The sequence below is a fragment of the Tursiops truncatus genome, chromosome 10 (assembly GCF_011762595.2).
Source record: "Tursiops truncatus isolate mTurTru1 chromosome 10, mTurTru1.mat.Y, whole genome shotgun sequence".
Classification (NCBI taxonomy): domain Eukaryota; kingdom Metazoa; phylum Chordata; class Mammalia; order Artiodactyla; family Delphinidae; genus Tursiops; species Tursiops truncatus.
The window spans coordinates 3,361,324-3,504,638 of NC_047043.1; the positions used below are offsets into that span (position 1 = coordinate 3,361,324).

At 48.0% G+C, this 143,315-nt stretch overlaps 3 protein-coding genes and 2 long non-coding RNA genes across 15 annotated transcripts in view; 2 read left to right on the forward strand and 3 right to left on the reverse strand.

Moving 5' to 3' along the window:
* Window positions 1-1,579: 1,579 nt before the first annotated feature.
* Window positions 1,580-45,322, reverse strand: RPP40 (ribonuclease P/MRP subunit p40). Of its 9 annotated transcripts, XM_073810277.1 has the most exons (11): window positions 44,034-45,322; window positions 29,203-29,272; window positions 14,617-14,819; window positions 11,689-13,383; window positions 9,013-9,157; window positions 7,659-7,727; window positions 6,798-6,893; window positions 5,413-5,538; window positions 3,149-3,347; window positions 2,886-3,020; window positions 1,580-1,813 (listed from the first exon to the last, which is right to left on the reverse strand). In XM_073810277.1, the coding sequence occupies exons 4-11, from the start codon at window positions 11,869-11,871 to the stop codon at window positions 1,615-1,617; spliced, it is 1,152 nt and encodes a 383-aa protein (XP_073666378.1). In that variant the 5' UTR covers window positions 11,872-13,383; window positions 14,617-14,819; window positions 29,203-29,272; window positions 44,034-45,322; the 3' UTR covers window positions 1,580-1,614. The 9 variants fall into 9 exon arrangements, with proteins under 9 accessions (XP_073666378.1, XP_019800734.1, XP_073666377.1 ...); XM_019945175.3 differs by lacking the exon at window positions 29,203-29,272 and having other exon boundaries at window positions 11,689-11,984; XM_073810276.1 differs by lacking the exon at window positions 29,203-29,272.
* LOC109551550 (uncharacterized) lies at window positions 43,169-47,829 on the forward strand. 2 transcript variants are annotated; one of them, XR_002178351.3, is made up of 4 exons: window positions 43,169-43,434; window positions 45,314-46,197; window positions 47,034-47,165; window positions 47,595-47,829. It is a non-coding gene; the product is annotated as an uncharacterized lncRNA (long non-coding RNA). The 2 variants fall into 2 exon arrangements; XR_012334307.1 differs by lacking the exon at window positions 47,034-47,165 and having other exon boundaries at window positions 45,314-45,858.
* A 9,082-nt stretch (window positions 47,830-56,911) lies between these two features.
* Window positions 56,912-64,079, reverse strand: LOC117313785 (uncharacterized). The gene is made up of 3 exons (XR_004528350.2): window positions 62,005-64,079; window positions 59,518-59,866; window positions 56,912-57,829 (listed from the first exon to the last, which is right to left on the reverse strand). It is a non-coding gene; the product is annotated as an uncharacterized lncRNA (long non-coding RNA).
* Window positions 60,174-64,073, forward strand: PPP1R3G (protein phosphatase 1 regulatory subunit 3G). Its single transcript, XM_019945236.3, has one exon. It carries the CDS (start codon window positions 60,749-60,751, stop codon window positions 61,814-61,816), a length of 1,068 nt encoding a protein of 355 aa, XP_019800795.1. The 5' UTR covers window positions 60,174-60,748; the 3' UTR covers window positions 61,817-64,073.
* Window positions 64,080-81,732: 17,653 nt separating the features above from the next.
* LYRM4 (LYR motif containing 4) overlaps window positions 81,733-143,315 on the reverse strand; it is a 125,369-nt gene continuing 63,786 nt past the window's right edge. The window contains exons 3-4 of one of the 2 annotated variants that reach the window (XM_073810291.1): window positions 124,781-124,853; window positions 81,733-82,164 (exon numbers count right to left, since the gene is read on the reverse strand). In XM_073810291.1, coding sequence (XP_073666392.1) covers window positions 82,136-82,164; window positions 124,781-124,853 — 102 coding nt within the window. In that variant the 3' untranslated portion in view covers window positions 81,733-82,135. The remainder of the gene's footprint in view (window positions 82,165-124,780; window positions 124,854-143,315) is intronic. The other variant, XM_019945191.3, reaches the window with a different exon arrangement.

The window sequence follows — 143,315 nt, forward strand, 5'->3', positions numbered from 1 at the left end:
ATAGGAAGGTTTTACCTGTTTCTTCTTGAGTGAGCTCTGGTAATTTGTGTCTTTCAAGGAATTTGTCAATTTCACCTACTTTCTTGAATTTATTGGTATAAAGGTGTTCCTATTATTTTAACATCTGTGGGATCTTCAGTCACGTTACCTCTCCCATTCCTTATATTGGTAATTGGTCTCTTTTTTTTCCCCTCACCAATCTGGCTGGAGATTTATCAATTTTATTGATTCTCCCAAAGAACAAGCTTTTGGATTAATTTTTCTCTATTTTATTTCATTGGTTACCACTTTGATCTTTATTATTCCTTTTCTTCTGCTGACTTTGGATTTAATTTGCTCTTCTTTTACTGTTTCTTAAAGTGGAAACTGAGGTCACTGATTTGAGACCTGTTTTCCTTTCTTCCTTTCCTTGCAGCATTTAATGCTGCAAGTTTCCCTCTAAGTACTGCTTTAGCAAGAACCCACAAATTCTAGTTTTTTTAAAAGTCATTTCAAATTACTTTCTAATTTCTCTTTAGATTTGTTCTTTGACTTGTGAGTTATTTTGTTTCCAAATACTTGGGGATTTTCAAGGATGTTTCTGATTTCTAATTTAATTCCATGTGACCAAATAAATTATTTAGCTTTTGAGAATTCTTATTCTGCAGCTCATTGAAACATTTTAAAAAATGGTTCTTGATAGGTATTCCAGAAATTTAAGTAGTTTTCAGTTGGTCCTTATCAGCCATATTGCTGGGAGAAAAAAAATTCTTTCAACTTTGTTTTTTACTTTTATTTTTTGGCCACGCTGTGTGGCATGTGGGATCTTAGTTCCCCAACCAGGGATCGAACCCACGCCCCCCTGCGGTGGAAGCACGAGTTCTAACCACTATACTGCCAGGCAAGTCACTTTTTTTTTAAATTGAAGTATAGTTGATTTATGATGTCATGTCAGTTTCAGGTGTACAGCACAGTGATTCGGTTTTACATATATACACACACACACACACATATGTTTTTCAGATTCTTTTCCCTTATAAGGTTACTGCAAAATTCAACTTGTTCTTTATGCATATACAGCATCCAAATATCCCTCCTGACCCAGAAGCAGGAGAGTGAGCACACACTCAGCACACACTCAGGAACCAGCTGATCTGAGATCAAGTCTTGAATCCACAAGCAGGTGACTTCAGTAGCTTATGTACACTCTGTTCCCTCACAGGACTGATGTGAGAATTAAATGAGGTAATAGATGAACAGCACTAATGCAGGAACTGGCTCTGGTAAGTATGATGTTAAGGATTTCTTGTTATTATGATGTGAGAAATACACAATCACAGCACACATCTTACCCAGTGGTCCCATAACCCCCAGTCCCTGGCCATCGTGGCCCAAGTTACGACGCAGTAGCCCACGCCCTGGGCTCATAGTGACAGGGAGAAATCAACTATGAGCTTCCACCTGACGGCAAGCCTGTCACAGGATGGGCCCGAGTCCAGGGCAGATGCTAACAGATGCCGATCTGAGAAATGTCCTCATCACCCAAGTCTGAGTGAACACACAGTCCTTACACTGCCGAGAAATACGGAAAACGAGCATAAACGTAAACAAACACGACTTTAAACTCTGTGCTTGTCATGGTGGACAGTCATCATTTGCCCCAACAGCCAACTGAAGCCAGTAGTCCCGATTACTAAAAACCACAAAGTTGTATAAATGTTCTCCTCCTTTTCGAAAACCGTGTTCGTTCTCTCTCCAGGAAACAGGGCTGTCTGCAAAGCCTTGAACCGACAACGTCACCCACGGGGCCAACTTTGGTTCGTCAAAGTAGCGACTGAAAAAGACAGACACTTCTTAACAAACAGGAAGAGTTACGAACGGTCCCATTTTTTTTTTTTTTTTTTTACTTATTCAGGATAAGCGGTATTTCTGATGCTCCCATGAAGCTTTGACCTTAGCTTTCATTTATAAAAATTAGGAGACAAATTAAATTCCTGGTGCTATACTGTGAATTCAGTAAAAGTTCACCAACATGCAGCGCACACAACAAACTTCAGCGGTTCCTAAGAGCATATAAGATTGAAAGAACAAAAAATTCCCCACCAAGTGTGTAAGAATCGTTTCCCTCCCCTGAACAGTGCTGCTTTCGGAGGCTCTGTAAACTGAAACACTGCAGAATAATTTATCGAATTTCTTTTTTAAAATCCATCCAATTTTTAAAACTTCAACCTTCTTACTGAGGAAAATAAAAGTACGAAGCTAATAAATGTGAAAGAGGATGTTGGATATAAACAGGAAAACCCTCAACACTTAAATCTTAGACATGTTTCAAGCGAAGACTCAGAAGGCGTGGTGCTCATTTTCAATACGGGCTTTGAGCTTCCTAACATTTTATTTACAGAACACCTCCCACAATGAAAATCCAGTACTACTCTATACAACCCGTGGCAGGTTACCGGTGCCCAGCGATTCACGGATGTTAGAGCCAGGGCAGATTTGGGATATGATTTGGATTCAGAGGTGGTCAGCTCCTTTTCCCACCCATTTCAAAGTGAAGCATTTTGCAGAAATCCAGTATTTAAGACAGATCATAATGTGTTCCATAGAGTACTGCCGTTTTCTTAAGTGATACTGTAACTTCAACTGCAGCGAAATGGTCTGGGGGAGCGGAACAAGAACAATGAGCAGTTTGTTCCCAAGAAGCACAGTAAAGCTCCGCTCTTTTCAAAGGACAAGGACCTGGCAATATCACCAGGGATGATCACATCACGTGAGATGATAACGTTACTGCACGTGAGCCCAAGCAAGGGGAAAGGGGGACACGCTGTGAGAGGACCCTGGAACCTGGATCATTAGCGGAGACAAGCAAGGCATAAATGGCAAAAAAGGCTGTTCTTTTTTCTCACCACAGCTGTTCCAACAGAAGACGTATCTTCTCTGGAAGGATGAAACCAGTGATTGTACACAGGTAAGCTCTCGCCACCACTGTGCTTGGCTGGGGACAGCAGTAGGTTGATATGAAATTATCAGGCTCATTATTTCTGTAACCAAAAAAGGGAAAGAAAACGCATCTATATCCACTACACGATCAACTTTCAAAGTACTAAACCCCTGCTGAAAACGAGAAGCCAGCCCAAGCCCTCCAGGACCCGGCAGCCCTCATACGCACAGCTCGGCGTTACTGAAGACGGCGCCCAGCCACTCGAAGAGCTCCTGGGCGCTGCAGGCCGCCTCCGGCTCGCCCCTGAGCTCGCCGCTCCGCAGCACGGGGCACGGCAGATCTGTCACCGTGCTCAGCGCTATTTTTGGCTGACGCTCCTGAATCCGGTAATTGGAAAAGTATGACATCATCGTTGATCCTTCCGCACCTTCAAACACACCAAATAAGGCCACTTGAATAGTGTAAACAAGTTCAGTGAATCCCTGAGTCCACCCCATTCCCACTGGAGGGTTTCAGGAAGCAGGCAGGATGAAGTAAGGCCAGAGGAGGTTGTACAAAGCTTTACTCAAATTAAAATCATTTAAGTTGCCTTCGCCTCCTTGTGCCAAAGTTCTGTCAACATTCATCTTCTGTCACACTTTTCCTGGAAAATCATAAGGCTTTCAGATTCAAACCATACTAGTCTCAACATCTGCTCTACTAAGAAACTTCTGACTTAATCAAAGCATTACTTATGTTTAGATAAAATTAGTGAACTCTACAGAGAAAGCAGCATATTTGCACACTCTCGAAGAAGGAAACAGAAGAGGAGCTGAAGACAGAATCTCAGTCCAGCTTGTCTTTAAACCCCAGTAAGATCCAGTGTATCCTGAAGGATCTTCCCTGGAAGACGGAAATAGTGGCCCTCTTGGAGCAGAGGGCAGGCCTGCTTACTGCCCAGTGTATTAGAAATAATGTCTCCCTCCACCTCCTCCCTCCCTCCAGGGCAAAGGTCAGCAGGCTCACCGCCCAATATAAAAGATCGGAATTCCTTAGGCTCCAGGCTCCCCTCCTGTAATGCAACCCCCTGCTTGCACCAGCATCCCCTGCCCGCCATGCATCACCCTGCAGGAACCAGGACTTGGTGAACTGGAGCAAACGCTGGTGCTCTGCCCACTGCTACTGCTGGGAATCATTAGGTTTTCTGTCTCTGACCCAGGGGTCTCGTGTCTCCTGCCAGAGCGCACGAGAACGTGCTGGCTAACTTCTGAGCTTGCTAAGCGGGTGAAATCTCAGGTGCTTCACAGGTCTTGACAAGCCCTTAAAATACTTCGGAGTCTTAGGAACACAGTGGTCTCCAGAACCCACTGCATAGAAGGCCCTCAGTAAAGACTTCCTACAACTGGGATGTCAGCCTCTCTGCCCTCTGTGTCTGCACCACACACAGAAGAAGCACCCAAGTGTTACAGACCTAGGCCTCACCCAGGCAACCCTGTAGCACCCAGTGACCACGAACTTTCCAGGAGGAGCAGATGGACCTATTTCCAAAATGGGCCTAGGGGCTTCCCTCTTCTCCAAGAGAGAACTACACCATTGTAATTGTGATGATTTGATTCATTTAATCTTGTTTTGGGCCAAAGATACACTTCTAAAAGGAGCGAGGTACATGGTAGTTGTGAGCCGATTAAAATGTTTGGTGAACATGAAACTCTGAACTAAATGTATTATTCTAATCAATTAAAAGGTACAACAAATTTAATCTGACATTTAATGATATGCCTGATTACTACCCTGCAATAACGAATAAGCAGTTTGTGTCTAGCAGTATAACTGGTGTTATTTTAAAACACTCCAGCCAAGGCTGTTGGAGGGAAGCTGGAGGAGGGAAAGGGAGAAATGGGCAAAGGTTAGTTGCCCGAGACCCCACCCTCAGGAGCTCCTGATCGACACACAACCCAAGGAGGTGGAGACAGACGGCTGCGTGCCGAGATGATCCCGGACTATGGCTCTCAGGGATGCCAGAGGGGTCAAAGCAGTTTCCTTAACAACGTTTACAGGTTTCCCCCCATCCCAAAGTAGCGTTCCTACAAAACCTCTCATTAAGTCGAAATGGCATAAAGCGAAGAAGCAATTACCTTAAGACACATCTTGCTAACAGATGCATGAAATAAACACTCAAAGACACAGTTCAAAGCTCTGCCGGCTAGAGGCTAAGACGCTGAGTGCAGTTCTGGGGGAGGGAGCTGGGGGTGCCACTCTCGCTGCTGGGGTACACACTGCCTCTACAGCAGCTCACTGCAAAACACACGCGGAACACTATTTTCACTTTTTGCTTTTGTAAAAAGTAAAGGAGCATAAAGTGAACTTTCGCAAAGTGGGGGACACCTGTATCCATCTACGTGCACAACATCCCTGACCACTGGGGTGAATCACCATTCTCTCCTCACTACTCCCCTTTAATTAACCATTAGATTTCAAAACCACTCCATCGTTACACACTTTATTTTTCATACCTGTTTGATGCCACGCCAAAAGAAAATCAAATTTCAATGGTTTCTTTTCTTTGAAAGCCCAAGATATTCTTTTATACTTCTTAGAGTCCAGTTTAGAGGATAAATCCATCAAATCAATGGAAACAACTTAAAAAAATGGAGAGGAATAAACAGTTCATTCACATACACACAGCTTGCACTGTGCAAAACATGCTAGATTAAAAACATCAGGAGTTTTAGAAGTTTTATGGATAAAAAAAGTTATTTGTATTTCTTGTCCTCCCTTTGGGTTCCCAAACCAAAACTCTGCCTCTGATGGACATTTCTGGCATTGACAGATAATTACAACAGGTGTTTTATTTTTTATTTATTTTTAAAATTTATTTATTTTTGGCTGCGTTGGGTCTTTGTTGCTGCACGTGGGCTTTCTCTAGTTGCAGTGAGTGGGGGCTACTCTTCGTTGTGGTGCACGGGCTTCTCACTGCGGTGGCTTGTCTTGTTGCAGAGCATGGGCTCTAGGCACGTGGGCTCAGTAGTTGTGGCTCACGGGCTCCAGAGTGCAGGCTCAGTAGTCATGGCACACGGGCTTAGTTGCTCTGCGGCATGTGGGATCTTCCCGGACCAGGGCTCAAGCCTGTGTCCCCTGCACTGGCAGGCAGATTCTTAACCACTGGACCACCAGGGAAGTCCCACAACAGGTGTTTTAAATTCACATTTTTCGTAGTCAAAGACCAAGGGCAGAGATCAACTCTAACCTAGCTGTGGAGGTGGCAGCCATAACTACTGATGTTCAAGCCAGACCATCAACAGAACTACATCTCTTCATTCATGGGTGAATTTCTACTAGTCATCATAAAACTTGGGAAAATTAAAGGAAATTCTTTACTAAGAGCAAGTTGGAACAGATGCAAACTGGTATATATAGGCTGGTTAAACAACAAGGTCCTACTGTATAGCACAAAGAACTATATTCAATACCCTGTGATAAACCATAATGGAAAAGAATATGGAAAAGAATGTACATATATGTATAACTGAATCATTTTGCTGTACGGCAGTAATTAACACACTGTAAATCAACTATACTTCAATTTAAAAAAAAAGAACAAGTGGGTTCATCACTTTGAATTTGTGACCCAAAACATATGTATCTAATGGAACATGTCCAAGTCTGTGATCTTTTCAAGATGCAGCCGACAGCTGAAGACAAACAGATGCACAGCAGTATCTATCTCATCCTATCTGATGCCCACCCGAGAGTCCCCGGAGTAAGGAGTTTTAAAGACAAGAAAAAGCCACACTTCTTCTGAACAAAGAGAACAGAGGCAATTCAAACATTTAAATTCAAATTGTTACAGGAAGACTACTACCTTGTTAGAAACTGACGGAGTGAGCGTGATACTTACTAAACTTCATGGTCTTCCTGCCAGAATACTGAGATGGACGACCTTGAAGTCCAGTTTCTTCATAAGTGTCTTTATCCAGTGATAAAATTAATTTCCCTATAAATCAAATAATTCCCATAAGAGATGTTAAAAATATCATGTGTTCGCTAAGAGAAAGCAAGACAAATTGGGCAGTTAAATACCAGTGCACACAAGGGTCTTATTTATTCATACATGTATCTTATTTATAATACATTATATGTACAAAGACATCATTTATTAGAGTGAAACTAGAAACTATCGAAGTTTTTATTAAAGAAAGAGTAAACAAATTATGGTATACTTCTTCTTTGGAATATTTTCAAGACATTAAAAAGAGTAAATTAAAACTGTATGTACTAGGCTTCCCTGGTGGTGCAGTGGTTAAGAATCCGCTTGCCAAAGCAGGGGACACAGCTTGAGCCCTGGTTCAAGAAGATCCCACATGCTGCGGAGCAACTGGGCCTGCGTGCACCACAACTACTGAGCCTGCGCTCTAGAGCCCGCGAGCCACAACTACTGAAGCCCGCGTGCCTAGAGTCCATGCTCCACAACAAGAGAAGCCACAGCAATGAGAAGCCCGCGCATTGCAATGAAGAGTAGCCCCCGCTCGCCGCAACTAGAGAAAACCGGCACGAAGCAACGAAGACCCAATGCAGCCAAAAATAAAATTGATTCTTTAAAAAAAAAAAGAATGCCTGCTGAGAATGGCAGTGAGTTTGGAGGGACGGGAATGAAAGGGGGGACTTTCACTTTACACACATATGAATGACTTGACTCTTTCTTTTTTACCGTTTGTGTTTCCTCCATAATTAAGAAAGAAGAAAAAATGAGTGTGGTTACCGTTTGGTAGCAGGGCCACAGTATTATCCTCGTCAATATTTGTGTTGTACGTTAGTGCATAGCACGCACCTGTAAGAGAAAACCCAGAGGAGAAATTAAGACAAAAAAATCACACCTGCAAGAAGTTAGTGGATTATTTTCACAGGATAACAAACCTTCCGGGTCACTGCTCCAGCTCACTCAGCCAAGCTGGAGGACACGCAAGGCCGAGCACAGCTAGTTGACGCCCCTGCCTAGGGCCTAGCTGTGCAAGCTGGCTACCAACGAGCAGAAAATGCACTCAGGATGGAGCACACACCTCCGGGGATGCTGGCAGAGGGGCACAAAGTGGGAAAGCGGGTGAGCGTACACACCTGAAAGGCAGAGTTCCAGATGAAGACTCAACATGTGCCACAAACTTGTGTGAAGTCAAGAAAGCGACTCAATCTCTCTGAGCCTCATTTTTCTCACCTGTAAAATGGGCGCTGCAGGCCTATTTCATAGTGTTGTTGCCAGGGTTAAGTCGGGTCAGCTATGTAAAAGTCCCTGCCATGGCCAGTGTCCACACTGTTATCAAAATAGCTCAGACTTCTTTTTTTTTTTTTTTTTTTGACCACACCACACAGCTTGTGGGATCCTAGCTGCCCGAGCAGGGATCGAACCCAGGTCCTCAGCAGTGAAAGCGAGGAATCCTAACCACTGGACCGCCAGGGAATCCCCCAGCATCAAGCTTCAGAACCGAAGAAAGGAATCATGTCCGTGTGACCAAAGACAAGATGTCAGTGGCCCTTGTGCAGTGATGTATGTAGTGAGGGTGGATCCCTAAAGACACGCTGAAATAGTTTCAAACAAGTGGCTCCTAGGATATAACTGGAACAAGCCAATCCAGCCAGCTGACACGGATGGGAATGAGGTGCGCAGGCGAGGCTGAGAGCCACAACGTCTAAGCGGAAGATGCTGAACCCCAATCAGCACCTGACTCCGGGGCCAGCAGCTGTGGCTGCACCAGGAGACCACCCTCTCCAGACAGCTGTCATGGGGGCTGCGGGGAGAACAGCGGTCTGTCTCTGCAGCCACACACCCAATGGCAGCGCATCTGAACACAGCGGTCGAAGATTTTCCTTTCCATTAACCCTCATACGACACACTCCCACACAACACCTGTGGACCAGCGCAATCAGAAACCAGCACCTAATGAGGGCACACAGAGTCGGCTGAGCTACTGCGGGACGGAGGGAGGGATGCACACACCTGACCACACAGGCGATCTCCAGCAGTCCTATTCAGAACAAGAGAAGGACCCTGGTATTGCTATGCGATCTCCCTGGACTTCCTCACCTCACCGCGTTCATAGACACTACACGGCTTTCCTTACCTTTCTTGACAAAAGTATTGATGAATTCGTGTGCGATTAACTCATGAAGAGGTAAATCCTTCACAAAGTAATAGGGTCCAGAGTCCATGACCAGGTCCTTCAGCTCTTTTGCTAGTATCCCACATTCAGGAATCAGAAAGGAAACCTATTGGAATGTGCAAGAGAAACAAGTCTTATTCATTGAAGCATTGCTGACTTACAATATTACATTAGTTTCATGTGTACAGCATAGTGATTCAGTATTTTTGCAGATTATACTCCATTGTAAGTTTAAACAAGTCTTATTTTCATGTAGATCAACACCCAGGTTTTTAGGGATGATACATCATGAAGGCTGCTAACCATTCCTCCACAGCTTTCAAAAAAACTCTGAAATTAACTTACCAATCTCAGAGTGGGAGATGGGGATCGACATATATACACTATTGATACTATGTATAAAATAGATGACTAATGAGAACCTACTGCATAGCACAGGGAACTCTGCTCTGCTCTGGTGACCTAAATGGGAAGGAAATCCAAAAAGAGGGGCTATATGTATACGTATAGCTGACTCACTTTGCTGTACAGTAGAAATTAACACGATATTGTAAAGCAACTATACTCCAATAAAAATTTTAAAAATAAAAATAACAAAACAAAAAAACTTACTAATCTCAGGAAAAGAAAAATTTGACAACTCAAGTTTTCCATTTCTGTATTCGAGCTTACAGTACAGGAAAGGTGAATGAGCAAAACAATTCCCCCCCGCCCCCCCGTACGCGGGCCTCTCACTGTTGTGGCCTCTCCCGCTGTGGGAGCACAGGCTCCAGATGCGCAGGCTCAGCGGCCATGGCTCACGGGCCCAGCTGCTCCGCGGCATGTGGGATCCTCCCGGACTGGGGCACGAACCCGTGTCCCCTGCATCGGCAGGCGGACTCTCAACCACTGCGCCACCAGGGAAGCCTGAGCAAAACAATTTTAATGGGAAGCTCTTGCTTGTGGGTTTTTTTAAAATAATTTTTTAAAATTAATTTTATTTATTTTTGGCTGCGTTGGGTCTTCCTTGCTGCACGCGTGCTTTCTCTAGTTGCGGTGAGCGGGGGCTACTCTTTGTTGCCGTGTGTGGCTTCTCATGCGGTGACTTCTCTTGTTGCAGAGCATGGGCTCTAGGCGTGCAGGCTTCAGTAGTTGTAGCACACGGGCTCCGTAGTTGTGGCTCGCGGGCTCTAGAGCGCAGGCTCAGTAGCTGTGGCGCACGGGCTTAGCTGCTCCGCGGCACGTGGGATCTTCCCGGACCAGGGCTTGAACCTGTGTTCCCTGCACTGGCAGGTGGATTCTTAACCACTGTGCCACCAGGGAAGCCCTTGCTTGTGTTTCATCTTTTACAAATGAGCAATATATTTTATGTCCCGTTCCTATCACTACATTAATTAATTTTTAGGGAAATATAGTACAATTGAATATCCCTAGATCTGTGTATCCTAGTACCAGGCTGGAATCAAAGGAACTGTTCCTTAGGGCATAAGGAATTTAGGGACACCAATTATTAAGAGGTTACATGGAAGCAGAAGTCTGCTGGATGTTTACACCTTACAGATAGAAAAATTCTACAGATGGGACGGGAGAGATAAGGTACACATCCCCGACTGCTGTCTGTGATGAGCTTTCCATCCAAAGCAGAGATAATCAACCTGACAGGTTTCAAACGTCGCCCAGGTGCTCCACACCTTGAAAAATCACTCTCCCGAAGCTGGGACACCAGTTTGTCCCTGAAGGACCAGGGTCACCAGTTGTGTCTGAGAAACTAGCCAGTCAGGCCTGAGTTGAGATTAGGCTGGTCTATTTAAAGTGGAAAAGGCTTAAAGCATTTTCATTGTAAGGTTTATTCTGAAGCCCTCTCCACTTAAATGGGTTGGTGAAGCCCGCCCAGCATACACTACCTGGGAATTAGGAATGTTCTCTTCTACTCTCAGCAGATCCTGGATAAACTGATAATTAACCTCACCGATGCTTCAACCACCACATTCGCGAAAAAGGCGCCCGAGAGGGTGACATTTTCACGGAGCAACAGCGAAAATCGCTCTGAAGTTGCGCATGCGAGCAGGGAAGCCTCGGCGAATTTCTGCAAAAGCTGCCGAAATGGTGCACTCTGGCTGGACAACGCAGAAGGCAGCAGGCAAAGGGGGAGATTTCTCAGGTATCAAACTAGCGCCCATAAGCGGTTCAGAAGGGCAAGCAGCTTCGCGGACTCCGCACGAGGCTCCGCAAAGACCCTCCGGCGCGCGGCGGGGTAAGGAAGCCGGGATGGGGAAGGGGCGGGTCCGTCCCGGGCTGCGGGGCACACCCGCCAGGGCCTGGTCCCGGCCTCGCCCCTCCCCGGGACGCACCCAACCCGCAGCGGGTCGGGGCAAGAGTAAGTGGCCAGGGGCGCGGCGAACTCTGTCAGGCGCACGCCAACTTGCTTCTCCCTCCGAAGGCGGAACACCGCCCCGCGCCGGTGCATCTTGGGACTTGTAGTCCTGAGGCGGGGCAAACCACAGGCCCGGAGCGGCTAGAGACTACAGTTCCCAGCATGCCTGGCGAGGGCCCCGCCCCCTCCGCGCGCCGAGGGCGGGGGAGCAGAGCGCGGCTTTCCCCAAGCCTCCACCGCCGGCGGGATGGTGTGCGGTCCGCGGGCCCGGGATGTGGACTCACCCTGTAGTTGTGATAGTGCGTCTCCACGAGGTGCCGGTGGCGCGACTTCTCGTGGCCGAAGTTGGACTTTTCGCAGACCAGCAAGTGCCGGGGCACCTCTCGCAGCCGACACAGCATGGCCATGGTCTTCCCCACGCAGGTCCTGCCAGGGTTCGGCTCGCCCCGCCCCTTCCCCGCGGGCATGCGCAGTGCAGGCACGCCGCACGTGTTGAGGCGGTCCCGGGTAGGGGCGGGGCTAGTGCTGGGAGCGGGCCTAGGCTTCTGGGGGGCCTACGCAGAAGCTCGCTGATGGTTACCTACAAGGTACCCTACCTGAAATTAGTTCTCTTGCCAGAATCCTTCCTCTAGGCCCCAGGTTGCTCCTTCCCAAATTGTTAAGAAGTTTGTGTCTAAAGGTAACACATAATACCTTTAACAGGGCTCCTTAAGACTCCTTCAGAACCACTTTCAAGATGCTTTTAAAAATATCTTTTTGGAACCGATTTTAATAATTTCTTCCTATTGGAGGTTATAGTGATAATGCGTTTTTCCATCTAAGTTTTCTGATCAACTCCAAGGGCCGTACTACTACATGCTTCTCAAACTGGAGTATGCACAGCCCCAATTCTATGCAGAGAGGACAGAAAACAGCAGAATATTTGTAGTACAACCTTATGGAGCATCAGTTTTACTATAAGATTTGGAAGAATAGAACTTAAGTAATTTGGAAGGTATTTACAAATCTAAAACTAAGACAGACTGGAAAGTCCTCTGCCATTAATGTCAGTATCCTGTGCCTTAGATGTCATATTATCTCTGTGAATACTCTAAGGAAAACCTGTTTCCATTATTTTAAATAAGAAAAATGATAAGGACTAGCAAGTTAATCAAAAAACTACCGATTTCCTAAATCACAATATGGCACCTAGATATACCTTATAAATATTGTATTAGAATGTAGAATGCTTAGAGCATTGCTGCTTTTTTTTTTGCGGTACGCGGGCCTCTCACTGTTGTGGCCTCTCCCGTTGCGGAGCACAGGCTCCGGACGCGCAGGCTCAGCGGCCATGGCTCACGGGCCCAGCCGCTCCGCGGCATGTGGGATCTTCTTGGACCGGGGCACGAACCTGTGTCTCCTGCATCAGCAGGCAGACTCTCAACCACTGCGCCACCAGGGAAGCCCAAAGCATTGCTTCTTGGTCACCACACAATTCAACAGCAGTGGCCTCTCAGACCAGCAACATCAAATATGTACATCTCCTTGGTTGGTGCTCCAAAGCTTTGCAAAGTGACTAGCGTGATTCTGACCGTCTATCAATTACGTGTGAAAGCAACATGAAGCTTTTCTAGCATGCCATTTAGGTTAAAATATTGTATTAAGTTTTGTGGCCTCTCCCTTTGCGGCGCACAGGCTCCAGACGTGCAGGCTCAGCGGCCATGGCTCACGGGCCCAGCCGCTCCGCGGCATGTGGGATCTTCCCGGACCGGGGCACGAACCCGTGTCCCCTGCATCAGCAGGCAGACTCTCAACCACTGCGCCACCAGGGAAGCCCAAAATATTGTATTAAGTTTTGAAGGCTTGGTGTAAATTCTATACGTATGAACTTCAGCTGGAAAATGTATGGCGAGATAAGTAGCTGCTGTGCATTTTGGGTGTTGAGAACTCGGAGGTGTTCTTACAGGGAAGCGTGACGAGGATATGATCTGCGGGGTGTCCTGTGTTATGAAATAGAAGGCCAAAATCCTATTTATTTCAAAGATGAAAGCTGCAACTTCAAGTCAGTTTGGGGCTGAGGAGTCCTTTCTGCCTCCCTCCCCAGAGTTCTGCGTGTGTAATGTCCCTTGCCGATCACATTCCTCCCCCCCTCCCTCCCCACTGGGTGGTTTCTGTCAGCGGACAAACATGCCTTCGTGTTGTGCATTAAACAAGCAGACCTCCTTTGACCACAGGTCGCTCTGCGTTGCCGCTGTTTCTCTGTTCCATTAGGGCTGCTTCTCCTCACATTCTCTACTGAACCCGTTTCATTCCAGCTTTTCTCCACAATGCTTCACTGAAATGGCTCTGCAGCCCCTCCCCACTGTCTCCACCCTACAACCACTGCCGGTAACCTTCCTCTCTTTCTGGTCCACTGCCAGTCACAGCCTCCCAGCCATCTCGTCCTCCTACAGTCCATCCTCCACTCAGCATCCAGACTGATCTCTGGAAAATGTCAACAACATGATATATGCAAACCCCGCCCCCACTTAAACCCTGTCACTGGCTTCTCGTTGCAGTTGAATAAAAGTTTAGTTAACCTGGCCCCTGCCAACCTCTGCGGCCTCATCTGCCCTTGCTTGTTCATACCATTGTGTCAGCTTTTCTGGTTTCTAGAGCTGAAAGCACTACCAACATCTCTCCTCAGACCCAGGGTGGGGAGAGACGGTGTCAAGTCCAGGGAGGGAGCAGAGGGGTGCAAGCAGAAAGCTTCCAAAGCTCAACCACTGCGTCCCAGCTGCTTCTTGGTGTGGGCCCGTTCCCCCTTTCCAGAGATCAGACAGCAAAGGAAGGAAGATGGGGCCCCCAGAGGGTGCAGCCCAATGTCTTCAAATCTGTCCACAACCTTGACCTCCAGAGTTTAGATTTGGAGGGAACAGATTAAAGACAAACTTCTTATTTTGCAATCTGGCCTTGGGCCCTAGTGGTCAGACTCTGGTTGCCTCTTTCCTCCTGTCAGGTGGGGCACTGAGTGCATTTAAGAACCAATCACAAGCATACATGATGAAAAGAATTTCTGTATAACTCAAGAGATCCAACTTTAAACAAGGGGAAAGGGAAACCAGCGCCTACTGGGTGCCTACTGTTTGCCAAGTCACTTGTGATGAACATATCATTGAATCCTGGCATCCTGTCTGCAGTGGGCGTATGTATTAGTTAGCTACTGCTGCATAACAAGCCACCCCAGTACTCACCTAGCTCAGGCTGGGCTCAGCGAGACAATTCTTCTGGTCTCAGCTGGGCTCCTTCATGCATGTGTGGTCAGCTGCAGGTTGATTAGGGGGCTCTGCTTCTGGTGAGGAGCTGGCTGTTGACTGGGCACCTTGGTTCTACTCCCTGAAATATCTCATCCTCCAGCAGGCTAACATGGGCTTGTTGTCATGGAGACGGCAGGGTTCTGAAAGAAAAAGCAGAAGCATCTAAGACCTTTCAGGCCGAGGTCCCAAGCTGGCCCACTGGCATGCCCACTGCATTCTACTGGCCAGCCCTGATGCAAGGTTTGGAGGGACAGATTCTACCTCTCAGTGGGAGCAGCTGTAAAATCACATTTCAAAGGGCTTGGATACAGGGAGGGATGAAGAATCACTGCCGTTTGTGCACTCGGTGTAAGGATGCCTCTTCTCGAAAACGAGGTTTCTACAGCTGTTCCAAGCCCAGTAACTTGTCCAAAGCCTCACAGCTACTGAGTGGCTGGGCTGAGACTGGGAATCAAGTCCACCTGTCTTCAGAGCCCACCCACTGCCACTGGACCCACTGCTGATGCAGCCTTCCTAGTCATTCGAGGTTCTGGAGGTGGACACTTCTGCAGTAGGAACAGACTGTGCAGAGATTTCAGTGTCTAGTACTCCTCACCTTTGGGAATAATCCCCTTGAGAGAGTGGTGAAGTGTCTTGGAAAGACTTGGAACAACTTGGGGAAATGGCCAAGGGCTGAGTTGAGGAAATCAGGCCCCAGCAATACCGTTTTCATTACTAATCACAGGAGAAATTTGAAAAATACATAATGCACTCCACATGTTGGCAAATTCTTCTCATCTTTTTTAGGTACTTGTAGGGTATTTATGATTTTCAACACAGACTAAATCAAACTATCGTGTCTAAAACCACCTCTGACTCTGACAGCAAGTGACACAGAAATAGATCTGCTAAGAAGACATTTCCTCCTGCTGCTGAGTAAGAAGTAGTCCTTTGCTTTTAACAGGGCAAAGCTGTTTTCGGAGACCCCGAAGCACACGCGGAAATCACTTGCAGCTAATGCCTCGACAGCCCTGAGTCAGTGGTTCTCACCCCTGGCTGCACAGGACCATCACCTGGAGGGCTTTTAAAATTCCTTAAACCCGAGTGCAACAGACCAATTAAATCAGAATCCCTAGAGTGAGGCCCAGGCATCGGTATTTTTTATGGCTCTTCAGGTGATTACGGGGCCTGGTCAAGGCTGAAGACCATCGCTTTAAACCCACATCTTTGGGTGAACTTGTTCCAAATGGTTCAGCAAGTAAAAGCGTTCGCTGCTGGGTCGTGGTCTTCCAGCCTCACCTGCACAGCCTACTTACCACCCTCGGCATCCCTTCCACTAGTTTTATTCCTGATTCAACCCAGTTCTGCAGGTTCTGAGTGCCCACTGTGCACGGGGTGCTGTGCTAAGAGTCGTGGTCCTGGTGAGCTGCTCTGGAAAAAGTATCGCATCATAAAAAATAAAAATCACGCCACCTACCAAATGGAGGCAAAAACTGGAACACTCTAAGGGGTCACCTGAGGGTTAGGACGTGAATACTTTGGAATATTAAAATCCGTCTGATGAGACCATCAGTGAACGTGTCCCGCTTCAAAACAAAACCCTGCTGTTATTCTGAGACACTGAGTTAGGATTTTTGTGTAAATATGCAGCATTTAAATTTTATTGGCATGTAACATGCATACAGAGACGTATGCAGGAAGCATTCACGGGCACCTCGATGGGTCATTACAGAGTGGACACGCTTGTGTGGCCAAAAGCAACATCAGCTTCGCTCCGGCCTCCCCGACACACCCCGCCATCACTTCTCCCTCCCTCCTCCACGAAGAAACCAACATCTCACCGGCTAACACCGTAGACCAATTTCCGTTTTTGATAAAAGCAGTTTGTTACAGAAAATTTTAAGCATTTACAGAATAGCAAAATGCTATAAGAGACCTGTCACCCAGCTTCAGTGACTCCTAATTATCTGCTATTTCTCTTTCATCAATACCTCAAGCTACTACCCACCCTTCACTTTTTTTTCAATTGTTTTTCTTTTTCATGAGGTAAGAGGTCCATACATTGAAAGGCACAGACATTAACTGTGAGAAATAAATGCACCCATGTATACGTCACCCCTTTCAAGAACAGAATATTTTCATCACCTCCAGAAAATTCCCTCAAGTTCCTTCCCAGGCAATTTTTTTCTCCCCGCACAAGCAAATGCTCTTGTGATTTTTTTTCACCACGGGTTCATTTTGCCTGTCATCCTACAATCACCACGGGTTCATTTTGCCTGTCATCCTACAATGATGCGTCACGGCCAGCTTGTCTCACTCAGCAGTGTGTTTATAGATTCATCCGCAGTGTGTGCCCCTGTAGTTTGCTCCTTTAAGTTCTGAGTTGTATTCTCCTGTGTAAACATATCACAGTTTGTTGATACATTTTTCTATGTACGGATATTTGGGTTACTTGCTGGTTTGGGCTACTCTGGCCCAAGGGTCTATGAGCATGCTTGTACAAACACTTTTTGTATTCCATTTAATTCCTTTACTAGCATTTAAGCGACACCTCTTTGCATTGTTTTAGTGGTCGTTCCAGGGGTTACAATATGCATCTTTCACATATTACAATCCACTTAGAACTAAGAGTGTACTATTTTCAGACGTGGACATTATAAAAACCTCTCTGTATCCTTTGTGCTACTGTTGACACACATCTCCCATCTGCACGTTATAAACCCCACGATACAATGTTATAATTTTTGCTTTGAACACTCATAGGTCTTTTAAAGAAAATAAGATAAAAAGTTACTAATAAATATTTGGAGGAAATATCTGAGGCCAATATACTGTGTCTCCTTTAAGTTTCCCTCGGAATGTTTGCATTCAGGACCAAATCTCGCCTACGGTCATTATTGTTGGCGTATCCGGTGACGACTGCACCCTCTGGGTAATAATCCAATGCTGGCTCACATTGTTCCAGTTTGAGCCATTGGGAGCTCTTCCAGGTCAGCTTTTTTTTGACATTTCCATACTTTTTTTAAAAAAGCAGCTTCTTAGTTTCTGGCATTATTAAGATGCTCCAGGCTCATCTTGTATCTTCCACCTCAGTGCCAGAATTAGCCTTTTCTCCAAGAAACCCTGACTCTTTTTATTGGAAAATGGTACAGTAGTTCCCCCCCCCGCCCCCCCCCCCCCCCCCCCCCCCCCCCCCCCCCCCCGCCCCGCCGCTTAGCTGTGGTTTCGCTTTCAGCAGTTTCAGTTACCCATGGCCAAGCACGGTCCAAAAATATTAAGTGAAAAATTCCAGGAATAAAAAATTCATGTTTTAAACTGGGCACCATTCTGGGTAACGTGATGAAATCTCTCCTGCCCGGCTCTGTTCCGCCTGGGTTCCCCCGCCATGGACATCGTCTGCTCCCGGCACCCAACCATCCACATCATCACGGCTGAGAATCCAGGATCACTGGAAGCAGACGATCCTCCTTCTGACATATGGTCAGAAGGTCAGTAGTAGCCTAATGCTATGTCACAATGCCTACGCCATTCCCCTCACTTCATCTCGTCACCCAGACACAAGAAGAAGGGTGAGTACAGTATGATAAGATATATTGAGAGAGAGACCACATCCATGTAACATTTTTACAGTATACTGTTATAATTGTTCTATTTTATTATTGGTTATTGCTGTTAATCTCTTACCATGCCTAACTTATACATTAAACTTTGTCATAGGTGTGTAGGTATAGGAAAAAAATCATAACGTATATATAGGGTTCAGTAGTATCTGTGGTTTCAGGTCAGCGAAGAGCTGCACTGCAGCGGTGCAGACTGTGCGCTGCGAGCCCTCCAGGCAGGCTTCACAATCCCCGTGATCCTTCCTGTGTGTTCTCTTCTCCAACCAACTACACAAACCATGCAGAATTCACATTAAATAATAGAAAGAAATGGGAAATAACCGCAGCACTAGGACAGTGCCTACCAGATGAAAGACAGTAAAGAAATGGTAGTTTCCTTTCCTTCTTTGTTTTTCTGCGGTGGGTTAGAAAGGCAGTTTCCCTAGAGAATGTTGACTGAGACGTCGCTCCAGCACAAGGAACCAGGGCTAAGGAGCAGCTACTGGCAGCTGTATTTGTGAGCTGCCTGAGCTGATTTATTATTTTATTTAAAGTTATTTATTTATTTTTGGCTGTGTTGGGTCTTCATTGCTGTCTGCGGGCTTCTCATTGTGGTGGCTTCTCTTGTTGCAGAGCACGGGCTCCAGGCACGTGGGCTTCAGGAGTTGTGGCACTCGGGCTCGGTAGTTGTGGCTCGTGGGCTCTAGAGCGCAGGCTCAGTAGCTGTGGCGCACGGGTTTAGTTGCTCCGCGGCATGTGGGGTCTTCCCGGACCAGGGCTGGAACCCGTGTCCCCTGAGGCGGATTCTTAACCACAGCGCCACCAGGGAAGCCCTAATTTATTATTATCACGATTACGTTTTGACAGATCTACTCAGTACTTCGTATGTGTGAAGCCCGTAATAGCAGATCTGGCTACAATGGTGGCTGGCTGCACCATATAGCTGAATTCGTAGACAAGTATTTGGAGTGATTGTCAGGGGCTGGTGTGTAAATCAGTGCCAAGTGTATGTAAGTAGGTCTCCAGGCCCAAATTCTGCCTCGTGACAACACAGTCCACACCACAATAACCACACTCGCTACTCTGAGCATCTGAGGGCACTTGTGTATAGACACATTCACATCAACAGAGCAAACAGCGTTCTTGGTGGGGCGGGACACACTCGGGGTGTCCATGTGGCCCAGGTTCCAACGCGGAGTGGGGTGACAAGGCTGCTGTCCCTGGAACTCAAAGCTTTAACAAAGGTGGTAAAGAAGTGAGAAAAGGAGGAACCTGCTGTTTCCTCACAGCCTCAGGCCCAGCCGATCTCTAGTCCAGACAGGGTGGAGAAACGGGATTTGCCCTAGATAAGGATCTGCAGGAAGATTTCAAAGCAGCCGTTTGAGCCCTGGAGAGGGAGCCACGTGGGTGAGCCTGCATCTGCAGAGTTGCCAGGACGGCCCTGCACAGATGTTAGTGATCTGATGGAAGGAAGTGAAAAGTGTTCCTTCTGACAACATGTCAGGGCCCCTGCTCTAGAATCTGCGATCGTTCTGTCCAGAATAAATGTCCTTTCGGTCACCAGCACAGCAACTTGGGCTTCCCCTGGGGCTAAATGTAAGCCCTGAATCCAGTGAGTTACAGCTCAGAGGGACCAGGCCCAGTAAGCTCCCCACTCATGGTCATGTGAAATAAATAGTGCCGTACTTAGCAATCCTGGACGAAGGTAACCGTCATGTCAAAAAAGCATGTGCATCTTCTAAGTTGTCATAATATTTTGGAAAGCAGCCTTACAGAAATGTATCTGTGGGTATTCCCACTGATAGTAAGAAGTCACATTTCCAGTTCCTTCCTGATGCTGAGTATTGTGTGTTTTTTGATCCCTGCCAATCTGATCCTTTAATATGTATGCTTTTATATTTATTTCTTATTAGTGATGTTTAAAATCTTTTCATATTTTAATTAGAGTTTTAAATTTCTTTTTTAAAACTGCCTCTTCTTGATATTTTTGTATTAGAGTACTGATTGTTCCGTTGCTAATTTGTCCATCACATACATTGCGTATATCGGAAATATTTGGTCATGGTCCTTGACAATTAATAATCATTAAACAATTTTTATCACAAAGCATAAATCGTGGCATTTTCTTAAACAAGTAAACATTTTTTTTCATGGTTAACCTGAAAATGTGTGCAAAATTGTTCTACCTGATACTTGTTTTTTAGAACCTGTTCCTTGAGCTGTAGGAAGATCACTGCACCTTACAGTAAACCACCAGAAATGCTTGTGGTTCCTATTTTTCAGCAACAGAGTGAGTCTTGGGCTCCTGAAGCTTGGAGGGAGGACACAGCTGAACGCAGCCCCTTCCCAGGGAGGCAGGCAGAGCAGCTGGGGTCACGCGAGTCCCCGTGAGTCCCCACCTGCCGCTGGATGGCAAAGGGGCAACACTCAGCAGACCTGTCACGTGCACTTAGCATCAAGGAGCAAAATTAAGAATGCATCACTCTGGTAATTTCATTAGCCGTAATATTCAAACTGGAAACATATTTGCTTTAAGTACTCTAGAAAGCAGTACGTCAACAATTCCTGTCCCCTTTGATGGAGGGGAAAAAACCCCCCAGATTTTGAGACACTCACCAGAGAGGGTGGCCCGGGTGGCTGAGTAGGAAGACCTTGAACTCACCTCCTCCCACAGACACATCAAAATTACAACTACTTACAGAGCAACTATCTATGAGAATGAGCTGAAGACCAGTAGAAAAGATTTCCCACAACTAAAGACATAAAGAAAGAACCATGGTGAGATGGATAGGAGGAGATGCAATATAGTCAGACACATGCCCCAGTTTTCAGAATTGCAGAGGTTCTCCCACAAGGGAGAATGGGAAGATTTTCAGAACTGCAGAGGTTCTCCCCAAGGAGAAAGGGGTCCAAGCCTGGGGTTCCTGCTTGGGGAAGATGAGCCCCCAGAACATCTGATTTTGATAACCAGTGGGGCTTATGTTCAGGAGAGCCAAAGGGCTGTAGCAAACAGAGACTCCCCTCTTAAAGGGCATGTGCAAAACCTCACACACTCCAAGTCCCAGTGCAGAGGCAGTAATCGGAAAGGAGCCTGGGTCAGACCCACTTCCTGACCTTGGAGAGCCTCCCCGAGAGGCAGGGGCCAACTGGGACTCCCCTGGGGAGTGAAATGTAGGGTGGTTAGAGTGTGTTTGAACTGCAAAAACACAAACGTGTGGAGTCTAAACACGCTACTAAACAACGAGTGGGTCATTGAAGAAATCAAGAAATACCTGGAGACAAATAAAAATGGAAATACAATGACCCAAAATGTATGGGATGCAGCAAAAGCAGTTCTAAGAAGGAAGTTTATATCATTACAAGCCTACCTCTAGAAACAAGAAAAATGTGCTATAACCAACTTTCCCGTGCAGAGGCAATCATGCACGTGTTTCTGTAAAATAGAGATTACACTCTATGCTTTCATACACCCCTTTTTAAATAACCAGTGTTACTGCAATCACTTCGGAATTCTTTGAAACAATTTCAGCGGCTATATAATATTAAATCCAAAGAACATGTCCTATCATAGGAAACAAACTTATGGTTACCAAAGGGGAGAAGGAGAAGGGAGGGGCAAATTAGGAGCACGGGATTAACAGTAACACACTACTATGCATAAAATAAACAACAAGGATTTACTGTAGAGCACAGGGAATTATACCCAATATCTTATAATAACCTATAATGGAATATAATCTGCAAAAAAATCACTCTGCTCTACTCCTGAAACTAACACAATATTGTAGATCAACTGTATTTCAAGAAAAAAATATAAAAACATGTTATACTTTACTTCCCCATATTCACTGGACATTTAGGTCACTTTCCAATTAAATTTATATTTATTTACGCAATTATTTGGTGAACATTTGTCTGACTCACCAGACTGCAAACTCTTGTGTTTGTTTCGTCACTATTACATTCTTATCCTGTAGCAGTACCTGAACTATACCAGGGAGACTATAGAATCTGGTGAACGAAGGTGCCTATGCTTCGATTCTTGGTTCAAATCACCCTCAACCACAAAACATTCCTGATCTACCTCAATTGTACATTGTGGTCTCTTTTCTGAAATTTCCTTGTGATTCTTTTTCTGGAACTCCCTTGCAGGAAAAAGAGGGAAATGCTGTTTCATGAGCAGTGTTACGTGCTGGGCACCGTGCTGGCCATATTCAAGGAGAAAGTCCATGTCCCCAAAGGGTAGCACCTCAGCCTAGAGGGCATGCTGAAAAACCCACCACGAGGGGCTTCCCTGGTGGCGCAGTGGTTAAGAATCTGCCTGCCAATGCAGGAGACAACGGGTTCGAGCCCCGGTCCGGGAAGATCCCACATGCTGCAGAGTAACTAAACCCGTGCGCCACAACTACTGAGCCTGCGCTCTAGGGCCCGCAAGCCACAACTACTGAGCGCTCACGCCACAACTACTGAGCCCTTGTGCCACAACTACTGAAGCCCGTGCGCCTAGAGCCTGTGCTCTGCAACACTAGAAGCCATGACGATGAGAAGCCTGTGCACCGCAATGAAGAATAGCCCCCGTTCGCTGCAACTAGAGAAAGCCCGCGCACAGCAACGAAGACCCAACGCAGCCAAAAATAAAAACAAATAAATTTAAAAAACCAAACAAAACCCACCACAAAATCTTCAATCAAGGGACCTTCCAGAACTCTCTGGTGGCCTCACCAAGCAGTCTGACTCTGGACAAAGCTCAGGTCCACCCCGCCTGAGATCTGTCCCCTATGCCTGGGGACAGTCTGAGAGGACAGAGGCCAAGCACACGGGGCTCAGGGGATTGGCTGTGGTGGCTGAGCCCTGGTCAGGGAGATGTGAGCTGGCATCTCAGGAGTGGATGCCAACAGTCTGACTTTATCGAAGCGGGGGTTAGAAGAACTTTGTGACAGCATCTGCAAAGAGAGGGAAAATGTGAAGGAGGAATGCACGAATGATAAGTCATTAGCTCATCTGGAGAAAGGGAGAAGAAGAAAGCGGGATTCTGAGACTTTCTTGCCTTGTTAACATACTGTGCTTATTCTTAGAGAGACCTGCCCAGAATAAAAACATCACTCCCCAGCCCTCAAACTGCAAGCCAGAAAGAGAGGTGTGAATCATCACACGCCCAGATCAACACAGGCCTTCATTTCCTTCCCCCTTAAATAACATTTTTTTTTTTTTGGCCGTGCCACGTGGCTTGTGGGATCTTAGTTCCCCGACCAGGGATTCAACCTGGGCCCACGGCAGTGCAAGCACGAGTCCTAACCACGGGACTGCCAGGGAATTCCCAAATGACACTTTTAAAACTAGTGAATTTCTCAGATTTTTCACCTCACACATGGGAGACACAAGGTTTCAACACTAAGAGTTAATCGAAAATAATGCAAGATTTTACTTCCCTTCACATCGTAAATTTTGAGTAGCTCTATTTTTTGGTGCAATAATGCACATCTTTAAGCAGCTGAGCAAGTATTTAATTACATTTTATTAATGATTTTAGGAAAATGATATAGAACTTCCTAAGGATGAGCGTGTGAAAGACTTAGGCGGGAGAGGAAAGGTGGTGGCTGGAGGTTGCAACATCCAACCAGATTTGATTTTAGAGATAGGATAACTTTCAAAATTTAAGCAATTTACACGACAGACTTCCACATGGATGAAGAATGATTCTGGAGTATACACGAAACGCAGAAGACATCTACCTAATGGAGATGAAGTAGATACAACAAAGGTTAGTACAAACTTTGCTCTCTATGCATTTCCCTTTCTGAATGCTGTCACCCACCACCCCTGCACTGTCCTAACCTTGGCTCCTTCAAGGCACCGAGGCCGGGATCAATTGTGATAAGAGGGAACGATAAATAAACACAAGAACTCCACCCCAAACACACCCCACACTCCCACCTCCATTTGCTCACACGGTTACCTCCCTTCTGCTCAAGTCCAAGTCCTCCCCATCCTGAGAGACGTCCCTTAAAGGCGACGTCTACAAACTCAGCAAGAACACATGGAGACTGGTGCACAATCCTATGTGATCTGTAAGAACCTTTTTTCATACGGGATCTTAAAAAGACATGAGCATCATGAAAACTGCAAATCACATGACATTGAAATTAATACTGACGTCAGAAGAGTAATTGGGGCAACGATGATTTTGTACAGGTGACCCAAGAACAGATGCTCTATGAAATCAGGAGAAATCTGTTCCTTTTCCTCCCTTTGAAGCCCAAGCGTGGGTCAGATCCTCCAGGAAAGACCTACACTTGCTGATAACCCTGACGTTTATAATATGGATGAGAAATGACCCTTAAGTAGCTTTCACTAAAAAATTTAGCTAGTTTTCCTCTGAAAACCACCATTCTTAGAAAGCACAAATTTCTCAAGTGTCGAGGGACCAAAAGATGTACAATTACTTGCCAGTCAGTGTTTCCTATTCCAATCAAGAAGTCCTTTCTCCCAACCAACGTTCCACCTATAAAAATAGTTGTTGACTTTAATAGCCATGCCAGTCTCTGCACTGCCTTACGAGGTCAGAAGAATGCAAAGAAACGCGAGAAGAAAGGGCAGATGCTTTCCAGCCATCAGGTAGAGCTGGTACTTTGAGAGCTGAAGGGCTTTCAACACCCAGCACACAACAGAGGAGCTGTGGGTAACACTGAAGTTGTCAACCGGTCACCTGCCTTCACTCTCCATTTGCGGGTCTTCTCATCATTAGTGCTTTGCAGCTACCTCCCTCCAGCCTGCCTCTAGCTGTGCAGATCTTGGGGAGCAGTGCATCTTCAGGGAGATTCAGAACTACGAGACCTGCCACGCAGCATCCCTGCCACTTGGGTGCCGGCACGGCCATCCCCAGCGTGTACTCTGAGCACTTGTTTCTCAAGAGGCTCAGGTGAGAATCTCCCCAGACCACCTGGAAAATTGAAGGCTTCACCCTCTCTAGAGATTCACAGTGGGCATTTGCATCTTCTGAACCAGTTGGACCCTAGGACCTATTTATCACGTGGCACTTATTAATATCCAAGCACCTTGTGTCCTACAGAACATCTATGGAAAGCACTGAGTTCATGCATCTGAAATCTTCTCAGTTAATGTCTATGTTCCGGGCAACCCAGGAAGGCACGTGGAGCTGCTGTGTGCCTCTGCTGGACCCCAGCAGCGCAGAACTTACCTCCACCTACCTTTCCAAGTGAACGGAATACTGTTTTCACCACGCACACAGCTCACTGCTAAATGCACTCCTGACATGTACATTCGGCTCTGTCAGGGCCGGGTCTCCGAAGCTCCCTGCTATCCCGTCCTTCCTCAGCCAGCTCACTTCCACCCACCCACGCACTCAATTCTCACTTCCTTTAGGAAGCCTCACCTTCCCTCCACTCCCCGCAGCCTCCCAAACCCCCAGGCCGGGTTCAGGGCGCAGCCTCTACACTCATCTGCACCATTCACCAACTAAAAGTAAAGAGACGCTTCTTTATTACTTGCTGGGTGCTGGCACGTAACAAATACTTGTGAATGAATCTTCCACTAATTACTGCTCCTGGAGGACAAGCACTGTATCTTATCAGCTTTCTAGCTCTAGCACCATCCAAGCACACAGTAGCTGCCCAATAAATACATTTGTTTAACAAATATTTACCATCCGTATTTAGTACCCAGCTCCTAATATTCCCTCAGGAGTCAAAATATTAACGACTTGGATAAATTAACTTGTACAAAATAGGAAAGGACTGGCCAGGGGAAAGGGGCTCTTCCACTTTAACAAGTGACTTTTAAACAGACAGCTCAGGCCGAAGGCATCACTCCGTGTCTGCCCTCCAGCTCGTAAGGAGCAGAGAGGAGCAGGGAGGCTGCCCTGAGCCACCGCCCTCCTGTTAGATCTGGATCAGGCTCCTCCTAATGCTGTGACTCCTGGGGCGCTAGTGCACCCCAGGCCTGCAGGGCACTGTCCCCTGAGCTGAACAGGGCTCCGTCATGCTCAGCGATTCCAGCACTCTGGACAGCTCCATTTTTCTTCCAGGTAGAATTTGTGCTTGGGGCCCTGCCCTGCTTGTGCAGAGAAGGACTCAGGGGACTGCAGACAAGTTAATTCACAAGGAACTGTGAAAAGTGCTGCCCACCGTGGCTGTTGTCTCATCTCTCCCACGACCGAACTGGCCACTCGAGAGACACAGTGTCACCAACCAGAGGCCACAGCCCTGAGCCCGGGAGGCTGTGGAGCCCGAGGTTTAGGGCACAAGCTCACAGGCCGGGGAACGACTGCAGCTGTGAGTGGGTCGGCTGAGGGCGGGGCTTCCTGGGGACGGTGCAGCCCTCCAGCTGGGGTGTCCTGTAGCCCAAGAGCGGACAGGTGGTCGTCACTTCGTCACGCTCAAGCCCATCAGTGCCTCCTGGACCGATTCCCACGTGTAGCCCAGGCACAGCACTGACTCAGTCTGCCGGGTCCTCCAGTAGTTGGGGGGTGTCTCCCTCAATGTTGTGCGTCCGAGAATGTCTATTTCCCCTTTACTTTTTTTTTTTTTTTGCCGTACGCGGGCCTCTCACTGCTGTGGCCTCTCCCGTTGCGGAGCACAGGCTCCGGACGCGCCGGCTCAGCGGCCATGGCTCAGGGGCCCAGCCGCTCCGCGGCACGTGGGATCTTCCCGGACCGGGGCACGAACCCGTGTCCCCTGCATCGACAGGCGGACTCTCAACCACTGCGTCACCAGGGAAGCCCCTCCCCTTTACTTTTGAAGGACAATTTCACTGGATACAGAATTCTAAGTTGGTGAGTTTTTTCTATTTTGCTTGCATGATTCGTGAGACAGATGGAATTTTACCTTGTCCCACTAGAGGTAAGGTCTTCATTTCCTGTCTTCTTCAAGATTTCCTTTGTCCTTGATTTTTCTGCGGTTAGAGTATGTCTTAGTGTAGATCTTTTTGGTATTTGCCCGCACAGTGTTCTCTGAGTTCCCTGAATCTGTGGTTTGGTGTTTATCACTCATTTGGGGACATTCTCAGCCTTTATTACTTCAAATACTTCCTCTGTTCCTTTCTCTCTTCTGCTTCTGGTGTTCCCATCATGTGTACGTTACACCTTTTGTAATTCTCCCACAGTTCGTGGATATTCTGTTCTCTTTCCTGCTTTTTGTAATAGGGAAGAACAACTCTGACTCCATATCAGACCTGCTTCTTTTACTTTATCCTTTGTGGTTCTATTGCTTTTGCTACAAGTTAATTACTAAAGGGATGTTGCCTATAACTTAAAGTATACAGAATGGCCCATTTCCTGGAACCTGGCCTCCCGGGCCTGACTGTTTAGCTCACAGGAAACATCCTGACCAGGCCCACCTGTGAATGCCTGCAGGAAAGAAGAAATTCCCCGTCTGCTGGCTTTCCAAACAAAGCCACTATTCGTGGTCCCAACACCTCGTCTCTCGATCGATTGGCCTTTCGTGCGGTGAGCAGTGCAAGCTTGGACGCGGTGACATTTTTTTCTCTTTGATTTTCAGTTTGGGACTTTTCTGTTGATGTATCTTCAGGCTGATTCTTTCCTCTGCCATGTCTAGGTGATAATGAACCCATCAAAGGCATTCTTCATTTCTGTTACATTGTTCTTGATTTCTAGCATTTTCTTTTGATTCTTTCTTAGAGTTTCCATCTCTCTGCTTACATTACCCACCTGTTCTCACAAGTGTCCACTATCTCCATTAGAACCCTTAGCTTATTAATCATAGTTATTTTAATTCCTGCTCCAATAATGCCAAATTTTCCACCATATCTGAGTCTGGTTCTGATGCTTGCTCTGTCTCTTCAAGCTGCGTTTTTTGCCGTATAGTACACTTTGCAACTTTTTGTTGAAAGATAGACATGATGTCCTGGGTAAAAGTAAATACGCTTTTAGTGAGAAGCTCTGTTTGTACGGCTAGAAGTTAAGCTGTGTTTGCTCTTTGCTGTAGTTGTAGGTGTTAGGGGCTGAAATTTCCTGCGTCCTTGTTTTTGTCTCCCCATCATCTCTGGGGTTTCCTAGAGTCTTTTTCTTAAATGTGGTTTGCAGTTCTTCCTACTATAATCTCCTGTGATTCTACAGGAGCCCTTGGATGTGGTGGTGAGGTGTCCATCAGACCTCACCATGCAGTGAGCCTGTGCCTAGGGCTGTGACCTGCCAGAGTGCTTCTCAGCCGACCACTCCACTCCCCTGTCCCCACTCAGGGGACACAGGAGGGTAGAGGAGGCTGCAGTTGGGCATTTCCCATCCCCCAGGACTCTGAGGCTCTGGTAATTCCCAAGGTGGTTGGGCTCTGGTGAAAGTTTCCTTGAGGAAGGGCTTATGATATGGCTTATATTAAAAAAAAAAGGTACAAGTGAACTTATTTACAAAACACGAGTCACAGATGTAGAAAACAAACTTTTGGTTACTGGGGGGAAAGTGGGGGTGGGGGAGGGATAAATTGGGAGACTGGGATTGACACATGCACACCACTGTATATAAAATAGATAACTAGGGGCTTCCCTGGTAGCGCAGTGGTTAAGAATCCGCCTGCCAATGCAGGGGACACAGGTTCGAGCCCTGGTCTGGGAAAATCCCACATGCTGCGGAGCAACTAAGCCTGTGTGCCACAACTACTGAGCCTGCGCTCTAGAGCCTGCGAGCCACAACTACTAAGCCCACGCACCTAGAGCCCGTGCTCCGCAACAAGAGAAGCCACCGCAATGAGAAGCCCGCACACTGCAACGAAGAGTAGCCCCTGCTCGCCACAAATAGAGAAAGCCCGTGCGCAGCAATGAAGACCCAACGCAGCCAAAAATAAATAAATAAATTTAAAAAATAAAATAAAAGATAACTAATAAGGACCTACTGTATAGCACAGGGAACTCTTCTCAATATTCTGTAATGATTTATATGGGAAAATAATCTAATAAAGAGTGGATAGGGACTTGCCTGGCGGTCCAGTGGTTAAAACTCCTTGCTTCCACTGCAGGGGGCACAGGTTCGATCCCTGGTCGGGGACCTAAGATCCCGCATGCCGCACGGCACAGCCAAGAAAATGAATAAATAAATTAATTAATTAAAAAAAGAGTGGATATATGTATATGTATAACTGACACACTTGGCGGTAGACCAGAAACTAACGCAACATTGTAAATCAACTATACTCCAATAAAAATTTTAAAAAAAGAACAGAATGCTCTGGACTTATTTCCAAAGGGCTACCCCTCCCCTCCCCTGTGGAAACGTGGAAAGCAGGAGAGAGTTTTTCTCTAACGCTCAGCCTGAACAGCCAGTGGGGCTCCTGGAGGTGGGCTCACCAAAGTGTGGGGCGCCTTACGTAAGGCTGGCCTCTCTTAATTTTTAATTTTCAAGCTTGTGCGCACTGAGCCTCCAGCAACTTCCCAATTAACATTTTCCTTCTCCAGTACTGGCTCTGGTGCTAGCTTCCGTGCTGAGCTACGATTCCTGGTAGTCCCCTGTCCCCAGTTTTGGAGGTAGCAGTTTGCCCTGGACTTCAGTTCTCTGAGGAATCCAAGAAAAGCTATTGATTTTCAGTTTGTTCCACTTTTTTCCTGTTGTGAGGACAAGAGGGACAGGTCAGGCTGGAAACCAGGAGTCTCATTTAGTTTTTTCCCAAGTTTTTTTTTTTTTTCTATGACAAATGCTGCTGCATCCTTACATATGTCTTTTGAGGCACATGGGCCTGCAGTTCTGTTACACCAGGAGTGAAATACCTGGTCCTAGGATATGCTGATTTTCAGATCTACCACACAGTGCCAAACACAGTAGACTCCCCCAGCTGCCACTGAGACCCCACTGCTCCCCAACACTTGCTGCTGCCAGTCTTTCTAATCTCAGCTGTTCTAGAGGGTGTGTATAAAATTTCACTGTGATGTTAGTTTGACTTACATGATTTTAAAGGAAGTTGAAGACCATTTGGATAGCTTCTTTTGTATATTACATGGTCAGGTCTTCTACCCATTTTTCTATTAAATTGTGCCTTCTACTTATTGATTTATAGGAGTTCATTACATATTGTGGACATGAGCCCTTTGTCAGTTTTGTGTTGCCTCTATCTACTCCCACTTGGTGATTGTCTCTTCACTCTCTTAATGATATCTTTTAATAAACAAATTCTTAATTTGAGCGTGATCCAAATTATCAGTCTAGGGGACTTCCCTGGTGGTCTAGTGGGTAAGACTCCATGCTCCCAATGCAGGGGGCCCGGGTTCCATCCCTGGTTGGGGAACTAGATCCTGCATGCATGCCACAATTAAGAGTCCACACGCTGCAAGGAAGATCCCGCATGCCGCAACGAAGACCCGGTGCAGCCAAAATAAATAGAATAAATATTAATAAAAACAAAACAAAACAAACAAAAAAACAAATTATCAATCTCTTCCCATATAGCTGCTGGGTTTTTTTGTGTGTGTGTGATCTGTTTAAGAATTCTTTCCCTACCTCTAGATCATTAAAAAAATTGATCTTAAGAAAGTTTATTTTCTAACATTCACATTTAAAGCTACATTCTTTCCAGGGACTTCCCTGGCGGTCCAGTGGTTAAGATGCCATACTTCCAATGCAGGGGGTGCAGGTTCGATCCCTGGTTGGGGAACTAAGATCCCACAAGCTGCATGTGTGGCCAAAAAAACCCCCCCAACAAACAGCTACATTTTCTGGAATTAATTTTTGTGGATGATATAAGATCGATATCAAGATTTGCCTTTTTTTGGGCTTCCCTGGTGGCGCAGTGGTTGAGAGTCCGCCTGCCGATGCAGGGGACACGGGTTCGTGCCCTGGTCCGGGAAGATCCCACATGCTGCGGAGCGGCTGGGCCCGTGAGCCATGGCCGCTGAGCCTGGGCGTCCAGAGCCTGTGCTCCGCAACGGGAGAGGCCACAACAGTGAGAGGCCTGCGTACCGCAAAAAAACAAAACAAAACAAAAAAAAAAAGATTTGTCTTTTTACCTGTGGCTATCCAAATGATCCAGCACCTTTATTTTGTTTTAATGTCTTTTTATCACTAATCTACAGTACTTCCTTTGTCATATATCATATAGGCACATGTGTGGGTTGGTTTGGGGGCTCTGGTCTTTTCTACAGGTCTAGTTTTTATTCTTGTTTCATTATTACTGCCCTAATTGCTGTAGTTTTGTATTGCATTTTGCATCTATGGAGTAGTTTCTCTTATTTAGTTGTTCTTCTTTAACAATGTCTTGGCTTTTTCTGGCCCTTTGCAGCTCATAGAGATTTTAGAATCAGACTGTCAACTTCTGTTTTTAAAACATTGCTGGGATTTTCATTTATTTCGTATAAATTTTTAACTGAATTTTATTTTCACAATGGTCCTTTCCTCTGTTTCTGATTTTTACTATTATAATTTTGACATTTAGTAGGTGATGACAGCAGGATTACAAGCTATCAGAAAGCAGGGACAGTATTTTGTATAATCTTTTAAGTGTTAAACATGTCCTACAAGAAGAAAGTCCTTTCAGATAACGTTTGTAACTGGTCATTACAATAGATTTGTTAGGCTAACCATCCAATCAAGGTTGGTGGGTCAATCTGGCATTTTACAGGAATCTCCAAACCCTGGGAGGGAGGGATGGAACTCTTGATTATTTTCACTGAAACAACGACAGCAGGATTCTCAAACTCCCAGAGGTCTGTGGACATGTTCTCAATGAGCCCAGGTTCCTCAAAAATACTTTTAAATGTCTTATTTTAGACGATAATCTAAACAAATTGAGATGTATATATTCTGGATCTTTTAGGTGACCTTTATTTTCATAACCAAGTCATGTAATTTCTATGCCCAAAATTATAACAAGGAAATCCAGAAATCCATATGTAAAGGTTTTGATGTTTCCTTATCAAGAGTCACAGATTCACCAAAATCCTGTGAACCTCACTCCACCTGGCTGACCTGAGATAACTGCTGGATGGGGCTTCAAGTCTCCCAGTGTTTTCTGTCTCAGTGAGCTGCAGAATCACCTACCAGACTTTAATAGTGGTTGACATTGTCATTATTTTAAATACGAGGGTAGATTACCGCAATATAAGAGTAAAATATGGCTTCCAGTCTCACAAATGTACAAGTGTGACAAATATTTTAATTTCTTCATAATAAGTGTGTTTCCTGAGACCACCACAACCGTCTACCAGGGCAGGCGTGAAGCTGCCCACACACTGCACTCGGCCTGTGAGCCCATCAGGGTCCAAGGTTGAGCTGGACATAGGAGTGGCCTCCTGGAGACTCTGCCTGCTGGTTCACTTCCAGGGGGACAGGGGGTCAGACGCCTCTTCTCCCCATGGAGCTGCCCTGTGGCCCAATAGCCCGGGTGCCCACCCTCACTGTGGGGATCACGACCCGTCTACACTGGGAGCAGTTGGGGTGGGAGTGGGGAGGGGCTGTATCTACTAATTACACAGAGAAGCGTCAGGGGCCAAGGATGGGGGAGACGGGATGAGGAAGCAGAGTAAACAAACTGGGTCACATACAGAAGCAGAGTCGACGACGGCTCAGAGGTGTGAATCTGCCCACTTTAAACAAAGTGATACCAATGAGTGCAATGTCTGGGCACAGGCCGAGGTTTATAAGCTCTCTCTCTGTTTTTAAAATTAATTTATTTAATTAATTTATTTTTGGCTGCGTTGGGTCTTCATTGCTGCGCGCGGGCTGTCTCTAGTTGCAGCGAGCGGGGGCTACTCTTCGTTGTGGTACGCGGGCTTCTCATCGCGGTGGCTTCTCTTGTTGCAGAGCATGGGCTGCAGGCATGTGGGCTCAGTAGTTGTGGTGCACGGGATTAGTTGCTCCGCGGCATGTGGGATCTTCCTGGACCAGGGCTCAAACCTGTGTCCCCTGCACTGGCAGGCGGATTCTTAACCACTGTGCCACCAGGGAAGTCCCTCACATATATATTTTTAAAGCAGCAACTCATTTATTAGATTAAGGAAAACAAATGAAAATAAGCAGAATGTTGCAGACCCTCTTATCCAGTGTTCAGTGATATGAGACGTCCTTAATGTTCATCCACAAGTAATTCTGATAAAGGACCCACTGGCGGTGCAGTTAGAGGTTGCATATATGGGATCTGTCTGTTAATCCCTGAAGGCTTCACCCAAACATTTAGAGCAGCTCAAAATAAACAAGCCAAGTAGGCAAGTCTTCTCAAAACTGGGGAGGTGATGTGCTCCAGAGACCTGGACCGCAGGGGCTTTGAAAGGACGCTCCTTGGAACGATTACCTAACCTTCCAGGTGTCAGCGCTGCCTCTGTGGCCTCAGAGAGGAGCGTCGCATGCCCACAGGCCTTCTGAGGAAGCAGCCGTGCCTTCCCACCACTCTGGCTCACAGGGGAGGTGCTGGGCCCACGGGCAGCTAACTTATAGGATGACCTCCGTCTTAGGAGGTGGACTGGGGCGAGGTGTCTGCCCGGCAGGAAGGAGAGAAACTATATGAAGCAATCGCATCCCTTCTTTGTGGGGACCTGAATGTGAGACCTATAGGGACCCTCAGCACTTGCCAGTCTGCAGGAGCATGAAGGAGGCAAGGAGCAGAGGGGCAGCAGTGACGGGTCAGGACGGCCCATGACCAAGCAGAGGCTGCAGGAGCCAAGTCCCCACGACAGCAGCTCCTGGAGCAGCAGATGCCCGCTCACGGGGAGACAGCCAGTCGCTGAGTCCCGGAGGCGCTGTCCAAGGCCAGATCCGGCTGTGCACAGACAGCCTTCCTTCCTTCCTGGCCCCGACAGCCTGGTGAGGCTGTTTCTGTTTCTCCCCTTCCAGCTTCCTTAGCTCACCTGGAAGAGCCTAATTAACACAGGTGTACGTTGAGCCCTCCCTGGCTTCAATATTCCAGAGTTATACTGAGCACAGTAAAAACTCGCTAACTCAGACTGACTGCTCCAAACTCCTACTTATTCCATTTGGATTAAGCTGAAGTTTATTTTGCTCAGCAAAATTTTATTACACAGAGCTCAAATTGAAAAGAGAGGGCAGAGCAATTATTTTAAATATTTCAGAGAACAAGCCATTAATTTAATATGTTAATTTCAAACTATTTTATCTGTTTATTAAAAATTTATGACCCGGGAACTTCAATTAGGTAGAATGAATAGATATTGTTAACCTTTATGCTTTTCTTTTCAATGAATATGTACTGATCCTCTCTATGGGCCAGGCTCTGTGCTAAGAACCAGAGCACAGAAGCATGGAGTCAATCAAGTACGGCATGGTAGCGTGTGTTACTTTTAAAAATAAAGTAAAAGTACACCATAAAAAATATCTTTGATTGTTGGTTTTGGCCGCCCATCTCTCTCTCTCTCTCTCTCTCTCTCTCTCTCTCTCTCTCTCTCTCTCACACACACACAGAGGTATATAAAGGGCGTCGCCCTGCAGCAGCTTAGACACTGGTGGGGGAGACAGTCAAACACGGGCATGACCACCCTGCTGAGATGATGCTGAGACAGAGGTGGACGTGGTGTGTTAAGCCCGGGGGAGGAGCATCTCCAGGGTGGGATCCAGAGCGAGCCCCTGGGGATGACTGGAGCTGAGCCTCCAGGGTGAGTCTAGGTGGCCTGGTGGAGAGGAGAGGGCACCAGGCAACCACAAAGAGTTCAGCGGGCCTGGAGCCCACGTGGCAGGAACAGTGAGAGGCACGGTCGGCTCTCAGTACCGCAGTCGTGTTCCGTGAACTTGCTGCCAACCCTGGAGGGTGAAGGCTGGACTACTGCTCCTGCGAACTGTGGAGTCTGGTTCCTGGAGGGTGAAGGCTGGACCTGCTGCTCCCGGGAAGTGTGGAGTCTGGCTCCTGGGAGCCTCTGGTCGCATTTTGTCAACCAAGACCTGGGTTGTGTTCTCCAGGCTCGTGCGCCAGGTCTTCAAACAACAAGCCTGGGGCGGCGTGGACCGCCTGCTCCTTCGCCTGGATGACACTCAGCGGGTATTTCCATCCGCAGGTGTCACGTTCCTGCCAGGTCACCTGGGAACATGAGTCAGCCACCCAGCTCTGAAGGGTGTGGCACACAGACGCCCACAGCCGTGTCCCCGTGGCCGTGGACATCTTCGGCTTTCCTCACGATGATGCTCACCATGAATTTTTTTAATCAGTTGTCACCTCAGAATCCACAGGTTTAGCCGCCTTTCCACCTTTTCCGTCACTTCATCACGCGCTGCCTTTAGTGCTTTCTGGAGGAGTGTCCTTACGGGAAGCCCCTCTTCCTCTCTGTGGTGTGCTGTGCTGCTGACTCACCAGCCTGACCTCACAGCCAACAGCACCGCCGCTCACGCTGAACAAAGCTCACCTCACACACCCATTTTCCCCATAAGGCAGGTCACAGCCTTCCTGCTCTTAGGGGCACTGGACAGGACTCCAGCCCTAGGCCTGGGGGCCATTTAAACAGCAAAATCACCCACAAAAAGCACAAAAATACAAAACACACGGCGCTGGCTAGACAGTAGAAAGGACAGCTCTTCACAGCATGAGCTGGGAGGTCTGAGGAGCTGCCCGAGGGCCATTCTGGTCCGCAGGCCCTGGCGTGGGGCTGGGCATGGGGGGTGAGGGAGGGATTGAGGGTTGGGGGCCACCCCCAGGCTCCTGCGCTGGGAAGAGAGCACGTAGGGCAGGGGGCGAGAGCTCTGGCCTTGGAGCAGAGACGTTGGGCGCACGTCCAATGCACCGCTCACTGCCGTGTTGCCTTAGATCTCTCCCTAATTTCTCTGCACTTCACTGCTTTCACCTCTCGTGTACAGCTTCTGTGTGATGGGACAACAGCACCGCTCGGAGCTGCTCTGAGGTTGAAATGACCGCAGGTGCTTTTCACTTAAATAAGGAAAGTAGGCGAAGGGGCCGCATTTGGGGTGGGGGGGGACTCCCGCTGGACACGGTAGCTGGACGTGCCTGTGGGCATCTGTGTGCCACACCCGGTTGGCCGGTGACATGACCCTGAAGCAGAGATGGCAGCGGGCAGTGGTTAGCAGGTAGGTAGCTGCTACCGCCATGAAGACTGGGTAGCTCCAGCATCACAGGTCCAAGCCGACATTTAAGAGGAGCGCCCGACAGAGCCGGAGAAAGAGCAGCAGAAGCAGAAGAGCCAGGGGACGCTGGGCAACGGGAGGCAGGAGGGAAGAGCTCCGGGAGGAAGGGTGCTGAGTCAGGGCTCCGCGCAGGACAGCGCTTTCGAGCCGGGAGGGACCCGCGAGCTCTTGCAGTTGAATCCCCTAATCTATCCTGATGAAGAAATCGAGATGCAGAGAAGTGAAGTGAGTTGCTTGAGGTCTCACTGTGATTTTGTAGCAGGAGACCCTAATTCCTAAGGAATAATAAAATACTTTTCTTTAACAAATATTCTGAATTCAAAATTGTTCCTGTTGGGCTTCCTTGGTGGCGCAGTGGTTAAGCATCCGCCTACCAATGCAGGGGACACGGGTTCGAGCCCTGGTCCAGGAAGATCCCACATGCTGTGGAGCAGCTAAGCCCGTGCGTCACAACTACTGAGCCTGCGCTCTAGACCCTGCGAGCCACAACTACTGAGCCTGCACTCTAGAGCTCATGAGCCACAACTACTGAGCCCGTGTGCCACAACTACTGAAGCCCATGCTCCTAGAGCCCGTGCTCTGCAACAAGAGAAGCCACCGCAATGAGAGGCCCGTGCACCACAATGAAGAGTAGCCCCCGCTCGCCGCAACTAGAGAAAGCACGCGCGCAGCAACAAAGACCCAACACAGCCAAAAAAAAAAAAAACTGTTCCTGTTAAGTCACACTGTACTTTTTCTCAATTTGACAAAATTAGTGAGATGTTATTGACATGAGAACAGCTACTGACCTCTCCATGTACTAAGGAGCCGTATAGTCAACCAAACTGTGCCTCTTAGATCTATTTACAGTGTACATTTAACAAATCAAGCTCTAAAAAGTTTTAAAAAAATTTGGAGTCAGGGCTTCCCTGGGGGCGCAGTGGTTGAGAGTCCACCTGCCGATGCAGGAGACACGGGTTCGTGCCCCGGTCTGGGAAGATCCCACATGCCGTGGAGCGGCTGGGCCCACGAGCCATGGCCGCTGAGTCTGTGCGTCCGGAGCCTGTGCTCCGCAACGGGAGAGGCCACAGCAGTGAGAGGCCTGTGTATCACCAAAAAAAAAAAAAAAAAAAAAAAAAAAATTTAAAGTCATAACTCATGTTAAAAATCAGACAACAGATCCAAAATGGAGTTACTTATGCCAAGCCCCACATCACAAAACAGAGACTTAATCACAGTTGCCCCCTCTCCCAGAAATGGAATTTCGACCAATCAGAAATCACCTGGCCAGCACCACTTAGGTCATCTGCCTGATAGACCCCCGCCATTCCCTAAAGGAAAGTAACCTTACAATTAGCAACCGTACTTTTGGCCTGGTATACTTTCCTGGTTCCCGCTCCCTTCTGCCTTGAAAATCTCATTTTGTGCAGCTCCTCAGAGCTCCTTTCTATCTGCTGGATTGAATGATGCCCAGTCCATGAATCATGGAATAAAGCCAATAAAATCTTCAAGATTTACTCAGTTGAATTCTGTTTTTTAACACTCAAACCGTGTATTTTAATATATGTAAATTATACCTCAATAAAACACAGTTTTAAGACAGAGCAAATGAAAAGTTTAGCTGTTTAAACAAAAAAGTAATTATTTTCTAAGGTGTTTTGTATACAGAGACCCAAGGGACAGAAATACTGAATATCTGGAACTCAATCCTCTTGCAGCTTTGAGGAAACCACTTATGCCGCATTCTGGCTTTTGCTTTCCCTCACCGTGAAGCAGGAATCTCATCTTGCTCATGGCTTATAACACACATGAAATTCCTGAATAAAAGTATTAAATACTGATTATTGTCTGGTGAATATTATCTAACCACATTTATAAATAACAGGCAAGTTGGAATAACAAATTATAGCCCATTTGAAAGTATATACAAATTTATGCATATATCAATATATACCAGTAGGGAGAAAAAGCCACAATTATCAATGAACAAAGAGAGAAAATCTCTTTCATAGAAAATGATTGCGATCGATCAAAATAATAAAAAAATTTTGCAACTGATCTTTTTTCACTTCATTGTTTAATGTCATCTGGGCTCTGCCTAGCTCATATAAAATTGAACGTGATGTAAATAGTAGGAAACTATAACAACTGCTGGCTTTTGTCTACAGAATAAGGAGAACCAAATGATGAAATTGTCCTGAAGATACGCCACGTCATTTATTCAAAAGTCACTCTGCTGCAGGAATCCAGGAGTTGCCGTGACGGAGCTTTGCATTTCTAGAGTCCACACAGCTACGAGTCAGGGCTCCTCAGTCTCAGCACTACTGAGACTCGGGGCATCTGGATCATTCTTTGCTGTGGGGCCGTCCTGTGCATTGTATGATGTTTGCAGCACCCCTGGCCTCTACTCGCTAGAAGCCAGTGGCACTCCCTACCCCAACTGGTGACAACCAAAAGCATCTCCAGACATTGCCAAATGGCCCCTAGCGAGGACCGCTCCCACGACAGCGTTTCTGGGCTGGGGGGCCACAGGTCCATAGACAGCAGTGAGTCTGTGCCCAAACTGGCAGCTCCCAATAGGTGGGCAGATGCAGCAGCTCCTCAGTGCTTGGACCCCCTCCCCTTCCCCAGGCAGAAGCGGAGGCACAGGTGGGGCTGTTTGCATGGCACCTGTCAGGAGCTGGGGTCATGGGCAAGTCTGGTCTGTTCAAGGCACTGTCCCTCCTCCCAGGACCCTTGACTCACCTCCCTATGCCCTGCAGCTGGAACAGCCTTTTGTTTGTCCCTCAGCTCCTCAAACTAATTATATAAAAAGTTTTCTCTATGATTAGTTAATATTATAAACATGTTGACATTTTGCTGAACAAACAAAAACCTGATAAAAGATAGCCTATCTTTGAGTTTTCTATTTTCATACGGACAGAACTTGAAAATTAGACTGAATGCACAGCGCAACAAAGGAAGTGATATCACCAAGCCGGAAGGGGTCTCAGGGCTGAGCTTCCAACACAATCACACACATTTCAGTCTCAGTGGCTGCACTTGGGGCGATTGGTGTCACACTGGAAGCGCAGACATGGAGAATCTCTGTCACCACAGCAAGCTGTCAGATGCACTGTCTCAGAGAATACCTAGGTCACGGGCGTTATTTTATTTTATAGCTGAGCCACTAGGTCCTAGAGGATGTATAAAATAATCTACCTAAAGAGAAGCCGTGAGCTCAGGGCAGAACCAACACTGGCGACCAGACCAGTGAAATTCACTCCTGGGCCCTTTCCCGCATGCCGCCTCACCGTAGGTCCAGACCTGGAATGCCTCATGAGGTTTTGGTCTTGTGGCTTAAAAACGGGGGTCGGTGGGGAAAACAATCCCAAATAGTTAAGAGGATGGACCAACGCTAAAGTTTTACTCCAGTTCAATAACCACATGCCTGTCTGCCTGCCATGTACTAGGAACCCTGTCCCAGCGGGGGACACAGACTGAAAACCACTCAGCATCAGTACGAAGTAGTCAGAACATAGGTAAATGTAAGCACAGGGCCCTGCCTGGGATGGGAGGGGCGGGGAAGAGTGGTTAGGATGGAGGTGGCATCAGAGCAGAGAAGGTGGGAAGGTGCTCAGGATGGAGGGAGCTGCGTGCCTAAGACACGGAGGACCAGACAGCATGGTGGGCTGGGCTGTTTCCGTGACAGCGCCCACATCTACATCTCAGGACAGACTGCTGCCTCTGTCCGCTGGCCACACCCCCCCGTGGAAGTCCCACCTCAAGGCAGCCCTCCCTGCACAGACGCCCCCTCTCACCCCACGGCTCCCACTCAATCTGCTTCTCATCTTCTGTACTCGCCCTGCTCAGTGGCACTCCCGTCCACGCAGGCTAACACTTCTGGAGCCTAAGAACCAGACTCCTCTCTCTCTGATGCCTGAGATCCAACCTGTCACTAATTTCTATTCCTTTTCTTTGAGAGCTCTAGAATCAAAAGGGTAGTGGCAGTAATGCCCCTCAGGCAACAGAGGGTATCTCCCCCCCCCTTACAGGGCAGTTGCTGGCTATAGTGCCCTATGGGTCAATGGTGGCCTCTGTGTTTTGGGATAAACACCCCAAGGGCATTCCCTTCCTTTTCATATACAATGTGATGCCCAAGGGCAGGTGGGTTCATCAAACTCTCTTTAAGGCCTTAGAGCCTATGTAGTCCTATTCTTCCCATAAAATTAGGTCAGGCTTGTTATTCTTTAGTAAAACATACAGAAGTTTGGCCATAAAAGAGAAATTTGGAATCCAATTAGAGCAATAACCAACTAGCCCAAGAAAACCTCACAGTTGGCACTTAGTTTTGGGAAACTTAGGACATGATGAAGTCTATCTGGACCTTGGTTTAGCCCTTGTTCTGATATCAGATGCCCCAAATATGGAATCTGGTTTTGAAACTGCAGTTTTCCTTGTCGACGTTATGTCCCTTTAAGGCTAAAAGCTTTAGCCAGTGGATGCAGTCATCCTGTGAGGAGGCTTGAGGAAAGTGAAGAAGCAAATCATTCCACGTACTGCAGCAAAGCAGAACCTCTGGGGAACTCTGTATCACTCAGATCAACCTTTAGGATTTGCAAAAGATAAGAAGGGCTCTCAGTAAGATCCTGAGGGATTACTGTCCAGGTGAGTTGTTTTTCTTCCCAAGTGAAGGCAACAAAGTGTTGGCTAGCTTCCTCAGCTGGGATACTGAAGAAGGCACTGCATAAGCCAGTTACAGTGAAGAATGCCTCCCGGTGGGAATGGACGTTAGTAAGTGTGAGGGTTAGGGACCACAGGGTGTCGAAGGATAACAACGTTGTTTATTGTTCTGAGGGCCTCGACTAGCCTCCACCCTCGGCCCTTAGGTTTTCTCACCAGTAAAATGGGAAAGTTACAGGGACTAATAGAGGGGACACTGAGCCTTGCAGTCTTCCATTATGGGCTGTATGACTTGAAGGGCTTCTTTACTTACAAGTATTGAGTAATTCCAGGAAGAAGTTCTGAGGGATCTATTTGAATCTTGATGGGAGGTGCGCTGTGAATTTTGCCAATATCAGTTTGAGATTTTGCCCACAAGGAGGGTGGTAGCTGATTCAAAGGGGACAAACGATCAGTGTTTCCAGAATCAGCTCTAGCACCAACAGAGGTGGAGCAAATAAAAGATGTCAAAGGGTCATTTAATTCACCTGGTTGGCTGCTTTGATGACTGCCGTCAAGTTCTAGAGTTATTTCCCCCTTTTGGAGAAAGAAATTCTGCCGTGATACTTCTCTAAGGAATCTCAGGCTCATAAGTGGGTAGGGGCAGAGGAACTAAGCAGAAGGCATGTCTGTCTCTCAAAGGGCCTAAACAAAAGGGAATAGGTTCAGAGACAGGAACCTTTTGAGGTGCATCACAGATCCCCACTATTGGAACGGTTTCAGCACTCTGAGGCAGGGGCTGTTTCGTAGTAGTGGGGTTGAGCACTCTGGCTCCAGTGTCAGTTAGGACTGGAAGAGATTCAACCCCAATCTGGAGAACTGTTTCTCCAAGCCAATTAAGAGGGAAGATTGGGAAGAGCCCCTGTAGTTCCTTGGGTCATTCAGAATCAGGAGGATGTTGGAAAGGCACCTTAGAAGGCTGAAGGCGCCTGAAGCACTTACATTTGTAACAGTCTCTTTCCCAATGTCCTGGCTCTTTGCAATAACAGCAGAAACTAGGAGGGTTTTGGTTTTGTTTAGGGGCCTTTGTTTGCTTCAGTTGAAAATTAAGACTTCTGGCGGCCTTTCTTTGAGGAGATGCATCCAGCATGAGAGAGCTGGTTGGCCAGATTTACTAAGTCTGCAGTGGAGGGTTTCCCACTCCATCCTGGTGCTTTTTACTAGAAGGGAAAGGTCCTGTTTCAGCCCATTAAGAAGCAGAGTTAAAAGCTACCCAGGTGGAATCAACATCTAAAGAAGACCAGATTTTTCCTTTAAAATAATCTGAAGTTGATTGTAATAGTCATGAACAGATTCATCAGATTTTTGTGTGCAAGCCTGAATTTTGCTCCCATCAACAGTCTTTGGAAAAGTCCTAGGAATGGCCTGATAAAGTCACTGAGTGATTGCCTGAGTCTGATCATATAAGTAAATGGCCAGGTCTCCCAGTTGTAATTCTAGAGATCCTTCAGGACCCTGCCAATTAGCCGCAAACTGAATGCTGGGCCTGGCTTCCCTGACAAGCATATGAACTAGTTGAGATAAGCTGGAGAATCCAGGTTGCTAGGTATGAATGACTGTGTGAAATCCCTCAGCAAATGTGTGAGGATCCTTGGTTACTTTAGGAATATCTGTGACTGTGGCTCACAGTTCAGCTCTAGTCCAGGGAGTATAAGAAATTGAGGGTTTCAAAGACATAAACACTTGTTGCACCAGGCAGTGACTCCCACTGAGTATCTCTCAAGATAGGAGACAACTACAGAAACGCCACCTGCATTCCATAAAAATTCAACCTATAACGTTTGTTGGGAATGCCCAGACACGGTAACTCTTTCTGTAATTCATTACGGTTTAGTGTACACGCATTCACACTCATGCAGTAACTCCGAAGAGTTCCTGTTATGTGAGTATGGGCAAAAAACCCTTTAATATTCTCTGTGCCTAAGTTTCTTCACCAGTAAAATGAGTATTAAAAATCCTGCTTTATTGCGAGAAAATAAAAGAAATTAAGGGTTTAGCCTCTGAATTCTCAAAAGGCTGAATTTTAAAGGGACAGGTTCTGACCAGTTTAGAGGAAAAGGGAGTGGAAAGAATTTCAGAGAAAAAGGGAAGTTGGGCAAGAGAATTAGTCTGGGGGGAGCTGAGGGTGTAGAGGAGGGGCAGGCGGCAGAGAAGGGCAGAAGGAAGACAGTGCTGGGGGGCCGCGCCTGAGGCAAAGACGCCGAGGAAGAGCCTGCGCTTCAGGAACCACTTTAGCTTTAATTGTCTGTTGGCCTCGGTTAATCTTAACATCTTATTTTGCAGAGAGGCAACTTCAGGCTCCTAACAACATGTGGAAGCCTCAAAATACCAACAGAAGTAGGTGTTCCAGTCAGTTCTGGAAATTTGAAAACTGTGGTTGTCCAGTTCAGTTTTAAGAAAAGAACGTTCGGGGATTTCAGAAGTTCCGCACAACGGCTGCTGAGATTCTAAATTGCCTTTGGTCAGGTGAGTCCGTTTAGTTAGAAAAGTGAATGAGGAAGGACCACGATTTTAAAACATAACATCAGACAGATATCAGGAGGCTGTTAGTAGCGCAGAGGAGCACCCTCAAAATATTTGAATAACTGGGATCTCGTTTCTCAGAGGTGATTTTTTGTTTGTTTGGCAGGAGTAAGTGACTTTTCTTTTTTTGGCCGCGTGGCTCGCGGGATCTCAGTTCCCCGACCAGGGGTTGAACCCGGGCTCTCGGCAGTGAGAGCGCCAAATCCTAACCACTAGACCACCAGGGAACTCCCAAGACTAATTTTCAAACAGCCAAAACAGCTCAAACAGCCCACAGGCCTAACACCAGCCAGTTCTAAGGCGACAGTCTGGTCCCAGAGGAGCCTGGGCAAAGGCTCCTCAGCCTGGCTCCCTAGAACAGACCGCGTTCCATGAATCCACCCAAAAGGCAAGCCTATGCCAGTTGGAACAGGAAGTGCCGAATGAGTACGTGCACACAGAACAAGGCCTGGACCAGAAAGGACCAGACTTTAACATCCATCCTGAATAGAACCTGCAGAGCTTGCAAACGCAAAGAAGCTGGACCCAGGAGAAAGATGTACCTTCAAAATCCAGGGTCGGTGAGAAAAGCAGTGACAACGAGCTCCAGGTGGGCACCGCACCTGTTTGCTCAGCAGCCCAGGAGCTGTCAGGGGTCTTCTCTGGTTCCCAGATGGGTCGCCAAAATGTTGACCTGAAGTGAAAAGACCGCCAGCTATTCCCCAGCAAGGACGGGTTTACTCGGGATCAGCAGAGAACTGCAACTCGAGGTTTCAACCGTGGCGGCCATGTGCAAACCCCTGTGAGGCGAGGGAAGGAGCCGCTTTTATAGAGGGGAGAGGATGGTGGGTGGGCTTAGTAAACAGAGCCCCTGTTTCTTATTGGCTGAGTCTTGGCCAGAAAGAAGGGGAATCTTTCTTCTTTCCCCCTTGGGCTCTGCTGTCCACGCAGGGGTGAGACCTCCCCCGGATGGTCTCCCGACTCTATTTAACTGAGGTTTCCATTCATTAATTTTTACCGTATGGATACCCCATATTTTGTCTATCCATTGGGCAGCTGGTGGCCGTTAGGGTTGTTTCCACTTTTGGGCTATTATGAACAGTGCGGCTTGAACATTGCTGCGCAGGCTTTTGTGTAGACATGAGGTTCCCTTCTCCTGGGTATCCTGTCATCTCTCAGTAAGACTAATGAATAAACTAATACGTTTGCAGATTTTCCTGCTATCAGGTTTATCCTCGCAATCCACTTTCCAACCTAATACTAGAGCTTTTTAAGCATGTAAATCTTTTAAGTGTGTAAATCAGATCTTGCTGAGCCTGTATTTAAAACCTTTCAACAACTTTCCACTGTACTGAAAAAAAAGTGCAAAAACCTCCACGTGGCCTCTGCCTCTTCAGCCGCCCAGGGGGGGCCAGGATGCTGGCAAATGCCCATCTGTTTCCCCAACTGGATTTTAGGTAAAGTGAGGCTAGAGGCTGCGGGGCCACTAGCACGAGCAGTTGTCATCGGCGCTTTCTTGTCCCCGAGCACATAGATGGGAGGGGCCAGGCTGCCCCACTGCAGACCCCTCTCCTCTCCTGGGGTCCTGCCTGAAAACTCCAGCCCCAAGATCCCAGCCTGTTAGAGCTGAAAGGAGCCTTGGGGAGAGTCCAGTCTGGTGATCTCCGAGCTGTGCTCTGCGGAGCCCCAGGGGAGAGGGGTCAGCCGGGGACAGAGGGCGTGAAGCTGAGTGGACAGGGCTCTGCAGGATGTGTTTCCTGCTAGTTTTTGTTTGAATAAAACCGCTGAAAGAAAAAAGGAATTTGAGAACAAATTGATTGAACCCAACCCTCTTCATTGACAGATGAGGAAACCAAGGCAAAAGAAAACTCAGCTCTCCTCCCAGCCAGAGTGGGGAACCTGCTCTCACCCGTGGGGGGCCGGTGTGTTCCAGTGTCCCTGCTTCCCGAGAAGGACGCCTGGAGCCCTGCCGGACAGTGAGCACACTTCGGAACTCAGAGGCAGCAAAGGGAGCAGTTAAGGACAGACGGACAAATGCTCGAGAGAAAACAAGACGCAAGTTTTCCATCCGAGGTACGAGCAGACGAGGGCTGCCTAGGGCCAGAGGGACAGAAGAGGAATCTCTCACTAAGGACTTACCAGCCCAGCAGCACAGGCAGGAAGTGCTGCCTCCAGCAGCGTCAGCGCGGAGGATGAGCAGAGGCCTGGTCACGTGACCAGGCTCGGAAAGAGCGTTGGGGGAGGGGCGCCAGAAATGAACAACACGGAGAAGGAACGGAAAGGCGGTGCGTGAGGGTAAGCCGAGGCGGGGCTCTGCAGGCTGCAGCGGAGCTGGCGTCCTCCTCCCTCCCCCGCCGCAGCCAGAGAGCAGCAGCTGTTGGGATCCAGGTGCCATTTTTCAAACCAATTAAGGAGCCCTGTTACTGCCCCCGGGAGGGAGTGTGTCTGTGTCTTCTGAGTCAGCAGCTCGGACCGGGGCCTCTGGGGACAAGCTCGCAAGGCCCTAATCGTCCCCTCAGAGTTAAAAATAACAAGTAGCAAGCCACTACTCTTGACTTTACACTGCCGCAGGGGGCGGAGGTCGGGGGTGTCTCTTGCCACAGAGGTTTACCATCCGAGGCGCCAGAGAGCGGCAGCCCGCCGGCAGCACGTTTTTCTTCCCATTCGCGCTCTCCTGCTTCAGGTCCCCGTCCTGAAGTCATCCATCAGCTGTCCCACTTGCCAGAAGTAAGTGACACTGGGCGTGACATTACTGCTTTCCAAAACAAAGAAGCCCAGATCTCTCTGGCTGAGAAAAGTTGCAGAGCCCTGGTTCCCCTGCTTAAACCTGAAACAGTCACTCGGATAAGACCGTTGAGGGAAGGGAAAACTGTGAAATAAACCATAGACCGTGAGCCGAACCACCCCTTCTGACCGCTCTGCAATCCGGAGACCAAACCGCTGTCTGTTAACTGTTTACTTTTCCTCCAGTTTGTCTGGCATTGCGTAGACGCTCCCTCAGAAAACAGACCCACTTTACCTCCGAGCCTGAGATCAGAATAGGGCGCTTGGGAAGGGAGATGAAATCAGAGCATCTGTGGGCCTTAGGGCCACACCCAGGCTTCTCTCTCTCCCAAAACATGAAAGCCAGGGATGCTTTTTCTGCTTTTCTATAAAAATCGGGCAGCAGCAAAATCATCCCTGGATGTAGCTGATGAAAACACACATCTCAATTCAAGGTAACCCACATAAACGTGGGACCTCAACGTGGCCCAGTCCCGGCATGGTGTCACCTTCCAGGAAATAACAGCCTGACATAAAAGTAGGACCGAAAGCCGTGCAAATCTGGAGAGAAATTTAAAGAGGAAACATTCTTTTTTCTTAAAACCCAGGAAGACATCTATAAAAGATTATATTTCTTCTTTTTTTTTTTCGGTCGTGCCTGCACGCGGGATCTTAGTTCCCGGACCAGGGATGGAACCCGTGCCCCCTGCCGTGGGAGCACGGAGTCCTAACTACTGGACCGCCGGGAAGTCCCAGGAAGTTATATTTCTTCATCTCCCTCTTGCCCCTCAACCCCACAGCCTTCATCACAGCCCCCGGAGACCTTACCTCTGCTTTGCTCGACCACCTGATAGCCAGTCCACAGGGTCCGCCTGCCCCACCTCCTCTCCTCTCTGTCTGTTTACTCCATCAACTCAGCCTTTCTGGATTCTGTAAGTTTCTAACGTTCTTGTCTTAGCACCTGGATTCTGCACAGAGTTGACCCTAGGGACCAGGAACTGATCTAACCAGGAGGTGGGAGGTGGCAGGAGCCGGAGGAAAGGTCCAGAGGTGAACACAGACGACTGTGCTTTTCCCTTGCCTCATCTTTGTGGGCCTCTGCTGGGAAGGAAAGTGTCCTACCGTGCTTCCCAGAGGTGCTGCCTCAGCCCTCAGCCCCCCTCCGTCCTTCCCCCTCCCGTGGATCAGGATACACTCCTCCCCAACCAGCCTGCTGAAGACACTCCCTGGGGATTCCCAGCATTTCTCTTTGCAAACCAGGAGCAATGACGCTGGTTTAAGGACTTAATTCCTCCCTCCTCTGGGTCACTGTGTCCAGCAAGAGGAAGGAAAGTTCACTCATTTTGTTATCTCTTTCACAGGGGCCTTTGGCCACGAAACAACCCAGATGGCTACAACCAGAGCCAACATGGGGGCAGCTCCAAACCCTGAAGGTCTGAGGAGGCGGGAAGTGTCCCTGGCTTGTTGTCATGGAAACCACAATAGAGGCTTGCCTCCTGACCAACCCTGGTGCTTCTCCGTGTGCCCCACCCCCCCCATGGCATGGCACGCCCCCTCCTCTCAGGAGCTGTGATTATAAAACATCTTTTCAATAGCCATTGTCTCCTGATGTTGGCCTTAGTATAACCCAAATTTTCTATTAATACACTATTTATTTTTTTACTTTTGCGGTACGCGGGCCTCTCACTACTGTGGCCTCTCCCGTTGCGGAGCACAGGCTCCGGACGCGCAGGCTCAGCGGCCATGGCTCACAGGCCCAGCCGCTCCGCGGCATGTGGGATCTTCCCAGACCCGGGCACGAACCCGTGTCCCCTGCATCGGCAGGCGGACTCTCAACCACTGTGCCACCAGGGAAGCCCTAATACACTATTTTTAAAAACAGCTGGGGAAGCTCTCATTCCCCACTACCAACGTCAAGAGGGTGAGGCTCACCTCCTCAGAGCAGGATCCCCAGGTGCTCCCTGGTGCCTGGAGCTGACCTCCACTGGACTTGCTCCAGGAAGGTGGCCGTAGTTCCTTCCTTTCCTTTGTCAGCCTTGGTGAACTTCGACTGTGACAGTCCATCCCATCAGGCCTGTGATGAAATCCAAGGTTGAGGGAGTTCCCCGGTGGCCCAGTGGTTAGGATTCCAGGCTTTCACCGCCGTGGCCCAAGTTCAACCCTTGGTCTGGGAACTGAGATCCCGCAAGCCGTGCAGTGCAGCCCCTTGCCCCGCCCCCCCCCGCCCCCCCCCCCACACACACAGAAAAAGAAGAGAGAAAGCTAAGGTTGATTTAATTCTTGGTTCTCAACTCTCCAGCACTGGCCTGACCAAATCACCTCTGATTTTCCACACTTGGCTCTAGTATCGTCCTGGTGGAGGGGACATGTTAGCAGCCGGTCCAGCCTGAATACAGAGTAGTCTCAGTAGTCTCTCCTTATTGATGACAGTCATGAATCCTTTTATAAACTGCTGCTGTTCGGTAACCTGCTTCATCCTCTCTACCGAACAGCCAGGGAAGTGAGAGCTTCCACCGCCTAAGTGGAGGACCTGGTGGCACCCAGTCAGCGACCAGTCTCTAAAGCTGGACCCCATGCTCTGACACAGACAATGCGCTTCTCTGCTTCAGCAACCATCATCCTCCCACCATTTCAGCCGGTGAGGTCTAATCACAGCTCAACGTGCTGGCTGTCTACTGCTATGTGATGAAGCACCTCAGAATTCTGTAGCTTGGATCAAAAGCAGGATCTCAGAGAGATCTGCCCACCCATGTTCACAGCAGCGTTATTCACAGTAGCCAAAAGGTGGAAGCAGCCCTAGTGTCCATCAGTGGATGAATGGATATACAAACTTTGGCATAAACACACGATGGAATATTATTCAGCCTTTAAATACAAACTTTGGCATAAACACACGATGGAATATTATTCAGCCTTTAAAAGGAAGGAAATTCTTTTCTTCTTTTAATTTATTTTATTTTTGGCTGCGTTGGGTCTTCGTTGCTGCGCGCAGGCTTTTCTCTAGCTGTGGCGAGCGGGGGCTGCTCTTCGTTGCTGTGCGCGGGCTTCTCGTTGCAGTGGCTTCTCTTGTTGCAGAACACGGGCTCTAGGCGCGCGGGCTTCAGTTGTTGCAGCACGCAGGCTCAGTAGTTGTGGATCGCGGGCTCTAGAGCGCAGGTTCAGTAGTTGTGGCGCACGGGCTTAGTTGCTGTACGGTATGTGGGATCTTCCCGGACCAGGGCTTCAACCCGTGTCCCCTGCATTAGCAGGCGGATTCTTAACCACTGCGCCACCAGGGAAGCCCAAGGAAGGAAATTCTGACATGAGCTACAGCAGGGATGAACCTTGAAGATATTATGCTGAGTGAAATAAGCCAGTCATAGTATGAGTCCACTCACAGGAAGTACACAGAGTCATCAAATTCATAGATGCAGAAAGGAGAATGGTGGTTGTCAGCAGCTGGGTTGCAGGGGGAATGAGGAATTATTGTTTAATGAGTGAAGAGTTTCAGTTTGGGAAGAAGAAAAGAGTTCTAGGGGTGATGGTTGCACAACAGTGTGAATGTACTTAACGCCACTGAAGTGCACGCTTTAAAAAGGTTAGGATGGTAAATTTAATGTGTCTTATTTTATCACGATTTTTTTAAACAAAAAAATTTCGACACATCTATATAATGTTATAAACCATTGCTACCTCAATAAAAAATTCTTAAACAAAAAAATAGTAATAAAATTAAAAAGGAAAAAACTGGTGGTTGAAAACCACACTCTGTGACCACTTCTCATAGTTGTGAAGTTTGGTCAATTTCAGCTCTTATCACAGTAGCACTGCGTATCCTCCAGCCCCCACCCCCCAACCCGGCAAGCAGCTGAGCACAATTTCTGAGAACAGGTTGCATGCAGCTTGCAGGAGCTGGGGTAGGCAAGAAGGACCCTGTGCTCCAATAACAGGGATCTGTGCTATGGTCACGGATTGCTGCTCTGATCACAGCGGTGCAGACACAGAGACGGGCAGCGTTGCTGCAGCCTTCACTGTTTTTGATACAAACCCTGCAGCCTCCAGCGGAAACAACTTCTAGAGAATTTAAAGAACTGGTGCTTGTTTTTACGTTCTGGTTTTTTTCCCCTTTGGGAGTCAGACATCAAAGGACTAAAACGTTCAAAAGAAACCACATATACAGAGAAATCTAGAAAATCCCAGCACATACCTTAGGAAGGGTGCAGGCTCAGAAAAGCCCTGAGAAGACCTTGAGTTTTTTTTTTTTTTTTTTTTGCGGTACGCGGGCCTCTCACTGTTGTGGCCTCTCCCGTTGCGGAGCACAGGCTCCGGACGCGCAGGCTCAGCGGCCATGGCTCACGGGCCCAGCCGCTCCGCGGCATGTGGGATCCTCCCGGACCGGGACGTGATCCCGCGTCTCCTGCATCGGCAGGCGGACTCCCAACCACTGCGCCACCAGGGAAGCCCGACCTTAAGTTTATTCCTCTCGTTGATCTCCAGCACAGAGATGCCCTATAACGATAATTAAAAATTTTTTTTTCACCACTTTAAAAATTGAAGTATAGTTAATTTACAATGCTGTGTTAGTTTCAAGGTTACAGCAAGGTGACTCAGATATATATATATATATATATATATATATATATATATATATATATATATATCTCCTTTTCCAGATTCTTTTCCAGTATAGGTTATTACAAGATATTGAATATAGTTCCCTGTGCTCTACAGTAGATCCTTGTTGTTCATCTATTTTATATACAGTGGCCCACACGCCATTCTGTAACATCATACATTGCCTGTTTGGAAAATATTGATTTAATGAGAAATGCAGTTCCTCCAAACATCACCACCTTTCATCAGCCACTATCAAAAATCACATTTGTGGGCTTCCCTGGTGGCGCAGTGGTTAAGAATCCGCCTGCCAATGCAGGGGACACGGGTTCAAGCCCTGGTCCAGGAAGATCCCACACGCCGTGGAGCAATTAAGCCCGTGCGCCACAACTACTAAGCCTGAGCCCTAGAGCCTGTGAGCCACAACTACTGAGCCCACATGCCACAACTACTGAAGCCCGTGTGCCTAGAGCCCATGCTCCACAAGAGAAGCTGCCGCTATGAGAAGCCCGCGCGCCGCAATGAAGAGTAGCCCCTGCTCGCCGCAGCTAGAGAAAGCCCGCGTGCAGCAATGAAGACCCGATACAGCCAAAAATGAATAAATAAAATAAATAAATTTTAAAAAATCACATTTGTTTCACTGCTGATCTCATCAGAGAAGCCTGCAAGTGCTGGGAAGCTGTCAATCCCGTGGTAGATGCAAGTATTTCAAATTACAATTTTTCCTTCAAAGTTCAGATTTCAGAATCGGCAACACATTCTTTCTGTTGTTTTTCTTGAAGTCAGAGACTCGCTTCAGCGATTTTTAAGAAAATGTCTTCTACGTGCCCAAATGTGAATGTCCGTGGTTTATGTCATTCTTTTAAGAAAAAATGGTGTTTCACGAAAAAAAGCAGCTGGTTCAACTCACAACGATTTCCCAGTGCTCTTCCTCTGGGCAGTCATCACATGTCAGTAGTAGAAGTGCTCTGTGTGTATTTCCCATTTCGCCACATAGAATATTGAAAGTCAGGTACTAGTGTTGAGATTTAATAAAATTTATAATTTTCACTGGTTTATCTAGGATATTCTTAAAGGGTGCTGGCACGGTTTTACCCACCACTGCTTTTGTGCAGTGCGGATGTCTGCGAAGTGCAAAAGGCAAGTAATGTCTTAATATTGCTACGAAAGTATTTTGACATCACACGCCCTGCTCCAGATGCGCAGTGACCCTGCTGCCCAGCCCGGCAGCAACTGAGAGCCTGGCACATGCTTGAACCTAAAGCGGGGGCTCAAGGCCTCCCCAGTCTCCCCCCCCCACCTCCCCTGTCCATCCTCTGTCCCAACCTTGGGACCAAAGAGGTCCATGGGGGAGACCCAGGGGCTCTAGCTGTCGAGCTCCAAGTTCTCGCACTCTGGATGACACACCTACTTGTCTTCGTTCAGTGGTTTGGGGGACTCACCCCTCTACCTTAGGCTCCAGTGCAGTTACCTCTCCTTTATTATTGTTCCAATTCCCCAAGGTCCATTATGATGGCTGAGGAATTTCAACCATCATAATAATGGAATCATAATGATTAAATATTAATATATAGTATGAAGGTTTAAAATTTATGTGAACTAATATGTTAATGCTGGGTTATGGGCATATGGCAGGAATAATCTAACTTTCACGCATTTTATCCAAGAGCCCGACATTGTCACAGTGTAAGGATACACCCTAGGTTTTATATTTCCCTTTGAAAAGGATCCCAGGTCTCCACACTCCCATCTGCTTTGGGCTTGGGCTCATACATCTTGACCCTGGGCCTTCGGTCTTCTGCTATTGACAAGCAGGTGTTTGCCCTACAGTGGTGTTGTCTGTTGGCCCTGACACAGTGGGAGGTCCAAGCTGGGCTCCTGGACGCCAGGGTCAGGAGGGAGCAGAGGAAAGGTAAACACGTGGCAGTTCCTGCAGCAGAAACACGAGGCCAGGCGACACCCCTGGAGACAGGCACACAGGGTCATACACACTGTCCAGCCAGCGCCTCCCGACCTCTCACCCTGCACGGTGCACAGTCCGCTGTTTACTGTCCTGACTTCACAGAACAGTGACCATCGATCGCCGAGGAGTGCAAACTTAGGAGTACAACAGTGTGATCACCCAGAGGAAAATGCACGTCAAGACACCTGCTGGCGTCTCCCGATGTCACAGGTACGGATGTCGTGTGACCTCTGGGCTTCGTTCTTGGGTGCTGCAGCCCTTCCCAGGCATACGCCCAGGGCCATGTCTGCAACTGTCCGTCTCGAGAGTTTAGGCCTCATGTTATGTAACCACACTGGAAACGGGATCTCGGGACCGAGAGAAGATGTGGGACGGGAGGGTAGGGAAAAGAAATCAACTCAACCAACATGTCTAATGAGTAACTACTACATGCAAAGATTTATATTGCGTAGCAGGTATCATTATCAGGGATGATGTATACTTCACGTACTTGTGTGTTGTTTGTCTCCGATCCCAACATTAAAATGTGATGGGACTTGCCTGGTGGTGCAGTGGTTAAGAATTCGCCTGCCAATGCAGGGGACACGGGTTCGAGCCCTGGTCCGGGGAGATCCCACATGCCACGGAGCAACTAAGTCCACGCGCCACAACTACTGAGCCTGTGCTCTAGAGCCCGCGAGCCACAACTACCAAGCCCACGCGCCACAACTACTGAAGCCCGCGCACCTAGAGACCATGCTCCACAACAAGAGAAGCCACCGCAATGAGAAGCCCGCGCACCGCAACGAAGAGTAGCCCCCGCTCGCAGCAACTAGAGAAAAGCCCGCGTGCACCAACAATGACCCAACGCAGCCAAAAATAAATAAATAAAATAAATAAATGTATAAAATGTGAGCTCACGGGAGGCAGAGCCTCGCATTTGGTTGACTGTTGTGTCCCCGGCACCGAGAAGTGTGTGGCACAGAGCAGGCATGCAATAAATACATGGTGAATTAACGAATGAAGACGTTGTGCCAGCAGGTAATAATGGAAAACAACTACTGTGCATCAGCACGGTGGGCTCTGTGCAAAGCATTCTGCGAGGGTTTTCCCTCTTTCCTCTGCACGGGCAGTCACCTGGTCCCATTTTACAGATGAGGAGACTGCAGCTCAGAGAGGTCACATAACTTGTAGAAATGATGGTGCTGAGGTTTGAACTCAGCTATTCTGTCTCTTGGGTCTTTAGGTCCGACCAAGCCTCCCATTCTACACTCTGGAAAGTAACAAAGACCAGTTAGACACAGTCCCTGTTCTGCAAGCAAAGATGTGCTAATTGGAGATAAAATTTGGAAACAAGTCAGAACCAGCCAAAGCAGTAAGTGGTAAGAAGCATCCCAGCGAAGCAGGCAGTGATGCTACGGGTTTGCAGACGCGAACGGGGCAGATAGGAAAAGATATTAACAGGATTCTTGTTGAGTGATGGGATTATGAATGGTTATGCTTTCTGTTTCCTACTTTAACTGTATTGCCTAATTTTCCCATAGTGAATAAGTACTGCTTTTGTAATAAGAAAAAAAATATTTATCTTAAGAAATTTTTCCCTTAAAAATTTAAAAATACACGTTCTAAGGCAAGTCTCCAAAGCAAGCTCCCTCCCTGTCATTTCCTTTGCCCTCCCACAAAGCACGCTGTATTACTGTTTTTAAAATAACTTTTCAGGGCTTCCCTGGTGGTGCAGTGGTTGAGAATCCGCCTACCAATGCAGGGGACACGGGTTCGAGCCCTGGTCCGGGAAGATCCCACATGCCACGGAGCAACTAAGCCCGCGCGTTGCAACTACTGAGCCTGTGCTCTAGAGCCCGTGCGCCACAATTACTGAGCCTGCACTCTAGAGCCCGCGAGCCACAACTGCTGAAGCCCCTGCGCCTAGAGCCCGTGCTCTGCAACAAGAGAAGCCACCGCGATGAGAAGCCCGCGCAGAGCAACGAAGAGTAGCCCCCGCTCGCCACAACTTGAGAAAGCCTGCGCGCAGCAACGAAGACACAACAGCCAAAAATAAATAAATTAATTAATTAAAATAACTTTTCAAATATACTCTGTGCATGTACAGGCATATGCTCTATATATTTAAAAAGATTTTTTTTTCAGGACCACATTAAATTAAACCTTAAGCCGGGAGTTCCCTGGTGGTCTAATGGTTAGGATTCAGTGCTATCACTGCTGTGGCCCAGGTTCAATCCCTCCTCGGGGAACCGAGATCCTGCAAGCCACGCAGTGTGGCCAACACAAAACTAAAACCTTAACCCAAGGAGTCAGGATGGGCTGCTGAGGAAGAAAACGTATCTCAGCTTTTGCTTCACCTACCTCCAAGAAACAGGGCCAGGACTCAGGTGAGGCAAGATGGGCACCTGCTTTGGGCACAAAATTTAAGGGGCACCAAAACCTCAGCAATCAAGATAAATAATATGTTAATTCAATATTTAAAAAATCCAAATTAGTGCAAAAAAAATCCACGAGAAACAAAACATCTAAATCGTATTTTTGTTTTCTTGGCTGTGCCGTGTGTCTTGTGGAATCTTGGTTCCCTGCCCAGGGATTGAACCCCGGGCCCTCGGCAGTGAGAGTGTGGAGTTCTAACCACTGGACCGCCAGGGAAGTCCCTGAAATTTTAAATAAAAACAGAACTAGGAAAAAAAAAAAAAAGGGCAGATCCCGGTTATATGGAGGCTGGAACATATAATTGTGGACAGGGGAGAAGGGAGGCTTCTTTAAGAAAAAGATTACAAAATCACAAGTAAAAATTAGGCAAGTATGAATATTTAGAACGAGGAAATAAGTAACAACGAAGTATAAATTATTAAAAACCTAACCTATACCACAAACATCACAAAATCCAGAAAACATAATTTTTTAACTGCCTAAAGTGCTTCTATCATGTTTTCCCCCTATATTTTTGTAGGAATATTTTGGAAAATCCCTTTCAAGTTTCCTTCGTATATCAGCCGTAAAAGTTGTATTATAGGTTTGTGCCCCCGAACACAGGACTCTGATCAACTTTTTAATTTTTTTTAGATTTTTTTTTTGATGTGGACCATTTTTAAAGTTTTTATTGAATTTGTTACAATATTACTTCTGTTTTGCTTTTTTTTTTTTTTTTTTTTTTTGCGGTATGTGGGCCTCTCACTGCTGTGACCTCTCCCGTTGCGGAGCACAGGCTCCAGACGCGCAGGCTCAGCGGCCATGGCTCACGGGCCCAGCCGCTCCGCGGCATGTGGGATCTTCCCGGACCGGGGCACGAACCCGCGTCCCCTGCATCGGCAGGCGGACTCCCAACCAGTGCGCCACCAGGGAAGCCCCTATTGCTTCTGTTCTATGTTTTAGTTTTATGGCTGCGAGGCGTCTGGAATCTTAGCTCCCCGACCAGGGATTGAACCCCCTGCATTGGAAGTCGAAGTCTCAACCACTGGACCGCCAGGGAAGTCCCCAGGGCTCTGATCAATTCTATTTCACATGATAACCATCAGAAAATGTTCCTTTCCCCACGAGCCTTCCCAGAGCATCTCACAACACGGCAGCTGGCTTCTTCAGTGCCAGCAAGAGACCTAATCACAGAAGCGACACCCCATCACTGTTGAGTAGGAAGGCATCTCTAGGCCCTGCCCATGCTAAAGGACAAGGCATCACACCGAACACTGGAGGGCATCAGAACAGGCCTCCGCTTTGGCATAAGGATTATTTTGAGCTGAAGAAAATCAAGACATAACGTTGAGAAAATCAAGAAAAACACCCCTCTCTGCCCTCCCCGAATCTGGCTAAGAGCTGGACGCAATTTCCATTTGCGAAGCTGTCTCCCTCTCTCATACCAGGAGGAAGAGAACTCATAGACTCATTGATTCCAGGCTCTTATCAGCCCAGAGACAGCACCAGACGAATCTACACAACAAACCTTACTAGACAACCCTTATCCTCCATGAGTTTCTCTCATATATTTATCTTCCTGGGTTTGCCACTCCTAAAACTATAAACCCCCTTTCCTTGTCTCTTCTCTACATATATATGGTTGTTTGTTAAGATGGTATTGTCGATGAAAAAAACTATGTTGAGGAAAAAAACGGTCAGTTGATCTAATAAAGAAATGGAAAATTTTATTCAAGCCAAGCTGACGATTTTAATTGGGGAGACAGTCTTTCAGAAAGCTCTGAGGACTGTCAAAGCACAGTCCTATAAGTTTTTGAGACAAACGGTTATACGTCAAATGATGTAGTATTTACAGTTTATACAATCTTGATCTGCATATACAAAGCAAGTAGTGGATTTGTAAGATTAAGAGGCATGGTATCTCCTAAGGAGGTCTGGTTACCGCAGGGGCGAAATACACTCTAAGGGGTAGTGAGGAGGCCCACATGAGCAGAGAAAAAAAATGCATGTTTAAACTTTTCTTATCTTGCCATAAAATATGTATTTTATTTCATTGCATGACTACGTGAACACATCAGAAGGGGCCCGAGAATACTCAAGCTTCTGTAGTTTCATCATAAATCTGCCTCTGAGCGGAAGTCATCATTACTAACTGGGCTGCTCCCGAAAAACGTCCCAAAGGAGGCAAACATTTGGAAATTGCCTTAAAGACTAGGCAAGTTCAGTAAGTGGAGGTGGGGGGCAGGACACTCCAGGCAACGAGGAGAGCACCGGTGCTTTCAAGGGAAGAGCGTCCTCTAGAGTGCTGGTTTAATATGATGGTGAGGATGGTGATGGTGACATTGTGGTTCTGCTGTGGAATGCTTTGCCCAAACCAAAGCTTGGCGAAGCCCAGTGTGTAAACCAGGTAGGATTGCCCTGTCTCAGGCAGGCCTGGGGCCCTGCTGCCTCGGCTCACATCAGCCCAGGGGGTTCCTAAGGGAGCTGTGCAGAAAATGTCATCTGAAGGGGACTAGACAGGAGGATGTGAAAGCAGATGGAGTCACATGATCTCAGGTGAGGGGTCTGGAGCATACGTAGCAGATGTGCACAGTGGTGTCACAGCAGGCTACGATTCCTCCATCAGGGCTGCGCACAAGACATCTGCACGAGACAAAGAATTCCATGAAAAGCGAGTTTCCCTCCCACCTCTCGCCCCCAGTCCCTTGGTACGGCTCCCCAGAGCCATTCCTCTGTCGACAAGATCTTTCCAGAGATACGCCAGGCATACACAGAGATGTGTTCTGTATATATCAGTTTTTGTCCACATAAATATCCTTTGTTTTTTTGCTCGTTCATTCTTTTTCCCCCCAACCAAACAAATCAACCAGTTTTGTTCTTTTGGGGGAAGTTGGTGGGAAGGAGAAAACTCAGAACAGGAAAGTTCAAAGAAACTTCCACGTGGCTGGAGGGCAAGCAGACAGGGAGGAAACGGCCAAGCTCTGGCGTGACACCTGGAGCTAGATCCCTCTCTATCCCCTATGAGTTGAGAGCACATCCCTTGACCTCTGTGAGGCTCCATTTACTCTTTCTTTCAAGATTCTGATAATAATGCCTTCCTGTTTGGACACTGGTCTGCAAGCAGCAGAAAGCCCAGTCACGCTGACGGAACCAGAAGGTTGTATTTATTTATTTATTTTTAAAACCTCACATGGTGGGAGGTCCAAAGACCAAGCTCCTTGGTTCTCAGTGACGGAGGGGCCGTGCCACCCCCCAAGCTGGCGTGTTTGCAAACAGGGGTACGGATTTCTCCGTTGTCGCGATTCCTGGGGCTGCTGGTGGCGTTCTGAGGGTAGGGCTCATGGATGTTTGGGCTCAGACTGTTTGCAGCGGACGGTCACAACAAAGAACTGTCCTGCTCACAGTGCCAGTAGCGTTCACACTGAGAAACCCGAGCGCCTCAAGGACCCTGTGTTTCCCACGCTCAGGAATCGCAACACTCTGACGGTTGGCAAGGTGGCCTCGACTGTCGTGGGCGCTATAGCACCGTCGCACCGCCTCTTGGCAAAAGGATGGAAGCTTCCCCTTGGACGTCCCGCCCTCCCCCGGTCTTACTGGCTGGGTCACTTGCTCATTCCTGAACGCCTCCTAGGGTCGGATGAGACAGGAGCTCTTCTGGAGGAGGGGGCCGGCCGCGTGGGGGAGGGGTGGGACACCTGCGAGCAAGGTGGGTACCAGCCCCAGGCCGGCTACAATAGTCAGAGGCTGCCTTAAGGATCTTGGAAGGAGGTGCCGCCTGCGGCCACGCTTGCGCATTCCCCTCCCCTTCCCCCAGGGCCTCTGTAGGGCTGAAAGGTGACCCCTGCAGCCTTGCTGCTGCCCCCAGTCTCCTCCCTCACAGAGGCTCCCTGGCCTCCCTGACCAGGTCGGATCCCACCTTCTTAGCATCTGCTGCAGGGGCTGACTCTCTCTGTACCCGTGTGGCTTTCTGGTTAACCTTGGTCTCCTCCGATAGATATATGGAGAGGGCCCCGAGGGTGGGACCTCCGACGTTCCCACCAAACAAGAGTGGGACAGGGCTGCGACCACGGCCCGAGGGCCCTGAGAGCGGGGGCCTCCTTAAGTAAGTTCGGCTCCCTCCTGTCCCCGCCCTGGAGCAGCTCCAGCCGCAATGAGGTCGGAGCCCAAGAAGCTCACCACAACCTCACAGTCTCTGTGAAGTCCTATTTCATCCTTAAGATAGTTGGCAAATTTTGTACTTCACTCCATAATACGTCAATGTTTACGTTAATGTAAAAACAGTGATCTTCTTTCCCAAATCTTTTTTTTTCCCCCCACACCTCCCGGCTTACCTCCGCAGGGAGAGCGCGGAGTCCTAACCACTGGACCGCCAGGGAGTTGCCATCTTCTTCCCCAAATCTTGATGTTGTTCCAACAGGCAGACAAGCCAGGTGTATCTGGGGCCTCTTGTAAGTCCCCAAGTTGAGATGCCGTCACGGCATTCCACGCCGGGCACGGGCGGGCCCGAAAGATCCCAGCAAGGGGACGTTCTTGGTAGATATACTTTGGGGCCCATCCCGGGCCTACTGACTCCGAAGCCCTAGGGTAGGGCCCAGCCGTGAGCTCGCACACCCCCGCCAGATGACGCTGACGCGCGCCAGAGCTTGAGAAGCCCCTACTTAGCGGCAGGTGGAGTCAGCCCTAGAAACGAAGCAAAGCAAAACCAACAGTGAGAAAACACTTCGGGCAGTCTCCTCCCCCGCCCCCGGGTTCGCGTCCCTGGAAGGCCGGCGGCGAGCGGCGGGCCCCTCTGCTCGGGCACGAGCTCGGAGCGCGGCGGGCGGGACGAGGGGAGGAGCGGGGACGTGCCCCCGGGCCCCGCGCGAATGGCCTCCGGTCGCTCTCGGCTGGCGGCGGCCCCCCTCCCCCCCGGCCCCAGCCCCGCGCGTCCCCGCACCGCCTCCGCCCCACAACTGGTCGGAGTGCCCCCCGCGCCGGGCCGGGCCGGGCCCGCTTCCGAGAGCCCAGACTTGGGGAGGAAGGAAGAGACTGTCCCCGCAGGCGATTTTCCGCAGTTGTGCGTCTGCCCCGGGGACCTCCTGGGCCGATGCGACCGCCGGGAGGAGACCCTCTGCGACCCTCCAGAGGGCAGGCCCGTCGGGACCCGCGGGGCCAACTTTGCGGACTGGAGGACGACGGAAGCTGAGCGCGAGTTCACCCCGGAGCTCCGGAGGCAGGGCGGGCGCGGGCCCGCTGGGCGGGAGGGGGTGAAAGGGAGCCCCGACTTCCGCGCCGTCCCCCCCTCTCCGCGGAGCCCTCGGACCCCGCCCGCCCGGGCCCAGCGGCCGCGCCTCCGGGCGCCGGGCCCTCCCGCGCCGCGGGCAGGCGCATCACCGAGCGGCCGCGTCCGGCCCCGGCCCGGCCCGCATCCTTCTCCCGCTCCGGCCTGAGCACCCCGGCTGAAACCCGGAGCCTGCCGACTGGGACTGTCTTCTCCGCTCGGGCTGGGCGGGCGCTGCGCGCTCTTTCCACCACCCCAGGCATCAAGTCTCCAGAGAACAAGTCCCGGGGTCAGACGGCGTCATGGAACCCCCGGGGCCGCAGCTGCTAAGTTTGGAGGCGCCGGGACCTGCGCCTTTTGAAGACCCCCCGCCTGCCGAGGAGCCGCCCGCCCCGGGAGTCCTCTGCACCGAGGGTGGCGGGGACGGCGGCGGCACGTCGGCGACCCCGAGCTCCGACGCCGAGGGCCCGTCCCCGCAGGAAGAGACTGCCCCCTGGGAGCAGGAGGAGCTGCTGGAAAGCCGTCGCCGCCGCCGCTGCGGCGCGCGCTCCTTCTCTCTGCCCGCCGACCCGATCCTGCAGGCGGCCAAGTTCCTGCAGCGGCAGCGGCCGCCTGCCCCGGGGCCAGGCGCGGAGGGCGGCGAGAGGGCCGAGGACGCGCCGCACAGCCCGGGCTGCTGCGCCAAGTGCCAGAAGCGGGTGCAGTTCGCGGACGCGCTGGGGCTGAGCCTGGCCAGCGTGAAGCACTTCAGCGTGGCCGAGGAGCCGCAGGTGCCGCCCGCCGTGCTCTCTCGCCTGCGCAGCCTCCCGGCGCGCGCCGAAGACCTGGAGCAGCTCCCGGGCGTGCTGGCCGCGGCGGCGGCGGCCGCGCCCCTCCGCGAACAGCCTCCCCGACTGCAGCCTCTCTTCGAGCTCCCCGGGCCGAGCGCCGCAGACGAGCGCCTGCGGCGACAGCGCGTGTGCCTGGAGCGCGTGCAGTGCTCGGCACCCTGGGGCGCGGAGGTGACCGGCTCCGGTCGGGTGCTGGGCTGCCCGGGGCCGCGCGTCGTGGCCGTGCGCTACACCTTCACCGAGTGGCGCTCCTTCCTGGACGTGCCGGCTGAGCTGCGGCCCGAGCCAGGGAAGCCTCCGCCGCCAGAGGCGCCGTCGTGGGGCCCGGGGCAGGCCGAGGAGGAGCCGAGCGCCGAGCGCTTCCACTTCGCGCTGTGCCTGCCCCCGGGCCTGCAGCTCAAGGAGGGGGAGGACGTGGACGCTCCGGACGTCGCCGTCCACTTCGCCGTCTGCTACCGCTGCGCCCAGGGCGAGTACTGGGACAACAACTCGGGGGCCAACTACACGCTGCGCTACGTGCGCCCTGCCGACGCGCGCTGAGCCCGCAGTCCTCGGCACCGCAGCGCTCGCAGGGACGCGGGAAGGGGCCGACGGCGCGCGGAGCCCAGGCAGCCGCGACGCTTTGCGGAGCGTCATCCTCCTGGAGAGAAGAAGCTGCTCCCCGCAAGCTCGCGCCCCAGACAGAACCCGCCAGCAAGCACGGAGCCCTACCCGGCGAAGCGCCCTACCTTCCCGGCCTCTTTCCCGTCGCTTTGGCCTCTGGAGTTCTCGCCGCGCGTCGAATGGGAAGAAATCCTCAAGATTCCGAGCAGTGGCTTTCTCCACGAAAAAGACTCCTGACTCCTGAGCGAGGCTGCAAACCCTTGGGATTTGTCTTTAACTGTGGACGTCCCCTCGGGTCTCAGGGAGCGGTCGAAGCATCCCGCCGCCTCGCGCCGAGGGACGGCGTGAGCTGCGGGCCCGCGGGAGCCCGCGGCCTGTTTCTCGAGAAAACCAGGTGGGGCCTTGGCCGGGCAGTCCTTTTCTCTTACCTGGGATCTGGGAAATGTTTGCTGAGACTCGTGCGCTTGCGTACAAATGTCCTTTTGAAAAGTAAAGGTCACGTGCACGGCTGTTACTTGATATTTCAGCTCCCGGAAGTTTGGGAGACCTTGGCGGTCGGGCCGTCTTCTTCAGCGGATGATGCTACACTTTAAAGTGGTGTAACAACAATATTTTCAAATTTCCCTTCTTTCATCCCTCCTGTCTGATGTGGAAAGGCCCAGATTTCCCATAATGGGCTAGAGTGTTCTTAAAAGTGTTTTGTAGAAGTCGTTTTTCCCCGGGCAAAATAAGATGCTTGGTGAGTTGAAATGCCGGCGTAATGGGCAGGCCTTGGCGGTGAGCCCTCAGAGCCGGTCTTTGGCCTCCAGCCGCGATGTGTAGGCAAAGCACATCGTAGCTGCTCGACTCCTGGGCCATTAGCAGTCAGAGACGCCGGACTCTCGGTGGCTGGACTCCAAACCGGGGAGATGAGGGATGGAAGGGTGGCTTTCTGTCCCTCCTGGAGCCACAGCAGGGAGCAGTGGCTTGAATGATGAAGCATGCCCAGCAAGAAAATCCTGCTCCGAGTCCGGTGGGCACCAGCCTGGCTGGCCTTCTTCATTCACTACTGATGGCTGTGGATGCCAAGATCAGGGCTGGTGAGCCTCCTGAGGACTGGATTTCTTCATACCTTGGTCCTGCCTTGGTAACTTGTCTGTCTTTTGTTCTCATACGTTCGAGCACGTGGCTAGTACAATCAGCCCATGGGCCACATTCAGCCTTAATCCTGTGCTTGTAGGGCCTGAGAGCTAAGAATGTTTTTTACATTTTTTAAAGATTTGGAAAAATTCAAAAGAAGAATACTATTTTTGTGACACATGAGAATTGTATGAAATTCAAATTTCAGTGTCCATAAATAAAGTTTTATAGGAACACAGCCATGCACATTCGTTCACATACTATCCATGATTGCTTTCCTGCTACAAGAGTAGAGTTGAGCAGATGCAACAGAGACCATATGGCAAAGTCTAAAATATTTACTATCTGGCTCTTCATAGAAAGTCTGCCAACCCCTGCTCTAGAGAAGTAGTATTTTTTTAAAACTATATGTTGAGAGTCATACTTAATAAATCAGTTAAACTTTTAGTAAAACTTGTCACTTGAAGTAAACCTCCTCTGAGTAAAGGTAAAACTGGTTACATTACTCTCAGGAATCTTGGTTGGTTACAGTAAACACTAAGACACCAAATGTACAGTTATTACTGTACTGGGGAGGGGCATCTACCTGCTTCTTACTTCTAAGAAATAACAGAAAGTCAAGGTAGCTAAAATATAGCACCATCCGAATTCACATCAGGCTACAGAAAACTGCCAGGTATGTCGATGCTTCAAAATGGGATGTGTCTCAAGCTATAGGAATATTTAGATTGAACTCCGGTTTGTAGACATCCTTTTTGACTACAGCAGTGTTTGCCAGGGGTAACTGATCATGGGAAAAAAATTTAAGTACTAATTTCTTAGTGGAAAGCCATCAAGTTAATGAATTACAATTTACTCTTGGAGTAAAGCGGACTAAACAATGGTCACGTGGATGAAACACTACCTAATTCACATGTGCTTATAAAAATCAATAAGCATTTATTAGAATTACATAATTTTTCTGCTACTAAATACAAACACAATCAAGCCTTTTCATTCTATGTCTGGTATGGGGTCTGGTATATCACTTCCTTTTTAAAAGCACATTGTTGCATAATAAAAACACCTAAATACATTTTGTATTTTTCTTATGTACTTAGGAATACATTTTAGTTGAAACGTACTGATAGTGTATATGGCCTATAACACAGTTTGAAATGCTAGTTTATATGGTAGTAATGCACTCTTTTGAATTGTTTTAGATTATTTAAAATTAAATTAGGAACACAGTATAATGATCAAAATAGAGAGCCTCTTGTCTGGTATCTTTTAAAATGGTAACCCATTAAATCTAGAATAAAATAAATAAGAAATGGATTTTTAAGAGGTATTTACAGCAAAAATTTTATTCTTATAAAAACCATTACTGATTTTCAAAAGTATATTTTGGAATTCAAACAATTTTAAGAGTACTTATTTAATAATGTAAGAACTTCAAACGTGGCTGTTAGGAAAGGAAATCTAGTTTTGCTCTCCCATAAATCTTGGAGAAAAGCTCTTCTAAGGTTCAGAAATTTGTAAAATATTTTCAACAGCCCAGTCTTTCTGCATGTGGTTATAGCCTTTCAAAGTCCTGGAACCGGCAGTCTCCTAAGTGTCAGTTTTATTTTATGAAGCGCCAACGTTTTATCGTAGGCTTCACTTTGTGAAGAAATGTAGGGACGTTAAAATAGGTCTTTTTGTTTGTTTTTGAAAAGTTTCAAAGGAAGAGGCAATACTGAGGAAGTATTTACGACTGTATTTCCTGAATGGAATGAACACACACACACTTATCTCCAGAGCAAAATTCCCACAATGCAGCTTGGCTTTTTTGTGGTAATATTTATCAACTTGATAAGTGAGAGTCATCCTACTTGAAAATGTAATAGCTTCAACATCTCACCCGGCTCTAGTGATCAAAAACTAAGTTCTGCTTAGCTCAGCTAATGGTCCTGACCTCCACCAGACAGACTCCAGTTTCTTCTCTATAAGCAAGGGGGTCCATGGATCACTGGGTCAGGGGATGTTGAATGAAGTAAGTGTCCCAATCTAAACAGTGTCAGAAGAGAATTCCCTGCGGTCCAGTGGTTAGGACTCTGCGCTTTCACTGCTGAGGGCGCGGGTTCAATCCCTGGTGTGGGAACTAAGATCCTGCAAGCTGCGTAGTGTGGAAAAACAAAAAAACAAACAAAAAAAACCAAACACGTGTCAGAAGCAGTGGCTGGAAATGTGGCCTTCTGTACGGAACAAATGTCCCCTGATAAGCCCCAGGTTTATGAAGCAAGGTGACCAGTCACTTCCAAGACCTAACTGGGGAGGACGGGACCCCGCTCCAGGGTGTGGGCAGTGGAGCCTGGGAGCTGGTCGAGCTCTGGGGCCACCAAGTGTCTCTGTCCAGGCAGCAGGGCCACAGCTCAGGCAGCTCTCCTGAGGCACCAGGGAGTGGGCATTTGTCATCCAGAGCCTGGGCTGTAGGGACGGGAACCTTCTGACAGGTGCGCAGTGCATTTTCCACCTGGCCGCGCCCTCGCCTCCCGGGCCCTCCTTCTGCCCTGAGTCGGGGAGGGCTTCCCGGGTGATGCTGTGGGTTTTGGGCCACGCAGAACCTGCTCATTTCATTTTTGGAGATTTGTGTTGGACTCTGGCTATATCATTTTACGAGTTGTCCATATTTCTGCTTTCTGGTCCAACGGGTTTTGTACATTTTAGTGTGCTAAGTTTTCTCATTCCCCGACTCATTTGCTTGTTTCGTAGGAGCATGTGGCTTGGAGCACTTGGGGAATTGTGGTCTGTGTCATGTGTACTGTGTCAGGAGTGCAAGGAACAGCCTTCAGGAGGAAATGGCAGGCTTTGCCTTCGTGTGACATCATGGAACTGACAGACGTGCCTTTTCGGCTCATGCAATGGACACGGGTTTATAGGTTAAAAGAGGGCACCGTGGCATGTGGTAACTTAACAGGCAGCCCTGGCAAATGGTGAGCTGTTTGCTGTCCAGCTTTGCCCGGTCAGTCCCCGTGATGCCAGGCCTGGACGGTCTTCAGGATGGGGGTTGTGTTTTGTACGGTCACAGCGGCAAGGGGCTGGGAGCAGGGCAGAAACTGACAACCTGGGCCCAGCCCCGTGACCCCACCTGTCCTCCTATAGGGCCATCCTGGCCTTATTGTCGATAAGCGGGCCGGTGCCTGGAAACCCCCGGAAGAGGCTGACCCTGGCTTCTCCTCGGGACTAGTGATGGACACTTTCCACTAGGTGACCTGCTGTGTTTCCTTGTTCCCCTCTGGACTCCCTCTGATCGGGGAGGCTGTCAGGATGCAGCCCTAAATGGTCCGTTAACCCTCCAAGGGCTGGTTGCTAGAGAGCTAACACTGTAACTTTCGGTTCATTAGGACCTAAACTCCTTTAAATCTTTTTGGGACACGTTGTATTTGCATCTTGTAGAGTTTAGTTCTTTGGCTTTGCCCTCTGTGAGCAGACACATTTTGGCAAGGAAAGAAGTGAGTGACATTTGGGCTGAATGGAGAGTTTTTGAGATGGCGAAGATCAAGGGCTTGCTTTTAAGACGCGCTAGTGAGATGTGCCTCGTGGATCTAATAGGAGAGCAGAAGTCTATTTAGGTCATGAGTTCAGAGCCACTTCAACCCGGAAAATCTTCAGATACACAAACACCTCTGGTAAAGCAAAGGCATTTTAGAGACACTTAAAAACATTAGAGCAGTGTAACTACTCATCCCGTTCATATTGTTGGCACAGCTCAGGTTCTCTGAAACTTGTTGGCTCGAGTCACTGCCCCAGGAGAACCGACAGCACCCTGAAGTATCCCAGAACGGGAAACTCATTCTGAAAATCTGAACTGAATAAAGATTGAAAGCAGGTGGGTTTTGTGAACTAAGCTTGGAACATTTAATCTCCAAGTTGAAAAATTCATGAGCACATCCCACAGAAGGCCTTTCTACAAATAGCTACATGTGTTATGTCAAGGAAGCATCCACTCCAAAAGATAAGAAGTTTATGGTTATGGGAAACTCATGGTCTTTATAGGGGCCCCTGGCAGGGCTCTCTAGTGTTTGTGGGTCCAGCGCCTCTCTGGACAGCTTTGGGTGAAGAACCCGTTATCAGGAGGCTGTTCTGGGGCAGCTGAAGCAGGACCTTGTATACCCTAAGTAGGAGGAAGAGGTTACTCTTTCTCGGAGGGAGTTAGGCTTTGCCTAATTTTTACATTATATAAGAGGAAATGTGTGTTTATATTCAGAACCACTTTAAATGGCCTAGAGGATTCCATTTGTATGTCCTTTTCAGTCTGGTTAAGTTGTTGTGTTTTTACGCACAGACTTAAGGCATGTTGTTTATAAAATTATATTTTTCGGCCAGAAAACCCCTAAGCCTGTGTGTTGCCCATGTCACAGTGAAGCGCCGACCCTGGAATTAGTGAGTCTGTTTGTTGTATTAGGATTGGAAATATAAATCGAATTCGGTTTGAAGGTCCCTGGGATATCTAAAAATCGATAGTGTGGATAAGTACAGATATAAATGGATACTAAATTGCAGGCAAGTCCTTAACAATGAAATACACAATATGTTCTTTTGGGAAAAAAAATAGTCCACATTTAGAAAAATCTGTGAGTCCCCTGCTTAACTCCCAACCTCCCCGCCCCCTGACTCCCAAATCTGAACTAGAGGTTGCTTTTGTTCCCAGATCCTGAGTGATTTTGGACTTTGCTGTTGACCAGATAGTCATTAAAATGAATTTCTCTATTGGTGTGACTGCCCTGAAAGAGTAGATTTTCTGGCCAAGGAAACACCTTCAAAACGGCTGTAAGGTGTTGAGTTCTGAAGCTGGGGGCGGCCCTGCCCTGCACGGCCCACCAGAAGGGAGCCAGGAGAAGGTGCAGGGGAGGAAGCGCTGCTTTGGGCCTGGGCCTGCCTGCGGCAGCCTCCCCTGCCCCGAGGCCCGGACCTGGGCTGCCGTGAAGGCCAAGGCATAGCATCTTGGGGCTTTGTTTTTGACTCTGCCACATCCAGGTGGTTCAGGAGACCTCACCAGATGAATCTGTTAGAGCCAAGGGTTTCTGAAGCCATCGGCACGGCACCATCCTCTGTGGGTACAGGCATGAGGGGCCCTGGCAGACATCTGTGACGTGTTACCTGTAGGTGACAGCGGAGGCTGGGCATCGTCTGGCAGTAAGTTCCAGCTTCTGTGAAGGCCTTCCCTTTGTGAGCGACGGTCTGACTTCTGCGGGTGAGCCCAGAGCCCGGCGTGGTTGAGGTCCACGGCCATTGCAATATCACCAAACACCCACGTCACTCCTCCAGGGTCTGAAAGTGCAATGTAGCTCACCCAGGTGTGTCTGGGATCCCCGAGCTCTCTCAGCGGACTGCCTGTGACAGCTCTGACTCGACAGAGGCTCCCAGCCCTGTGTGGGGTAGGGGCGGATCTCAGGGTCCAAGATGACCATGGCTGTTGGGGGCACAGAGCCTGCCCTCGCGAGCCGGAACCAGGGGGCCCAAGTGGTCCTTTATCAGCCAGGCAGCAGTGGCAAGAGTGGGCACTCTTCCAGACAGGATATTTTAATGCGATTATGTGGAATTTTGTACAGTTCCTTCTGACAACGTGAGAGAAAATAACCTCATTACCCTCCCTTTTGAGGGTAATGTGCCCCGTGGAATGTCTGGGGTGAGTAACAGATTTCTGTGAATGTGATTTTTGATACTGTTTATTTAAACTGAGAACTACTGTAGTCCAAACACAGCCCTTGTGTTTCTCCTTGGTTTTTAAAAGGATGATTATATTTTTGTGGTTTGAAAATGTCTTTTCAATTCTAAGGATTTTTTGGGAAATTTTGCTTGCTGCTCTGCTGTATGGTGATATTTCTGTATGTGTTGCACCTAAAAAAATGCTGAACCCAAAGTCCTGATTTGAATAAAGAATGTAAAGCAATTTGGGACTTTGAAAGCTGTCATTGAGTCTGCGGACGTATCTGGTGCTCACACTGGGATGGGGGCGGGGGGTCGAGGTGGCCACCGGCACCTAGTGGGCAGAGGCTGGGGGTGCTGCCAGCACCCTACGAGGCACAGGACGGCCCCCAGCAAAGGGGTCCTGAAATCTCAGTGCTGAGGCTGGAAAACCCTGAGCTGATAATATTGTCCCAGCTTTGATTTCCTGGTTTTGATAATGTACTAAGGTTACAGAAGACACTATCACTGTGGAAAGCTATGTGAAGTATATAGGGGAATTCTCTGCCTTTTCTGCAAATTCCTGTGAGCTTCAAACCATTTCAAATAAAAAGTTAACAACAACAACGTCCAATTAAACTTTTTTTTAAAAAAGAAAACCTGCCATTGTGAAGCGTGTACAGCGTCGTGAGGCGCTGTGCTAGTGGGGAAGCGCGCTTAGCCACCGGGGAGGTGGCCTGACGTGGGACAGATGCACCTGCTCCAGGTGAGCCAGGCTGGCAGCGGACACAGCTCGGCACCGGCTGGCCGTGTGCTCTCAGATACGTCCCTTCCCTAGGGAGCAGGAGTTTTCACGTCTGCCAAATGGGGGCAGTAATTCTTGCCTTACCACATAGCTGTGAGCGTGAAGGGAAGTTATTTGTGGAGTGCCAAGCACACACCTTGTTCTCAGCATCTTCCTCTTTCTCTCTGGCCTCTGCCGGCTGGTTTCTACTGGCTCCGTTCTGAGGATGAAAACCGTCTGACTTCATCTGAATAGAGGAAGAGTGAATGAATCTTCTAACTTGGGGAACAAATTGTAGGGGCTCCCACTGTGCGAACCTGACAGACTGTTCTTGGTACCTGGGCAGACGGCCATTTGTTTCTGCTGTTCGCAGGACGGGATGTATATTACAGGTATATTACACATATCTACGTACAATGTACATACGTTCATCTGACTTCTATCTTTGCACTTCCTTGCAACAGCTTCTTCAGAGATCATCTGCCCTGTGTTACGCAGCTACGTTTGGGGGCCTCCTGTTTGTCGACTGCTGTCTGACATTGTTGAACACCCATTCTTTGTGGCCTGTTTTGGTTCTGTGGCCGCCCACTCCTGACTCACCCCCTTCCCCTCAAGCTGCTCCTTTTCAGTCTCTGTTGGGGCTGATTCTCCCATCACCCTGTCCTCCAAACATTTTTCAACATTCTGTTCTCTTATAAAGAGGCTACGAATTCCACGGGGTGTGTGTGTGTGGGAACTGTGTCTAGTTCTTTTCGTGCCCCCGGCAGTGGCCAGCATGCCCTGAGTCAGCTTGACAGAATCCATTCACTGTCTCTGCAAGTGTCGACGGGGCACTGCCCACGTGGCAGGCACAGCCGTGGCCCTGGGACATGTGGGGATTAAGACATGCGGGGCATGGCCGTCATGAAGCTCGCATCCGGGATGGTTGGGGCTGTGTGTGGACAACTCCCAAGCTGCGTCTACGCTCACACGTCCACCTTCCTTTCCTCTCCGAGCCCCAGCGAGCTAGCTCCACGCACATTAAGGAAATGCCATTTCCCCCCGTAACTCTGGACTCAGCATCCCCGGGTGGGTGCTGTGAGAATCTCTGTTAGGGGAGGGCTGGGAGGCCACGTGGCCCTGCCTGCTTCCCTCAGGTGGGTCTTCCTCGTGGTGGAGGGTGCGGGTGGTCTTTGGACAAAGGCTGCTGCCTTCTACCGCAGGGAGCTGCTTCTCAGCCTACAGCCTGGTCTGTCCATCCACCCTTTACATCAAACCCGTTTCACGAGCAAATATGTCCAGACATCCAGGGAGTGAGACTGTCACGGTGAAAACCTGTTTGGTGGCATCTACTGAAGCTGACCATACACATAACCCCCTGGTCAGAAACTCCACACTCGAACATCAGTGTGTACACGTGGGCACCAAGAGACACGTGCAGGAGGTTTACAGCAGTGTTGTTTGTAACAGTCAAAAGCAGGAAACGTGTGCTACAGCCCTGACCGGCACCTGGAGATCTTCACGCAGCGTCTGAGACGGCGTGGACGGCACAGAGGAGGGAGACCCAGGTCCACACACCCAGAGCCCGTTAGTGCAGTGGTGCGCAAACCCGCCGTGTCCTAGCTCCGCAGTTATGTCTCCCTCTTGCTGCGGGGGAATGGCTGATTGAGATTTGGTTAGATCCCCCCAGGATGTGGTGCTGTTGGCTGGGAAGATTTCACCCAGTCCTAACAGCCATCAGTCAGGGATGGATGCTGAGGGATTCCTCCCGCCCGCCCCTCACTGCTGCCCACAGTGACCTGCTCGACGGATCCTGGTTGCGTGTGTGAGCTCATCCGTCACCCATCCGTCTGAGGGTGGGAGGCCACAGCTAGGGCGTGTGTACTCTCCTGCTGGGAGGGTCTCCTTGGGAAAACGGATTTATTTAACCCATGCTGACTCTCACACTCGGCAGTATTGTTCCCTGTGGCCCACACCAGTAAGAAAGACGACATTCTGTCTCTACTGACCTTGTTTTCCTTGTTTCTTAGATGGCGCAAGACTCGGGTTGGGAGGCTGGGTGCCATTTACAGGGAACCTCAGAGACTCCAACACAACTCTAGGAGATGGGCATTACTCCCATGTTACAGCTGGAGAAGCTGAGCTCGGAGGGGTTGGATAATGTGCCCAGCGAGTAAGAGGCTGGGCTTCTACATCCAGATGACAGACTATTCCTCAGCCATAAAAAAGAATGAAATGGTGCCGTTTGCAGCAACATGGATGGACCTAGAGATGACCGTACTAAGTCAGAGTATGACGTCACTTACATGTGGACTCTAAAAAAATGATACAAATGAACTTATTTACAAAATAGAAACAGACTCACAGAAAACAAACCAAAGGTTACCAAAGGGGAAAGGCGGGGGGCGGGGGGGAGGGATAAATTAGGAGTTTGGGATTGACTTGTACACACTACTATATATAAAATAGATAATCAACAAGGACCTACTGTGTACTACAGGGAACTCTACTCAATACTCTGTAATAACCTATATGGGAAAAGAATCTGGAAAAGAATCGATATATATACATATATGCATAACTGAGTCACTTTGCTGCACACCTGAAACCAACACAACACTGTACATTAACTATACACCAATATAAAACAAAAATTCAATAAAGAAAAAAGAGAGAGGGGCTGAGTTTGGATTTGAACCCAGGAGACTGACCCAGACCCACTGTTGCTGCAACAGACACAGACACAGAAGAGACCGCGTCTCCGCAGCTCGGCCGCAGCAGAGGGAGGAGGGTGCCCTTGCTCCTCCTTTCCTCCTTGGGCCTCTCAGTGGTGCGGCCCTACACAGCTAGACTTCATATCTGGACAAGAGGGCAACCTCCCTCTGCCTCCTACCTCGGTCCTGTCATCAGAGTTCCTGTTCCCTGCTTCTTCTGGGGGACTGACACTGGGACCAAGTTCCCTTTTTACTGGGGAAATTACCTACTAAAAAATGTGAACTAACTTCTTGCAGGTCCCATATTTCAATAAAACACAGCATTAGTCAGTGTTCCAAACTGCAAGTTACAGAAACGTCAAGCCGTCTTGAGCAAGTGGGGCATTGGTGTGCTGGATGCCGGGCTCTCCTGTGGCATCTAAAGGCGGCTGGGGGGCTTCCCTGGTGGTTAAGAATCCACCTGCTAATGCAGGGGACACAGGTTCGAGCCCTGGTCCGGGAAGATCCGGAAGGAATCTTCCTGGAAGGAAGGCCGCGGAGCAACTAGGCCCGTGCGCCACAACTACTGAGCCTGCGAACCACGACTACTGAGCCCCGCGTGCCTAGAGCCTGTGCTCCGCAACACGAGAAGCCACCGCAATGAGAAGCCCGCGCACCACAACGAAGAGTAGCCCCCGCTCGCTGCAACTAGAGAAAGCCCGTGCACAGCAACGAAGACCTAACGCAGCAAAAAATCAACCAACCAACCAACCAAAAGGCAGCTGGGCCTCTCCGGGCCTGGAGGCCCATGCGACGCTCCTGGAACCTGGAGGGTCTCTGCCTCACTGTCTCTGCTCTGTGTGCTGCCGTCTTCTCTCCCTGCAGACTGGATTTCTCCTTGCCTCTGTCTCCAGGAGAGATCGAAGTCTGCTCTGTCCCTCCCGAGTCTGTCACTTGAGTCCCAGCACACAGCTCAGGTAGAAACAGAACTCTCACTCCCAGTGCTGAGTTTCTAAGGGAAAAAATTTGGTCCACTGTGGGTGAGGGGTCCATCCCTGTTCCATGAGCTGTGGCTGGAAGTGGGGGAAGGATCACGATGCAGAATGGTTGCCGGGAGCCCCCGATTCCTGCTGTGAGGGGGCAGGCAGGGCTCTCGTGAGACAGCGGATACCCCAGTGTCCCCACTGCAAATAAAACACACACACGATGATGTGAAATGTCGACGTCCAGCCGTGCAGTGTGTGCGTGTGGACGTGCGTTTGCCCTAAGGGGCTGCAACGCTGCCCTGAATCTCAGCATCGCAGCGAGGGGCAGCCACCCTGCCGGCGTCTCAGGATTGAAGCACTGGAGTTCCTTCACTCCCTTCCTTCTTCTGTGTCTCCAGTCTCTCATCAAGCCTGTCACTTGGATTCATTCTTTCCCCTGTATCCCGTCCACACCACCACTGTCCTCAGCCAGGCTGCAGCCCCCTCAGATCTACGTTATGGCATCAGTTTCCTGGCCAGCTCTTCACTCACAGGCGTTCTCTGCATTGCCGTCCAGTCAATCTGCTGCAGACGCCATTCCCTGCTTAAATGCTCCCTCTCCCACTGAGTAAGGCTCAGACTGCTCAGCCAGAACCTGTGGCTCAGAAGGAAGCAATTTCTCCTTTTGTATCTCACCCCCTCCCCGCTTCCAGCACTACCTGATCTCTGACTCTCCCAGGTAACTTACCCCCTTAGCCATTTACACACATCTTCACTACCGTGCTAAATGTACTGTAATTAAGGGAAGGCTCCACATCTGGTCCATCTCTACATCCCCTAGGGCGTCTGACACAGTTTCTAAATGAACGATAAAGCGGCTACCAGTTACTGCTGGCTTACTCGGTAGCAAACACAGGAGGAGAACTTTACGTGCCTTATGTGTTTACAATCCTGACAGCAACCCTGTACGTCCAGGATGTGACCAGCTCCGTTTCATAGATGAGGAAACAGAAGTTTAGAGATGCCATGAGGAAGAGGCAGAGCTGGAGGATGAAGGAAGGGGAGACTTTCTGGGGTGTCTGTAGCTCGGGCGACCTTGAGGCCCTGTCCCTACTTTCTCCATAGGAAGCCCGTGAGGAACCAGGATTTGCCCCGTCCCAGTGAACACTCACTGGCGTGCTGCCTCCCTTTTTCTTTCCTTTTTTTGGCCACGCCATGCGGCTTGTGGGATCTCGGTTCCCTGGCCAGGGATTGAACCTGGGCCCTGCAGTGAAAGCACAGAGCCCTAACCACTGGACCGCCAGGGAAGTCCCCCTGCCCGCTAACTGATGCGCTCTCCACCCACTGGCACCGACTCTCCACTCTCCCCCGAGGCTTATTCCAGCCCCAGGATCTCTGTGAGTTCTGTCTGGCCCATATGCTGCTCTCTTGCTCTTGCGGCCTGGCCAGCACTTGGTCGCTTTCTGGTTGTTGTCCACGTGTTGGGCCCCCCAACAGTGAAGTCAGATTCTCGGGGGCAGGGACGCCTGGCCCACATGTGCCTCCACCCAACTGCTTGCTCTGCCTTGAGTGCATTCAGAGCTTTCTTTTTAAGCCTGTGCCTGTTGGGAAGACATGTGAGGGAACAGTTGTTGCTGGGCGAGCAGGAGCCAGATGTCCCTTTCTTTTTCAGCTGGGTCCAAATTCTGCTTTAGGAATCGCAGAAGCCAGCAGAAGCCAGGGAGAAAAAGTTTTTCGTTCAGAAGAAGCTGGAAACACACTTGTTGGGTCAGACACTGGCCTGGTGGCTGGTGAGGATTCCGAGGGGCCAAGGGCCCCCCTCCCCCCGGCCCCCCAGCCCATCCATGAGTTCCCTGTGCCTTTGCAGAGGGCCAGCTGGCTTCACTGTCCAGTTAATCCCAAATTCATATTCTTATGGACCATGGGCTGGGCTGAATGTTCTGGCCAACCCCAGGCAGCACCAAAGTTCCACATGAAGCTGGGGACGGATCCTGAAGATTTCTTGCTGAATTGTGCCAAAAACTAGCACTCAGGGACTTCCCTGGCGGTCCAGTGGTGGGGACTCAGCGCGTTCACTGCCGGGGCCCGGGTTCGATCCCTGGTCAGGGAACTAAGATCCCGCAAGTCTGGCGGTGTGGCCAAAGGAAAAACAAAAACCAAACCAAACCAAACCCCTAGCTTTCAGATGGTCTCGAGGATGGTTTCTTTCCTTTTGATTAATTGCAAGCTTTTAGAGCTAGAAAGGTCATTAGGGGTCTGGCCAGTGCTGACCCCCTCGAACACAAACGCAACAGCATCCCCAGGTCTCGGGCTGTCCCACCCAGTGGCTTTTTTTTTTTTTCCTCCCACCACCTGCATTCCTCCCATCACACCATATTCCTGTCTTCCAAATTTTTTTTTTAAAGAATTGTTTTATTTATTTTTGCAGTCTGAGTTACAGATATATTGTTTCACCTCTTTGAATCAGCTTCTGTTTGTAGAGTCCCATTAGGAAGTGTAAGGCTGTGGGGTTTTTTTTTTTTTTTTTTGCGGTACGCGGGCCTCTCACTGTTGTGGCCTCTCCCGTTGCGGAGCACAGGCTCCGGATGCGCAGGCTCAGCGGCCATGGCTCACGGGCCCAGCCACTCCGCGGCACGTGGGATCTTCCCGGACCGGGGCACGAACCCGCGTCCCCTGCATCGGCAGGCGGACTCTCAACCACTGCGCCACCAGGGAAGCCCTCAAGGCTGTGTTTTGAAAGTGAAAATACATGTTAAAATTTGGCAAATTAATAATCCTAAATACGTTACCTGTTTGAAGTGTGAGTGGAAGAGTCTATCTGGCAAATCTTGGTAAGACTCTTAGCGTTAATACTGGAGTCCTTCATCATATAGCCTATATGTGCCTCGTATACCACACATATGCACCTAAATGAAATACTCCTTTAAGAACTAAGAACCAGTTATACTGTTATTGAACTGTCTCTGTATTCCAGACAGATGAAGCCACATGAATTCACTTAGTAACTGATGGGAAGTTCTACTGAAATATTTTAACAATGTTTAGTTGACATTTAGGTGATACCCTCCGTAACTTTCTGGCTGATGAGAGGGAAGCGTTTCTATTTTGTACCACTGAACTTCCTTTGAAAGCTCATCACTTTAGTAGGAAAAGGATGCAAGTCATTTGTTTTCCTGCCGAGACTAGACCCCTGGAAGTCCAGCTCCTCTGGAAGGGGCATCCAGCATGTCCAATGACTGACACGGCCCTTGGGTCAGCACAGGGATGTGGAGTCTGAGAACAAGCTCAATTCCAGCTCCACTGGTGTCAACGCTTGCTCATGGTCTAATTTCGAGACAATAAGGCACCGACTTTCTTTGCTGTCGCTCTTACGGTGCAGTGGTCCCTCCAGGTAGAAACACAGACAGATTCATCTCAGAGTTCTCCTCTGGGTTCTCTCTTGAGGGTCTTTGGACTTAAAGCTTTGCCCTTGAGCAAAAGCACGAGCATCTATCTTACCCCCCAAACAGATTTCAGCACGAGAAGCCGTTTTCGTGAAAGGGTCCCTGAAGGACTAATAAGGGCTGCAGACAGACTGGAAAGGGAAAATCCTATTTGTTCTCGGGGTGAGGTGAACCTTTGTCCATAGAGATCCTGGGCAAATGCTCAGAGGAAAAGCACGCTTTCTCCACCAAGTTCCAGCTTTCTTGTAACAAAGCAAACATGAGACAAGCTCCTGGGACGCACGGAGCACGAGTCCTTGTGGGCTGTTCCCTTTGTTTGTAAGAATGAGCATCAGCACAGGGTTCCGCCTTTGTCTGCCGACCTCACTAGCTGTGTCTGTGCCCATGACCCAGATGGCGTGGCTGCTTCCCGTGGCTCCTGAGTCACGCGATGACCACCGTCATGAGGCCACTGCACAATTTAGAAGGCAGAACTTTTAAAATGTTCTCCAAACCGTCCCCGTGGTTGTCTGCAATCAAGATTTGGTCATCTGGGTTCTGACCATATTTATCAAGGCACTTTGTGTCCATACCGTGGTGGGTTCAGAAGACACCGTCCCAAGCTCAGAGGACATGATCCTCGGTGTAGGAAACGCTTTCTCCTTCTGCCTTCTGAGTGCTTGTCATTTCTTCAGCTGTTGCTACAAGTGTAGCCTGGCCTCAATACCTGAGCAATCCTTTCATCTAGAAAGTGGGCAACAGTTTGCAGGAAGTGCCTCATGAGAAAGCAGCCCCTTCTGTTCTAAAATGTACTTGCGCACTTTCTGTATGTACCTGCTGAGGTTTTACTGTGCCTTTTAGTTTCATTCTTGGAAGCACATTCTCAGAATATGTCGACCAACTTTCCTCAGCCCTTTGTTTTTTTAATCTCGTGTCACCTTTTGCTAAATATGGAAAAATTTCCCCTACTCGTCCTGTTCCCAATGATGATATACATCTATAGGCTTTAACCTATAGAAGGAGAATATCTGTTCTTCAGAGAGCTAAGGGGAAGTCTCTTTATAAGGGTCTTTCAAGCTGCTTTATTCCAGTGGATTTTTTTAAAAAAATAAAACGAATCTACAGAAATGATATTTTCAACATTTGGAGGTAAAAGACACATTTGTAGGCGCTAGACTTTCTGTTTGAACTTGAAGTTGATTGGACCTAGCAGGGGGAGAAAGCGCAGACAGTGTCCCCTCCTGTTCTGTCTCAGGTGGTGGCCTACGTCTGCTCAGCCACCGTGGCCCCAAACCTGGCGCTCCAGGTGCCCCTTACGCCCCGTACACCTCACACCCACCCAGTCGGTAGTCCTGTTGACTCTATTTTCTTTTCTTTCTTTTTTTCGTCCTGTTTTGTTCCTAATGTGCCCCCCAGTGGGGTCCAGTAGTTAGCAAGCCCTTCTGTCTGTAAGACACGTGACGCCTGTGCCCTGAAGATACTCGTGGAAACGGCCCTGCACAGGAGACCCACAGTTTGGGCTGAGGTTGCCTGCCTACTCTTCAAAGTTTGCTCTGTGGCCCTGAGTAAGTAATAAATTAAGGTTTTCTACTAGTTCTCTGTATTAGTTTGTCACTGCTTCATAACAAACCACCCCAAAGCTCAGTGCCTTAGACAGTAGTTGATTATTGACCACAGAGCTAAGGGGTGGCTAAAGCCAGCTCACCTAAGCTAGACTGGCCTGGGGGGCTCTGCAGGGCGTCTCTGCCCCACGTGTCTCCTGCCCGCCGGGAGGAGAGCCCTGGCCGAGGCAAGTTCTTCTCAGGGTGATGCTGACTGTTTCCAACATCACCGGCCTCGGTGAAGTCACCACCATCTCTTGCCTGGATTACAAGTGTTCAGTCTGACCCCCCCCATTTCTCCCACCAAAAGCTGGTCGCCCTGCATCCTATTCCCGCTATAGCAATGTGACCTTTTAAAAATACAGACAAGATTCTGCTTAAAAACCCCACTAGCTTCTTGCAGTCCTCGGGTCCCCACCTCCTGACCCAGCCTCGCCACCAGCCATCCTGGGCTTCCTTTAGTTCCTTGGGTTGCACTGTTTTTCCTGATTCAGGGCTTCGCATGTGCTGCCGCTCCTGCCTGGAGAGCTCCTCTCCCTGCCCTCTGCCCAGCCCACCCGCCTCTCATTTCATCTGAAAGCCCCCTTCCTGGGGAGGCCTCCCCGACCCTCACTGTCCCCTCCTGCAGCACCTGTTTCCCCATCTGTCGCACTCGGCAGACCCACCGTTTTCTCACGTAACCCTCTTGCGAGGCTGCGGGCTCTGAAGGCAGGGCCGGGGCTTGGTCGCTGGTATGTCCCCGGCTCCTGGCTCCCAGCCAACACTGAACAGATGAGATGAGCGACGGGGGGGTGGGAGGGGGCTGGGCCTGCGCATGACCGACTGGAGACGCTGCTCAGGGTCTCAGTTTTCATACCTGTGGGCTCGGGGGTTGAGCTCGCTGAGCTCCAGTGTCTGCTGGTCCGAGGTTTGTCATCTTTGTGGCTCCTTCCAGCCTGTCGCCTTTGCTCCTGGATGTTGGGTGGCACATTTGCTGTGCCCAGGGACTTGAGATGTTGGGTGAGGCTGGGGATGGAGGGACGGAGGTGACAGCTGCTTGGTGGCAGCAGGCAGAGGTAAAGCGAGCTACGCCAGCTCCACCTGGAGAACGAAAGCCATGTGCTTGGTCTCCCAGCATCGAAGCGTTACAGCCAGACCAAGCACGTGTTACCTCTGAAGGTCTAGAAACCAGCACGCTTGGTTCCTGTCTCAGGACAAGTTGGCTTACACTGTGGTATTTCTTATTTTCTCAGCGCTGACACTGGAAAGCATCCTCAGCTGGGATCCCGCCTCTAGGACAGCCTCACATTCCGGAGGCTGGAGGCGGCGGGGACGGAGGGAGCGTCCTCACCCCAAGGCCTCAGGTGGGGCCTCGTCGAGCAAATGGAGTGCTTTACACAAGCGGCCCTCCCACAGGGACATCCCCTTGGGTCCTCTGAACCGGGGACACCCAGTGCAAGGTGCTGCCTGCCGTACCTGCACCGCCAAGTTGAGGGATCCGTTTGTGGCTTTTTTTTTTTTTCTTTTTGCGGTACGCGGGCCTCTCACTGCTGTGGCCTCTCCCGTTGCGGAGCACAGGCTCCGGACGCGCAGGCTCAGCGGCCATGGCTCACGGGCCCAGCCGCTCCGCGGCATGTGGGATCTTCCCGGACCGGGGCATGAACCTGTGTCCCCTGCATCGGCAGGCGGACTCTCAACCGCTGCGCCACCAGGGAAGCCCTGGCAGGTGGATTCTTAACCACTGCGCCACCAGGGAAGCCCCCGTTTGTGGCTTTTGTCACAGAATTCTCCTTCATGCCTTTCCAAATTCCAAATGCATAGTTAATTTTATCTGAGCTGCAAAAGTTAGCTCTGTTTATTAAGGCTTGGGGCATGTTCAGACCCATCCGTGTGCTTTAATTAACATAAGAGCCACCCGCTGTTGAAGGCCTGCAGGACAGAGTTCCGTTTGCTTGCTCCACTTTCTCTGTGAGTAAAACCTGGGGGGAATCTCCCGTGGAGCTGCTATCCTGCTGGCAATTCCAGCAGAATTTCTGGGGAGAGGTTCAACTCTGGACTTAGGTTTCCAAGTAGCAGCTGCTTTAATTAAGTGTAAATCAGAGGTGACTTCCGCTGGCTGGCACAGTGGTCGGATGTAGTTGTTTCTGAGTGACCACATGCCTGCCTGGTGCAGAAGGGAACGTGCCCCAGAGCCACACCCCTGGCTGAGATGCTGCCCCGTGACAGTCAGCTGAGGGGGGCGCACACTCCCATTCCCTTCACTGTCTGCCTTCATTCTCACACCTCGGCCCTAAGATGTGCAAGGATCTGGGTTTATAGGGGTAACAGATCTGGGACCAACCAAGGGTTGGTCTCACAGGCACACAAGACTTGAACCACGGGTCAAAGCATCCTGAAATCACACGTTATATTGCCAAACAGAATGACTACACGTTTAACCTGTTTGGGAGGCACCATCACACAATATCTACGATCCACAGATAAGGTGGGCACTCACAGTCTTTAACACGGGAGGGAGGACATGGACCCAGGCCACTCGCGCTTGGCTCACATGACTGTGAGAATTAAGACGCAGGGAGCGGTTCAGTGGCAGGTCAGTGTAGTTAAACCTATTTTAGGACCTGTAACTATTTATATGAGCCTGTTCCAAACCCAAACACGCGAGTAATGAATTCACTCAGTACTGTTTATGGAGGTAAGCCAAGAAATCTCCCAGTGTCCAGGTCCCTCACAAAATTCCCAGAAGTCAAGTAAGTTATTTACTACCTTATTTCCCTGTTTTTAACTGATGTGTTTCCAAGGACAAATGCATACAAATACTGTTTTCACCTGTAACATCCTCAAAGGGCAGTTTCCCGAACTGGCTCAACATTAGAAAGACCAGGAGAGCTTTAAAATGTATTTATAAATCATTGTGCCTCACCTCTCACTTATCAAGTCAGAGTATGAAGCACTGAGAAATTCCTTTTTAAAAACTCTCTGGGGCTTCCCTGGTGGCGCAGTGGTTGAGAGTCTGCCTGCCGATGCAGGGGACACGGGTTCGTGCCCCGGTCCGGGAATATCCCACATGCCGCGGAGTGGCTGGGCCCGTGAGCCATGGCTGCTGAGCCTGCGCGTCCGGAGCCTGTGCTCCGCAACGGGAGAGGCCACAACAGTGAGAGGCCCGCGTACCTCAAAACAAAACAAAACAAAAAAACTCTCTGTCTCTCCAGGTGATTCTGACTCAGTAAGTGAGATCTGGGATGCATGTCTCAAACCTCGGTGTATACTGGAGTCTCCTGGGGTGTGTCAGACTGAAGATTCTGATTCAAAAGGTTTGGGGGTGGGGCTTGAGATTCTGCGCTTCCAGCAAGCTCCCCGGTGGGGCTGACGTCGCCAATCCCGAGACCACAGTCTGACAGCAGGTTGTACGTACCTGTCCCCAGGTGTGCATCCACACACAGACCACCTCTGCTGTTCCACTGGGCCCAGGTCTGAATTGCAGGGCGCACCCTTTACCGTTTCAGCTCTGCCCTACTCCACGCTGCCCCCAAATCTCTACTTGTGCTTGGACTTGCCTTTGCAAAGGGGGGACTCAGCTCAGGGCTGGACCCTCCCTGTTGGTCTCCCCACTGACCGGCCAACCAGCAGGAAACAGAAGGGCATTAACCATGATGGGCGCGTCCGGTATAGAGGCCTAGGGACCTTCTTTTTATTGTCAAGGACCAAGAAACAAACTCTGGGAATGCTGTATACAAGTGCTGAGGAGCTACCAGGAGGGCTGGGCTGGAGGAGACGCAGTAATACACGGCATTCTCCTGAGGAGCTCCAGCTCTTCATTCTAACACTTGAACCAGGGAGAGACAGCCACCCCTTGTCGCTAAGGCTGCAGGAGAACGGGAACCTTGCTCAGTTCATCAGGCAGAGTGAGAAGCTGTTTAAAGCTGATGTGGGAGGCCACTTGTGGTCTGCTGGGAGTGCCCTTGCCAAGCAGGATGGATGCTGAAAGTGGTCCACGGCTGCTGGTGGTGGCTGGTCCCGGCTCCCTAGGTCCTGGGCTTCTCTTGATTCTCAATGATGAGCTTGTCAGTCGAATACATTTGGCCAATGTGTACCTGGAGGCAAAGAGAAGACACAGATCAAGAACCACGGGCTCCGTTAGCCGTGAAGCTCATAAGTGCGTTTCTACATTTAGGTGCAGATGTGCACCGTCACAGGACGTCGTTCTGGAAACGGCACTGTGGGGCGGAGTGCAGTCACCAGCTTCGCTTCTGCTAATTCCCGGCACTGTCCCACCCCACTTCCCGCACTGTGGGAACCGTGGGAGATTCCCACTTGTTCCTGCTCGCCCCTGGGATGGTCCCGACCGCGGGCTGTCCTGAGCCAGGTGAGACCCAGCCAGACCTGTGCACAGCAGCTCCTCACCCAACAGGATTTCTGGCCTTTAGGACTGTTTCTTCCGCAAGGATGGACTTTCACCGTAAGGCACTAGTGAGCTCTGTCCACGCTGGGGCAGAGGAAGCACAGCTGTACCCCTGCTCTGCCACTCACCTGTCACGCTGGCCACCTCCTCCCTCTGGTCTCAGCATCCTCACCTGTGGGATGAGGGCTACAGGGCTGCTCCCAGCTGATCTTCACGTCCTTTGCTGCTCCAACAGCCTTTGGACCCTCAACACAGTTGGCACCTACGTGGTACAAGAGCCCTGGGGGCAGCTGGGGAACCTGCCAGGGGACGTCACTGTGGACACAGAGGCGAGGATGCCTGTGCTGCAGCGGTGGAAGGTGTAACGGGCTTCCTGTCACCTCCTGAGGGGCCGGCTCTCTGCCTCCTAACGTGTCTTACAGCCGGCAGCAGCCGTGAGGGAGGCTGTGAAGCCTGCTGTCCCTACCTTGCAGCCTGCCTGGACCACCTGGGTGGTCTGTGCCCAGGGCCTGTGTGAGGTCATGTGCTCATTCAGGTCTGCCTGGGAGCCCCTCAAAGGCAGGGCAGGTGACCCAGGCATGCTGTGGCCCTGGGTCCTGCAGTCCTGCGACCACTGACAAAGGAATGAGAAAAGGAAGCGGAGAGCAGAGGGCTCTGCAGCAGAGACAATGCACGGGTATTTGTTGAATGAAAGCCCCGGCAAGTCCTGGAGGAGGTGTGAAGGGCAGCCCAGCCCCGGCTGGGCCACAGATGAATGGCGGGCACCTCCCGTACTGGGACTGTGCTTGGGTGAGGCTGGAGACCCATCCCTGCCCTCAGGAAGCTCAGAGTCCAGGAGGGAGACAGACAAGGAGGGAGGCAACTGTAACCTGATGGCTGGAACATCAGCAGCCGTCTAGCACTATGAGGTGAGTGGGATATGGGGCCACACGCGGAAGATGAGAGGCAGGAGGGAGGTGCCTGGGTTCTTGATGGCCAGGGAGCCATCACACCAGCCAACTTACCGGCTTAATGCCAACTTTTCTTTTACACGAGAGAAAAATAAACCGCCACATTTTTAAAGCTACTGTTATTTGGGTTTCTTGTTATATACAACTAAACCAAACCGTAACTGATGTGAATGTATATTGTGAATTTTAAGTGTAGACTATATGACTATCGATAAAAAGGTCACTGCAGACAAGAAGGTGTGCTGTGCCCTAGGATAAGTGGAAACAATGTCTCTGTCACCTGGGAAGGCACCATTAACAGACAGTCTGTGAATTTCTAAAGTTTAAAGAAAACCACACTGGGACTTATAAAGGTCTTCTTTTGTCCCACAATATTTGGTTTAGAGTATGTGGCTATTAATATTTTAGCATTTTTTCTGTCTGGTCTTTTAATTCACTTATACATTTAAACTGTATGTGTGTATATATAAACAGAATATTTAAATTTGTAATCATAACTCGCTTTTCAAAGCTTTATATCCTTATGTCATTAAATAGTCTTTGAAAGGCTATCTTCAGTAACTGATAAAGTGCATTGTAGAGATGCATGGTAATTTATGTGATCATTCTCACGTGATGAGCACTTGCAGAGTTCCTGCTTAGTCCTGGGATTACCATTCTCATGTATGAACCTTTCACAGCATCTCCGATTCTCTTTTCTTACAAAAGGTTTCTAGAAGTGGAATTAGTGGGTAAACAGGTACAAATATTTTTATGGTTCCTGATGGATCTAGCAAAACAACTTCCCAAAAGTGTGCATTTGCTCGGCAACTGACACTCCCTTTGGTGGACTGTTTGAAGGTTCGGCAGTGTGTTGATCGCGTCCCAGAACAAACACGTGTCTTCCCACCCAACTCACTGTGGACACCATGAGCGCCCACGGCCGCCATCTCGATGGCTCTCCTGTGCGGCCCCCCTAACAGAGGCCCCACCAGCACAGTCAACGCAGCATTTGTTTCTCATGGTCGGCAATCTAAAGGGTGGAACCTTTGGTGGGTAGGTGCACTCGCAAGAAACACAGCTGTATGAGGTGACCTGGTCCCAGTCAGCTCCACGAAAAGCTCCAGAGAAAGCTGCACTGGGGCGATTCAAAGAGCTCAAGTTTTAGGAAACTTTTAGGTCAAAACAAACCTTCAAACGTAGAGTCCACTTTGACCAAAGTATGAATAAGATTTTAAAAATTCCACTCAGAAACAACACTTCTATGGCCTTTGGGGGAAAAAACTGAATGAAAACAGATCTTAATGGTTTTAAGAGAGCACGAAGATGAACATGTTTCTATCTGTGCAGGCCCCCTGGTCTGCTATGCACACTCCTCGCATGGCCGGCACCCTCTCATGATCATGAGCTGCTCACTGGCGCCAGGAGACCTTGGTCCCATCTGTCTGTCCCTCAGGCTCATGTGGACCCACGCCCACCACGCAGAAGCCCACCCACCCTTTGAGTCGACCGCTGAAGCTCCCCTGGGTCCCCTCTGCAGAAGGGGCTCTCTCTCTCCTGGGAACACTTATTGCAATGTCTGCGCCACCCGGGGGGCACTCACGCAGCCTTGTCCTATCACGACTTGTGTGCCTGTGTCAGCTCCTCGGCATGGAGACTGGCGGAGTGGGAGGAGGCAGGGGCTCGCGCTCCGCTTGGCTCTGCTGCCTTCCCAGCAGAGTCCAGGGCAGCGCCAGGCCCGCCGGCCTGCTCGGTAAGGATGTGGTAACTAACAACACCGGGGTCTGGTACCCCTGGTTATAAGGCTCTACGTGTCCACTCGCTCTAACATCTGGTCAGTAAGTGATTATGACGTGCTTTGGTGGAAGAGCTACCAGTGGAAATACAGAATTGATACAGGCGCGTCAATAAAAATAGCGACGGGCCGTTTACTGTAACGAGAATGCTCTCTCACCATTAAGCAAAACCACACGATTTAAACGTGGCTCAGCAGGGGTTTAAAGCTGTAATCCAGGGCTACAGGGATTAACCCAGAGCAGTAACAGGAGGGGTAAGGGAAAGACTCAGTTCACACAGGGAGTAAGCATTAAAGTCATCTCCACAAGGGCTGTCGAGATGAGGCAATAAACGTTGGTGTAACAGTTCTGTCACACTTGTTTGGGCTGTAAACTGTGTCAGCTCACATTGAGGGGGGGCGGGCAGCCTGCAGTGCTAATGATGGAGCAAGTCGCTCCAGCAGCGGGTGAGAGGAAGTGGTCAGGAGGCGAGCAAGTGCAATTACAGCTGCAATCTACAGCCCCTCCAGGACCAAGCTGACTTCCACCCCACGTCAGACTATGGGTCTGACGCACAATGGGTCATTAGAGCCAAACACACTTTTGCTCTATAAACTCTGGGAGATGGCATTAGACTTCATTAGAGAAACAGACAAATGACTCAACCGCAAGTAGATGGGATGACTGGATGGCCCTGAAACACGTATGAGCTCTGGGACTCATCAGACCAATAACCTGCTGGGGAGGGAGGAGCACGATCCAGGGAACGAAACGTAGTCCAGGGTCTCAGGTCCTCACTGCTTTCTCCTCTGAAGCCAGGAGCGTCTCCCGTGCAACACATCTCAACCTGGCTTAGACTCGGAGCGGCGGGGCTCAGTGTGGGCGTCTGATGCTCACTGCCTATGTCACGGGGCTGTTGTGAGAATCACACGAGTGGACTTGAAGAAAAGGTATCGACGGCCCCAGACACTTCCTAGGCCCAAATCTATCAGATGCCTTTATGCTGTTGGGAGGATTAAATAAGAACAGCATGCGGGGGGCTTCCCTGGTGGTCCAGTGGTTAAGAGTCCACCTGCCAATGCAGGGGACACGGGTTCGAGCCCTGGTCCGGGAAGATCCCACACGCCACGGAGCAACTAAGCCATGATCACTGAGCCTGTGCTCTAGGGCCCGTGTGCCACAACTACTGAGCCCGTGTGCCATAACTACTGAAGCCCGCGCGCCTGGAGCCTGTGCTCCGCAACAAGAGAAGCCACCGCAGTGAGAAGCCCGCGCACTGCAAGGAAGAGTAGCCCCCGCTCGCCGCAACTAGAGAAAGCCCACATGCAGTAACGAAGACCCGATACAGCCAAAAAAAAAAAAACTATTTGATTCTTTTGCTCTCAGGACAAACTTACGAGGACAATATAACACTATCATCATCGATTTAAAGGCTTTTATAGGCAAACTCTACCTTTGGTGTTTAATTTCTGTACTTGGAAGGCCTGTAATTGCTCAAATGGACATGCCCTTCTTCCATTTCGCAGTGGATCACACTGAAAACATAATGAGAAAAGGCAGCAGCAACCGTCCCACAAAAAAACCCAACACGCCTGGATACAACCTTAGTAAGAAATGTGTGTGGTTTACTGCACACCTTAGAAATACAAAATAAGTTTGAATAAAATGACACAGCATGTTCATGGAGAGACTAAGTCATACAAAAATGTCAACCTTTTGCCAAATTATATTTAACACAATGATAATAAAAATCCCAACAGGATTTTTTTTGAATTACTTGAGAAAATGAAATGTTTATTTGACTCAATATGAAGTCAAGAATAAAAAAGAACATTTTGAAAAGGAAGACATTAAAGCATTTTGGGGATTCAGTTAAAAGAGAGAAATGAACAGAATAGGAGAGTTAGAAGACAGACCCTGTCATCCAGAAGTAGCATTTTGTTCACAAAATCGTACTCATGGGGGTCTGGGGCTTGCTGAAGCGGCTGCAGCAACTGGAGCAGCCCTTGGAAAGTCTCCTGGTGACTTTCACGGAACTGGTGTATTCTGCTCTACGCTGTGTTTATGCTCATTTTAATATAAAAATGTTTCCCACGTTGTCCAGCAGCTCAGGCTCTTCACAAAGATGCACTGTATCTGTGCTGTGCCTTTGAGTGCCTCCTGACACACCCAGACTGTGAGGCGTGTTTTAATGGTATCACACCTTTCTGGGGCAGCTGCACTTGATCGGGGCTCTGGAAGCCTCCCCCGCAACCTTTAAGCCACCAAGATAATGAATCTTTGTCAGCCTGCAGGTTCTGCCGACTGCCTGCCCGTGCCGTGAAGGTGAGCAGGTCGTCCTTCTGTGGCCCCTATAGCCCCCTCTGTTTCATAACAATGTCAGACAGCTTTCCACGCTGCCTGCAATTCACACAGTAATTCTCTCCAGTGAGATCCCAGTGCAGAGAGTCACTGTCACAGCCTTAGTCAAGTCACGTGCCCTAACAAACATTTTTCAAATAAACCATTTTTACCATACTTCGTGCTTCTTAATAATTTTTAAAGAGCAAAATGAAAGAGATTACTGAACCTTATATATAATTTTTCCCAGTCTTTTCTGTTTAGCAACAAGAGATATTATGAAACCAAAACTTAAGAATATAGGTTGCATGGTCTTCCTCTAAAAATGCTCACATATAGTAACATGACTTTGCTACTTGTAATTTTGCTATGGTCTCGTGCAATGGGAGAACACCTGAAGCACTCAAACTAGATGTGTGAAAATTCAGCCGACAACTAGAAAGGAGGTCCGTTCAAATAACCCAGGGAAGAGTCTCTGTGCTCCCCCCAACCCCCTTCCACTCTGCTCTGTGGCCTTGAAGTTCAGATACTGGCTATGCCTATTGTGGAGGGCAGTGGTGAGCAGCTGACCTCTTATTTCCTCTGTGATGCTCCTGGCAGAGTGATGAACAAATTCATATCTCTTCCCTAAATCCCATGTTCCGTTTAATAGCTACTGTGTTTCGCCGTTGCTTGTTGGGACAAGAGAGAACACAGGTGCAGGTGTGTGCACTCTCACTGGCGTGGCCACATGTCCAGTTCACACAGAGGATCCCAGCCTGATTGCTAACGGGGTCTCTTTCGCCTCAAGGGGCCCAGTCTGGATGATGAATTACATGGTTGCCCTCTTATCAACTGTTGTCAGATTTCTGGGCCATTCTGTTGCTTTTCTGCACGGCTGATGTTCAGCTACAAGAAAAAAGCAGGCTATAATGTGATGGCTTCTTTCGTTTTCCAGGCCACGAGAGTAAAGGAAATCAGACCATTTTAACGGGTCTCAGAGGACTGTGGCCGCAAAGGAGCCTGAAGTGAAGGGCGGCCGGCGGGGGTCCCCTCTGCAGGAACAGACACGCACGTGAGGCAGCGGGTCCCAACAAGGACGAGGCCCCGAACCGCAGGGCCAGCTTTCCAGGACACACGCGGCCTGGGCCACTCTTGAGTTTCTCAGGAGGGACACGGGGTGACGGTGCAGTCACGTCTCTCTTGCTACTGACTCACTCCCCTGAGCGAGCAGGACTGCTGATCTAAGGGCTTCATCATTATTATTCTAAAATTACGGTCAGATTTTTTCCCCCAGTGAGTGAATACGACCCCCAAAACCAAACAAAACCCAGGGTTGATATTTCCCCGCCAGGTGCACTTTGGGCCCAGCCCTTCCAGAAGGTGGAGCAGAGGCTGTGAGACCAGGTGGGGGAGGAAGCGTCCCCGCAGCCCACAGTGTCGCTCTAAACGCCACACTGTCAGCGAGGGCCGGGGCTGTGTCCTCCGTCCCCCTCCGCACCTGCTCTCTGCAGCTGCCGGGCACTCCTCGGGGTGAAGCAGGAGACGGGTGCTGGCCGTCCCCCTCCACACTCACACTCGCTGGCCACGAGGGGACACCAGAGACACTCTGCTGGCCAGTGGCCTGCAGTCCCCCGGCGTGGGTGGGGAAGCTCTGCAGGCGAAAGCCACCCAGCGGCAGGTCAGCACCAGCAACTCGGTCACCAAGCCCTTCTTGGAAGCGGGCAGAGCCCAGGGCCCGAGCGTCATGTCAGAGTGAAAGCGGCACTTCCCCGGGACGGCGACAACGAGAGCCCCGGCAAGCTGCCAGAGACAAGTCCGTCAGAGGTCACGCTGCTGCCTGGCTCGGTGCCCCTCAGCCCTGCACGCGGGCCTCAGGCCACCACAGCCAGCGGCCAGGCCAGGACCCTCATGCGCGAAGTGGGGGGCAAACAACAGAGACAAACAAATGAGGAATCACAGTCCGTGCGTTCTCCTGCAAGCTACTTTTCAAGCTCAGCATCCTTTCGTGTCAGGACGCACAGACCTCCTTCTTTCTTTCGAACAGCTGCCTTGTCTTCCTTTGCTCCCAGCCCCGCTGGGACCTGCTGGGTAATATGCAGGGACACTGGAACAGACGGTGAGCAATGCCCTCACTTTCCCAGGGCTTGGGAGCTTCCTTAAACAACACTGGGGCCGACATACCCCAGCACATCTGATTAACTGGGCTCCCTTCTGTCTTCCTCACTCCGAAGTTAGGTTGAAAGAGCAGCCCAGTGGACACCGAGACAAACACCATCACGAACCAAAGTGCCCGGCAGACTCGCAGAGGGAGCAGTGGGCCCAGATGCTAAGAAGCGATGCCAGGCCGGGCCCCAACCCAGCACACACGCCCCCGTCCATCCCCAGCCCTGAGAAGCCCACGAGCTCCTGGAAGCCCCTGAGGAGCTGGTCCTGGACGGTGGGGACAAGGGCCGCCAACACTGCCGGGCAGTGAAGTCGTGCCCCTGCTCGATGTGACTCAGCCCCGGAGAGCCGCCGTCTTCCACAGGCCCCAACTTGGCAGGGTCTAGGAGACACTTCAGCGTATGTGAAAGGACACTTGGGGATTCTCAGGGATGTCTGGAGGAAGGAGACCCCTCGAAGCACAGGGTCCCTGCTGGCCGGGAGACAGGGCAAGGCTGACTTTCAGCTGGTAAGGGCCACACTTGTGAAAACGCTGAACTACTTCCACACTCGGCACCTGACTGCTGCTCCGACCCCCCCTCTGCCACCCGGTCTCCCCCTTCCAGGAGGCTTGGGCCTCGCGCTGGGGTCCCCATCTGGCTTGGTGGACTACTTTCCAGATCCAGCTTGGCCAGCTTTCATTCTGATGGGCCAATGCCTGTGCTGCCCTGGTGGGTAAACATCTGACCATCAGCTCTGGGGCCGGGACTCTGGGGTATAGGTTTGGGCTGTTACTGAAAAGGGATGCAGAGTTTTCAGCGACAGGCTACTGACCGTGAGGCCCACGTCTGCTTTCCTCCCAGTATTCCGCAGAGGGGATGTGAAGACAGCTGGACAGAACGGCCAGATTTCGGGCCATCAGGAAGTTATTCTGGATGAGAGAGAAAGGGAAGGCCAGAGCCAGAGCCTGAAATGATGCCACGGGTCTGACGGGACAGTAAGCTGGGCCTTCCCTTTCAGTGCCAGCCCAGGGAGGCGGCCCCTGGGTATCCTCAGTGCTCACAGGGTCAAGGAGAGGGCGGGGGGCTTTCTCTTAACAATCTCACCTCCCAGGCCCTTGTAGGACATGAGGACTCACCGTACACAGCCTTAGCTCTGTCCCTGGAGCCCGGCTACTGAACACACTCTCCAATTAGACACCCAGGAAGCAAAGAATTGATACCAGAGGGACCCTACTGATGCCCAAACGGAAGCATCAACTTCAACGTCAGGACCGTGGGCTGCTGTGCCCACTACTGGTCTCCACTACGTAACCGACAGTACAGACCTTGGAGACCTACTGCGAGGTGGATGCTGTCCCGGTGGATGAAATAACTGGTCCCCGAATAACCTGCTGTGGGCAGCGGCATCAAGAAGCCAACTGCCAGTTTGACTCCACAACAGGGGAAAGAACCAGGCCTCTGAATCACAAGCTGCAGACGCCCGGCCAGCACTCAGCAGTGGCCAGGCCATGCGGCTCTCCTCCCCTGGGCCGGCTTTCACTTGCCCCAGAGCAGGACAGGCTGCAGCAGCGGGCGACACGGTGCACAGGCCAGATTGCCCGGGCGAGCCTGCACAGGGCCACCTCCACCTACCTCCTTCCGTGCCCCCCTGGCTCCCCGGGGAGAAGGAAGCCCAGAGGAACTTCTCGCCACTGCGGCAGCCTCCTCCCCCCACCTTGGGGAGATGGCCTCGGTGCACACGGCTTTTCTCTGAAGCACACAGACTGTCTCTTAAACGTGCTCACCTTGAACTGCGAAGGGGAAAGTGCGCGGAAATGAATCTTCCTGCCCCAACTTTTTGCCACGGTTGATTTTAAAAAGAGCCTGGGACCGTTCTGTTCTGTTAAGGCACCTGCAATCCAGCAGACAGGCCTTCTTCACTGCCACTGCTTTGGAGAACTTGGACTACAGTCATTTTACTAGGAATAGGACAGCTTCATACTTCTGTGTGTGACACAGTAATAGCTAAACTCTCTCCAGCACTTGACGGTTTACACGGTTGTATGCGCTCTATCGGCTCACCTCATTCTTACAAGGTGCGTAGAGCAGGTGGGTGTCGTCCTCATGTCTCTTTTAGTTAAAGAGATGAGGGTCTACGAGGTAAAGTTACTTTACCCAACATCACAGGGTTCATATGTAGTACTCTGACTTGAAGCAAATCTCTAAATTCTAATCCTTTCAGTCTCAGTTAATTCTATGAATACATGGTGGTTTATAAACCCAGCATGAAAAGAAATAAAAAAAAAAAATCAACCGTAATCCCACCACCCCAAATCAACTTTATTTTTATTTCTAAGTACCAATTTCGTCACGTTTACATTTGAAAAGCTGGAAGACACTGTTCACAAATGATCACGTACACGTACAGTCTGTGTTCCTAACCTAGAACCCTCATACCACACACGTGTCCCCACGTGTCCACGCAGCCTGCACAACTGTAAACGGCCAACAGCGTGTTTCCATAGCTCTAGGTTCGGTCTCATTTCCAGTAGCTCAGCTGAAAACACGATCAATTCCAGGGTAGGGTTCGTCTACCCGCCCACCCCTTTTCAAGATTTTGGAGAAAAGTGTTTTTCCTGGAAGATATATTACTTTAATAAGTTCACGTGTTTTTTGCCTTTTTTCTCTTTTCCACTTGTTCCTCCCCCCCTTTACTTATGCATCCAATTGGACTAAAAGTATGACCTCAGAAATGTCCCTCTCTCACAGATGGGCTGAGATAACGACCCCACTGCGTAACCAGCACGACTGCAGAAAAGAGCAGCTGGCGGACTTTGTCCTGAGATCAGCGTCCCTGCCTAGGAAGCGCCCCCTGCCCCACGTCCCAGCCCAGCGAGGTCCCCGCGGGGCTCTCCCACAGGCACAAAGGAGCAGACCTGGGATGCGGCCTGAAGGCTCTGGGAAACCCTGCGGTGGGCGTGGCCTTCTGCAGGTCCCAGCCCTGGTCCCAGCCACACCCACACCGCGCTGCCTTTATTCCGGATGGGTTTACTCCTCTGTCTCACAGGAGGCGGAGAGCTCCTGGAAAGCAGGGGCTGTGTCCTCTGCGTGCCCCTGGCACCTAGCACCTAGCAGTGTGGAGTCAGCTTCCTTACCACCCTCCAGTGAGAAGCTGGAGGCTGGTCCTCATAACGCGGCCCGGGGGATACCTTTTGTGACCCCACTGACGCAGCGGCTGCGAGGAGGAGACAGGGCCTTGCCCCGCCCAGCCCACCCCCGCTCAGCAGCTAGAATCATCCCTCTCTGGTCACATGTGGTTTTTCTGCTCGCTCACACTGAATCCTCACCCCCGCCTCGTGCCTAGGAGCGTGCCTCAGTCAATCCCTGCTGAACAACGAATGATGCCAAGAGAAGGAGGTGCCTGCCCAAGGCGCGGGCCCTGCTGAAGGGAAGCGGGAGGCCAGCACTCTTGGAGGTGGTGCTGACTAGCTAGGTTCCCGGCTCCCACCACAAAACCAGCTGAGTCTGCATTCTCTCTACTGAGAGCACGGAGGGAGGGGCTCGGGGCACCTGGGGACCCGAGTACGCCACGCTCCCCTCCCCTCCCGGCTTCGCCTTCCCGCCCGAGACAGTCATGAGTCTTGGAGGCAAGTGGGGCAGCTGGGCTGTGGCAGGATGAGCTTGTGAGAACCTCCCCCCGAAAAGGACCTGCAGGGGACCATGCAGGGCCTGGAGGCCAGCCCTGGGGACTCTGGTAGGGGTGTGGCCGGACGAGGTCCACCTGACACTGGCCTCTTGTCAGTGAGCTCTGTCAGTCAAGGAGGGGCTGGAGAACGAGGCTGACGCTCTCTGCTCGTGAGTTGGGATTGCATTAGGGGACCTGGGACGTGAAGACAGGCAGCTGCGGCCACCACTACGGCACCAGTCCCTGGGAGGGGGGAACACTTCCCTTTTGTCACGTATGGAACTGCAGCCATGCAGGGTAGGCTAACGACCAGACCTGAAGCCCAGTGAGAGGACACAGGAAAATAACAGAACACCTAAGGGAATCTAGGAGCCAGATGGACGAAACCTGACCCAAATGGCCGCCTATAACATAAAGCTGCTGGGAGAGGCGGAGGACCAGCAGTGCACAGTTCGCGCACTTGGACTCAGGAAGAAACAACTGGGAAGAATGGACTTGCTTGTGAAATTTACACAGGTAGGGAGACAGGATGTCTTGATGGAAAAACCAGGTATCCTTTTTCAAATAACAGTAAAAAAACGTATGCTTCTAATTATCAGCATCAGGCTACAGGAGACAATCATTAACGACATGGAAAAGTAGGACAGAATTCCCAAGCTAGTAAAAGAGGGGGAAACGGCACGAGTAGCTACTGGATAAAACCAACACAAATAAAGAAGCGAAGAAGAGAAAACCAGTCATGATAAATAACAGAACGAGATGAAAGGAACAAAATCAGCTCCATCAGCTGTTACACGAAATGTGAAAGGACCAGCTGGGACTGGCAACAACACAGACAAAACTCCTGAAACACAAGCAATGAAGACTGAACACTGAGGGATGAATAAAGATACACCAGGCATATTCTGGGGAAAAAAACTACCAGTTTATATTAACAGTGGACAAGGTAGAGATGAGTCTAAAAAGCACTAAATTGAATAATGAGCAACATTTACAAAAAAGATGTAGCAGCAGTTTACAAGATGTAAACTTGTATGCTCTAAATAGACAGTAGCTGAGCGTGTAAAGCCAAAACTATTAGAAATGAAAGGAGAAATTCATAAAAATAAGATTCTAGGGGGGAACTCTGATATTCTCCCTCCAAAACAGAGCAAAGCCAGTACATTCAAGCACTTGGCCAAAGAAAATCTTAAAAGAGTTTTCATTTCTCAGGTTAATTTACTTTTTATTAGATTTTTGATTTAGCTGCCAGAGAGGTGACCATAACTTTCTCTTAAAGCATATCCTTAATATGTAGTCATTAAAAATGATATTGTACTTTGAGAAGATAAACAAAATTGATAAACTATTAGCCAGACTCATCAAGAAAAAAAGGGAAAAGACTCAAATCAACAGAATTAGAAATGAAAAAGGAGAACAAATGACACTGCAGAAATACAAACGATCATGAGAGACTACTACAAGCAACTATATGCCAATAGAATGGACAACCTGGAAGAAATGGATAAATTCTTAGAAAAGCACAACCTTCCGAGACTGAACCAGGAAGAAATAGAAATCATAAACACACCAATCACAAGCACTGAAATTGAAAGTGTGATTAAAAATCTTCCAACAAACAAAAGCCCCGGACCAGATGGCTTCACAGGCGAATTCTATCAAACATTTAGAGAAGAGCTAACCCCTATCCTTCTCAAACTCTTCCAAAATATAGCAGAGGGAGGAACACTCCCGAACTCATTCTACAAGGCCACCATCACCCTGATACCAAAACCAGACAAGGATGTCACAAAGAAAGAAAACTACAGGCCAATATCACTGATGAACATAGATGCAAAAATCCTCAACAAAATACTAGCAAACAGAATCCAACAGCACATTAAAAGGATCATACAGCACGATCAAGTGGGGTTTATCCCAGGAATGCAAGAATTCTCCAGTATATGCAAATCAATCAACGTGATACACCATATTAACAAATTGAAGGAAAAAAACACAAGGTTGCCCATTAATACCACTATTATTCAACATAGTTTTGGAATTTTTAGCCATAGCAATCAGAGAAGAAAACGAAATAAAAGGAATCCAAATCAGAAAAGAAGTAAAACTGTCACTGTTTGCAGATGACATGATACCATACATAGAGAATCCTAAAGATGCTACCAGAAAGGTACTAGAGCTAATCAATGAATCTGGTAAAGTAGCAGGATACAAAATTAATGCACAGAAATTTCTTGCATTCCTATACACTACTGATGAAAAACCTGAAAGAGAAATTAAGGAAACACTCCCATTTACCACTGCAACAAAAAGAATAAAATACCTAGGAATAAACCTACCCAAGGGGCTTCCCTGGTGGCACAGTGCTTAAGAATCCACCTGCCAATGCAGGGTACACGGGTTCGAGCCCTGGTCTGGGAAGATCCCACATGCCGCGGAGCAACTAAGCCCATGTGCCACAACTACTGAGCCTGTGCTCTAGAGCCTACATGCCACAACTACTGAAGCCTGCAAACCTAGAGCCCATGCTCGGCAACAAGAGACACCACTGCAATGAGAAGCCCGCATACTGCAACGAAGAGTAGCCCCTACTCACCGCAACTAGAGAAAGCCCGCGTGCAGCGACGAAGAACCAACGCAACCAGAAATAAATAAATAAAAAAAATAAATTTATATGTATATTAAAAAAACCTACCTAAGGACACAAAAGACCTGTATGCAGAAAACTATAAGACACTGATGAAAGAAATTAAAGCCGATACAAACAGATGGAGAGATATACCACGTTCTTGGATTGGAAGAATCAACATTGTGAAAATGACTCTACTACCCAAAGCAATCTACAGATGCAGTGCAATCCCTATCAAACTACCAATGGCATTTTTCACAGAACTAGAACAAAAAATTTCACAATTTGTATGGAAACACAAAAGACCCAGAACAGCCAAAGCAATCTTGAGAAAGAAAAAAGGAGCTGCAGCAATCAGGCTCCCTGACTTCAGACTATACTACAAAGCTACAGTAATCAAGACAGTACGGAACTGGCACAAAAACAGAAATATAGATCAATGGAACACGATAGAAAAGCCCAGAGATAAGCCCACGCACATATGGTCACCTTATCTTTGATAAGGGAGGCAAGAGAATACAACGGAGAGAAGACAGCCTCTTCAATAAGTGGTGCTGGGAAAACTGGACAGCTACATGTAAAAGAATGAAATTAGAACACTCCCTAACACCATACACAAACATAAACTCAAAATGGATTAAAGACCTAAATGTAAGACCAGACACTATAAAACTCTCAGAGGAAAACATAGGCAGACCACTCTATGACCTAAGTCACAGCAAGATCCTTTTTGACCCACCTCCTAGAGAAAGGGAAATAAAAACAAAAATAAATAAATGGGACCTAATGAAACTTAAAAGCTTTTGCACAGCAAAGGAAACCATAAACAAGACGAAAAGACAACCCTCAGAATGGGAGAAAATATTTCCAAATGAAGCAACTGACAAAGGATTAATCTCCAAAATATACAAGAAGCTCATGCAGCTCAATATCAAGAAAACAAACAACCCAATCCACAAATGGGCAGAAGACCTAAATAGACATTTCTCCAAAGAAGATATACAGACTGCCAACAAACACATGAAAGAATGCTCAACATCATTAATCATTAGAGAAATGCAAATCAAAACTACAATGAGGTATCACCTCACACCAGTCAGAATGGCCATCATCAAAAACTCTACAAACAGTAAATGCTGGAGAGGGTGTGGAGAAAAGGGAACCCTCTTGCACTGTTGGTGGGAATGTAAATTGATACAGCCACTATGGAGAGCAGTATGGAGGTTCCTTAAAAAACTAAAAATAGAACTACCATATGACACAGCAATCCCACTACTGGGCATATACCCTGAGAAAACCATAATTCAAAAAGCAACATGTACCACAATGTTCACTGCAGCACTATTTACAATAGCCAGGACATGGAACAACGCAAGTGTTTATCGATAGATGAACTCAGCCATAAAAAGAAACGAAATCACGTTATTTGTAGTGAGGTGGATGGACCTAGAGTTTGTCATACAGAGTGAAGTAAGTCAGAAACAGAAAAACAAATACCATATGCTAACACATATATATGGAATCTAAAAAAAAAAAAAAAGGTTCTAATGAACCTAGGGGCAGGATAGGAATAAAGATGCAGACGTAGAGAATGGACTTGAGGACACGGGGAGGGGGAAGGGTAAGCTGGGATGAAGTGAGAGAGTGGCATGGACATATATACACTACCAAATTGAAAACAGATAGCTAGTGGGAAGCAGCTGCATAGCACAGGGAGATCAGCTCCATGCTTTGTGACCATCTAGAGTGGTGGGGTAGGGAGGGTGGGAGGGAGAGGCAAGAGGGAGGGGATATGGGGATATATGTATACGTATAGCTGATTCATTTTCTTATACAGCAGAAACTAACAACATTGTAAAGCAATGATACTCCAATAAAGTTGTTAAAAAAATAAAAAATCAATAAATGAAAAAAAAGCCTTAATTGTACAGTATAAGTTCACAACATCTCAGATGTATCTGTACTCTTAAAAAGTATATATCTTTTTCAGAATTCTGCAATGTCAACTTCTCATAACCAATTCTTATTAAACTCTAAACTAGTAGTCCAGGTTTGCCAGGTTTTAATTGTTTTATTTATTTTCTTTGGTATGTATTAAACTTAAAAGACCACTTAAACATTCCCTGTAGTAATGTTCTAAGATGTTTTTGAGGGTAACTTAAAATTTTCCATAGTATTAAAAATAGAAAATTGAAAATGTGTTATTGTGATAAGAGGTACTGTTAAACACCACGGAAGTGGTTTAATTGGCGTGTACATTTCCACTTTAAAAATGACTGTTATAAAAAAAATGACATTGTAGAAGAATATTTAATGACCTGGCAAATATAATTTGAGTGGAAAGGAAAAAGCAGGATGCAAATCATAATCGAGAGGCAATCATCACATGCCTTGGCTTCATAACTCTGTCCCGAACTTATACCTTTTTCTTCATGCAGTCCTGGATCCCCAGCTGACAGATCAAGATTCATCATCAGATCGGAAATTCTGACCTGGCTTAACCCCAGGCAAGTTTCTATGACTGTACCCAACTCTCGTGGCTTTGGGACACCCCCCAGAGTGAGGAGAGAAGGCATTTCTGCATCCCATTCCTCAACATCCCGCCTCTCTGGGGTTAAGGTTGAGGATCGCCTGCTCTACCTGCTGAGCAATGCGTCTTTCGGAAAGTCACGTTTACTGGGCAGGTACCAGGCTGAGCGGCTTCATTACTTAGTTTCTCACTTAATTTTTACAAATATCCTAACACTACACGATACATACATGTTATGGATGAGTAAAGAGAATCAGAGAAGTTTAGTGACCTGCCTACATCTTCACAGCTGGTACATGAATTATGCAGCTGGATTAATCCAATCCAGGTCTTCTGACTCCAAAACCTATGACCTTTTCAAAACATCTCTGTCTATATAGATTCATAACCACACTTTGCTACTTTATCAGAGCTAAGTAAGCCTATCAAGAGTCAGGGAACGGGGCTTCCCTGGTGGCGCAGCGGTTGAGAGTCCGCCTGCCGATGCAGGGGACACGGGTTCGTGCCCTGGTCCGGGAAGATCCCACATGCTGCAGAGCAGCTGGCCCGTGAGCCATGGCCGCTGAGCCTGCGTGTCCGGAGCCTGCGCTCCACAACGGGGGAGGCCACAACAGTGAGAGGCCCGCGTACAGCCAAAAAAAAAAGAAAAAAAAATATGAATTTTCTCAGATAATGTGGGCGGGCATGGGTGGGCATACAGATAGAATGCCACTGGCCGTGAGTATGTAATCACAAAAGGATGAGACTCATTATACTGTTCTCTCGACTTTTCTATTTGTTCATATTTTTCCATAATAAAAAGTTAAGCAATAAATTGGTATAGGTATCATGAAAATCAGTATGGAGGTTCGAAGAGATTAAAAACAGAACTATCATATGATCTAGCATTCCCATTTCTGGGTATATATGCCCAAAGGAAATGAAACCAGTATCTTGAAGAGATCTCTGCACCCCCATGTTCAATGCAGCATTACTCTTGACAGCCAAGATACAGAAACAACTTACGTGTCTGTCAACACACGAACGGATAAAGAAAACGTTATGTATATATACATGCACGCATGTGCACGCAAACAGAGACACACACACACAGGAATATTATTCACCCATAAAAAGAAGAAAATCCCTCCAGTTGTGAAAACATGAATGAACCTGTAGGACATCGGGGTAAGTGAAATGAGACAGACACAAAAGACAAATATTGCATGATCTCACGTGTATGTAGAGATATAAAGAAAAAAGTCAGACTCACAGTAAAGAAGAGTACTAGAATGAATGGTGTTTACCAGATGGGGGAGGGGAGGTGGATATTTCTCAAAGGGTACAAACTTTGACTTATCAAATAAGAAAGTTCTGGAGACCCAGGGGTCCCCATCTAATGGTGACTACAGTTCATATCCATGTACTGTATATGTGAAATTTGCTAAGAAAGTAAATCTCAAGTATTCTCACCACACATACAAAAGGTGACCGTAAGGGGATAGATGTTTTAATCAGCTCAACTGTGATAATCATTCCACAGTGTATATGTGTCATACACTTAAATATACACAGTTTTTATTGCAAATCATACCTCAATAAGGCTAGAAGGGAAAAAAGTTAAAAAACAAACAAGAAGTCCAGCCATTGCAAACTAACACTGACGGAAGACGGAAGCAAACGTTTATTTGTTTAAGAAACCTCATCTCTGCTCACACCCCTCCGCTGCTGGCTAACTGCCCTCCCGGGGACTGTGACCACAGTGCACATTCCCGCCAGATGTGCTTTCATGGTAATGGAATTAGCTCCCTAGGCGGGGATGCCAAGGGCCTTGTCTCCTCCAAAGACAAGGGTTTTCTTTGAAGTTTTCCTGCTGAATCCATTCGACAAGTCTTCCCGGCTCTAGAATTTGAAACAAACCCAATATGGTTTTTATGGTGGTAAAATATACACAACGTAAGATCTGCCATTTTAGCCGTTTTAAAGCGCGCAGTTCTGCAGCATTAAGTGCACTCACATGTCTGTGCAGCCATCGCCACCACCCACCTGAGCGCTCTCATCCTCCCAGACTGAAACCGTCTCCATTGGCACTAGCTTCCCCCTCCCCCAGTCCCTGGTAACCACCATTCTACTTTCTGTCTCTATGAATCTGACACTCTAGGGACCTATTCATATAAGTGGAGTCATACTGTACTTGCCCCTTTGTGACGGGCTTACTTTACTGAGCATAATGCCTTCAAGGGTCATCCATGTTGTGACCTGTATCAGAATTTCTTCCTTTTCAAGGGTGAATAATATTCCATTGCATGTATATACTGCATTTTGTTTATCCAGTCATCTGTCAATGGACACTTGAGTTGCTTCTACCATTTGGCTATTGTGAATAATGCAATGAACACTGTATACAAATATCTGTTTGAGTCCCTGCTTTCAATTCTTTTGGGCATACACCCAGAAGTGGATCATACAGCAATTCTATTCAATACTTTTAAAACCAAGTCAATATTCTAAATAACCTGTCCAGTTTCCTGCTGTCTTTCAGAATGGGCTGGGCTGGGAGTGGAAAAGTGGGCAGGCAGGATAATCTACAGTTCAGATCCTGGGCTTTGTCCTCAGACAGACCTGGTATACAACCTCGCTCTGCCATTCATCAGCTCTGAAACCTTGCGTATAATACCTAAACTTGAATCCTGTTTCCTCACCTATAGCATGGGAGAATGCCAATCTTATATAACTTAGATAGTGTTGATAACGTGTTAGTACAGTGCTTGGCGCACAGCATTCCACGAACGGCTTCTCTTAACTAGAGCACTTCCGTCTCCACAGCCCCAGGTGGTGGCTAGGGAAGGGCACCTGCACCAAGGCGAGGCCCACAGGTTCTAATCACAGCCTCTGCTCATGGCGCGCTGAGCTGCCCTAGGAGTTGACACCGCAGGAAGACTGTTAGACTTTCTTCATTTCTTACTGAGCAGAGCTGTGCATAGAAGAACTCTGCTCTCTTCCTGGCGTCTCTTCTTCTTCTTAACAGCCTTATGGAGATATAGTTTACATACTGTAAAACCTATCCACTTAAAGTGTACAATTGGGCTTCCCTGGTGGCGCAGTGGTTGAGAGTCCTCCTGCCGATTCAGGGGAAGCGGGTTCGTGCCCCGGTCCGGGAGGATCCCACATGCCGCGGAGCGGCTGGGCCCGTGAGCCATGGCCGTTGAGCCTGCGCGTCCGGAGCCTGTGCTCCGCAACGGGAGAGGCCACAGCAGTGAGAGGCCCGTGTACCGCAAACAAACAAACAAACAAAAAGTGTACAATTCAATGGTTTCATACTTGTGTGCCCATCATCACAATCAATTTTCATCACCCCCAAAGGAAGCTCTGTACCGATGAACTGTTACCCACTCCAAGCCGCCCATCCTTCCCAGCCTATGGCAACTCTCATCTACTTTCTGTCTCTGTGGCTTTGCCTACTCTGGTCATTTCATAAAAATGGAACCATACAAAATACATCCTTTTGTGTCTGGCTTCTTTTCTTTAATATAATGTTTTCAAGGGTCATCCACATTGGAGCAGGTATCAGTACTTCATTCCTTATTAGGGCTGAATAATCTTCCATCATGTGGATGGACCATGTTTGGTTTATCCATTCATCACTTAATGGCCACTGGGTTGTTTCCACTTTTTGGCTAGAGTGAACAGGGCTTCTGCGAACATTCTTGTACACTGTTTTGTGTGGACATACGTCTTCATTTCTCTTGAGTCTGTACCTAGGGGTGGAATTCTTGGATTGTACAGCTTCTTCTTTTGAGGACCAGTATAGAACTGTTGCTTCCAGAATCTGTCAGGAGGGTACCAGACCAGCAGAAACCAAACTCCTGGGGTTGGCTCCACTCAGAGAGAGCCTTAAAAAGCTGCTGAAGTTTGTAATCTCACTGCGTTGATACCGAGCACCTTCTTTGAGTCTCTTCTTATAAGAACTCCAGTGTCCTTTAAATATTGACTTTGCTACCTGGCTGGCGAATATATTTCTCTGTATGTCCACCTGTATTTAAAATCACTTTCCCTGGATGATGGACATTTTAATATTCCGCACTTAATGTCCTATTACTCTAATTAAAACTACTTACTATTTTGTTGACCCACTCTCCAAAAAGACAGAATTCCTGCTTTTTTCTAGATAGCTCCAGTCACAAAGCAGAGGCAGAGTTGATAGGCTCTTCCTTGCAAGTTACCTGGAAACCACCAATGAAGTTATCCTCATCAGAATATAGTTTGAGGGGGGATATGGCGCATGTCTCCTGCAGTTCTGCAAATCCCCATTTCTGGTCTGCTTCTCCTTCCAGCATCAACCTGCAAAGGAGGCTCTGAGCTCACATGAGCTGCAGAAAAAGTCACGCCTTCTGTCCAGTATCTGACCTCTCCCAACCGTGTTACATATAGTTGATGTGCTGCAAACTCACTTCTGCCCTTGGTCAAAATGTATTGGGCATTGTAGAGCTCTACAACTCACAAAGACAAAAACGATTGTGCTGTCTTCCAGGAGCTGAAAAAGGGTTCCAGACTAATGGTAGAGAAGGGGCTCTGAGAGGCTATTATCAAATTAAGTTTCATGATGACAAAAGAAAAAAATGTCTGCCAAAGTTTTATATACAGAAAAATGATACTAAGTAGTTTCCCTTAGTTAAAGAATTTTGAGTAAGTAGCCAATAAGGACAATGAGTGTTCTTATGAGTGATTTCCAGAGTATGTCACAAAAAACCTTACATATTATGACTTTTGAGCATTACATAAGGAACCCTAATACATCCCCTGCTCAAAACCCAAGAAAACACAAAGATGCAACAGAAAACTAACCTGGTGACAGAAATGACTTTGGACTTAAGACTGGGGGGTAAGAAAGAGAAAAAAGTAAAAGAAACTGAAGGGTTAGGGTTAATAGAAAGGAAAAGTTCTTTCGGATTTTAAATAGAAGCAAGTGCTAGAGATCTTTAAGAAAAGTTAAAAGGTAAAAATGAGCTTAATCCTTTAGACACAGAAGTTTTGCTCTCCACAAACACGTTAATACTTTAAAGCCTTAAAAATAAATAGTCTTTCTTAAAATCAGAGGACTTCTAAGTGGTTGCTGCAGATAAATTTAATCCCCACAGAAGCGTCATATTAATGTTCACTGAACACCTACTAAGTTCCAGGCACTTATGCTGGGCACTTTATACACAGAACTGAATGTCACCCTTGTTAACACCCCTAGGAAACAGCTATTAAAGTCTCTGTTGTAGGGGCGAGAAGACAGAGGTCTGCAGAGGGCAGGCAGCCTATTCTAAATGACAGGAGCTGGTGGGTTGAGAGCTGTGACTCGTCCAGGCTCCTAGCCCAAGGCCCATGGAGAAACAGTCAAAGTTCACACCATCTCATCAGCGCGACTCTATCAACATGGCTAATGCATCACAACTCTGATCGACAATACACTTCAAAGTCAGGCGAGAGAGTATCAAGCTCAATTCACAACACAGGCCACACTGTATTTACTGCAGCTGGGGTTAAGCGGATGAGCAGTATTATGTAAAAGTAAACGTTTTGTTTTATTATAAAACAGTACCTCTTTACTGCTTTTTGACACTTTTGATGTCATTGTGTTTAATATTATGCAAGATGTTTTTAAAAAATAAAGTTTAACTAAACTTTGACAAATTTTTTTTTTTTTTTTTGCAGTACGCGGGCCTCTCACTGTCGTGGCCTCTCCCGTCGCGGAGCACAGGCTCCGGACGCGCAGGCTCAGCAGCCATGGCTCACGGGCCCAGCCGCTCCGTGGCATGTGGGATCCTTCCGGGCCGGGGCACGAACCTGCGTCCCCGGCATCGGCAGGCGGACTCTCAACCACTGTGCCACCAGAGAAGCCCAAGTTTGACAAAATTTTAAAAATTTGTGGAAGAAGGGGAATTTATAAGCACATAATGAGTACATCCAAACTCACAGGGCTTTAGCCTTGAAGGAGACCCACATGCAGGTTTAGTCAAACTAAGCATTTTACTTAGAGCAGAAGTGTTCCAGGCTGTTACAGGTATTTATGGGTTTGTGGCTGACGCCCTTTTCTGCAGCTTGGATTTAGGCTTAGGAATGGCACCTGGTGCTTCAACTGGCTTTGCACCTGTAAGCATGTGAGGCCTGGCATTTCCTTGCTGGTCATTTCTTAGGTTCTTACTCAATAAGAGCCTGTTAAAAAAATCTAACAAGTGTACTTAAAAATAGTTAAAATGGTAAACTTTATTATGTGTATCTTACCAGAGTTCTATTTTGAACTTTCAGTTTTTTTTTTTTTTTTTTTTTTTTTGCGGTACGTGGGCCTCTCACTGTTGCGGCCTCTCCCGCTGCAGAGCACAGCCTCCAGACGCGCAGGCTCAGTGGCCATGGCTCATGGGCCCAGCCGCTCCATGGCATGTGGGATCTTCCTGGACCGGGGCATGAACCCATGTCCCTTGCATTGGCAGGCGGACTCTCAACCACTGTGCCACCAGGGAAGCCCGAACTTTCAGTTTTTTAATCTAGAGTTTTCATGACTGAAAAATCTATACTTTTTTTTTGTTTAATTAATTTATTTTTGGCTGTGTTGGGTCTTCGTTGCTGTGCGCGGACTTTCTCTAGTCGCAGAGAGAGGGGGCTACTCTTCATTACGGTGCGCAGGCTTCTCATTGCGGTGGCTTCTCTTGTTACAGAGCACGGGCTCTAGAGTGCAGGCTCAGTAGTTGTGGCACACGGGCTCAGTAGTTGTGGCTCATGGGCTCTAGAGCGCAGGCTCAGTAGTTGTGGCACGCGGGCCTAGCTGTTCCGCGGCATGTGGGATCTTCCCGGACCAGGGCTCGAATCCGTGTCCCCTGCATTGGCAGGTGGACTCTTAACCACTGTGCCACCAGGGAAGCCCCAAATCTATACTTTATAAAAAGTAACTGAACATTTGTCACATTTGTGGAATTGAAAAGAAGATGGCACTGTCTAGGGCACAGGCCCTTCATGGGAAGGGTGGAGATGGGGATATGGGTGGTGCTGTGACCCCGGGTTCACACAGCTCCGTATTTTCTATGAAAAGGACGATTCTCACTTCTGTTCTACCTACCACCCCACTCTCCTTTCTGCAGGTTATGTTAAAGTGAAAGACAACCTGCTTTTTAGTTTTTCCCTCTAACTTTGAAGCATGATTTTTTTCACCCATGACCTAACTTTTCTTTAAGGAGATAACGTCAGTAGACAGCATCTTTTTGGGGCTTACAGCCTTGCCCAGATGCGAAGAGCCCAGTACGCCTTAGCGACTCTGCCTCTTAATTTCGGTTTTTGGATAACCGTTGCCTAACAAGAGCACTGTCACCTGCAGTCGTAGTCCCTGAGCTTGCCCGCATCACGCTGCGGCGTCCCCAGGCCCGTCGGCACCGATGTGTCCCTGCCACACACCCCGAGTCACCAAGTGGCTGCACTCTGGATATCCTCCATCCAGCCCTTTGTGAAACTTCAGAGAGCTGAGATGCTAGATGCATTGTCTCAGCAGGTGCAACCTCAGTCATGCCACCGCAGGTCCCGAACGGCTCACGGATGTTGCTGAAGACTCACCTGAGAAGGGCAAGTGGCATCTGTCAGTGCTTCAAGACCCAGGGCTGCTCTGAAGATCTTCAGCCTGGTGCTTGGGTTGGTGCACCTCGGTCATTCAGGATACAACAGCTGTTTTGAACTGATGTCAAAAAGTTACCCAGTAATTTTCAGCCATGTCTTATGCAGGTGATGAACTGTCTCCTCTGGGGTAAGGTTTCTCAACCGGGAATCATGTGAGCTCTTGCTGAATTACGGGCAGGTTTCACTGGTGATACTAATAATTCCTATTTCTCTGATGTAATATGTTGGGGACTGTGACAGACAGTGAGAAGCAGACAGCCATGACAACAGGACCCTGTTATTCTGAGGACGACTGAGCACTGAGTCCTCGACCCGGAGATGCAGGCTGGCTTCTGGCCGCCTGGATATGCACAGAGACCCGGCTAAAAGCCAAGAGAAAAAAATGGCTTTATTATCTGTCTGCCCTGTTCTCTCTGTCCCAGCAGGATTCTAAAGGTGCCGCTGTTCTCTTCTGCAGTCCTCAGACACACAAGGCATTTTGGTTTTGTGGAGGCAGATGTCACCCTCGGGAAACTCGAGTGCAGGAGGATACGAAGAGGCTCGGGAGAACTAAAAACAGAGCAAGATTTAACAGCGTAATAAGACGTTCCACCAGCAGATGGCAACAGAGGACTTTGTGAGCTATCCTGGCAGCCGGTCTGAAACGCGGGAAGGGAGCTTTTAGCGGCTATTGTATAAGTGATTTATGTGTTTGGATTCTGCTCAATGTTATACATGCATTACTGAATAAAACATTCACAGTGTATTTTCCACCAGCAGCTGAGCTCCAGTCCCCAAGGCTCTGAGTCCTAATTCCCAAGGCTCCAAAGAGCCCCTGACATCAAATTGCTTTCCTCCCAGAAAAGCCGTTTCATACCCCAGAAAAAGAAATGCTTAGAGGGGGGGTGAGGGAGGTCTGGGGTGACCGCCCCACCGGGACGGCCGACTTCTGTCAGCTTTCCTGGGGGCAGCCCGTCCAGGGCCCCCTGTGCTCCCACCGGGTGCCTGCATCTCCTCCATCCCTGGCCGCCTGCGGGGCGGGGCGCGGGTGCAGCCTCGGAGGAGCGGCTTATTCGTAAGGAATATGTCAAGAACATAAGAAAGAAGAAATCCTCCCACAGGGTATTAAGTGATGGGGTTTCCCGCCCGCTTTCCCAGAGACCCCGCACCCCCGAGGGCTGCCGGGCCGTTTGGGGCCGAGCGGCTGCCCTCCCTGCTCTCGTGGTTTCTCGGCCCAGGCTGCCCGCTGCCTCCCGAGGCCCCCGGGGCCAAGGCGCCGTGGGAGGCGTTGCCGGACGGGCCGCGAGAGGAGGGCGCGAGCCGCGGAGCTGCCGGCACGGCCGAGGGGTGGCGGCCCGGGCCGGAAGCGCCCATCGTGGAGGGCGTGCGGCGGGGCGGAGGGCGGAGCCGAGGGACGGGCCGAGCCCGGCGGGCAGCACCGCCTGCCGAGTCAGGCGCGAAGCTGGGCCGTCCTGCGGCCTTGCCCGCCGCCCGGCATGCCAGCCGCCGCGCCAGGCAAGCCCTTCCCGCCCCTCCTCAGGCTGCCTCCCCTCTACCTAACGCGCTCAGCTCCCCACGGCTTAGGTGTGCGGCGCCAGGGCGAAGAGTCAGGCTGCCCGCGGCCCCCGAGCTGCGATGGTGAGGGCTTGGGTGACGCAAAGCCGCGCGACCCTCGTCGCTGCGGGGGGAGACGCACACGGGACGTGGCTGCCACGGAGCAGAAGAGTAACGCTTCACCCCTCATTCCTCGCACACGCTGATGTGACACGGCATGAACGTCAGGAAGGCCCGCAGTGTGTCTATAACAGACGCGTGCTCCCAGGCCCTCGGCACCGGTGCTGCGGTCCTACTGACTGCTCACCCCGCATCGCTAGCCCAGACTTCTCCCCTGGCCCCCCGCCCCCCCACCCCGAGCAGCACGGTGGCTCCCTCCGTGACCTCCAGGCTCCTCCGTTCCTTCCCGTCCCTGCCGCCTCTCCCGCACCCTCCACGAGCTCGCGGCCTGGACACGATGCCTCCACCAGCAGCGCTCCACCAGCAGCGCTCCACAACCGATTAAGCTTTTCATTTACTGCAGCCCCTCGGCGCACACACGCCATGCTGTCCCTTGACTGCTTACATTCTCTAATACGCTCTCCGCGCATGCGGTGCTCGTCACCCACGTTCACACCTGCTTCCCGGTGAGACAGCAAGCTGCTGGGGCACCGAGCGTGCCTCGTCACCCGCCTGCCGCCGGCCCGGAAGCCCGAAGCATGCTTCCCTGCAAGGCCCCACTGAACAGTGTCTGGGAAGGACCTGAACCGTGTACATTTACAAAGTACCTTTAAAATGTACTTCCAACTATAAAATAAAGTGTGAGTTTTGGATTTTTTTCAGAGCTTAAGTTTCATTTTTTTAATCATCTAGAACAGCTCCTTTAACAAAATTTTATTTTTTGACATGCTTGGTACAACAAAACTGTACTTTAAAATTGAAATTTTGTACTAATTATTACACTTTTTAGGCTGGCAGGATGACACCATAAGATAGACAATCAGCTGAGTAATATTTAGCCAATTTAGCTTTCTGTTGGATGTACAGTCCTGAGTGCTCAGCAACAACTCAGTGAAACTTCATTAATATGTGTGATATTTTCAGGTTTTCAAAAATATAAGAGAAACAGGTATTCATGGGGTGATATTAAGCAATATTATAAGCATATATAAAACGAGGATAACAAAACGAGGACCTAAAGGAAACCATGCTCACAAAAAAAGCACTCGACCGTAAGCTTTCCTACGAGAGGCCCTGCAGCCCAAGACTCTCATAAAGAGCATCTTACGGCCACCAGCTCATTAGTTCTCAGAGGTTCTGAGGACACAGGTAGCAGGGATGCTGTGTGGTTCATTATTTCAGACACTGAAATGGAGGTGAGGGAAACATCAGATGCTTAACCGAGGCCACACAGCGTGTCACAACAGCTCTCTTACATGCTGGGTTTCAAAGTCACAGCTCAAACCACTGGTGGATCCTTATGGCTTTTCTGGACATCCTCCAAGTGTTCTTGGTGGGGGCAGGGAGGAAAGAACCAGAAACTGCACAGTAACCCTCAGCTGCCCGATTTACCTAATCTCTTTGGCTACTGAATACTCTAGGATTAGAAGATGATGCACTAAAGTCGGTGGGAAAAGTAATCTAAAAATCTTGGCATGTCTTACGGGAAACAAAGCAGCCCCGAAGTCTTCCATTGCTGTGATCAGGATATCAAAGGGCTTCTTGTATCTTAAAATACGTCTGGGTGAGTGGTCAGAGCTTCAGATAAGCTCCCCCCTGAGCTATGAGTGGAATAGTGAAACTATGAGATAATCGCAAATTTGAAGCCAATGTTCCCCTAAAGTTAAATATGAATATTTGTAAATGTAAATATCAGATAAATCATACATGTGCAGGTACATACGTACGTACACAAACACACACACACACACACGGTGTATGAGCCATTTCAAGGATATGCCATCCTACTAGCTCATCACAGTACTAGTTGGTGTGATGGTCACTAGTTGGTCACTAGTTGGTCACTCCAGTAAGTGATTTCCTACGAGTAAAACATCACTTAAAAATATGTCAACAACTCTAGGATGGGTATAAAAAAGCCATCCAACCTTCATGCACAGAAGCCTCCCTGAGCCCTTGCTAACTTTCAGACACTCTTCTCTCAGGCGGAGTAGGACAGGGCACTGAGAGGCAGCTCTGTGCTGTGGCCTGTCTGTCCCTGAGTCTGGACAATCCCAGCACGTCAGCAAAAGAATCCAAGCACGCACGCTTTGCGGGTGATGCACACGCTTTGCGGGTGATGTCAGTGGGGGTGGACGTGCCACCACTCCACTCTCCACGTTACTCTCCAAGGCGCTAATGGCAAACGACACAGAGGAATCAACCTCATCTGCCCTCCTTGCAATTCTTTCTTTGAGCCTGATTTTCCCTGATGACAGCACTTTTTTCTCCTCTCTGTTTAACCAAGTCTGGGGACCAGCTTTGCCATTTCCTAGTCAGTTGCTGCGTCACCTTGTCTCAGCGGGCTCCTGGGTGAGGTGGAGATAATGATGCTGCCCGCCTCGTACAGAGCGCAGAGGGATGTGAGACCCGAGCACAGTGCCTGGCCGCAGCCGGCACTTAGTAACAGTTAGCCAGAAGCAGAGGGATCCCTGCTCTGCGGCCTCTCCTCTGGCCACATGGCCAACAGCGTGGGAGACGCCAAATGCACGCGCGCTCTGTAAACTGGAGAGGACCCGACCCTCACTGGTCCACCTTGACTCCCACACCTCCGGGCTCCCCTCCTCCTTCAGGATCAGGCTCTGACAGGACTTCAGCTGAAGGAATCACGTGCATCTCAGGTTCACCAAAATCCGCGTCCTCGTTGTGTCTCTCAGGATTGCTCCCGACCTTGGTTTGGTTTCCCAGTGACAGGACCCCTGTGAGCAGCCACAGCCATCTCTGCATATCCCCTCCCCTCATTTTGACCTTACATTTGAGCCCCTATCAGCTCCTTCCTGCATTCTTGCTCCCCAGCCAGACCAGAGGGCTCCCCTCCCATCCCCGTCCACAGGGGTGCCCTACAGACATGGCTCGAGGTGACCTCTGCTCACTTAACCTCCTACCTGAATCTGGAGCGGCTCCAAAATGCCTTTTCAATAACTCAGCCTGGCCCACCCACCTTTCTAGCCTGGCTCCTTGCTGGAAACATCCTCCCCAGGTCACATGTGCCAATTCCACCCATTTTAAGTCCTTGAGCCAATGACTCCTCTACTAGAAAGTGCTTGTCTTGCCCCCAATAGCATACATGATCTCCTGTTATCAGTTCTAGCATTTTATCAGGAGGCAACATGATTTCATAGGAGAAGCACGGGCTTCGAAAACACAAAAAATTGCTTCCAAATCCTGGCACAATATTCTAGCTGCACGACCGCTGATCCCTTATTTATAAAATGGGATAATAACACCTAGCTCACAGGATTATCATGATAATTAAAATAAAATGTACATAATGTACAAAGTGGAGTCCCTAAGGCACAGAGAGGCTAACTAAATGTAAGTTTAGTTTGCCTTGTCCTTCTCAACTGCTATTTTCCACTTTTACTTCCTTTCACTTGCGTGGCTGTTTCCCCTCCTTGGCTGGATGGGGGCCCAGGAGGGCAGGGACTTTGGGTGACTCACTGCTGGAGTCACCACAGCAGCTAGCACAGCCCCTTGGACACAGAGGGTGATACACACGTGCTGAATGAATGAATGAAAGTATGACGATAATATTCTTGCTAACATGAATCACTGGAATCACTGAGTATGAGAACTGGAAAGGACCTTAGAAATAAACCACCAACTCAACTTCATTTTATAGATAAGGGCACCATAAGCCAGAGAAGGCAAGTGACTTGCCTGAGGTTGGCACACAAGTCAACACGCACACACTCAGCTCCGAGCTCCATCACCCGCCATGCTGTTCCCTGATCAACGCGACAAGGCTGGCAGGTATGTGATGCCCAAAGTATTTCTTAGGAGAATGTTACCACCCATATAACTTATGCCACTCAGGGAAATAGCCATAGGAAATAAACAACTTGTAATCTAGCAACACATCTGTAGTAAGTACCTCAGTGCCTGGCATGACAGACTAGATTAAACAAGGGACCAGAGCTGGCTTTTAATAATCTTTCATCCTTCTAATCTAAACAAAGTACATCCCACTGTGTCTTCTTTGGTAGAAAGAAATACAGAAAGATACAAAAGGAAGATCCTGATAATTCCAAAAGAGAAAACAGAGCTTGCCCCTTAGAAGTAGAACATCCCAGATAAAAATACTTAATTGCAGCAATTAAGCCTGAGAACACCCTATACAGGGACACACAGAATGCTCTGATTCTAAATTACTGGCTCTCCTTTAAATTCAGCACAGAAAATTACCTGATATATGTTATCATAAATCATGGGCTACAATTTTTGCCTAAGTCATAGAATAACCTGTGGAAAAAATCCTGTAAATTAGATACTCTAAGTCTTTGAGCCACTAATTTTAATCAATATCAGTCTGGAAGTTTTCAACGGCTTTCTGCTGAACTTCCCCACCCCCATCAAGTAATTATCAGAAATACTCATCTCACTCCATACATTCAATCTTGTAAGTTCATAAAATATTAGCCTATTAACATAAAAAATGCAACTGAGCGGAATTAGACGGCAGAGGGAATTTCCCGTAACACCTGCAAACTGGGTCTATGTAAGAAAGAGTTTTAATATATTCTGACACCCCACTCCCAGTCCCCAAGCCCTGGCCTGGACGGGAAAGGAGTTACAAAGTGGGTGACGTAGTAGAGAGAGTGGAGTGGAGGACCTAAGGTCATGCAGCATGTACACGAAACACTGGGAAACAAAACTCCGGTACCTCATTCTACAGATTTCAAAATCTGATTCACAAATTCACAGTAACTAAACCCAACTACACACTAAGTGCCGGTGGAGGGGCATCACAATTCAAGTCCCTTCACCCCAGGTCTGGGAATTTTTACAAACGATGTCACTCTAAGAGGATGGCTGGCAGGAAGAAGAGGGATACAGAAACCCTCTTCTGTTCAAAATCACGGAGCCCCCTGCACTGCCTATTGCTAGACTAATGGCTCAACAATACTAGAGAAACACAGGACAGGTTTTCAGACTCCATCTTCACTAGGCTAATAATTCTCAGTTACCATAACCACAAACAGAAGAAATGATTGATGCTGGTAAATTCTGTCATTTTCCAATAACTGAGTCTACACAAGTGTGTATGCATGTGTGTGCACACGTGTGTGTCTGTGTTGGGGGAACCATGCACACACATATTTAGTGATCAGACACATTTGTATCAGGATGTCTTGGAATCTACCAGAAAATGGGGATTCTAATACTGGTTCTGCCATTAAGCTTGTCGTGCAGTGTTAGGTCTGTTTTCTCAGCAGCAGCAGGTGAATACAGCCTCTCCCAGCCACTCTGAAGGTTAAAATGATTATGCATGGGGAGCACTTAAAAAAAAAGTAAAACATTAAGCAAAGATCTTTGGTTTGGTGCAGCTCTCAGGTTGTGTGTATTCCAGGCATCACACACGCTCCCCAAGAAACAACTACCAGCTGATTTCTATGGTTAAGAGGAAAGGGCAGAGAGGAAAGTCTTGAGATGTCTTTGGAAGCAGGCTGGGCAGACCGGACATCTTCTAGAGGCGCCCATATAGATTTATAACCTGGTCACTCAACATCAAATTCTTCTATAGGACTGTATCATCTATCTTGTACAGTGTTTGCCAAAACAGGTGGCAAAGGTAAACAATGAATAACCCCTTATCAAACCCCAGATAACAAGGCGCATTGCCACTAGCTCTGTAGAGGGAGGCTGTCCTAGAGGCGCAGCCTCATCTCAAGATGAAAGGCAGCCGTCCACAAGCCGAGGCCCCCAGCCGGTCTCTACAGTGGCCCAAGAGGCCCCGGTGGCAGCGGAGCACCTGGGGGACGTGTTGGGAGCCCAGGTGCCTGCTAAGGGCCAGGCCTGTAAGGGGCCAGGGGCAGGGACTCTGCCCATAAGGGTGGGGCGTCCAATCTGAAAGGATCCAAGCAATTGTTTGAAACAGAGTCAGCCCACTGGTAGCAGAAAGTATAAGCAGGGAGACAGCAAGGAGATGGGAAAGGGGAATGGTGGGAGCTGCTGCCACATCCTTGCAGGGCTTCCAGTCTCGGTGAGGCAGGATGGGTGATCTGCGGGGGCTCGTGGCCGAGAGGCCTTGTTTCCCTAGGTGTCCTTAGAATAAATCCCATCCCAGATCTGTTCCATGCAACCAAACCTCTGAACCTCTTCCTATCTGTTTCATGCCAACAGAAAGGGCTCAACACAAGGAGACGTTCGGGTCCCCTCGGGGAGAGAAATCGTGACCACCGGAGCTGGCCCTGACTTCCCCGAAGCAGCCTGCAAACCCGTTAGGGTCTCCAATCACAGCAAACATCACAGTATTATTCCAAGACTTTCCCCTATCCTCCCATCCAGACTGATTCCATCTTTTCGAGAGAAAGAAAGAAAGAAAAAAGCACCTCTTCCAGCGTTTTGAATTTTGCCTGATGAATAAGGGTAAAGCAATGCTAAGTCCACCTTCTAGAACTTTCCCCTTACACTCAGATAAACGGCACAGAACGGCAGGTTCAGAGGTTTGTGAGCCTTACAAAATAGAGAAAGCGTTCTTCCACCCCTTAAAATCATACGGATATTCGCTCACTTATAAATCGATATTGAATGAAAGCCTACAATACGGAAAAGTATTTTCTCATGAATCATCAAGAATAAACTAGTATGGCAAGAGTTTCCACTTAATGCCTACATTTTATTTTATGACTGATAATTTCACTTAAAAGCAAACGTTTATATGAATAAGGACTAGCTGCCTGCCGAGGACTAAGAGGCAGTACTCTGGTAACCGGTACCTTATTACCAGACTCAGGCTGCCGCTTCCTTCACTTGTGAAGGCAGACACACTCGCACAATTAGACGTTCATGGCCAGTTAACACTGCAGAGTTCTTGGTATGAGGCAACTAAGTAGTGTCTGGTGTTTCAAAAAGAATGCTGAGACTGTACACTTACAACAGTCTGCTTTAGCTAAAGAAGGAATCCTGCGGGGTACTGTAAAACAGAAGCAACACAGCAAAATCCCCAGAGGTGGCATTTAGCAGTGAGTTCCGCTTTTCATTTCACCTGGCTCAATAATGAAAACATGAGGGAGGCTCCCGTTTTCTCTAAGATCAACATATTAATCCATTTAAAGACATGCCACAGAAGGCTGTTCCTCCTTTTCTTTAGAAGACAGATTTGGTTCGCTCGTTTAAAACTGAACGTATCTCTCCATCTTAACAGCGCCTGAGCCGGAGGAGGGTACCGGCTGGACTAAATCAAGCCCACGGGAAAGACAGCAGCGAGAGGCCCTGCTGCCGCCATGACTCCTGATTCGATGGAAAGAGGCTGCGGGTCTTTGAAAAGAGGAGCAGCTCTCGACTCCAAGTCAGCAGCAACACAAAGCATGTCCCACTCTGCTTATTACTGGGACAGACTCAGACAGAAGGAAAAAAAGGAAGAAAAATGAGTCCTAATCCCCCCAAAGGTTTTATTCTTATCTGTTTATCTACCCATCCATCTGCATGTATGCCCACGTATGTATTTATGTATGTACGTACTTATATTCATACGTATTTATGTAGATTTAAGATTAATCAATATTTCAAAGTATTTCAAGAAGCATAAGCAAATACGGGCAGAAAAACCTTTGGTAGGTGCTCACAGCCAGTATTAATAACAATATTCTTTTCCAAAGCACTTGCTACAGTGAGGTAAGGTGGCCGTATGGAAGGTTCTTTCCTCTGGTATGTGGCATTTGAGGTTACACCCGTCAAGCACAAGTCTATACAGTCACTGTCTATACAGTCATTGCCTTTGCTAGGTCGGAAGAGGGTCAAGTCTAGAAGGAGGGAAGATTTCTAGAGGCAACGTGCCCATCAGGTGGGGTGGGAGTTTTTTACAGGTTCACAGTTTTAGTGAGATGTGGGTGGTAAGAAGGCCCCGGCACCTCACTGTGCAGGCAGGTGTAGAACAGGACATGCAGCAATGGGGAGCAGAGGGGTCATCGTGACCCCTGGCGTCGCAGCATGGGAGAGTCACGAAGACCCGGGTCTGGGCCAGGCTGACAGCAGGCGTTTGCACTCGCACTCACGGGTGGAAACCTGAGTAGGAAGGTGGGTCAGTGCGGGGCTGGAGAGGGTGAAGGAGGGGGGCGGGCGGAGGGCCAGGCTGTGGGAATGTGGACGAGGAGATGCGCGCGGAGAAGGGCGGCCACGGCGGGGACCGAGGGTGGTGAACGGGGGAGCCAGGGAAGTGGGGGCAACTCAGACACCAGGGCAAGAGAGTTTTCAGGAGAAAGAGGTCAACACATGCTCAAAAGCCGAGAAAGACCATGCGAGATGCGGGACGGAAATTATTTATTATTTTATTATAATTTATTCAGTATTTATAACGAAGAGGTCGCTGGCGACCTTGGTGAGAGGAGCCTTTGAAACGGAACACTTTTAATGGTTCTGCACTGCCACCACCCAAAACCATCTCAAGGCCCCTCTAGGGGAAAGCTGTCATTCCGCCATCGGCAGGTCAACATGCATCAGGCCTTCTCACCTTGACATTCTGCTCAAGAATGTTCCTTAAAATCCATACCTCTCTTCACAGCCACCTCAGGTCATACCTCTGCTGTGAAGCCTTATGGGACCCCCCTCAGTCCAAAGTTCTTAATACTCGACGTGGGGCATTTATCGACATGGCCCTGCTCGCCTGGCACGTGTGCCAGGTCTTGGAATCTACTTTTCCTGCCGCTCATCTGCTTCCCCATATCCTCATCTTCCCTGTGGCCTTCTCATTCTAAGCCATCAGCCTTTCCTGGAATCTTGTTTTCTGTTTTTCCTTCTGAAATCCCCTCTTTCCAGTTTAGGGCTGACCTTTCCGATGAAGGAGCCGTCTGCCGACCAGCCATCCAGAAGTGCTCTGTGCTTTCTCTGGTCTCCTTTAGCGCACGGCTATTTCTGGAACTCACAATAGTAAGTGGTACTTTAATTTCAGGTGTGTCCATCTGTGTGTGTAACTTTCCCCCCTTCCCAACCAGATTCTAAGCTCCTGGAGAAGTACAAACTGTAGGAACTGCAATGTCTGACAGAGCTGGGCTCCACTCTCTTGGACTGGGTACCAGCCATTTCCTCAGATGAAGGACAAGGCCAGACGCTGGCTTGGTAGGGGCGTGGTTCTCGACCAGGCAGAGGTGTGAAGTGGCATCTGCTTGATGCCCATGAGATATTTTCTTCCCTTTTCCCTTTCCCTCCTCTGCCTCCACGTCACCTGGGTCATACATTTATAGAGATGAAGATGCTCCCAAAACAAACAGAGCAAGTGATACAGATCAGAAAAATGGAATCCAGTAATGGTTACATCCTGTATTTACAATACGGGAAGTCACATCTCCCAGGAGACAAATGAAGATATAACGCGACTGGTCTTATCCAACTTAGTGAAAATGCTGGGAATCTGCATGGGATAATACACACAGTATGTCTAAAACTACAAGAAACTGCTCAATTATGGGGTAATCAAAACATTCTAAATTATTGTTTGTGGTATATAAATTTATATCTTTTATTAAAGAATGCCATTTTGATCTAGTGAGTGAAAAGCTATATTAAGAATAAGAATCAGATTAGGGGCTGTAGGTTAAAAGTTTATTTCCCATTTTCTTTTGGTTGGCAAAAGAGACAGGTAAAGGAACAGAAGAAATATAAGATATGAAAAAAAACCTGTTGGATAAATGATAAATTAGTATGATTTACCTTTAAAAGTTTTCCTTTATTTGCTTTTTCGGTACGCGGGCCTCTCACCGCTGTGGCCTCTCCCGTTACGGAGCACAGGCTCCGGACACGCAGGCTCAGCGGCCATGGCTCACGGGCCCAGCCGCTCTGCGGCATGTGGGATCTTCCCGGACCGGGGTACGAACCCGTATCCCCCACATCGGCAGGCGGACTCTCAACCACTGCGCCACCAGGGAAGCCCTCCTTTATTTGCTTTTATTTAGACTTTTCTATGGCATTGTCTTCAAACTGTTGTCTATAACCTTCTCAAAGTACTTTATGGTCAGTGTTTGGAATAACTTATGGAATTAGTTAAAACAGTGTAATATAAAATATTAAAATACAGTACATCAATGATTTTTGGTTACTGAAGAGGAAAGCAAATAAGATATTAATTACTGAGAAAAGCAGTCACAAAAGGCTGTATGAATTATGTAAAATTTTAGTGATGTATTTTCATTAGAGGATAGTTGTATTCACAATGGGATTTTAAAAATAAAAATGAAAACAGCCACCACCGTCGTGCTTCTCACAGGAAGAAGCTGCAGCAGAGCTGCGTGCTTTCACAACACTGACGCGCTTGATTTACAATCACGACTCCTTCATCCGCGTGGTGGGCGGCAGGGAAGCAAGGAGGGAGGACTGCCGGATTCTCAGATGCAGCAGCAACCCAGGCCTTTCTCTTGGGCCAGAGCCTCGCTGCTGAGCTAGCGCTGCTCACAGGATAATCAGGAAAGGAGGGAAATCCTTCTCTACAGAGTATCAGTTTTACCCCTTCCTGCTAGTCATTCCCAGGGCTCATCCTCCCTGGAGAGGAGCCGTAGAAAGAACAAGGCCCCCTCCCCCAGTAAAGCCAAAACACAGTCAAGGTGTCTCAGGTTAACTGTGCCCTGACTCCTGGCCAGGACAGATCCCAGCCTCGTCTGCACATCAGATCACCCAGGGAGCTTCTGGGCCTCCCGTGGTCCAGGCTGCACCGGACCCCCCTGGGTCAGCAAGTCTGTGGAGCTCTCCATATGATTCTACCTCATCAGTATGAATTAGAACAGGTGGTTTTAACTTGGTCTCCTATCAAGGTCACACCTACTTCATTTACCTAAAACACAAACCATTAAATCTTCAGCTTTAAAAAATGTTCACGCAGAGCACACAACAGGCCTCCTAACTCCTCTATCCTGCCACTTCCGTGTCCTTTCGTTATTTCCCTAAAGATGACATGAGTGACCAGCAGTGGGTCAGGGATAGCTTAGAGACTGGGGGGCGGGGTGGGGGGGAGACAGAGTTGGGGGAGGGAGAGGGAGGGAGAGAGAGAAAGAGGGAGGGAGGGAGGGAGGGAGAGAGGGGGAGGGGGGAGGGGGGAGGGAGGGAGAGAGGGAGAGAGGGAGAGAGGGAGAGAGGGAGAGAGGGAGAGAGGGAGAGAGGGAGAGAGGGAGAGAAGCGGGGTGGGTGAGAGTTGGGGAGCAAGCGGCACGGGGGAACCGGTTTTTTTTTTTTTTTTTTTTTTGCGGTACACGGGCCTCTCACTGCGTGGCCTCCCCCGTTGTGGAGCACAGGCTCTGGACGCGCAGGCTCAGCGGCCATGGCTCACGGGCCCAGCCGCTCCGCGGCATGTGGGATCCTCTCGGACCGGGGCACGAACCCGTGTCCCCTGCACTGATTGGCAGGCGGACTCTCAACCACTGCGCCACCAGGGAAGCCCAGGGGGGGATCTCTTTGCTCACGTTCATGCTAATGGAAAAGCTAATTTCTCTTTAGGGTTATAAGTAAGTGTGAAACCATCTGGTGTCTCCTGCTGTTGCATCCTTTAGATCCTGCATGTTTACATGTCCATAGCATCAAAACATCATGAGCCTAAAACAGTAATATTTAAAGGACATTGTATGTTAACGTAATCACACACATTCCTGATGTTGCATAAGCATACTACTGTAGGCTGTCAGTAGTAAAGAAGTATTTGAATATGTGAATGACACACACATTCTCTTATTAGAAGTAGAACACCACACCCCCGCCCGTGGCAAAAGGGGAATCCTCCCAAGTTAATCGGCCATCTGGATATCACCTTTGTGAAGTGAATGTTCACATTTTTTACCCATTTTTAGGAGTTGGTTTCAGTCTTTTAAAAACTGATTTGTAGGAGTTCTTTATATATCCTGTATGCAAATCTCTTTCCAGATATTTCCTCCCATTTCTCTGCTTTTTTATTCTCTTACTATTGCTCTTGACACCGTAATTTTAGTAGAGCTCAATTTTTTTTTCTTTTATGGCTCACACTTTTTGTTGTCCTAGTTAAGAAATCTTTGCCTATTCCAAAGTAATGCAGCTGTTTTCTTTTGTTTTCCTCTGTTAAAAACAACAGGTCCAAAATGGAGTTGGTTATGCTAAGCCACACACCACCAAACGCAGACTTAGCTATAGTTTCGGTCTCTCCCAGAAACGGAATCTTAAACCAGCCAATCAGGAATCACCCGATCAGCACTCATTAGGTCGCCTGCCCGACAGACCCGTCACCTCTAAAGGGAAGTGACCTTGCCACAACCGAACCACTCTGTGCTCCCTCTTCCCACTGCCTTCTGCCTATAAACGTCTTTCATTCTGTACAGCCCCTTGGAGCTCTTTTCTGTCTGCTACACTGAATGCTGTCTGATTCATGAGTCCTTCAATAAAGGCAATAAAACCTTTAAAATTTACTCAGTTGAATTTTGTTTCTTTAACACCTCTAAACTTGTCTTTCCTTTCCCACTTAAATCTACAGTCCATTTTTTTTCTACAATCCATTCTTATGTATGAATGGGGAAGAGGTCAGGATACTTTCACCCCCAAATGGTTATCCAACAGACCGAACACCACTGATTGAAAAGGCTATCCCTTTCCCAGTGCACTGCAGTTACCTCTTTGCCATAAACCAGGTGACTGTATGTAAGTGGGTCTCTTCCTGGACTCTGTTCTGTTCCACTGATCAGGTAGCCTAGCCACGTACCAATGCCACGCAATCTTAGTTAACAGAGCTTTAGAAGGGGTTTTACATGTGGTAGTGGAAATATGCCAGTTCTTTTTCTTTACGTATGCACTAGCTATCCCTGGTCTTCTGAATTTCCATGAGAATTTTTTAATGAACATCTCAGTTTCTACAAAAAAACCATTGCTAGTAATATGATTGGGACTGCATCACCTCTATACGTGAATTTGGAGAACACCAACACCTTTATAATTTGGGGTATTCCAATCTGTAAACACGAAATATCCCTCCATGCACAAATACATGAGAAGGTACTCATCTTCACGAGTCACTAGAGAAATTAAAATTAAAACTACCATATCCATTAGACTGGCTAAAATGAAAATACACAGAAATACCAAGTATTGCAGAGGATGTGGAACTACCACTGGAATATATGTTGTTGATTGATGGGAATGCAATTTGGGGCATCCACTGTGGAGGCTCGACAGTGCCTTCTAAGGCTGAACACATGCAAACTGATGACCCAGCAATTCCATTCCTAGAACGACCATTCACCAACAGACAAGTGCCAGAACATTCCTAACAGCACTGTTCAAAAGAGCCCCAAACTGGAAACTACCCAAATGTCCATCAGTAGGAGAAAGGATAAACAGGGACTTCCTGGGTGGTCCAGGGGTAAAGAATCCGCCTTCCGATGCAGGGGACGTGGGTTCGATCCCTGGTCGGGGAACTTAAGATCCCACATGCCGCAGGGCAACTAAGCCCACATGCTACAAGTACTGAGCCCGCACGCCTCAACTAGAGAGCCCATGTGCCGCAAACTTCAGAACCCACGTGCTCTGGAGCCCGTGCTCCACAACTACAGAGCCATATGCTCTGGAACCCGCACACCACAACTACAGAGCCCACGCGCCCTGGACCCCGCACTCCACGACTAGAGAGAGGAAACCCACATGCCATAACTGGAGAGAAGCCTGAGAGCCGCAACGAAGATCCCATGTGCCGCAACTAAGACCCGACGTGGCCAAAAATTAAAAAAATAAAATAAAAACTACTGTATTAAAAAAAATTCTGTCAATGAGTCGCTAATCTTTAAAAAAAGAGAAAAAGAAAGGATAAATACATTTGGTGGTGTCTTCACAAATGAAAAAATATACAGCCTGGAGGAGGAACCATCCATACCAGAATACAAGAATATGAAGAGATCTCAAACAATATTGAGCAAGAGCAGCTAGATTCCATTACAGAGAGTATAAAAGCAGGAAAACCAATCCACGTGAGGAGTCAGGATAGTGGTTATATCCCTGGTGGGATGTGGTGACTGCAAGGAAATAGGAGGGGCTTCTGGAGTGCTGGTAATATGCCTGCATTGGTTGTGCTCTGAGCATAGGATGTCTTCAGTTGATAAAAACACACTGAGCTGCACTCTTATGACACTGGACTGTTTATATACATACATATGTTTTAACAAAAATTATTTTAAAAGGAATATATAATTGGAGTTTTTCACTTAAACACGGATTCACTTTTGAATAATCCCCCTCCCTTGCTCGCCCCTCCCCACTCCCATGGCATTTACATGACCAACAATCTAAAGGGGGTTCTTTTTTCTTTACACTGAAATATTGTTGACATACAGTATTATGTTAGCTTCAGGTATACTACACAGTGATTTGACATTTGCATGTATTATGCAGTGATTACCACGGAAAATCTACTAACCATCTGTCACCATACAAAGTTCTTAAAAATTACTCACCATATTTCTTATGCTGTGTATCATATCCCCATGGCTTATTTATTCTATTACTGGAGGTTTGTACCTCTTAATCTCCTTCATCTTAAAAAAAAACTAGAACAAGAAAAGGGAAATGCTCTACAGAAGCTTTCAAATTTGGAAATCAGTTTAAATGCAGTACCTTTGGGCATTTTTATCTTTCTTTTTTACTTTTTTTTTTTTTTGGTTGCACCGCACAGCTTGCGAGATCTCAGTTGCCTGACCAGGGATTGAACCCAGGCCACGGTAGTGAAAGCCCAGAATCCTAACCACTAGGCCACCAGGGAACTCCCCGGGCATTTTTATCTTTCGACCAAGCATGTTGAACTCTGTAAGCATCTAATTAGAAGCACTTTCTTTACCTGTATTTTAGATGTGAAAATGGAGAAATAAAAGACATGAGGCACTGGTTTCAATGAGTTTGTCTTAATTTCCCATTCAAATCACCACTTATTATTCCTACCTGTTACAGTGATTCAGCAGTAGCTTTACTATGGACACAAGCGTATGTCTGTGTTTATTTTTCAAAGAAATGTGATATCATGAAAAATGAACGGCATCTTTAAGTATCCCTTTAGCTATCATTTTGCAGATTAATTATGTTAATATCTGATTGTACTAATTTGTTTTTCTCTACTTTTGTGTCAGTACTAAACCAATCAGTGGATGCAAGTACAGAATTCCAGGACATTCATTTTTACACATGACATCACAAAATTTCCCCAAAACTTAGAATGCTAGCTTGTTTCCTTTTAGTCTCTTATAACCAGGAAATATGCTACTGTGACTGAGGCTCACATTCCTATAATCCACTAAACGAAATTTTAAAATGAAACTGAGAGTTATGGAAAAAGCTGAAACTGCTAACAAAAGCAGTAAGCTGAAAGGCTAGATGGACAGTTTTAGTTTTCTTTCTTAATTGTACAATTATAATACAATTATAATTCAAGTTTCAATAAAAATAGCAGCATTCCTTAGAGTGGAAGAAAATAAATTCTCATACGCTAGAATATCAAGTGCTATGAAAGAGCTACCTGAAGAATATTTCGTTCAGCTTTGCTAATACATTAAAAAAAAAAAAGAATTTTAAAGGAATACAACACAACTACCATCACCACACAGAGATTCCTGATGGCGTTGAGAGCTGTCTGCGGAAAAACTTTTTAAACCACATTAAACATTTAAAGGTTTCATTTAAAAGCAAAGAAGTTACCCAAGCTAATCATATCATGATCTAAACAGTGCGGCACTGAGACAAATGATGGTTGTTTAAAGAAGCCATGTCGTGATTTCAAGCCGAACCTATCATGCAGTTACTCCTCATTTTCTTTCACAGTGTTCTATTATCTTTGTTGACTTGGGGTGGGGTAGCAAGTGGGGTTTCCTATTTGCCCTCTTTGTTCCAGGATATCTGCCACACAGAAGGGAGAAAAACAAATTCTCTTACCCCAGAAGTAACCCCTATTAGGATACCCGCTAGCATCACAACCACCAGATGAGACTGGAGCACAGGTAAAGCAAAAGGCTGGTCTGAGTTTCATAACTTCTTGAATTTCCTCCTCTCTAATCCCTCTGCCCACGCCTCCCCCCGCGCCGCCCCCTTCCCCACACCGAGGCACAGAGACAATCAATCACTTAACAGCTGGACGTGTGGGAACTGTCTGGCCTGCAGTAACACACAAATAGCCATCCATGCAAAGTTCCCCTTCACTCTGCGCTCCTTCATAGACCAACTCCCCTGTATTCTGCTCGGCACTTCCTCTTCCCCTATTAATTCCTGTAACACCAATAAGCACACTGTCGTGTATCGGCTCATTTCTCCTTTTCAGCTGGTCGCATCTCCTCTGACCTCTGCAAAAGCACCTGCACGGTGTCTGGCACACAGTGGACCTTATCAGAGCGCCACTGGTGAATGTGTTACATGCCGAGTTACACATACAACTCATCTGCCTTTCTGTGCTGTCCTGGAAGAGCTTGTCGCACACCAACAAGGCCGAGTCAGATATTCCATAACGGTCTACTCTTCCCCGAGAGGCAGTGCCAGTTTATCTGGGTTATTAGTAGCTGGGCTTTGATCCAGAAATCCATTTCTGGAGAAATACATTGCATTTTATTTTTAGCTGTGAATGGGGCACACAGTTTTTGTTTGCTTTTTAAAAATAGTTGGCTCTCCTGACAAAACACAGCTATGGATAGAAAGTAACAGGTAATTGTATTGTGTTATTGGGAAGAAACAAACAAAAAAACCTCCTTGTGTCAGAGAGCAAGGCAGTGCCCAGAGACTAACGGGGTCGCATCAGAGGGAGGAGGACTTGGCTGGAAAGGGCTCCCACTGGCAAGTGTGGGACTGTGTGAGCATCCAGAAGAACGATGACGGCAACAGATCACAACGTTTCCAATAAAAAAGAACCTGAGTCTACAGTGATACTCAAAAAATTAGGGGAGAAGAGGGAGGAGGAGGAAAGAAAAAGCCCTTCTTTCTAGAAGGCCAGCTAGTCAGGAAATCACCTGTGCAACCACTGATGCAATAATTAGTTCAGGTGGGGTCCTTACCTGTGAAGGCTAAGCCTGTATGGAAAGTTGCTGCAGAACAGGAAACCACTTCTTGGGTCTCAAGTATCACTTCCTAATTATAAGGAGAAGGGCAGATCTCAGGCAAACGATCAATAGCGACCCTAACAGTGGGACAAACCCACAGCGCGCGTCCCCCGAGGTGGGGACGAGGGAAGCACGCAGCAGCATCGTGCCTGCACTCTTCCTGCCAGAAATGTTTCCCTTGAACCCGAGCAGGAGGGTGAAGTGACAAATCCAGATTGCAGGGCACCATCCAAGACAACTGGCTTGGCCTCTTCAACACTGAAAGGTCACAAAAGACCAAAAAAAAGGTGTGGAGGGGCAAGGGGTGATAGGGCCAGAGCCAGGGGTGGAGCCTGCATTGGATCCTGAGTGGGAGGGGAGGGAGGAGTATGACTGGGTAGTGTGGAGAAACCTGTGTCGGACTGTGTGTCACGTCAATGGGTACCATCATCACCGTATCCTTGGTAAACGTCGTGGGTGTGATGCCGGCACGGCGTGCATGAAGGAGAACGTGCTTGTTCTTGGGAGGCACATGTTGAAAAATTTAGGGGCAAGGTGTCAAGTGTGCAACTGACTTTCAAATGGGTCAGGAAAAAATATACAAAGTGACAGTAATAGTGACAGAGAAAGAGAGGAGCAGGGCAAGAGGACGTGCAAGTGAGCGAGAGGGAGTGAACATGGCAAATGCTAACACCTGGTCAATCATGATACAGGCATATGGGTTTCCATTATATTATTTTTTCAAAAATTTTCAGTATTTAAAAAAAATTCAACATAAATGACAAGAAAAACCAAGACCAATGTATTTCTGGCTCTTTGCATCTGTTGTGTGACTTCTGCGGGTTCAGAGGAGGGATGACCGGTGAGAGAGGGGAAGCTCCAAGGCGAAGCAACTCCCGACATGGTGAGAGAAGCTCTGAAGGAGTGGCCAGCCAGGGCGCTGGGGGGGAAGGTACTCAGGGATGATGGACAAATGTGACCACCGTCCAGGGCCGGGGACGGGAGAAGCAGAAAACGACAGCTGGGCAGGCTGAAGGAGCTCCAGTTTAAGGGACTCAATAGCAGTTATGGAGCAGAATTTCAGGAGAGGATTCTCTAGGTCCATCCATGTTGTTGCCAACAGCATCATTTCCTTGTTTTTCATGGCTGAATTATATATATATATATATATATGTATATCCATCCACCCACCCCACATCCACCCACCCCACATTTTCTCACCCGTTCATTTGTCAATGGACACTTACGCTGTTTCCACGTCTTGGCTATTGTAAATAATGCTGCAATGAACATGGGGGTGCAGGTACCTTTTCGAGTTAGTGTTTTTGTCTCATTTGGATATATTCCCAGAAGTGGAATTGCTGGATCATATGGTAGTTCTATTTTAATTTTTTGAGGAACCTCCATACTGTTTTCCATAGTGGCTGCACCAATTCACATTCCCACCAACAGTGCACAAGGGTTCCCTTTTCTCCACATCCTCTCCAGCACTCATCTTGTTTCTTTGATGATGGCCATTCTAATAGGCGTAAGATGATATCTCACTGTCGTTTTGATTTACATTTCCCTAATGATTAGTGATGTTGAGCATCTTTTCACGTACTTGTTGGCCATTTGTCTTCTTTGGAAAAATGTCTATTCAGGTCTTTTGACTATTTGTCTATTCACTTTTAAACTGAATTATTTGCTTTTCTGCTATTGAGCTATATGAGTTCTTTATATATTTTGGATATTAACCCCTTATCAGATGTATGGCTTGCAAATATATTCTCCCATTCTGTAGGCTGTCTTTTCACTTTGTTGATTGTTTCTTTTGCTGTGCAAAACCTTTTTAGTTTGATGTAGTCCCACTTATTTATTTATTATTTTGTTGTTTGTGTTTTAGGTGTCATATCCAGAAGAAAAAAAAAAAAGACCCATGTCAAGGAGCATTTTTCCTATGCTTATTTCTAAAAGTTTCATGGTTTCAGGTCTTACTTTTTTTTTTTTTTTTTTTTGGCGGTACGTGGGCCTCTCACTGTTGTGGCCTCTCCCACTGCGGAGCACAGGCTCTGGACGCGCAGACCCAGTGGCCATGGCTCATGGGCCCAGCCGCTCCGCAGCATGTGGGACCCTCCCGGACTGGGGCACAAACCCATGTCCCCTGCATCGGCAGGTGGACTCTCAACCACTGCGCCACCAGGGAAGCCCAAGGTCTTACATTTTTGTCTAACCCATTTTGAATTAATTTTTGTGAGTGGTGTAAGATAGAGGTTTAGTTTCATTCTTTTACATGTGAATAGTCAATTCTCCCAGTACCATTTATTGAAGAGACTTTTCTCCATTGAGTATTCTTGGTTCCCTTGTCAAATATTAGTCGGCCATATATACCTGAGTTTATTTCTGGGCTCTGGATTCTATTCTGTTGATCTATTTGTTGGTTTTTACATCAGTACTGTACTGTTCTAATTTCTATAGCTTTACAGTATAGCTTGGAACCATAAAGTGTGATGCCTCTATCTTCGTTCTTCTTTCTCAAGATTGCTTTGACTATATAGGGTCTTCTGTGGCTCTATACACATTGCAGGATTATTTTTCCTACGTCTGTAAAAAAATGCCACTGGAATCTTGATAGGGATTACACTGAATTCATAGATGGCTTTTGGTAGTACTGACACTTTAACAATATTAATTCTTCTAGTCCATGAACATGGGATACCTTTCCACTTATTTGTGTCTTCTTTGATTTCTTTCATCAGTGTCTTGTAGTTTTCAGAGTAGAGATCTTTCACCTTCTTCGTTAATATTATTCCTAAGTATTTTATTGTTTTTTGATGCTATTGTGAATGGGATCATTTCATTTCTTTTTCAGATAACCTGTTCTTAGTGTTTAGAAATGCTACTGATTTTTACATGCTAATTTTTTATCCTGCAACTTTATTTAATTCACTGACTAGATCTAACAGTTCTTTGGTGGAGTCTACAGTATTTTCTATATATAAAATCTGCAAATAGAGTCAATTTTATTTCTTCCTTTCCAATTCTGATGCCTCTTTATTTCCTTTTCTTGCCTGAGTGCACTGGCAAGGATTTCTACTACTGTGCTGAAAAGGAGTGGTGAAAGTGGGCATCCCTGTCTTCCTCCTGATCTCAGAGGAAAAGCTTGCAAACCTTCACCATTGAGTATGATGTTAGCTGTGGGCTTATTATATATGGCCTTTATTATGTTGAAGTATGTTCCTTCTATGCCTAATTTGTTAAATTTTTATCATGAACAGATGCTGAATTTTGTTAAATGCCTTCTCTGTGTCTCTTATCATGATCATATGATTTTTTCTTTCATTCTATTAATGTGATGTATCACATTGATTGATTTGCATATGGTGAACCATCCCTGCATCCTTGGATTAAATCCCACTTGATCATGGTGAATGATCCTTTTAATGTGCTGCTGAATTTGGTTTGCTAGTATTTTACTGAGAATTTTTGCATTTATATTCATCAGGGATATTAGTCTGTAGTTTTTTGTTTTTAATATTTACTTATTTATTTGGCTGCGCCATGTCAGTTGTGGCACGTGGATCTTTGTTGCGGCATGTGGGATCCTTTTCACTGACCAGGGATTGAACCTGGGCCCCCTGCATTGGAAGCGCAGAGTCTTAGCCACTGGACCACCAGGGAAGTCTCTGTAGTTTTATTGTCTTATAGTGTCCTCATCTGGCTTTGGTATCAGGGTAATACTGGTCTTATAAAATGAGTTTGGGAGTGTTCTGTCTTCAAATTTTGGGAAGAGTTTGAGAAGGACTGGTGTTAATTCTTCTTTAAATGTTTGGTAAAATTCACCAGAGAAGCCACGTGGTCCTGGGCTTTACTTTGTTGGGAGATGATTTTTTTTTTTTGATAACTAAATATTTATTTGACATCTGGATTCAATCTCACATATATTTGCATAAGTAATTAAAAATTATCTCAAGTGATTAAGTGGTCACAATTGCATGTGAGTTCAACTGATCCCACTTCCATTCTTCATTTATAATTCTACCCTCATTCTGCTGCATCACCAAAAAGAAGAGAGCTGCGGGTCCTTTCCTTACAGTAACATGGGGGGAAACCTACTTAGAGGTTATCAGTTCCTAGTCCAGGACACAAAAATCGCCATGCCACTGGAACAAGTGCACAAATCTACCTGTGAGGCCCACGCAGCCATGTGGGGACATTGCCAGGACTGCTGCCAGCATCTGTAGCTCCAGGTCGAATGCTACAGGAGAGGCACTCCTGATCCACACAGCGTGAGCTTACGGGCTGCATGAAGGAACTCCTGCCCACTCCCCAAGGGGTTCTGGCGACCCACCAACTATGTGATTACAGGCCTACCTGGAAGCCACAGGTCGGCAGCTGATGTAAAAGGGAACAAGTGAAAACGTGCTACAAACCCAGGCTCTCCCATGTTCTGGGAAAGCAGGCTGAAACTCACGCTGCTCCTGTAGGGAAGAGCATAGTCTGAAGGGCAGCAAGTTCAGAACGCCCAGGAAAAGAAAGAGCGGAGGAGAGAGCATTTGCAGACAACTCTGAGTGGCAGGAGGCCCTGGACCCGTGAGAACAACGATCCCAGCTCTTTGAACTCCTCCAGTCCTTTTGTTTTGTTGCTGGATTCATTTCACTGCCCCATCCTGTTTTGCAATGTGAGATGCCCTAAGGAAAGCCTCACTCCCCAAGCACTGAACAACCTGTGATTCTGACATATGGACCCACAGGGCTGCATGTTCTGCTCTGCAGAGTGGGGGACCACATCACGTGGCTACACCTGGCCTAAAGGGCTCCCCAACATCTTACAGATATGCTGTTTGTCACTCAGCCATAAAACGGACACCAAAATCATTCTCACGCTCACAGAGTCAAAATGCTGATGTTTGTATTAATTCTAAAGGACATGTTAAAGCACTCGGGGGGTTCAAATTATTCATTCATAGTTCACAAATTGGTTAGTTATCTATGGGTTTTTAAAAAGGGGCTTTTGATGATTTTCAGAAATAATAATTGGACCTCTTCCCCATCTCCTCAGAATATATCAATAAAACAACATGGCATTGTTTCTGTGACCTCCAGGGCTGTAGCACTGTTACGCTTTCCTCCTTGGTGGTAGGAGATTAAAACAATAACCTCCCAGATGATGGAGAGCTGAGCTGCACAGCAGCTCCTTAACTGTCGATAAATCCATTTTCTAATTACACAGGAAGACATGTTTGTCTTTGGCCCTGATTACATTAAAAATACCACCAGAAGCATCATTGCTTTAATGTGCATTACAGAAACATGACTCCCCAAGTGAATCTGATCCATTAATAACATCTCTTTAACTACTGTCTAATGATTTTCAGACATGTAATAGAATATTTTATGGCTGTTTTCAACCATCTGTCCTTCCTTTCAATATGAATTTGCCAGAGACATAATGAAATTTCTTGTGCTCTGTGCCATCACATGCTTATAAATATGATACAGCAATTAGATGTAGCAACGCTGTCACACGCTCTACATGGAGCCATGCTCTGGGCATTGCTCAAGGAACTGGAACCTTCTGTCTCCAAGATCCTCTTAGGCTACTCCTCGAGCTGCCCTAAGTCCCAGCCTGCGTGGCAGCACATGCAGGTACGTACCCAAGATGCGCCGGGCTAATGTGTCACAAGTTTGAATCAGTCACAGAACAAGAACAACTAGCTGCATCACAGGCGCTGCACTTTAGAGAGTTAAATGTGATGTTTATAATTGCAATCCTTTCCTTCAATAATATATCATGCCGTATTTTAAGCTTTTTTTAATTTATAAATTTACTCTTCGCTGAGTGCTTATTATGGGCTATAGTCACCTTCTATGGTTAGTTTTTCTGAGTGCGCGGCTCATGTTTAAATATGTACGCAAAAGAGAAATTCATCTGATGAAGAGGTATATCTTAAAGTAACGAGCCAGCTTTCAAGACACAGCAGCCTGCTTCCAGAGTCTCTTTCAACAGGAAGTTGTCCTAGAGGTGGCGGGCAGATCCTGGCAGGCCTGGGTACTGTAGAGTAGGGAGGCCTGTGAAGAGATACGCGAAGCTACAGACTGAAAGACCTATGCCAAGGTGGGGCCCACGGGGGAAGGCCGGGTGACCACTTCCAGGGTTCTGTAAGAAGAGAACCGTGACCCAGGACACCATCTGGACAAAGCCCCTCCCCCTCAGTTCTCTACTGTCAGACCTGAGGTTTTCCAGAAGAGATTCTCTGGAAATATTCTTGATTTCTCTTTCTCTCTCTCTCTCTTTTGTTTTTTGAAGGTAGGACAAAGGAGAAATAAAGAGTGTCCCACAAGCAGCTGCCTGTGTTTAGATCTTACCATGCATCTTTACCGTGAAGGATGAAAGCTCTACCGCATATTGAAAAAAATCATTAAAATTTCACCACCACCAAGAGAAAAACAACTAATCCCACCCCCTCCAGGGCATCTAAGGTACTAAGGATAGTGTCACCTTTAAAATCAATTACTGTGGTTAAAATGAGGCATATGTCCATCTCTCCCTACTCCTGGCTTCCCCCAGGGGTGATAATGAATAGAACCCGAGAGACTTACACCGCACAGGAAAGTTTTCACGAAGACCTAAGTTACAAAAACGAAAATGAAGAGGATTCAGTGTGCTTCAGCCTGTTTGGCCAGTGCCACTAGGACATTTCTTCTTGGTGGGAGGGGGTTATTTATAAACACAGCCAATGATTAGTTCAAGGAAGGCTGAAAGAAAAACAAAGCTTTAGCGTGAGATTCCTTAAATCTCTTCTTGGTCTTTCTATTTTCCTATATTTTAATTTTGTCTTTATAGTAATAATTGGTAATTGTAAGGCCTCAAATACTAAACTGAAGTACATAGACATAAATATGTATTTTTCCTGCCTCTATTTCAAACAGATATCATGCTTAGGACAAGTTTAAATTCTAACAAATACTGAGAAGAGCTGAGAATACAAACTACAAGCCAATCCTCCTCCTTCAGTTTTATCCAGCTAAGCGTTAAAGGTCCGCTCCTTAGCCAACGGGGCTTACGTATATCACGCATATAATTAATGCACTAGGATGCGGCCATGTACCGCTGACTGCAGATAGAGAAGGACGCCTTCCATGTACTGAGAAAGACCTAGATTCTCAGCTAGAGGTTCTGCAACTACTATTCAAAGTTCGTAGTATCTGAAGGAGGGGCATCCCAGAACCCAGTGTGGAGACTTCTGCGTGTCAACACAAATGTGCAGTCTTCAATATTGCCTTGTTCCATGAGTCCTGGGCCTTCATGAGAGGGGTTCAGAGCCAGCACAGACAGGAGCACAAGCCTGGACCCTTGGAGGCTCCAGGTCAAAAATCTGATGCAGCCAGTAAATGTGCTTGGTGGGCCACAGCATGTGTTTAAAACAATGTGCACCAACATTTAAAAATCCAGTTTCACATTAAAATGGGAAGATCTGAAAATACAAAGACTTCATTCCTACCTTCAGTTGGAACTAACAGCTGTCCCTTAACACGTACAAGCTTCCCAGACAGCCCCGGGGCCCACCAGGTGAATGTTTTCCATATGCCCCAGCACCCTTCTCTTTCCTGACTGACCCGGTGATTTCAGAGGTAATGAGACGTAGGTGGAGCCCCAAGCCCTTGTCCTTGAACTGGATGGTGGGGAGCAAAGTCTGAGAACATAATTAGAATCCAATCATAATCGAATTATAACATAATTCTTCTGAGGATTCCAGGACAAAGGGCTGTTGCAATTCTAAGGAGAAGGGGCCTGGGGTTGTTTTAAAATACCGCCACCAATTTTGTGACACTCCTACCATTGAGAACTGGTGGTGGTGGGGGGCTATGTCCCCATCCCTTGAATCTGAACTTATGACTGCTTTGACCAGTGGAATCTGGCAGAGGTGAGGCTATGTGAATTTGGAGGCAAGGTTGTGTCCTGTCCTCTGGAGCACCGTCCTCTGCAGTGCTGAGCGCAAGGTACGAAGTCTGAGGCTGCCATGATGTCAGGGAGCCTGGCCACGTGTAGCTGTTCTGTTTAAGGGCCATGGCTGGTCCCAGCCTAGGCGCCAGACCTGTGAGAAGAAGCCGCCAGGTGACTCCAACTCCAGCCAACCGTGCCATCCCCAGCAGCTTTAGTCTCCCAGTTGAGGCCGACATCATGGATCAGACAAGCCACTTCCACTGCACAGCATCAGAATTCCTGACCCACAGGGGCTGTGAGCATAATCAGAATGGTGGTTGTTGTACATGGTTAAGTGTCGGTGGTAGTGATGGATTGGGAGGACAGGGCCTGTGGAATACTAAGAAAATCTCTGCAATGGCTTCTTTTGTGCTGCAAATGCTACTATCTGTTAGCCTCTGCTGGGTTCTAAGCCTCATCCAAGATTTTCAAATTGAACACTCAGCGGTCTGCCGTCCATTCCTCTCCTCCTCAGGAACCAGTGGGAAGGAGGTTAGCTGGGCAGTTTTCAGTCTCCACTCTAAGCAGTGCGGTCTGGAAATAATTCTTGGCTGCTCTGTGCCTGAGGGCTAAAGCACCAAAGGGCGTTTGCTTATGCTGTGATCTGACGGACTTCCTTTGAAAGTGAGGCGTCCATCTTCATCTTGAAAACAAGGATGACGTCAGCTGATCACCTATTTCACAGTGGTTCAAAGGTTTGGTGAATATGAAGCTCAGATTTCTAAGAGTGGGAGAATACGATTTTATCTCCATTGGTACAGAGGCAGAGGGATTATACCTGAAACCTCCCGTATATTTTCCCAAGCTTCCCATCACATAGTTACATATAAGCAGGGCTGTACAGAGGAATATGCTTCTTTAATGCGGCAAAGGACACATTTCAGTAGCACTCATTTTGTTTAGAGTTGTTGGCTCTTTGAAAATATCTTAAATATCCCCTACTGTGTAAATGCCATAAATGTGTGTAAAACTTGAGAATGGCAACATGAAGGAGAAATATGGAAAAGTGCTAATTTGATGACTGAAGGAGGACCACCGCGATCTCCATTTCTTTGCGCGTTTAGAGAGCTGTGCGCTTGACTGGTGTGACCACTACTGAAATGTTAATTTGGGCAGAAAACAAAAATCACAGATGAGTTTAGAAATTTTTCAACTTTACGTTTCTCTGCTAGTGAATATACCTTCTTATGGCTTTCCTTAAATGGCACAGTTGATTATTAAGGAGCTCAGAAAGAAGTTTTCCTAGTAAAGCATGTCCTTGCTTGGAAAAAAATCACCCGACCAGAAAGGCCTTGTCCTGTTCTCCAAGATGATTTCTTTTTAAGTACCAACTGCCTCTTTAAGAGCATGATTCAGTGATACACAAGCGCTCTGGTGCCAACACAATTATCAGCCGAGTGAGGGATGCTTGCTTAATTTACCTCTAGGCCCACACTCCTGTGTTGTCTTGCTACGGCATGCTGTTTCCGTCCTACTGTTCTGACTTGAGGAATAGTTTATTAAGTATTTTCTTCAATCATTTTAGCCACAGCTGTCAAATATGTCCTTATGGCACCAGGTTATTTAAATGACTAACAAAAATATAAAATCCAACTAGAGCCATAAGATGCTATAACTTATCTTCTTTGATCAGTCTGTGGGGCTAAAGGACAGGTTATCACATGGTAGCAGTGTCTGTTTCCTATTATTGCAAATACGCCAGGTCAAGTGCATTTGTAGAGAGATGAGAAGTGAAAATCAGGAAATGAAGACAGTTTTCCAGACACACAGTAGACTTCACACCTTCCTTACAACTGTCATTTTAGGAGATGATAAGGCATTCCTGGATGGTGTCTTTGTTCGAAATTCTTCTGAAGGCCACTCCTCTCCTGGGGCTCCTGCTAGACCTACACACATCACCACTTTTCACTGTGTAGTTAATTGTTTTTGAGAGAGTCTGTCTTCCCCTAAGATGATCAGCAGCGTGACAGCAAGGACTGAAAGTGTCTGTCCATCTTTTATCCCTGGTGTCTAGCAGAACACTTGGCAACAGAAGGTGCTCAATATTTATTGAATAACTCTACATTCTTTTGCATACTGTCTTTGTCGGCAAAGTTTTATCCTTTGAGGGTAGATTTACCTTTTGGAAACAATTAAAAGTGATTCAGAGTCAAGAATGAAGAAAGAGGCCAAGATACTGCTCAATTTTCTTATGTGCCTTAGAAAGTAAAACTGAAGGCGATTCTGAAAAGGAAGCTTACTGGAGTCAACAGGCCCTTCAAGGCAAATAATTTGAAGAGTAACACTTGGATGTAGAACTCTCCTATGGTTCTTAAAAATCATTGCTCGAGATTTCGAAGCACAGCTTCTTCGAAAAACCAAGCTTCTAAAAGTAAATTCTTTTTTTTCTGCAGAAGAGTGTGTGTGGAATGAAAAACAAAAATCATTTGTACTGATGCTCCTTAAATGGACATTTAGGGACTGCCCTGGTGGCGCAGTGGTTAAGACTCTGTGCTCCCAATGCAGGGGGCCCGGGTTTGATCCCTGGTCAGGGAACTAGATCCCACATGCATGCCGCCACTAAGAGCTCACATGGCGCAACTAACTAACTATTAAAAAAAAGTGGATCTCTAACACTCTCCGTCTATCAAAACCACCCCCCCGCAAAAAAAAAAAGGACATTTAAATATGGACAGACTTCATACTTTGGCAATCCATGGTGTTGTAAAGGGACCGGCAGACACTTTGCCTTCCATCCTGGCTTCCTGTCCCACATCCTTGCTGCTTCTCTACATCTCAGTCTGAAGCAAAGCACCAGTCTAGGCAGAGCCAGGAAGGCACTACCCTGTTCTTCTTCCGGCTTGCATCTTCCTGCGGCAGTAATAATGTGCTGGTGTAAGTCATCTTTTCCCTAATGCCCATGGAATGCAGGACTGAAGAAATGCAATGATGGGATGGCATTAACAGACAACCTGGATCAGCTAAGAAAGGAGCAATGCCGGCACACGGCTGGACGTCCCAGGTGCTGAGGGTAAGCGCCACTGGGAATGGGCCGGAAGTGGACAGCTGGGGGCCCTGTGCAGTATCCTGAACCCGATCAGGGCTGAAGCCTGGCCTCCCTCTACATCCAGCATTCTTCACTGAGTGTGCTATATTTAATTTATTTAAATAATTTATATTTAATCCAAATGAGTGAATTCCAAAGCTGATGTATCTAGAATTTCTTTTTTTAAACCTGATGTATAACATATAAAGTACACACATCCTTAGTGAATCAAATTATCTTCTTAACGGCTGAAATTAAGTAATTCCCTTCTCTGATGACTTCCAAAAGGGAAAAGTAAACGAATGAATTCACTTTCAGCATTACTATCGATCATTTCAGAAGGAGAAGAAAAACCTAAAACAAATTTAATCCCAACATTAATTTCAGTAAAACCCAAAGAAGGTGAAAATCAGGGACTTCCCTGGTGGTGCCGTGGTTGAAGATCCATCTGCCAACACAGGCGACATGGGTTCAACCCCTGGTCCGGGAAGATCCCACACACCACAGAACAACTAAGCCCGTGCGCCACAACTACTGAGCCTACGCTCTAGAGCCCATGAGCCACAACTACTGAGCCCAAATGCCACAACTACTGAAGCCCGTGCGCCTAGAGACCATGCTCCGCAACAAGAGAAGCCACCGCAATGAGAAGCCCATACACTGCAATGAAGACCCAACACAGCCAAAATAATGAAGTTGAAAATCAGAAAAAAGGGTTGTTTTTTTTTAAAGATCATGTACAGAGGAGATTTTATGTAGTTCCTGTGATATGACAGGGACGGGCACCTCAAAGCAAGCTGCATTCTACATCGGGTAGAAGTGGTCCTGTCAGTGACCTTCAGAGCCTCTTAACTGCCATGGACACTATCTTAGTCCACTGGGCTGCTTTCAGAGAACACCACAGACTGGGTGGCTTCTAACAACAGATACTTACTTCTCATACTTCTGGAGGCTGGAAGCCTGAGGTCAGGTGCCAGCAGAGTGGGGTTCTGGTGGGGGTCCTCTTCCAGGCTGCATAGTGCGGACCCCTCTCTGTGCCCTTACATGGCAGAGAGCAGAGAGAGGAAGCAAACTCTCTCGGAACCCTTATAAGGGCACTAATCACATTCACGAGGGCTCTACCCTCACAAACTCATCTAATCCTAATTGCCTCCCGAAGACCCCACCTAATATCACTGCATTGGGATTAGGGGTTTCCACATATGAATTTTGGTGGGGACACACACATTCAGTCCATAACAGACACAGGGTACCATTTTAAACTACGATAAAGACAGCCAGTGACCCACTCCAGTGTCGAACAGCACCAAAGGGGCCACAGACATTATCTGTGCTCAGCTAATCCTACTCAGACGGTCTGCTGCAGTCACCTTCTCACTGTTGTGCTCTCCAGGGCTCTGCCTGTCTAATGTGTCCTAACACCTGTATTTCCACATCTTGCACCATAGCCTCTGCCGCTTATGCTTATGTAACCCCCTTGGAAAAAGAGGCACCAGCACATCCTGTTAGGACACATGTATATAGATAACACATGAAAACTTGACCCTGTCCACAGGGGTTCAGTTCTTCTGAGAGCAGGGCTGTGAGGAATTCTCCCCCTGCCTACAATGCACACACACTTCCCAAAACACACACACCCAAACATCCCCAAACAAGTGGTCAATTGAGAATGTGTATGAGATCTGCTAGCAATCCTTATGAAAGTCATGGCTTGCTGAGGGAAACCCTTCAACCAACTGAAGATTTAGCTGAAATTTAAATCAATATCTACTTCCCTTCATCCCTCGTCTTTCCTTGGAATGCTGAGTGCAACATAAAATAAAAACACGTGTTGCTGTCACCCAGGAAATGTGGTCAAGACTCTAACAGAGGAGCAGACAGGTTACAGAGGGGGGTGAGTGCATTCCAGGCTCGGGAAACAGGTAGTTTTGGTGATGGAAAGGAGCCCTGGGTCAGCTGGCCCATCATGCCTACTTTACAGCCCCCAAAGGACACTGGCTTTCCCCAAGCTGTGCGTGGGTGCAGCAAAGCTACAAGGAGCATCTGGGGCCAGATGCTCTGCAGAGTTGTCGAGGATGATGTGACTGCACTGCTGCCTCATGTGCAGAGTTGGCCTGTTCTTAGGATGTAGTGGGATGTCACTCTGACCAGGGCTGTGCAGGGACGTCTAAGATCCAGAGCAGGAAAAAGAGAAAAGACTACTAAAGTGATGAAAAGGTGTTAGTTTAAATGAAGGTTTCCTTTTCAAAGTGATTTTCCGAATAGAAGAAAGGATGAGGCTGCTGCCTCTGCCCCAGTCCTCTTTCGCCTGTCTTGGGGGGGCATCAGGCCTTGATCCCAGTGGGGAGGCTGGAAGACCAGCACCCATCGTTTGGTGCCTTTCACTTATATAGTGTCATGGCTTTAGGAGACTTCTTGCGTACGTTAGCTTTTCTGACCCAAAGAGAAAGAGGAGAAGAAATGAATAAAATGGGTGGCGTTAGAACAGTTTTCTCTGGTTATACCTCCCTGCTATAAAGAGTTAACATAAGGTGAGTTCCTTTACAGGAAGGGAGTTTACTGGCAGCTCAAATTTGCTGTTTGGAAGCAGAATGAAGCATGTATTTGCATTTGTGGACACACACATACACCCGTACACGGTTATATATTCTTGTAAAGATTTAAAAACGATACATAGATCCTGCTCTTCTTGATTTTTTTCTCACTGAGAATTCAACGCACAACTGAAAAAAAAAGGGGACAAAAACCCCTCAGTAACTCAAAGTCAGGGTCTAAGTTGGTTTTACCTTTACTGTGATAAAACATATGTAAAATTTATCATTTATACATTGAGAATAACTTACTACATTTTTATAAAATTGTGGTTATACATAAAATTTACCATTTAAACTTTATGTGTCCAGTTCAGGGACGTAAAGTGCACTCACACTGTTGTACAACCACCACCTCCATCCTCTCCAGAACTTTCCATCTTCCCAAACTGAAACTCTGCACCTGTTAAACACTAACTCCCCTTCTCCTGGCAACCATCCTTCTACTTCTGTGTCTACAAATTTGACTCCTCTGGACACCTCATAGAAGTGGAATCATGTGAGAGCTGTCCTTTTGTGATTGGCTTATTTCATCTAGACAATGCCTTCAAGGTTCATCCATGTTACAGCACGTGTCAGAATGCCATTCCTTTCCGATGCCAAATAATTTTCCACTGTATAAACCATATTTTGTTTACCCATTTATCCATCAATTGACATGTGTGTTGTTTCCACCTTTTGACTATTGTGAATAATGCTGCTATGAACATGGGGATATATATCTCTTTAAGACTCTGCTTTCAATTCTTTTGGGCATATAACCAGAAACGGAAATGCTGGATCATATGGTAAAGCTATGGTTTTTTTTTTGCTAAGAACCTTGTCTTTTATTTATTTTTTAATTAATTAATTTATGGCTGCGTTGGGCTTTTGTTGTTGCACGTGGGCTTTCTCTAGTTGCGGCGAGCAGGGGGGCTACTCTTCATTGTGGTGTGCAGGCTTCTCATCGCGGTCGCTTCTCTTGCTGCGGAGCACGGGCTCTAGGCGTGCAGGCTTCAGTAGTTGTTACACGTGGGCTCAGTAGTTGTGGCCCACTGGCTTAGTTGTTCCGCGGCATGTGGGATCTTCCCGGACCAGGGCTCGAACCCGTGTCCCCTGCGTTGGCAGGCAGATTCCCAACCACTGCTCCACCAGGGAAGTCCTAGTAATGCTATGTTTAAATTTTCTGAAGAACAGCCATACAAGGTGAATTTTATAATAACTTGCCCCGTCATGTGTACAGCCGGCTTTTGGCTATGGCTCTGTGTACCATTAACTTCTCACTGTGCTTAATCACAGGAGATGTGACCATGCCAGATGCAGTCTTATTATGCCAGCCACATAGGCTAATCAGTTTCCTTTACTACCAGCCACACATCACAGGTTTGTAGGTAGAAACAAACAAGCTAAGTCTCACCATAAACCCACAAACGATGATTGAGTAGAGTCTTCCAGGAGATGGTTACCGATGCCTCTGAAGAGTCCGTAGTCCCCGAGGCCCCTGTGGAACCTCTGGATCCTTCTTAAGTTTACAGCACGTGCTCGCTCCACTTCCTCTGTGGCACCGTGTACGGCTGAGCAGGTGTACGCAGTGACAGTGCGACTTCTTCCCAAACTTGAGGCTGCTGTGTACTGATTGCCTTCCATTGCTGCCTTTGGTACCCAGCTCAGTTCCCCAGTGCACTTGCTCCTCTGCCAGCGTTTGTAGGCTTTTCAGCATCTGTGATATCACCCTGGCTTTTCCACATCATCCTCAAATGTAATGACTCACTGTCTCCCTAACATTCCCCACTCTAGCATCTCACTGACGTCTCCAAGCCCCAGACCCTGATTCAGGCTCCATCCTTCTGCTCTTCTCCACCTGTCACCCCTGGGCTTGCTCTTCCTCTTCAACGCAGTCTCCCATTGATTGGTCCCTCCTATTCTCATGGCCCAGCTGCCCTTCCAACTTCAGGGCTGCTCTGCCCAGATGGAGCCTGGTGACCAGTCACCGCAGGGATGCCGGCATGGGTACCCTTGCTTCACCTGACATCCGCTGCTGCATTCTCCTTGCCAAGCCCAGCCTGGGGAAGACGGCACCAACCTCTCTTTCCCTTTCTGCTCCTGAAGTGTGTTATTCGATTTTAGATTTGTCCTCCCTGTTGCACAATTATCCTCGTACCCATTCTTTACAAACCCCCTCACGTTCTCTACATCTACTGCAACAAAACCTTCTCAACTTTTCTGTTCTCAAGCAATACATCTTGATCCTATAATCTAAACTTAACACAAAGTTTTGCTCTTCAAATTTTTTGAAAGAATCAGGGCCATGTAAGATGAATGCTAAGAAAAACAAAAGTATAAAAGAAATTGTTGATACGTCATTACATAATTATTTTTTTATAGCCCCAAACACAAACCAGGTTGAAAGATGAATAGCAAAGTAGGAAAAAGAAAATACGAGCTTCTTTGACTCCTCCTTCTTTGCCTCAGAATTGTCCTGCACATCTTCTGATCTATTCTATTCTCCCTGCTTCTCCAGCAATATCTGAGGCTCCTTCAGGAAAACACGCTTTCCCCTGGTTGCTCTAGGACCTTGCTCCATTCAGTTCTTTCTACTCTTTACTGTGTATTTGATGATTTCTTTTGCACTGGTTCCCTCTTCCTAGTCAACAAACATAATAAAATCTTTACATCCTCACAGAAAAACCCAGATGGACCTGTCTTCCTGTTCCCCAGATTCTCAAACAGTTGCTCGTTCCTTCCTGCCCTTTACTACCAATCTTCTCTTCTACATCTGGTGCCTCTGCCTCTGGACCACTAGCTCGCTCTGCCAATTCCGTTCTCTCCCATGAGGCTGCCCTTGGAGTTACGAATGGCCTCCCGCCCGCCTCTTCCCAGAAGGCCTCCTGCTGAGCTCTGAGTACCGGACACAGGCGCACAGCACGCCCTGAAACTCCTCTGCATGCCCCTCCTGGTCTCTCGTCTCTGCTTGCTCCCTCTGGGCAACATGGCCCGGGATCAGGCTTTCACCTCTTAGCAGGTGCCTTCCAAACTCAGGCCTCCTGCCCCACGTGGCCTCTGAGCTCTAGGTCTGCATTTTCACCTGTTTGCTGGACATACCTAGAAGATAGGATGCTGGCATCTCCAAGAGAACATTTCTTTCTTCACGTGGGTCCTCTTGGTTCCCTGTTGCTAACAGCATTCCCACTGAACAAAGAAACACAGAAACACGTACACACACAGTCACACTGAAGACACAAGTGAACTTTACCCACAACAGGGCAGCTCAGATTGGTGACCAGTGCTCTGACCGGGCATCAGGTAATGTAAGCTCAGGTATTCCTTTTACTATTAAAACTGAGAAAGGTATTAATTAATGTGACATTCTGAAACCCTAGGATGCTGTGTAGAAATAATGAAGACTTGAGTTAAACCAAAACTGTTGATATTTTAGAACAGGTTTAGGTGTAAATGTAGTAATTGGTTTTGTAATGACGATTTCTGTGTTGTTTTAGCTACTTTTTAAGGTGTTTGGAGAGTTTAAGAGAAGCCACTATATGAGATTAGTAACTGGTTTTTAAATTGGTTGAGGAAATATAATTAAGCTTTTAATCAATGCTTAAATGTTTAGCAAAAGTCCATTTTCAAGTTTCAATGACTGCATGTATAAGATTACTGAAGCGAGCACTAACTCGGAGATGAACTTGTCCATGGCCGTGAGCGCCCGGATATTAAACAGCAACCGACACTTCGGAGGCACGCCGCGCCCGTCTCTTTCGTCCTGACAGTGGTTTGGAGCCGCAGGTCTGCCTAGGACGTCGAGGTGCTCGTAACTACAAGCCGAGCGTGTGTATTTTAGAGATGTGACCCCGTTGAAGAATCTCAGTTTAGGTTCTTCTTTCAATTGTGTGTAGAGCACAGTAACCAGTGTGGCCGTGTGACACCTTAAATTACTAGTCAGGTCGCATTTTGCTTGACATCAATGGACCTTCTATACTCTTTAGTTGAAATGCATCAATTTTCAAGGAGGCCATGACCTGAGAGGGGTGAATATTTTATGTTATAGAGAGATTTTTATTGTAAAAAGATTTAGTCTGCACGCATGCTTTATTTTTATAATCTAGCATTTGCCACACACAGTTGTAGAAACTATAATGAAAGCATAAATCTTAAGACTTGAAGGGTGAGTGCCTAGGACACGTTAGTTCAGAATTAAAGGCTTCTCTTCCTCTCTTTCTCCCTGGCTTAGTCTCTGCGTGGAAAAAGATGACTCACAGCTGGTGTACCCTGACTTTTAGGAAGGTGTCTAGGAATTGGGTCTCTATCTGGTAATCCAGAGCTTATGGGCTAATGGCTGCAGGAAAGAGAAAATAAACTATGCTGCTGTGTAGCTTCCGCCCTTTCCTGTGACGTACCGATGAGAGGCTCCCTATGCTTTCCACCCCTGCACAGCAATCTCATCTGCCCTTGGGCAGGAATCCTGAACGCTTAACTGCGGGGTCTGCAGCTCTGGGTGGCATGCGTCATTCCTTTTTAACCTTAGTGAAAACAGGCTACACAGGCATATAAGACACAGAACAAATGGTGGCGATTATTATTATTCTTGTTGTTATTATTATTATATTTGGAACCATTATATAGCAAAGAAAGGTTTTGCATCAAAAGGGATCAACATGTACTAATATAATAATCCTAAGAGATCCTGGTTGCTGAAGTTTCTGGAGAATATGCCTAGGCTGAGTAACTGCTAAGCCTGTATAGTCTCCTGTGCCGCGTTGCACATCAGAGCTCACTTCTCTCTCCCTCACACCCCTCTCTTCCCCCTCAGAGCCGCTAAATTAAGTATGTGGTTAGAAGTGGTCACTTCTCATCTTTTGACTCTGTGGGAAGAAATAAACAGAAGAGGCAGGAAAACAAATCTGGCAACTAAATAAGAAAGGCTGGATCTTGTTTAAAGCTCTGCTTGAG

Coding starts and splice junctions, on each gene's coding strand:
- RPP40 (XM_019945175.3), bottom strand. CDS start 11,871: ATGCCCGCGGGGAAGGGGCGGGGCGAGCCGAACCCTGGCAGGACCTGC. Junction 9,158..11,688: donor CGCACTATCACAACTACAGG/GTGAGTCCACAT, acceptor ACATTCCAATAG/GTTTCCTTTCTGATTCCTGA. Junction 3,348..5,412: donor TTTGGCGTGGCATCAAACAG/GTATGAAAAATA, acceptor GTGTGTTTGAAG/GTGCGGAAGGATCAACGATG.
- PPP1R3G (XM_019945236.3), top strand. CDS start 60,749: ATGGAACCCCCGGGGCCGCAGCTGCTAAGTTTGGAGGCGCCGGGACCT.